The sequence below is a fragment of the Phodopus roborovskii genome, unplaced genomic scaffold (assembly GCF_943737965.1).
Source record: "Phodopus roborovskii unplaced genomic scaffold, PHOROB, whole genome shotgun sequence".
NCBI classification, from domain to species: domain Eukaryota; kingdom Metazoa; phylum Chordata; class Mammalia; order Rodentia; family Cricetidae; genus Phodopus; species Phodopus roborovskii.
Window position 1 is genome coordinate 18534945 of NW_026126482.1, and position 144179 is coordinate 18679123.

General features: G+C 42.0%; 3 protein-coding genes, 1 non-coding gene and 1 pseudogene across 4 annotated transcripts; 2 read left to right on the forward strand and 3 right to left on the reverse strand.

Annotated features, from left to right (window-relative positions):
• Nucleotides 1-6392: 6392 nt before the first annotated feature.
• Nucleotides 6393-80928, forward strand: Ranbp9 (RAN binding protein 9). Its single transcript, XM_051194358.1, has 14 exons — nucleotides 6393-7022; nucleotides 22331-22442; nucleotides 42379-42431; nucleotides 43421-43588; nucleotides 47944-47966; nucleotides 53474-53658; nucleotides 55824-55936; nucleotides 57500-57608; nucleotides 58927-59117; nucleotides 61873-62017; nucleotides 64952-65073; nucleotides 66655-66806; nucleotides 77011-77122; nucleotides 80057-80928. Exons 1-14 carry the CDS (start codon nucleotides 6521-6523, stop codon nucleotides 80185-80187), a joined length of 2118 nt encoding a protein of 705 aa, XP_051050315.1. The 5' UTR covers nucleotides 6393-6520; the 3' UTR covers nucleotides 80188-80928.
• On the reverse strand, nucleotides 25840-26969 carry LOC127229297 (actin-related protein 3-like; annotated as a pseudogene).
• LOC127229438 (U6 spliceosomal RNA) lies at nucleotides 52859-52962 on the forward strand. Its single transcript, XR_007835132.1, has one exon. It is a non-coding gene; the product is annotated as a U6 spliceosomal RNA (small nuclear RNA).
• Nucleotides 80929-81445: 517 nt separating the features above from the next.
• Nucleotides 81446-85584, reverse strand: Nol7 (nucleolar protein 7). The gene is made up of 8 exons (XM_051194373.1): nucleotides 85306-85584; nucleotides 85163-85223; nucleotides 84585-84643; nucleotides 83475-83503; nucleotides 83173-83254; nucleotides 82262-82383; nucleotides 82108-82185; nucleotides 81446-81984 (listed from the first exon to the last, which is right to left on the reverse strand). Exons 1-8 carry the CDS (start codon nucleotides 85557-85559, stop codon nucleotides 81905-81907), a joined length of 765 nt encoding a protein of 254 aa, XP_051050330.1. The 5' UTR covers nucleotides 85560-85584; the 3' UTR covers nucleotides 81446-81904.
• Nucleotides 85585-88768: 3184 nt separating this feature from the next.
• Nucleotides 88769-119493, reverse strand: Sirt5 (sirtuin 5). Its single transcript, XM_051194370.1, has 9 exons — nucleotides 119477-119493; nucleotides 106610-106742; nucleotides 105586-105719; nucleotides 102350-102575; nucleotides 98364-98451; nucleotides 97579-97632; nucleotides 95152-95275; nucleotides 92859-92974; nucleotides 88769-89276 (listed from the first exon to the last, which is right to left on the reverse strand). Exons 2-9 carry the CDS (start codon nucleotides 106722-106724, stop codon nucleotides 89201-89203), a joined length of 933 nt encoding a protein of 310 aa, XP_051050327.1. The 5' UTR covers nucleotides 106725-106742; nucleotides 119477-119493; the 3' UTR covers nucleotides 88769-89200.
• Nucleotides 119494-144179: the final 24686 nt, after the last annotated feature.

Here is a 144179-nt window from a genome sequence, read left to right on the forward strand (position 1 = left end):
TTTCATTAAATCACTTCAGATTGTGGTACTTCAATCACAAGTTAATTTTGTGCCTTCTCTGAAGGTATCCTGGCTTTTGAAAAAAATGAGTTATCTCCTTGCTGCAAACAACATACAAAAAACTTGAAGAATTAATTCATGTTACTCAAAATAATGGGTTAGGTTGGAGAATACTTTCTACTGTGACGTTAGCCTGCCACTGATGGCATTTTGGTTTTGTTTGAGACAGGTTAATAAGTAGCCCAAACTAGCTTTGAACTCACTACCCTCTTGTGTCAGTCTCCCAGTACTGGGGTGATGGACAGCCACCTCTACACCTGGCTTGCCTGACACTTTTGTCTTTATCAGATCACTTTTCATACTCTGAAAAGCCGATTGTGTAAGTAACGTTCTTCCCCACAAATTACACACTTCTTAATGGCAAGGGTGGTAAATTATCTCAAAAATGCTATTTTGGGACAGGATCTGGGCTACAGAGGGAGATCATGTCTGAGAAACACAGAGCAAAATGAAACCAAAATAATGTGTTTTAGCTCTAGGGTCTAGGATTGTAGCTCAGTGGTAGAGCAAGCGCCAAGCCTTGGGTTCAGTTTCCAGTGGCCCCTGTCCGTGTGTTCCATGCAACATGTATTTCATCCATCTGGCACTGGGTAGTTGATGAAAAGCAAGCAGGCCACTTTTGGGGCCAACCCACAGTGGGTTACAGCCCCATGATAGCTGGCACTTCGGAGAGCTATTTATCATGGCCCTAAAGCACCATCATTTTCTCCTCTGTTCCCTACACTGTCTATTTTTGGCTCCTATGTCCCCTTTCCTGTGTCGTCCTTCCTAAATATGCCTTTGGCTGCCTGCGCAAGAGAGCATCCACTTAACTATGGCATCTCCAAGGATGGCAGGTGCCTTTCCCTGGGGCTCAAGACTTTCTGGGTCAGCCGTCCTTGTTTACAATTCCATCATGAACTTGACCTTTGACCCAGCAGCACTAGGTAGGAGATGAGTTCTTGTTGTCTGCTCTCTGTGGCTGCTCCATTTTGAATGCATTCTGTTTGTCAGCAGTGAACAAGAGGGACACAGACATCGATGTGGACGAGAGGGTGTAAGTTTTGCCAAGTAAGAGAAAAGCCACAGGAGTTTGGAAGAGAAAAATAAGGGGGAAATCAGGAGGTTGAGACTGTATTCACTTGTTGAATCATTATTAGTGCAGATTATTTCATCCAAAATTGTAGTTTTTTTGTTCAAAATCTTCAAGAGCAGATAAAATGAAACAAGCAGTTTCCTCTAAAATAACCGGTTTTCCATATGGATTTTATTTCATGAACACTGAATTATATCCATTAAAAAACATGAAATAGCACATTTGCATTGTCCCATGTGACTCAGCAGACCCTTTTTGCCCCGGACCCTGGACGTCAGCAACACCGTCCTTTGGTGTGTGGCAATCACTAGCAGTACCAGTACCACCTCTGTGTTCTGTCCAAGACAACATCCCAATTCAGATGTTGTCCACTAGTGACCTGATCTTGTTGTACAGTAATGATCTAGAGAAGGTATCACCAACCATACCCTGTAGAGTCCAGCTTGTTGTATATTTTTGTAAAGAAAAAACAGGGTTTTTATTGATGTACAACCACATCCATTTGTTTATATATTGTTAGTGACCAATTTCATCCACAATGGTGGAGTTGAGTAGATACACTGTGGCCCACAGAACCTAACATATTAAGTACATAGCTCATTGCAGATGAGGCTTGTTAATCTTGGGTTTAGAATCTGTTGGTGGTAAGTTTGGATTAAGTCCAGTCTCTGAGAGTCATGGGAACTCGTCACAAATGTCACATTCTGTTGCAAATGACAGTTTCAAAGTCCCTCTGCTTGAATGTGAACTGGCTTAGTGGCTTACTTTTACCAGACATTACAGAAAAAGTGATGACATGTCACCTCTGTGGCTAGGTTATAAAACGCCATGAGTTTGTCCTGGTGTCACTGTCTTCTTGATTTGCACACTTTGGTGAAACCAGCTGTCATTTAGAAGAGGCCAACTCTGAAAGCTACTGCTAGTGATGACCTGAGGTCCTTACAGCACCCAGAGAACCGAATCCTGCCAATAACCACCTATATGGTCTTAAGAGCAGCTCCTTCCCCAGTCAAGTCTTAAGATGACTCACAGCCAAGCTGGAACACTTTGAATGCCTGAGATAGGATCTGTCTTAGTTAGGGTTTCTATTGCTGGGAAAAAAAACACCATGACTAAAAAGCAAGTTGGGGAGAAAAGGGATTATTTGACTTATACTTCTATATTGCTGTTCATTGTTGAAGGAAGTCAGGATAGGAAGTCAAACAATGTCCGTTCCTGGAGGAAGGAGCTGATGTAGAAGCCAGCCAGCCTGCTTTCTTATAGAACTCAGGACCACCAGCCCAGGGACCTCACCATCCACCATGGGCTGGGCCCTCCCCCACCGATCACTAATTGAGGAAAAACACCTTACAGCTGGATCTCATGCAGGCATTTCCTCAACTGAGGCTGCTTCCTCTCTGATGACTCTAGCTTATGTCAAATTGACCCACTAAACCAGCCAGCAGAGTCTGAAGCAGAGGACACAGGGGAGGTGTGGTGGCTTGAATGAGAATGGCTCCCACAGGCTCCTATGTTTGAATGCATTCCCCAGTTAGTGGAACTGTTTGACAGGATTAGAAGGTGTGGCCTTATTGAAGGAGGTGTGTCACTGGGGTTAGGTTTTGATGTTTCAAAAGTTCATACTAAGCCCAGTCTCTCTCTCTCTCTCTCTCTCTCTCTCTCTCTCTCTCTCTCTCTCCCTCTCCCTCTCTCTCTCTCTCTGAGACTGCAACTTTCATAACAAGTTGTAAGCTCTCAGCTTCTTCTTTAGCACAAGGCCTGACTGCATGCTGTCACGTTTCCTGCCATGGTGATCATGGACCGACTTTCTAAAATTGTGAGCAAGTCCCCAATTAAATGCTTTCTTTTATATGAGTTGCCTTGGTCATGGTCTTTCTTCACAGCAATAGAATAGTAACTAAGACAGAAGAAACTTGCTCCACAGGTATTGTTCAATGATAAATTTTAAACCACTAAATTTGAGGATCCAGCAACTGATAACTAATACAAACCCTAAACTCATATTCTAGATTTTGCCAATTTTCAGTACACAGAAGGATATTATCATGAATGTATATGAAGCTGGCCAGTGTCTTAACCTCTTTTGTGGTATTGAAGACCCTCTATAACAAGGGTCCTTTTCCCACCAGAACAGTATGTTCTCTACTACTCCATATCAGCCCATAGTCAGAAAAGGAGATGTCTGATACTCAATGAATATTGTCTGGAGGGTAGACTCTGAGGACTACAACCATTGCAGGACTATCCTGAGCTGCAGGTATCAATGAGTTAACATCCCTATAACACTTGGCTTAAGATGTCAGCCTGTCTATTGGTAGTCACTGGCATGGGTATGAGATGTGTTCTTGCCACCTTTGAAATGTGGGTGAGTGATACGGAGATCACAAGTCAGAGAGCCGAGAGTGGCATGTCCAGTCAGGGCCTGGGCCTACCTTTATTGATCTTTGTCTCTCTGGTTGTCCAGATTTCTGGTCAATTTTTGGAACATCTGATTTCTCCATTAGGTTCTCTGTGTGCTTAGGATAGTCAGATTTGTCTCTTGTTATTTGTTACTGAGAAACTCATCAGACATGACTGAACAGAAAATATTGTAGTAATATATGATAAAGATGGAAAACTCTAGGCCCAAGAAGAGCAATCAAGTTCATGGTTAATGGATTTTTACCAGTTGTCTATGTACAATTACAATGTTTTGTTATAATTTATTTTTAATTATACATTTTAATTGTCTATCATTGAAACATTTTTATGATGTTCTTTCATGTCTTTTAGTAATGATTTGGATAGTGCTATAATTATTGGATAGCATCTTTTCATTTAGTACATCATAGTAATTTTTCCATGTGGGTAAGCCACGTTTTAAAAAGGCCATAAAACCTTTGCTTCAGCCTGTGCTCATGCAAGCAGCCTCTAGGGAGTGTGTCTGAAACTGGGCCTGTTTGAAAGGTGGTGAGTGGTGCCTTCATCTAATTGCTTGTCTCTCTTTTGGCAATTCCTCTGCCAGAAAGGGAGGCGTTTAGAAAGAGAAATTGCACAGATATGCAGTATGTGTTCCTGTAACCATAATCCCACTAAGTGGCATATGGATAATTTCTTCTAGTCTGTTCATGTTGGGCTGTCTTTCCTTTGCGCTATACATTCATCTACCATTAACATTTCCACACTTGGCTTTGTTACTTGGCTTCTACTTTTTATTATCCACTTGTTTATTTAGAGTGTATGTGTGTTTGCTCCCAAGCATATAGAGAGATCAGACTTTAGCTTCAGGTTTTTCCTCAGGAACAGGACCTCTTGTTCGGGCTGTGGGCTAGATTTGCTGCTCACTGAGTCCCAAGGTCTCTTTTGTCTCTGCCTCTCCACTGTGATTACAAGTGTGAGCCACCACACCCCACTTTTGATGTAGGTGTTGGGGACTTGAACTCAGGTCTTTGTGTTGTATAGCAAGCACTTTACCAACTGAGGTATCTATCTCCTTAACCTGGTTAGCCCAAAAGTATGGTTACCCTTGTGCCCACAAATACACACCAAACTGATGTCGCCAATGTTCTCCAACTCTCTTGATGTGAGGAAGTGCCATTTTAGTGTCCTCTCAGATTTCATTATTTTTGAGGTTGCCTGGAGGACAACCAGTCCCTTCAAGGAAAAGCTTCCAACACTGTTTTAGAGAAGTCTATTCCATTAACAGTGCCTAGGATATATAAAAAGTTCAAACTGGAAAAAAAAAAAAAAGTAGTGCATTCCATGAGTAAAATCTTGATGACTCTTTCAAGAAAGTTTGACGAGCTTGGCGCCCATATGTTCCATCTTGGCTACCAACATGTAGAAGAGCGTGACTTTCATTGAACTCATTGCTATTTTTATATAAATGAAAGTTTTAGTGTGCTTTAAATTCAATGGCATCATGTAAAAGCGCTGTGACTTGAAGAATTCAGACCATAGGTTAGAGTTCTGTGATATTTTCTATTAAAGAACAATGGAGTGCCTAGTGTGGGTAATTTAAGATGGAAATTAGATGGAATGACTACTAGTTTTGGCCAGGCGCTATGGGAGTCTTCAATTAAATCAGCATTGATCCATGCTCTCCAGAAACAAAATAACTAGTTCTCCATTCAGCCAAACACTCCTTGCTTATATGGCCCAATAATTACCACCCCATCATCTCGGGAAGCAACCACAGCATCAGAATGTGTATCATGTAGCTTACATGTGTGAATCCTGGTTTTTGCCGGCTAAGGAAAGAGCAAGCTAAACAAAGGGAAGTGGCGAAAACAGAATAGTAATGCTATGCGGGCTCCGGACAGCAACACTTGGCAAATTGTGCCAAATGAGTTGACCAAGCAAGCACTCTTCTGAGAATTGCAAAGTAGGAAGTCCCTTAAAAATAAGACTCTGCTGACCTCAGTAAATATTTCCATGTTAAAAAATGGGCATAATTCTCTGCCACCTAACAAAGAGGCCTGTGATGAGAACGGTCTTATAAAATGTTTTGACGTCTCCAGAAGCCCTTCCCAAATGCACACGCAGTTCGCGTCCCTGCCCTTTGACGATCTGCCAGCCTTGATTGGTAGTCCTAACGTGGCTCCCCCCCACACACACACCCATTAAGTTCACTCGGACTCCTCATAAACTCACTAATTAATTAATTAGTGGGACAGTCCCTCTTTTAAGCGGGAGACTTCGCCTTCAGAAATGGTTTCCAGGGGCCCTTTATTGACCAGCTAGCGTCAAGGCTTTAGGAACCCGGGGCTCGGCTCCCGGCGGCCCAGCGGGGCTCGATTGCTCTGGCCTGGGCGCGACGCGGGCTCCCCGCGGCTGAGGAGGGCCGACCCGACGAGGCGTGCGGGCTGCCGGCCGGCGGGCGCAGCTAGGGTCCCCGCAGCCGCCCGAGCCCGCGCCCGCGCCCGCGAGCCCTAGGCCGCCGAGGAGCCCGTCCGCGCGCGCACCCGGCCCGCCCCTCGCGCTGCGGCCCGCCCCTTCGCCTGGCGCCGCCCGCGCGCAGCGTCTCGCGCCGCCCGCCCGCCGGGAAACAGCCGCGAGAGCAGCGGCCGCCGCGGCCGCCCGCACCTCTCGCAGCCTCCCCGCTCCATCGAGCCGCCCTGGGCCGCGCGCCCGCCCGCCCGCGCCCCTCGCCGTCTCACCGCGTCGCCCAGGGCCGCGCGCCCGCCAGCTCCGGGCTAACGTTCCCTCGCGCTCGTCTGCCTGCCCGCCCGCCCGCGGCCGGTCGCCTCAACCGCCGCGCTCCGCCGGGCCGCGCGGCCCGCCGCCTGCTTCCGGGGCGGGCGGACTCTGGGCGCCTGGTGCCGGCGGCCGCAGCGACAGCGCCCCCGGGAAGCGCAGGAGGAAGCAGGGACGAGTGGAGGTGCCGCAGGCTGAGTCGCGGCCGGGATGTCCGGGCAGCCGCCGCCACCACCGCCGCAACAGCAGCCGCCGCCGCCGCCCGCCGCCGGGGCCCCGGGCTCCGGAGTCGCCCTGCCCGCGGCCGCCGGCGCCGGCTCCTCTCCGGCCGGCTCGCCCGGCGGAGGCTTGGGGGCCGCGGCGGCCGCCCTGCTGCTCCACCCGCCGCCGCCGCCGCCCCCGGCCACCGCCGCGCCGCCGCCCCCCGCCTCGGCGGCCGCCCCCGCCAGCGCGCCACCCGGCCTGGCCGCGGGCCCCGGCTCGGCCGCAGGCGTCCCGGCCCCGGGCCTGGCGGCGGGCAGCAGCGCCGCGGCCCCCTTCCCTCACGGCGACTCGGCCCTCAACGAGCAGGAGAAGGAGCTGCAGCGGCGGCTGAAGCGCCTCTACCCGGCCGTGGACGAGCAGGAGACGCCGTTGCCCCGGTCCTGGAGCCCGAAGGACAAGTTCAGCTACATCGGCCTCTCGCAGAACAACCTGCGGGTGCACTACAAAGGTACGGGGCGCGGGGTCCCGCGGAGAGATCCGGCGGTGCGGGGCGAGGCTCTGGGCGAGGGAAGGTGAGAGTGGGTCCCCGGGTGGCCAGGGGCTGGGCTTCCTAGGCCGGGATCTGGACGCTTTGAGGGAATCCGGGATGACCGGGCACATCGCACCTTCCGATTTCCCCGAGATAAATCCAAGGGCCGGAGTTGGATTACATTGTTCTCCAGGTGGAGGGTCAGGCGGTCTCCTCTTACGCAGCGGGGGTGAGGCACGATTCCGAGGTACAGTTTCTAATTAAGGGAGCGCAGAGATACACGGGGGGGGGGGGAGGCGTGATCAGTGGAGGATTTGTCCCAAATTAGGCCAGAGATTGTCTAGGGGGACAAAAGGACGAGGGGCCCAAGTTGGCCGTCATCGCACCTTATTGAAAGCAGCCGGGAGGGCGAGCGGGGAACCTCAGGATTCCCTGTTTTCTTCGGGGAACAGAAACCGCCCCTCCGGATGGGAAATGCTCTGTGTTTCCGGGTTGATGTTACGTGAAGTTTTGTTGAAAAACAAGGGTTTAAAACATGTTGTTTAGCATTTGGAAAAAAATTGCCTTATATTTTGCACCTGCAGTTAGCAAACTAACCAGCCACCTTAGGTTTCTGCTCCCTCCCATCCCCACTTTTCCTAGGGTAAAACAAAGCTTTAAGCAGATCTCTTGTATAGAAAATTATTATAAATGGCAGTAAGGAGGTTTTGAATAGTAGCTCACATTAATGGCATGCGTCAAGTTTACTTGTGCAGAGGGGGTAAAAAAGAAAATGCAGCGATGGTGTCATTTTGGAAGCACAGTCTGTTTCAGGCCTTACATCTAAAGCAGGAGCTTTTACAGTCTAAGCAGGTTCTTTTTGATTGGCTCTGAAGGAAGGGTCTTCAGATCCTAGTGACAAGCATGGATGAGGATATAAACAACCTTGTGATAAGACTCTGAAAGAATTCAGAACTGGGGTTTGATAAGAATCTTGATAAATCAGCTATTATTTAATTGGAAACGGGTATGACAACAGAAATCTGCTAAATGACTTGGCTGTAAAGAGGCTACACAAAGATAGGCCTTGTCGAACATTCTTTTTTACTCTTGCCATAGATCCAAAGAGGTGCTTACTATTTCAGACGTTATGTCCCTTGTTCTAAGTGGCTGGAAATTTCAAAATACTGAAGGGGTTTTGGTTTTGTTTTTTTCCCCCCTCTATATTTAGGACATTTTGTTGATTCTTTTTAGATTATTACTTAGTTTTGTTTTTGAATTTATGTGAACAGTGGGTGCTATGCTATGAAGTGTTTACTTCTATTTTCGCTGCCAGAATGCTTTTGTTAGATCTGAAAAACTTTATCATTTTAAGATTGTGGTTTATGGTAATTAAAAAGCTTATAAAAGCAGAGACTGTATGAGTGAACAAAGAATGGTAGCCTTCTGAGCCCTGGTAGTCAGTCACTGATAATGTTAGGTATGTTAAGAGAGAGGGCCTCCGTTTCTTGTGAGTGATGTGGGAGTTGGGCTGCATAGTCCATAAGGAAATTTCCATGGTAGCTGAAGACTCACCATTATGGCCTGTTTAACATTGTAACGTGCCTTGATTAGTTGTATTTACTTCATTAATATGTAAAATTAATCATCTGGGCCAGAGACAAGTGTATGCTTATGTGGTTGGGGCTTGACTATTATGATACTGTTGTTGCAATTATTTTTTCCTGTTGGCCTTTTTATTACTTTCTGTTGTGTAACACTGAGATTCACTTTCTGGAAGCATCACTGTTTTATAAACATAAACTCTTAATACTGGAAGAACAGATTTGTTGTTGTCATCCTTTTTGCCCTGTTTTTATCTCTTTGTTTCTCACTTTCCCCATGTTACAAAGGCAGTGTCTCTTTTCCAAACAGTCATCTGGTCTAGTTATTTTAAAGTCTGTATGGTTTTCTGTTGTAACTATTTTTCCTGTGTGTCTTTTGAGAGGAAACCAAATTACTGAGCAACTTTGACTCAGTAGCAAAAAGGAAATGTAGGTAGTGAATAATAAAACTTACAAGTCACAAACAAGAATTAGATGTTTTATGTATCATTTTGCTGTCCTGATTTTTTTAACCCAAGAAATTACTGTTTGATTGACATTTTTCTCTATTATAGAATTTTAAATGATTAATCATACTTGATTTCCCAGAATGATGAGCTTGATTTCCTTTCCTCTGAACAAATTCTGTGTTTAAATGTTTTCTAAATTTGAATTGCCAATTGTGGAAACAGTCTCTTTAGTGATCTAAAGGTCCCATGTTAGCAATGACAGATACCTAGATAAAATGAATGGAATTGCAGAATAGTGTATGTTAAGTTTTTCCTTTTTATAGTGTGTGGGGGGAGGGGAGGGCTCATGCAAGGGCTCAGAGGACAACTTGTAGGAGTAGGTCCTATTTATCATGTGGGTCCTAGATTTAGCCTTATATTTTTGAGGGTTTTTATTTAACAGTCACACATCTGTTACCGAAACATGCAGGGATGCCCCTCTTATTTCAGAAATTGTTGATACTGACTAATTTTTGAAGTGATAGGTTTAGATTTAATTATAGTAACTTTATTTTATTTTTAATGAATATGACATTGGTTTCGGTTAGCCTAAATGTTTCCGTTACAGATTATAGACACATGCACATGCTGGGCACACGTACATGTGCACTATCACTATTAGGATGCTTTACAGAAACACATGTACATTTGGAAAGTGGGGGCACCTGAAGGTTAGGATTTTCTCAGGCACAAGTCAGACAGGATTAAAAATTAATTTTGTGGGGCTGAAGAGATGGCTCAGCTGTTAAGAGCATGTGTTGAGCTTGCAGAGGACCTGCTCAAGTTCTAGCACCTACATGGTGGCTCATGACCATCCATAACTACAGTTCCAAGGAATCTGATGCCCTCTTTTTAAGTTTTTGGGCATCGGGAATACATATACACACATGCATGTAGGCAAAACACTTTTACACATAAAATAATTTTAAAAATTTGAAGAAAAAGACTATTTTTCCTGACTCCAAATTTTGTGATCTTTGTCTTAATACTGCATATTTCCATTTGTGTGAGAATAACTTCACATTTCTAAAAAACAGTTGTGCTCAAAGGTACTTGTCATTAAGGAGAAAGGCAGTTGAAATGAGACAGTGCTTCAGAAAACTTGACTCCTTGATACTCCTGACTTAAAATGCTTAGCACACATGCCAGAGAACTTGGGAATCTGAGGGAATGATGGGAAAGTGAAATGCACCTTTTAATTGAAGCATCTTTAGAATCTCTAAGTAGATAGTGTTTTTATGTGTGTGTGTGGGAGGGATGTGGGTAGAGGGATAGGATGCCTGATTGTGCCCTGGTGTCCAGAAGAGGACATTGCATCTCCTGGGACTGGAGTTACTAGCAGTTGTGAGCCACCTAGTGTGGGTGCTAGGAATCAAACTCAGGTCCTGGGAGAATATTAAGCTCTTTTGAATTAATTCACCAGGTCCCTGAAGTTACTAGTTTTTAACCCTTACTAAATATAATTGCTTACAATTTTTGTATTTTTTTCTTTGTATTCTTTTATTTGTGTGTGTGCATGCAGGCTTATGTGCAGTTGTGTGTTGTGGTCATGTATATGTGAAGGTCAGAGAACACCTTCCAAAGTTGGTTCTTTGCATCTTGTGGGACCTGTGGAAATTAAATTTAGGTTTTTAGCAGTATCCTATTCACGGAGCTATCTCACTGACCTTGTATTCCTTAAGTCTGAACAAATATTTTAACAAATGTTTGCTTACAAGGACAAAGGTCTGTTAAGGATTATAGGGTGCTGAGAAGTTGGCTTAGTGGGTAAAGTGCTTGCTATACAAGCATGAGGACCTGACTTCAGATCACCACTGCTCCTGAGAAAGCAAAGCAGGGTGTGTCAGTATGTGTGCCTGATACTCCTGAGGGAGGAGGGGGATGGATATGGACAGGTGTATCTTGGGGACTTGTTAATCAGAAAACAGTTCCGGGTTCAGCGAGAGATCATAAAATAAGACTAAAAAGTGATTAAGGGAGACAATCTTTCTCTGCGATTTAAGAGATGTTTAAAATCAAAGAATTTATATTGGGCATGGTGGTAAAATACCTGTAACCACAGAATGTGTGAGAGGTAGAGGGGGAAGTTCTAGGCCAGCCTGGCCTTCAAAGTAAGATCTTGTATTAGAACAAAAAATCAAAGTGAACTGAGTTTTCTCTGGGATCTCTTTGCTAATATTTTGCAAATTTGTCTTTATTGGATTTAATTATTACACTCGGAAAAACCTAGATAGTAATGTGGTGATATTTTGTTGATGCTATAACAGATAAAGCTTGCCTGAAGATCAGAGTGTAGTTAGCAGTAGAGGTCAGACACTTGGGAGACAGAGGCTGACAGATAGATCTCTGTTAGTTCAAGGCCACCCTGGTGCTACACAATTCACACACAGGTGTTCCTAGCACTTGGGATCCCATGCCTTTAATCCCAATACTAGTGAGGTGGAGACGATATGGCTGGGCAGAGAGAGGAATATAAGGCCATTTGAGACAGGAGCTCAGTGCAGTCTGAGTAGCTGTCAGTTTGAAGCAGTCTGAGGACAGGATTGCCTCCTTGATCTGAGCATTGGTAGAGGTAAGAACTCTAGAGGCTGGCAGCTCTGCTTCTCTGATCCTTCATCATTCACTCTCTGATAGCTGACTCTGAGCTTTTTAAAATTATTAAAGAGAATCCATGCTGGATAGCAACAGTGATAATCAAGCAGTTGCCATGGGGCAGAAAATTCTGGTAAGTTTGTATATGTTTACTCCACTCATTCATCCTTTCACTTAAGCTTTTCTGCATGTTTACTGGGTGCTGGTTTCTGGGCTTAAAGATGATTACAATACTGTCTCTGACCTCACACAGCTCAAAGAACATAAGGTGGAGTAGTAGGGAAACTGTTAGAGGATGCCGTGGAAGATAGGAGCATCTAACTAACCTGGAAAGGATTGCAGCGGTTCCCAGACTTCCAGTGCTGAGACCTTCAGTGCAGGTCCTCAAGTTGTGGTGACCACCAAACATAAAATTATTTCATTGCGACTTCATAACTGTAATTTTGCCTTGTGGCTTTTCACTGCTGAGATCACTTACAGACCCTTGATTCTGCTCATCTGTAGGACTTTCCCCTATGCCCCACCCCATCAGTATCTCCTGGTTTCCACTTCTGGAACCTGACAGACAGCCTTTAATCCCAGTATTCAGAAGGCTGAGAGGCAGATGTATCTCTGAGTTCAAAGCCAGCCTGGTCACAAGTCAAGTTACAGGGCCAAGGCTACATAGTTAAGATCCTGTCTCACAAACAAAAGGTTCCCCTTTTCACCTATCCCCAAAGATACTGTAATACAGTGCTAACTAACATCTTCCAAATCTGTTTGACTAAAGGTTTACTTTAAGACCTCAACAGAGCCAGAAACCTAACCCTCCTTGATTTCTCTCATTATTCTTACCTCATATTACCTTTAAAGTCTCATATATATGTAGCTCTTGTCTTCCACTGGTCCAGTTAGTCTTTAAAGCAACAGTTTTCTAAAGGAATTGGCTTTTTTCTTTTTTGGTCTTACACACTTGGATCTCATTCATTCAATTGTGAGGTCTGGTAAAAATAAAGATGTGATCCAGATGCTTCCTATTTAAAATCTTCTAATGATTCTCCAGCTCCTACAGAATAAGATCTAATCCCTTGCTCTCATCTTTTAAGCTTGACCAACGAGCTTAACTTCCCAAAGAAGCTGACCATGACTGACTCTCTAAACCAGTGGTTCTCAACTTTGGGGGGTGGGGGTGGGTCAGACAACCTTTCACAGGGATCTTTTTTTATCAGAGATCCTGCATATCATATATTTGCATTATGATTCCTTTTTGGTTTTTCCAGACAGGGTTTCTCTATTGCTTTGGGGTCTGTCTTGGAACTAGCTCTGTAGACCAGGCTGTCCTCGAACTCACAGAGATCTGACTGCCTCTGCTTCCCAAGTGCTGGGATTGAAGGTGTGTGCCACCATGCCAGGTCCCAGAAGTGGAAACCAGGAGATACTGATGGGGAATGGGGGAGCCCTAAAGAGGAGCAGAATCAAGGGTCTGTAAGTGATGTCAGCAGTGGAAAGCCACAAGGCTCTAGCTATTCTGCAGTTGAGACACAGCTACAGTTGCAGATTTTGGGTCTCCCTATGACCTGCTTATCTTTCCTTCCCCATTTGAAGTCCCGAGGCCTTATGGTGTCTGCCTAGCTAATTCTCAGTTTATTGGATAGTTTTTCATGGCCTGTTACTGTGTGAACTGGTAGACTTCAGTTGGGGTGCTGGCATGTTGATCAGTTACTTTTCTCATCACTGTGACAAAATGGCTGGCAGAAATAGCATGGGGGAGGATTGACTTAACTCCGTTCACTCTTTTGAGAGGGTATGCGGTGCTCCATATTGGAGAAGATGTGGTGGGGTGCATATGGCAGCAGGACTGGGAGGCTGTTTGTTTACATCACTGTGGATCAGGAAATAGACTGCAGTTAGGCTAAAGTAGAGCCAGCCACTCGATTCCAGCTCAGTGATGCCACCTCCTAAAGGTTCCACAACCTTCCCAGATAGTCTTAACAGCCGAGGACAATTTCAAACACATGAGGGTCAGTTCCCACTTGAAACCATAGCAGTTGTGTTGAGTTAGTTTGGATTGGGGATAGTTATAAAATGCAAACTGTGGTGGCAACAGCATAGTCTGAGTCCTACTGTCTTCATTAGGGACACCGTGAGGCGCTTATTCCTTGAAGTCACCAGAAGCTTGGGAAGAGGGATGGATGGTAGTTGAAACTGAAAGTGTCGGATCATGTGGAATGGGAAAGAGCCATGGCAGAGGCAGAACTGTACTGCATCATTAAAAGCCAGGTGGGGGCCCAAGAAGAAACGGGTTCAAGGAACCTGAGTGGGGAGGAGGGTAGTGTCACAGGAGGGTGAGGAAGGTGGAAGAGGCCCCTAGTGCATGCATAATGTAGTGTGCTGTGGAATAGGGCATTTATTACAATAAGACCATTGTAGCCTTAGGGAGAGCAGTTCAGATTTCATGAGGGGAACAAAACCCAGAGATTGAAAGAGTAAGTGGAGGGATCCGAACAGGGAGAGCATGACACATAGAGCAGGCTTGAGAACGGTAGAAAGGTTAGGCAGTACCAATAGAAGGTTAAGGGGAAAAGATCTTTCTGTTTTTAATGTCAGGATAGATGAAAATCTTACCTAATCAGGACTTCTTAAAAATCTGAAAGTGTTATTAGCAACAGTTGTATCATTTGTAAGTCAGTCTTAGTTTGTGGGTAAAAACTGAAGTGAAATTAATATGAGTCTATGATCTCAATTCATGGTGTGGTGTCCCAATAATTTTTAAAAAATTAAAACATAAAATTGCTATCAGCAAGGTCTTTTTTTTTATTACTTTGAAAATTAAAAAAGCTTCTATTCATTACCAGCCTTAATACAATATTGAAGATGGTTTATAACATAGAGGCACAGAACTTTGTTAGAAAAACTGTATACTTTCGGGGACATTGTGCTCTTAAGTTTTAGGTGAAATTAAAGAGAAAAATGGTTGAAGGTATTTAGCTTTTGGGCCAAGGGGGCAAAGGCTGGGAGGGGAGTGCAGAACACAGGTGGTTGGTTGGTCCTGGAGAGGAGAGAACCTTCTGTTCCTTCAGTAGTAGCACATTCATAAACTGGTGTGGACACAGGTCACTTTGGAATAGCAGAACAGAGAGCTGACTGTTACCACATCTAATGGTCACAAAATAGACTCCTGCACTTACACCTTAATGTGAGTCAAGAAGATGTGGGTGAGCCTAGTGGAATAATTGGAACAGGTTGACTGGATCCAGGTTTCTGAACATACTGTTAGTAGCCCTGGGAAAGGCCAGGTGATATCATGAGTTCGAGGCAGTGATCGTTTGTCACATCGTTAGACTTTTCAGCAGAGGCTGACTGCTAAGGTGGTATTGGGGAAGGTAGGCTGTGGCTTTCCTGGTTGCTGTGGTGGAAGGGTAGGCTTATGAAGGAAAGGCATTTGAGGCCTTTTAAGAGATCCCCATGTAAACTTGTCCTAGAAGCAGAGAAAGAAAGAGAAAAACTCCAAGGAAAGAGTGAGAGAATTAGATGAAGTTTAGAAGTGAAATCTTCAGGAGTGTGTTGTGTAGGAAGAAAATAGGTATGTCTGCTTCAGGTCCACAAATGCATAGCTGAGAAAACCCTGTTTTCCACACAACTGTGTTAAAAGTGACAGGACTCTGGGAGCTTGGGGCTGGGGTGCTCATCTGAGAGTGGGGCTTTGATACAGTGTGGCAGTACACTGCAGCTGTCACAGTCCCAGGGGTCTACAAGCCTACTTCAGTTCCCAAAGGCCTTTGTACCAGTGTTACATGTGAGGGACTCTGCAGCCTTAGGTCCTGAGCCTTGGACTTTCTTCTTCAAGTTGTAAGTGCTTGGCACCTATTTAACTGAAATGAAAAGCCTGTTTAAAAAAAAAAAAAAAAAGCTGAAAAGTATGCCAGTTGTTGGTGAGGAGACCTAATAACAGAAACTCAAATTATTGTTAATGGGGGGGGATACAAAATGATACAGTCACTTTGGAAATGGTTTGACAGTTTCTGACAAAGCCAAATATATTTTCACCATACTTCCCAGCAGTTGCATCCCCAAATATTTATCTAACTCATTTGAACCTGTACAGAAACTTACCTGTGAACTAATCCCCTCCAAATTGACTCCTGTCCTACCTTTCAGTGTTTGCAACAAATTTATCCAGGGTCTTTAAAAACTGGTAGCAACCAAGATACCTTAAAGTAATTGGTGACAGGCTCAAGACACGTGAGAAGTTTGATGTCATGGGATAGTACCAATCACTAATGAAATGAGCCATCAGGCCATGTAGACACATGTTTGAATTTGATCTACATATTCCTAAGGGAAAGCAACCTGCTTAAAGGGCAAAACTGTAGAGACAGTAAAAAAGTGATGTGTCCAAGGATTGGGTTCAAATAAATAAAGCATGGAGGTTATTTTTAGGACAGTGAAAGTATCCTGTATACTATAGTTGTGGACACATGGTCTTAGGCAAACCATAGAACTATACCAAGAACTACAATGAACTTAAGTTAAAAAACCATTTGTAAGACAGGCAAAAGTCCCAGTGTAGAATGCAGAATATGATTCATTTTTTTTAAGTAGAGTCTCAATTCATGCTGGCAAGTAGTTATTAACTTTGCAAGCCTTCAGAACCCCGAGTAGCTGGGTGATAGGCCAGCACCACTGGGGTCAACTTGACAGGATAATCTAGGTCCTTTCTACCTTCTCTTCTGATCTTTCTGATAGGACAGAAGAGACCTGGGGGTCTCCACCCCTGGGAGTCAAACAACTTTTTCACATAGGTCTTGAATCAGATACCCTGCATATCAGATACTTACATTACAATTCATAGCAGTAGCAAAATTGTAGTAATGAAATAACAGTGAAAGTAATTGTATGCTTGGGGATCACCACAACATAGCGGAAATGTGTTAAAGGCTTGCAGCAGTAGGAAGGTGGAGAAGCACAGTGATAGGGTCTCATATAGTAGCCCCAGCAGGCCGTGAACTCACTATGTGTAGCTGAAAACAGCTTTGAACTCCTGATTCTCTGTCTTTACCTCCCAAGTGCTGGGATTGCAGCTGCTTATCACCACACCCAGCTTGATAAAATAGTCTTAACTGGATAACACATGTTTGAAATAACCTCAGGGAGAGGAGAGGGGAAAGTGTTGACCTTAGTAACTTTGGAAACTAATGTGGTCTAAGTAAAGGCAAAGCAAACTATATACTGAACTCCAGTTGATAAAAGTCACGTCCTGTGTGATTGTGGCTCATTTTCTCATGTTAATTCTCATACTGTTAACTTCTCATACTGACGTACATGTGTGTTGGAAGTGAGGTGCCTGAGTCTGCACTCAGAGGGAACCTTCTTAGCACCTCTAACCTGTGACCATGCATTGTTGCACTGATGGTTTGGTGCACTGTAGGGATATACATACTTCTGTTAAGAATCCTAGCCCCTTCTACTCAGGGTCTTTGCATATTGCTAAGCTCTTAAATTTAGTAGGGTGTAGTGACACATGCTTTTACTCTTAGCACTTGGGAGGCAGAGGCAGGCAGGTCTCTGAGCTTGAATCTATATAGTGAGATCCAGGACTGATAGCCAGAGCTACATGGGGAGACCCTGTCTCCAAAAAATAAAATTAAAAAAATTGGGGAATCAACACGAAGGCTCAGTAGGTAAAAGCACTTGTTATGAAGCCTAAAGACCTGAGTGTGATTCCTGGAGCCTATGTAAAAGTGGAAGGGAAGATTGGACTAGAATTGACTCTACAGAGTTGTGGTTTGATTCTCCATAGGTGCCTGTGACATGTGTGTGCCCACATACATGACATACCCATTCCCTCAACATTTTTAAAATGATTGAAATAAATCTTTTAAAGTGAGATTCACGAATCCACATTAGGGATGTTTGTGGCTCCCATCTCAATCTCATCCCCCAGTAGGGATTGAATTTCGGGCCTTCGTGCATGCATTAGGCAAGCACTCTGCTACTGTATCCCCAGCCTCCTTTTACATTTTATTTTGAGATAGGATCTTACCATATAGTCCAGGTTGGTGTGGAATTCATTTTTCTAGCCCAAGCAGACACTGGATTTCCATCCTGCTTCAGTGTGGCATGACAAACCTGTACTAGTGGGCTTGGTTCCCTCCACCTTCTTAATACTACAGATTTTAAAATAATAATCTTACATCTGATGAGCATAGTTAGAGGTAGGCCCTATGTATCTGATATTACCAGCCTTGCCTAAGAGGGGTAGTACCTTTTTTTTTTTTTTCAAAATTATATTTATTTATTTGTTTGTTTATATCTTTATTTTCTGTGCTGGGAATTGATCCTAGGGTGTTGAGCATGCTAGACATGTGCTCTACAAGCTGAGACACACCTCAACATCTCCTATATTTTATTTGTTTTTAGTGAAACGGGATTGGCCCAGGGCAGTGGTTTTCAACTCCTTTCACAGGGGTTGTACATCAGATATTCTGCATATCAGATATTTACATTGTGATTCATAACAGCAGCAAAATACAGTTATAAAAGAAGCAATAGATAATTTTATGATTGGGGGTCAGCACAACATGAGGAACTATAATAAAGATTCACAGTTTAGGAAAATTGAGAACCACTGACCTGGAGCATTATGCATGTTAGGCAAATGCTCTCTACTGAGCTGCACCCTAGACCCCTGTAACTTTTAAATTTAATAATGAAACAAATGCTTTTAACTTTTACAATTACAGAACTTTATTTTAGAAAAGCATAATAAACAGGCTATTTAAAGATTAAAGATTGTTAAGAACTTATGGATAGTCTGAATAATGAAAACATGTATGGGATTTTAATGTGCATAGATTTAACATGAGCCTGCCAATTTGGGACAAATCATATCATCTTTGTAAAACTTTCATTTAAAAAAAAAATGATGCTAGAAAATGCCTGTTACAAATGTTGAATGAGAAAATTGCATACAAAAGTACCTGCCACTGAGAAGTTGTGTGCCTTCCAGTATTAGTTCTCTTTTTCTTCTGCCTTGATGTAGGAAGAATAGATAAGGATAAATGTGGAGTAATTCCCAGAATTCTCGGTGTCCCTAAGTCTTTCATGTGGGGGTCAGAACTCTTGCTAGATCAGACTTCTTGAATTTAAATTGGAGCACATATCCTGGCTTGGAATTCTCAATCAGCATGTCTAATATGGACATGGTTTATCTCACTTTGTTTCCTTAGTTGTGAAATGAGGCTACATAGTATTTCCTTTGTTGAACTGTTTTGAATGTTAAATGAGGTACTAAATACAATTCACTCAAAACAGTGCTTTTCCTATAGTACTAGATATGTTAAATATTATTTCTTAAGTCTATGTTGTGATTACTCCTAGAAGTTGTGGCTACTACCAGAAATCTTATTCATTGTTAGGATGAAATTTTTGATAAATTAAAATAAGCTTTGGTCACTGCCAAAATTTACTGTTTATTTTAAGAACCCAGTAAGATACTTGATTTAGAATTCCAGTCAGGGTTTCCTTTTCTCCTGTCCTACTCCCACTCACCCCTCCTTTTATCACCACCATGCCCCTCAAGTGCATGCATGTGTGTGTTTGTGTGTGTGTTAACTCAGCGAGTTGTATTAGAGTTGCTTACAGAATTTGGCTGATGGGTTATTTATAGGAAAAGAACAACTTATCAATGGCTACACCATTCCCTCACCTAATAACCATGAACTGCTTGTGGATCCTTCACAAGAGACAGTGTTGACAGACCAAGCTTAGAGTTGAACATTCAACAGTCAGTAATTCTCCACATTTGGACCAGTAACTACCACCCTCTGTAGAAAGATGCTGCTTTGACCAAAGCTGACAGCAGCTCTATGGGCGTAGACATAAATGTTTAGAAGCCAATTTATAGTCACATCATGATCCTTCTACCAAAGCAATAGCAGTAGCTTTCCCTCTAGAGCCTGTGCCCTCAGCTATGGGCTTTTGGCCAGGTTTATAGAACTAGATGTGAGCCGACCCTGAATCCAAGCAGAATGGTTGGTTGGTCATGCCTCTACTATTTATTGCACCAGTAGGGATAATTTTCCTAGCAGGTTAGTAGTATAGCACACACTCTCCACAGCTGAGTAAGACTGTTGATGGCTTCTCCCCCCAGCAGCCTGCATAGCACCTTTTGGCACTATGAACTCTAGTTATCAGGAAATTTCTAGTTCCGCTCCACCTTGGTTTCTTTGTGTACTATAACTAAAGCTTGTCTTTGACGATGGGGTCTTAACCATCTCGTTCTGGTGGGCAACCAAAGCCATGGCAAGTAACCTGTATTGTTTAGAGGCCATATAAGCTGCCCTGGCCAACAGCTGGCAGGGAAAGGACCCAACTATGACTGTGTAACAAGTACGGTTTTTCCGCCTGCCGCTGCTGGTCTTGTCCCGCCGCCGCACCAGCCCCAAATAATGCACAGAGACTCTGTATTTGATACAATGCTGTTGGCCCGGTTACTTGTTTCTTATCGGCTAGCTCTGCCTTAATTATTAACCCATTTCTACTGATCTATGTATTTCTCTCCCGACTCTCCATCTTGGCTCCTCCTTACTACTTCCTCTTCCTCCTTGTCTCCTAGTCCCTCCTATCTTCCTTTCCTATTGGCCAACAGTGCTTTATTATTAACCAGTATGAGAAACATATACATAATGGCATCTCCCATCATCACTGTCTAGTTTTTAAAGGTGCATTTAGTTTACATAGGTTTTGTATGATTGGGTACCCTGTTTGACTATATTTTACTGAAAAACTATTTCACTGTTAACACAATTTAGTAAATGTCTGTTTACTAAGTAGTTATTGTGAGTATTGGGGTTGGGGAGATAGCCCAGTTGGTAAAGTGCACACTAACACAATCAGGACCCACATTGTCAAAAATGAGCTGTGTGGGTGGTGACATGCATTTGTAATCCCAGCTCCAGGGATGCAGAGATTGGCACCTAGCCACCTGGCATATCCTACTCTTTAATTCTAGGCTAGTGAGTCTTTCTCAGCAAGGTTGATGGCATCTTCGGGACAATACCTGGTGTTATCTGGTCTCCACATGGATACACATACTCTCATACATGCACACCATAAGCACATGTACATGTGACTGTTTTGCATGTTTGTGCAGTTATTTTTTTTTCTTGCTGCTCAGCTCTGCATAAATCTGTTGCCTACATATGTTAAAACTGTTGGGCTGTAGAGGGGGAGGCTGCATTTTGCTTCTGTTTCCTAGCTAACTTCCTAGCTCTCTATGGTCTTAGGACTGAGTCTTTGCCTTTATCAGAAATTTTCCTGGTGGACTGGTGAAATAAGTGCAAATCTGATAATTAGTTCAGTCCTTAGATCCACAGTGGAAGGAGAGAACTGACCCCAGAGTGTTATGGAACATACATACTTGCTTTCTTATGCATACACATCATACAAGCCATTACTCAACACATGGTCCATAATATTAACCATAGCATTGTGTTATTTCACTTCATTTTTGTATGTTTTCCTTTTTTGAGACAGGGTTTCTTTGTGTAGCCCTGGTTGTCCTGGAACTAGCGGTGCAGTTCAGGCTGGCCTCAAACTCAGAGATCCACCTGCCTCTGCCTCCCAAGTGCTGGGAATAAAGGCATGCGCCACCACCGCCTGGCTATTATTTCATTTCTTTAAAAAGGAAACAAATTACAGAGTTGTACTCATCAATAGACTGTACTGACTGAAGAAGTGTGAGTTGGGCTTTTTTTTCAGAAATGAGGATAAGAATATATGAAATAACAGAGTTATAAATTCTTTAAGAGATCTACCTGTTAATATAGTTTATTTAAAATTATGCCATCATATAAGTATCTCCAATTAAAAAGTGGTCAATTTTGCAGAAGAATATATAGGATTATTACAAATTAATTGAAGATTTAGATCTGGTAAAGTTAAGATCCTTTTCTCCTGTGCTTCCAATCCAGAGTAATTTAAAAATATACCCTACCTTAAGATACTGTAATTTGGGGGCTGGAGAGATGACTCAGTAGTTCTTACAGATGAATTGGATTCGATTCCCAGAACCCACATTGCAACTTCACAACAGTCTCTAACTCTAGTTCCAGGGAATCCAACACCACCTTCTAGCTTCTGGGCAGCAGGCACACAGGTGGGACACATAATAGTTTCGGGCAAACACACATAAAGGAAGAAAAAATCTTTAAAATAAATCTAAAATGTTAAGCTGGTTGGTGGTGGTGGTACATGCCTTTAGCCCCAGCACTTGGGAGGTTGAGGGAGGTGGATCTCTGTGAGTTTGAGACCAACCTGGTCTACAAGAGCTAGTTCCAGGACAGGCTCCAAAGCTACACAGGGAAACCCTGTTTTTTTTTTTTAAAAAAAAAAGGCCACTGCCAGACAGTGTGTTCAGAACTCTGAACTCTTAATTCAACTAGTCGTAGTGTGAAGGGATCTTTGGAAGGGGTGGGGAGCTTCAGCTGTTTTGCATATTGGTTTCATTGTGATGACAAATGTTTCATTACCTCTTCAAGTTACTTGAAATTAAGTTTCATTCAGGTGCCTTATTTTCTTGACTTGTTTTAAGATTTTCACGTGGAAACCTCATTTGCCCCTTCCCTTCTTGTTTCACGTGCAGGTCATGGTAAAACCCCCAAAGATGCAGCATCTGTTCGAGCCACGCATCCAATACCAGCAGCCTGTGGGATTTATTATTTTGAAGTAAAAATTGTCAGCAAAGGGAGAGATGGGTAAGTGTAAATTTTGTGGTGGGCATGACAATTTGATTGAAAAGTTGTGATCTTAAACCTTGCTTTTGGAAAAACAGACTAACTGTACAGCAGATTGGTTCTGGTTCTAGTTCAGTCCTAATTGAACTGAAGCTCGAGTTCATGATTTTAACAGTCTTTCTGGCAGCTTCATTATGAAAAACTGTGAGTTGAGGTTTAAGCAATGGGGTGACTCATTTTCCTGAGTTCTGCCAAGAGGCTAGATCTAACACTTGGTTAACCAAAGCCAGTAAGTGACTTGCAGGTATTGTAAAGGGAATGGGTTTAGAGTTTTAGTAACACTCGAAAAATGGATGCTGTGTGCTCTTGATTAGAAAGCTTCCCAGAGCTTAGTATGTGGTATGGAAGCTTGAGAGTAAAAAGTCTCTGGTTGATTGTGGAACCAGCTTTTGTTTATTTCTCTTAAGTCTTAGAGTTGATGTGTGTGATATATGTGTACATCAGAACCACTGTTGTGGGACTCTTACAATCCTTAACTAAAAGATTCTTATTTAGAATTTTTAGTAATAGAGCTTTGGTAAAGGTGTAGGCATTTTGACAAAGGTCCACGGGGGAATTTTGGTGTATATTTCTGTTTAAGGACTGATTCTTTAAAGTCATATTGTTTTCTGATACTTCATTGGGACATTAAAGAGTCCTTTAAGCAATGATAGGGTCATTCATCCAGCTGTCAAGATAGGCTCTTCAGGTAATCTGACCTATATTTGAGTATCTCTTGTTGATCTACCTGTGTTTAATTAACAGAATTGTCCAATCCATTACTTTTCACTTTACTGAATATACTCAGTGACAGCAGTACTGAAATAGAAGGGGAAAGCTTGGGCTACAGTGACAACTTTTTAACTGTCTATTTTACCACTGTGATCAAACAAAACATAAAACCAGAGATTCCTAAGAGAAAGCTTCTGAGACACATTGGCCTAACTCGGCTCCATAAGGCTAGCATTGCTCATGATTCTTGGGGTAGCTTTCGTTCTGTGTATTCCATCTGTGAATGATCTCCACCTTTTCTTTGCTAGAAGTACTCTGAGCCTTAAATCTAATGCTGTGTCTCATTTCCCTTTGATCTCCAGTGAAATACATCTACCGAGATGTTTTCACAGCCATTGAGTTTAGCCTGTTTGAAGTGCTTTTCTCAAAATTAGCTGGGTTAGTGTTTTCACTGTTGGTATAAACCTGAGGGTTTCCAATCTTTATCTTTTTCTTGTTGTCTCCCTCATCTCCCTTAGTTGGATGGGTATTGGTAGTTTAATCACTGGAGTTCCTTCCTTCTCCAAGTGGTTGGTAATTGCCTTCCAGGTGCTCCGTGTTTGTAAGTGTTCATGGTGTCTTAGACCTGACTTGACTGTCTCTTCCTTAAGAACATTTGGAACATATGCTTTAAGGCTAAAATAAAACTTTTTTACCAGATGGAGTCATTTATGCTGTGACTGGATCCTATGTAGTTTTTCATTTTTACCTGTTTGTAGCCAGGATTCCTCACCCTTATTTTCCTTTAATGTTTAAGATTGTATGTGTTTGCATTTAGTAAATTTGGTCCTTTAGAGTTCTGTGAAGTTTTACAGACGTGTTTAGTCATAACCACTATAACTAGTGTGTAGAATAGTTCCCTGACTCTCTGTCTCTTGGTCGATGACCCTTTTCCATCTACAGCCTGGCAACCACTGATGGAGTTTCTGCTTATCCTTTGCCATTTCTAGAATGGCATATAGATGAAATCATAACATGTATCCTTGTAAGTCTGCCGGCATCTACTCTGTATAACACGTAATGAATTCAAGATCTATCCTTGCTGTTTCATATTTTGGAGAACAGCCCTTTTTGTTGCTTAGGGTATGGAAAATCAAACCAGTATGCTAATCCACTTCCCAGTTGAAGGGTAGGTTTTCACAATTATAGATATAACCATTATCAACATACATATGTATAAGGTTTTCTGTAAATGCAAGCTTTCATTTCACGTGGGTAAATAACCAGGAACAAGATTGCCAAATTGTAGTTAAAACATATTTTTAACTTTATAAGGAATTGTGAGACAGTTTTTGCAAGTAACCAGAGTAATTTGCATTACTCCTGATCTGCCTCAGTGGCACATTTTGTTGTGTTGTCAGGGTTTGAATTTTTTCCACGTCTTTAAAAATTATTTTGGTAAAGTATACAAACCACTGTGACATTTTCATACATAAACACATGCCATAATTACTTTGTCCTTATTCTCACTGTTTTTATGGTTTTTCACTGCTGCAATGATGTCTGGTTTTTCCAAATGGATGATTGTTAATTCTTTTTTTTCTTTCCCCTTTTGGGTAATTCAATTTTAATTTATTGTCATCGGTTTCCTTCATGTTCCAGATATTTTAAATTGTAAAGAAGACAATATGTCAAGGACTGGCACTAAAAAAAAAAATTCAGACTGCAAATGAGTTATACAAATGAAAATATCTAATTATGAAATTGAAAGCACTCAACATATTAAAAGTTTACAATTATTTGTACAGAACATATAAAAAAAGCTTGCTATCCATCCGCTGTGCTTTTTAAAGAGCTACTGTAGAATCTGAAGGAAATAGATATATTAGTTAACTTGTAAAGAGATCAAAGAGCCTAAAACAAGTAATAAAGAGAAATTTTTGCCTTTATTAGTATGGTATTAGGCCTTAAATGTGCCAATTTTGGTAATCACATTATTGTTTTAATAAGAAATGACTCTACAGAATTGCAATACTGGTCCAACAGTCTTGTCTTTTCTTTTAAAGCAAGAAACAGAATGTGAGTAATCAGAAAGCAGGTCAGACATCGGCTAACCCAGGAGACTAGCTTCCTAGATCCAAAGTGTTTGCAGAGAGAACCATTTGGTGGGTTAGGGAGGGGTGGAGCTGCTCGAGATAACTGGATCCCAGAGTGTTGGGGCAAGTCCCATGAGGCTGCTAGTTGAATTCATTTTTTCCTTGATCACATTTTCCCTCCAATACTACAGTTTTTTTTTTTTTTAACTTTTTTTCCTCAAAGTATGAAAAATTCAAACCATCTCCTGTACTGCCCATTCAGCAGTGCTCAGTCAGGCATCACAGAGCTCTACACACCCAGAGAGCCTAGCACATTGGGTAAGTCAATAATATACAAAAATCAGGGCACAGAAAGAACTAAAATTCATTTCTTTTTTGATACATGTAAGATTGAAATATCCATCCTAAAGAAAAACAGTCCTCTTGGCTCTCTTATACATCTGCATATTGACACATTCATTAAATATTTCTGTATGATTGACCATGTTTGGTTAAAGCCTCAGAACCATCCATTCAGACAAAAACTGTTCATCAGAAAGATTATCTCCCTAACCCCAATAAAGAAGTCAACTTTAGGACATAACTCCAAATAGTGGAATGTGATGACAAATGCTAGGTCCAGTTTCTTCATAATCCTTTTTGGTGTAGCATACTTGGTAGAACTCGGGCATGGGAGCCAGCATTGACTCTCCAAACCAGACTGCATACCATTGCATGTGATGTGTAATGACTTTTACATCAATAGGTTTGGGCTTCAATCTACCACCGCTCAGCTTCTTGCTTAACTTCAGCCTGGCACCTATGGATCTTTTCAAATCTCTTTGCAAATGACACCCAAAGTCCTTGAACATGGTGTTGCCCCACCAGAGAGGACAATGTTCTTATAGAGAGGATGCCTGACATCAGTGGGGCAGTTCTGAATGACTTCATCTATATCTTCTGAAATAGGCTGAGTAAAATCTGGATTAAGCAAACTCTGGATAGAAAAAGATCTCTGGTCCCAGGAATCTCTCATAGCCAACGTCAATGGAGAACACTTTCTTTGAGATTGCGTTGACTCCGGTGTACTGTTTGATCCACTTTGACCCATCAGTGTCATACTTGTTAAACTCTTTTACTAAATCTCAGCAGACATAACTATAGTATTCCTTCACTGCTTTTGCAGTTTCCAGGGACTGTTGGGGGGACGGTGTTGGGGGGGACACTCATACTTCTTGGTCTCGAAGCAGTTGCTGAATAAAGTATGTTATATCTGTTCCTATAATTGGAATGTGTTTCGTGCAGCTGCTGGTGACACACCCTTCAGCCACAGGAATGACATGAGGGACTCCATCTCTGCTGTCTATTATTGTACCTGTCAGCATCCTCTCTCCTGCTTGTCTTGAAGTCCAGGGTGCAGCTAAGGCAAGAACAGCTTGCATAGCAATGTACAAGCCTGGAACATTGAAGGACTCAAACATTATTTCAGCAATATATTTCTGGAGTATTTAGTGGAGGTTCAGTCAAAAGAAAGTAATGGTCCTCAGGCTCTGCCCTTAAATATTTAAAAATCACTTGCTCCATATAAACCTTTCCATCAGTCCCAATCTTCAGCTATACCATGGCGGATTGGCCTCTTCGTTGCTTCCATGGGTTTTTCCATTGCTTCATCACCAACGAAGAAGTCTAGGTCATCTACACCTTTCATTATCCTCCCCTGGGCGTGATCACTTACTTTTGCAGACTCTTTGATTGCAATACATGAGAGGATGATAAACTGTGGTTCTGTATTTCCAGCATATCCCAGTTTTGTATGTCCTGTGCCATAGTCCACCACACAGGCTGGCAGTCAGTCATCCTGCCATCTTTCTCCTCACCCTCCACAAGAGGCTGGGATGGAGATGGGATTTAGCTGACCATGCACTGTCCTGGGCCGCCCTTGGTCTTGAGGGAAGAGAAGGGAGCTGTGGAGAGCCCAGGAAGTAGTGAATGATCAGCAGGCTAGTACTTCCACAAGCCTGGAAGGCTGGCCGGGCGCCTCTGATTCTTAATTCTTACCTGTTGTTCATTTATAAGGCCCTTTCTTCATGCGTGGACTTAGGTTTTTCAGTTCTTTCTATTTGCCCTTACCCTTTTCCCCTGAGTTAGCTTCCTGTCCCCTTTTTGTATTTGCCAGTTCAACTAATCAGTTTTTAAGTTCTAGCTTCTGGGTATCTTTTTGTGTGGGTCACTGTCTCTTTCCCAAAATAGTATGTGTCTATTTTACATTTTGTGGCATATAAACAGAATCATTCTACTTAAGTAATCTTTTAAGTGTGGCATCTTCAACTTAGCATAATGCATTTGAGATGCAGTCCTGCTGCAACATATATTGGAGAACAGACCCCTTGTTGCTGATGGCATGGATGAACAAACTAGTTCACTTACTCACTCCCCAGTGTTCTTAGAGAGATGTATGCCTATCTGCTCATTTCACTTTAAATAGAATTTTCTTTAGACCATGTTTAGGAATTACTTGAATCCAAGATCTTACTTTTCTAGAAAAATTGTCACTGACGGGAGTTTAGTGTGATGGGCTCTCTGGACAGAGTGAAAGAACAAGCGGGTATAGTGTAAAGTACTGTGTATGTGCGAATGCTTTGTTGACCCTGCCCTGTGCATGCTTTGTAGGTCTGCTGAGGGAGAGGCGGCGCATGACATCATTTTTTTTTTCTGCCTAGAGAATAATAGGGCTTGAAGGAAATTTGTTTTACTGCATGAAATAATGTAATTTTCTGAGTTAATTTTTTTATTTAAACCAAGCATAATTTTATGTATATTCAGGAAAATAAGTATAATTTATAAGGACAGATTACACCAGTAACCTGTCAGTTTTTTATTAATTAAAGATGAAATTTGAACAGATTTCATAATAAAGTATTAAATTGTGTTATGTACATGATCTTTTTTTTTTAAGGAGACATGTTAAAGGGTATATTTTCACTTTGTGTTTTTAATAATAATCAATGACTGTTAAGAAATTTTTAAAAATCATTTTTTTTCCTGAATGTACTTTCAGCTCGGGAATTTCATTCAAGTTTTAAATTATGCATGCTAGTAGACACAGAGGTAGCAGAGAAACAGTTAATTCAAACTGTGAGAGAACTTTTAGTTATAATTTATTATGCATATGATATTTTTAACTCTTCAAACAAAATATTGATACCACAGTTTGACAGAGATTCTGGGAGAATTGGCAAGTACTTCAGTCTGTATTCTATTCCTCAATTTTCCTATTGGTAATAATATACTCTCAAAGTGTTCCTTTCACACTTATTAACTTTATAAGGTATTTTTTATGAAGAGAAGGAAAGAAAGTTTCTTATCTAGCTTTGAGAGGATCATAAAATCAGAAGGGCTGGGGCTGGAGCGATGGCTCAGCAGTTAAGAGCATGGACTGCCCTTGTAGAGGACCCCACTTTAATCCTAGTACCCATGTCAGGCACATTACAACTGCCTTGTAACTCCAGTTCCATGGGTTTCAGCACCCTCTTCTGGCCTCCTCAGGCATTGACTCAAGTGCACAAACCCACACTTAGACACACACATTTACACTGATTTAAAACACAAAACTAGAAAGGCACCTCCTAGTTTCGGTTGTTATCAACAAATGAGTGCTCACAGAGGAAGGTGTGAACAAAGAGAAAGTAATGTAAGTAAACAGCATTGTTATCAACTTAACAGATGCTTGTTGGAGACATTATATAATTGGAAGTCTGGTAATCCAAAGCAGCATTATTTTATTCACAGTTGTCTTTGTTATACTTACTAATGGGCTTCCTGACATGCAGTAGAAACATATCTATGTTAGTATTTAGAAAATACAGTGGGGTAGGGCAGAGAGCAGTCATTATGCAAAAAAAAAAAAAAAAAAAAACTCAATTAAGACAGTCTTTATTGAATGGAGATTGAGATCATATATGGGGGAACTTGCTCAGGGAAACACATGTATCAAGGAAGTAGTATATGTTAGCCCTTTAATATTAGTAAGAATTTGAGAGGCTTTGTAGGAGAAAAGCATCTACAAGGTGGTAGATGACTAAGGTAGTCTTAAGTAGAGTATAAATTTGTATGGTCTTTGGCAGAAGCATTATGGTTCGGTACTAAGTGCTACTGGGACATCAGGGGATTGCAATGGAAACAGACAGAAGAAAAAAATGGACTGAAGTATGAGAGAGCCCTGATGGCAATTCTAAACTGTAGGTAATACGGAATCTTTAGAGGATATCCATACTCAGCAGTACCAACAGGAACTAGGGAAAGAATACCACGTGTAATGGCAGTGTGCAGGGTAGCTAGAAAGAGTTTGGCCAAGGAGTAGATTGCAGTAGGGATGAAAAGGGAAGAAGAGGTTTATGTGTTGATTACCTACTAATAGGGCTTGACAAGATAAAAACAGGGATGTAGACATTGCTGAAATAGGGTCCCTGCTGCCCAGAAATTTATAGGAAAAGGGATAATAAATAATCAGTGTAATAAATAATAAAATGTAGTATAAGATAGTAATAATACAGGTGAACAAACTGATGAAGTACAGACCACCTTTTAGAAGACAGTGGTGATCAGGGCAGACTTTGTAACATCTAAGTTTGCAGAAGAGGAAACAGGCAAATGTCTGGTTCTGGTTCCCCTGTCCTTCATCCACCTTTACATCCCACCGTAGACAAGCTTCTTGGGCATCCTTTTGTAGATGGTGTGTGATTTTAAAGGTAAATTCCTGTTTTATAAGCTGGGTTTCCTTTGTTGAGAAGCAGAGTGGACATTTAAATCTTGCCTCTGCTGTACACTGTTCTGTGATTTTGTACTTTCAGTAAATGATTTCAGTCTCAGTCCTAAAAGGAAACAGTACTGCTGACCTCATGGGACTAACTTAAATAATACATTTGGTACATTTATTAGAGTCCTGGTTCGTGGCAACTTATGACTCATTGATGCTGTTGGTGACAGCTGCCTGGTGCCCAGCATGCACTGCATCTGTACTGCTGTGCTGCTGTTGCAGAGGAGCTCCAGCATAGTAATTGTTCCCTAGAGAAGACCATGGAAGGGTATCTAACACTGATAGGTCTTGATGTTACCTCTCAGGTACTGCGTTTAAAAGCAAGGCAGTGATATGGGTAGACTTGTGTTTTTAGTAGTCTTCTTTGAAGTTATAGAAAGTATGAAAATAATTGTAACACAATACTGAGGCTTTAATCTGTATAGCAGGGCATTCGTGAAGTTGCTAACAAGTTATGTGTGTATCAGTGACTGTAGAACATTCTTAGAAATTTGTCCAAATGTGATTTTGGTAGTAGGACCATCACAAACTGTCCTTGCATGACATTGTAGGTGAAACACGTGTGTGCTGTGTGTTGCTGACCAGTGTATACTGTGGTACATCTTGGTTGTCAGTTAGACTATATCTGGAATGAACTACAATCCAGAAACCGTGAGAGCTTCTCTGTTTGGTGTGAACTAGGTGAGTTCACTTTTAGTCTGGGCTCTTGAGATTGAAGACACCTTTGATCCAGATTTTGAGGTGGGAAGACATATCTTTAATCAGGGCCATACCTTCGGCTGGAAGTCTATATATAAAAGGACATAGAAGATGGAAGCTTTTGCTCTTTGCCTGCTTGCCCTCACCTTGCTAGCACATCCATTCCTTTGCTGGCATTGGAGTGTTAGTACGCCTTGCAAAATCTGAGTAAGAAGTGAGTAGTGAGTAAAGGTAGCTGAGGAGAAAGTAAGGATGATTACTCCCAGGTCTCTCTGGCTTAGAAAACTAAATAGTGGTATGATTAAACAAAGTAAAAAAAATTAGGAATGTGGACTATGTCCTGGAATTGATTAGACTTAAGCTTCATCTCATCCTGTGCTTTTCCTTCACAGATTTTGTTAATGTTTATATTCCTGATTACTGTGTTTTAAGATTATTTCCTTGTTGGTATTGGTGCTAGAGGACTGTGTGTGGTGGTGGCATGTTTATCTCAAATATGTTGAGTATTTGTTTGCTTATGCTGGACTCAGGTGAGAGTAACCTTCCAAAATCAGGAAAAATGATTTTCCCTTGATCTTCATGTTTTTAATGTATGATTTGGTGGTTGGTTGAAATGATTTAAAATGATTTAGGAGTAGTGCCTCAGGCTGTGTGGAAAAATGAGTCGGTAAAGAATTGAACTGTGCATGTGTGAGATGGCTCAGTGGTTAAAAGTGCATGCTGCCATGCCTGACGACCTGAGTGAGTTCAATCTTTAGACTATACTTGGTAGAAGGAGAGCCAACTCCCACAAATTGTACTCTAACATCCACTTGAGCATGCTGGCATGTTCTGTCTGTCTGTCTAAAGTGCCAGGTGGGGTGGCACAATCCTTTACTCCTATTACTAGGTAGGCAGAGGTGGGTGAATCTTCATGAGTTTGAGACCAGCCTAGCCTATGTAGTAAGTTCCAGGCCTACCTAGGGCTACATAGTAAGACTCCATCTCAAGAAACAAACAAAACCGAAAATGTACTGGAGAAATCCCCTAGCAGTTAAAAGCAGGAAGCTGAAGGCTATATCTTAAACCACAAGCATGAAGCAGGGCGAGCAAACCTGAAATGGTGTAGTCTTTAAGCTCTCAAAGCCTTCTTCCAGTGGCATTCTTCCTCCTAAGCCTCCCCCAAATATTGCCAAGCTCAAATACCCAGGACTATAGAGGATATCTCCTTCAAACCACCATGCTATCAAATCTGTGTCTGTACTTTGCTTTTCACAAGTAGATGTCAGAATTTCAGCAACAGTTTCTGGAAAGACACACCTGTCTCCGTCAAATTTCCTGTGTAGTTTGCTGTATTTTTGTGGGCCTGTTTCTCAGGACTCTTGTTTTGAGCCATTCTTCTTAAACTTTGAACCTGGTTGCAAATTACAATCGCAGTATTAATGTTTGAAAGCCACCAAGTCGTATAAGTAGCTATTGTTTATTTAAGCAACTCTGGCAAACTCTCGCTTTAATCTGAAAAGTCTCTTGCTCTTTATCTTTCAGTAACCCAGCTTGGCTTCATACTGACTCATTCTGAAATTATTTTGAGATTCTAGCCACAATCAAGGAGATTGCAGTGACGTTGCTCCTTAGGCTGCATCCTCCAATGTGGGCCATGTGTCCTGTGGCAACCCTGGGTCTTGTGCTGTTTAGATGTTGTGTACTAGCTTTTGTATGTGTGTCTAATTATATTTATTTTTGAAATAGTTTTCCCCATGACATTTCAGCTTGGGAAGGCTCTATGACCGTTGTCACACCAATTCTTTCCTTGCTTCTACTCTATCTACTGATACCTCAAAAGAGACATTCTTTATTTTTGATGCCTAGTGCTGAATCCACGGTCTCCTTATAATCCTTAGCAAATCAGCTGTTTTGACTTCCCAGTTTGAATTTTCAACATCTGTCATATCTTAGTCAGAATTGATACTTGTTTTGCTTCCTCTTTACATGATTTCTTGTTGGAATCTAGGCATAAATTTCTGGGTGTTAGAAACCCAGGTGAGTAAGTCTTTAAGGTTTCATAGGAATTGGGTTAACAATACACACAATACATTTATATTCTTAGGAAGTCTGTTTTTTTTTTTTTTTTTTTTCTTGTTGCTTTTGCTTTTCATGTTGGATCTAAGAGATCATTGCCTAAGTCAAAGTCCCAAAGATTAGTACAATGTTTGAGATTGTATAGTTTAGCTCCTCATTTATTTTCTGCTTCATTTGAGTTAATTTTTATCTGAGCGCATATCCAACTGTTCAAGCACCATTTGTTTAGAGATTGTTCTTCCCTGTTGAGCTAACTTCTTCCTTTTGTCAGAGATCGGTTTTACTGTAGTGCTAAGTATGGTGGTCCATGCCTACAGTCCCATTACTTAGGAAGTAGATGCAGGAAGAGTTCAGGACCAGCTTCAGCCATATAAGGAGTTTGCTGCTAGCCTGTATTACATGTGATCCTGGCTTAACAAAACCAAAGACAATCAGACCAACAGAAAAAAAAGTCAGATTAGATTAGATACCAATTTCTGGATTCTGAATTGTATTGTACTGATCTCTTAAGTCTAAATATAGGAGTATTTTTTTCTTGACGGCTGTATTTTGTAGTATATTTTGAAACTGGCAAGTGTGAATTTTCCAGTTTTGTTTAATTAAGATTATGTTGGTCTCTTGGGAACGCCATGTATTTCTGTTTGTATTTTAGGATCAAAAGAGTGGATTATGTTTTTGGTAAGGACTGTTTTGAATCTCAACATCAGTTTGCCATCTTCATATTAAATATTTTAATTCTTGATCCTATTAGTATTTATTTAGATTCTCTTTAATTTCTTTCATTGGTCTATTGTAGATTTTAGTGCTTAAACCCTGTACCACTTTAGTTATATTAATCCTATGTTACCCCTCTGCTTTGTATTATTATTATTAATAATAATAATAATGTCATTATTGTTATACATTTTAAGTCCACAGAATTTTTTAATTGATCTTTAAAAAAATTGATTCTTGGGAATTTCACATCATGCACCCAATCCTATTCATTTCCCAGGTTTTCTATGTCTGTCCTTTACTTTGTACTACCTCCTCCCTGAAAACTGAAAAATAAATAATAAAGATAAAAATTAAAAATACTAATAAGAGTATTAATTAAAAACAAACAAAAACGCACTTTACTACTCCATCTTTCCTTTCTATCACCTCTTCATTCATCTTAATGGCATCGAGAGCTGCTGTGTATCCTGCAGTATATCTGTTTGTCCAAACAGTTTTACTTGCAAATGTTCGTTGTATAATGAGTTGCTGTTCAGTTTCAAGGCCTCCGGCTTCTGGTACATCGTCAATACTGGACCCTCATCGAAACTCCTCTTGGGTGTCCTGCAGTTTCCCTGAGTCATAGAGATCCTGTGGCTATGGTTCTGTAGGATCTGTCCCTTCACAAGCTTTAGCAGGTCATAGATGGGATAGATTTTGGGGAGTGCTAACTCAGAGCTCTGGCTGTGTGTCTAGGTGGTACCTGAGTTGGTCTGACTGGGCAGCTGGTACCACATCCCCAGACAAGGAGCAGAGTCAGTTCTCCCATGCTAAGGGTGAAAGCTATCCCAGGTGCCGCTCTGCACCACCCTCACACCTGAACACATGGTTCTCATGAGTCCTTGTGGTAACATGGGCAGTAGACATCAACACAGACCCCAGCTGTGGCAGGACCACAGACCATGGCCATCAGCCCAGATGTCACCATGACCTTGAGTGGCAATGCAGATCTCTCAGAGCATGGTCCACAGGACTCCAACATGGCCCCAGGTGATGACTTGGACACGGGGCAGTCACATGGCCTTTGATGCAAACAGGAGCCACCGACCACAACACAGATCCTAGCTGTGGCAGGACCACAGACCCAGATAATGACCCCCTGCCACAGCTTTGGCCCTGGTAGCAACATGATCTCAGGTGTTGGCCCATACCCTGGGCATCTGCATTGCCTTTGGTGATAGCCAGAGTTATGGACATAGACACAGACTCTGACTGTGGTAGGGCCACAGACCCAGACATTGTCCTCAGCAGCACCTTGGACCTGGACGACACAATGGCCAGGGGTGACAGTGCAGGCCACTTGTGTCAGCATGGCCCTGGCAGCAGCACATCCCTTGGATTCCAACATGATGACGGGTGGTGGCCCAGAAGCCAGGCATCCTTGTGGCAATGTGGGCCATGGATATCAACACAGATACTGGCATAGGACAATAGACTTAGACATGATCCTTGGCAGCATGCCAGGCCTGATATCACCATGACCCTGTGTGGCTGCTCAGGCCACTGAGATTGGCATTGCCCCAGCTGCAATGTGGCCCTCCGAATGCAACATAGTCCCAGGTGACCACATAGACCTCAGGCATCCACAATGCCTATGATGGTACCAGGAGCCATGGATATTAGTACAGACCATGTGGCAGTTGTAGGACCATGAACCCAGATGTGACTCTAGGTTGCAGCTCAGATCTGGTTGTCACTGTGACCAGGGGATAGGAGGATGGCAGTGCAGGTCACTCAAATCTATATGGCCCTGGCAGCATGTCCCTCGGATACCAACACTGCCTAAGGTGTCCACGGCCCAGACTCCAGGCATCTGTATGGTCTTCAGTGACAGCAGGAGCCATGGACCTCTACACAGACCCTGGCTGTGGTAGGGCCACATACCCAGACATGGCCTTTAGCATCAGCCCAGGCCTAGTTGACACCTATGGGCCACTGGTAATCCCAACGAATTTTATAATCACTTCTCTGTGTTTAAATCAGAAGACAAAATTATAAATAAAAATGCATTCACATAATTTTCTGTGTATTTCTTTAAGTTTTTTTATATATATTTTTATTTGTGTGTGTGTTTGGGGGAGATGCACAGGTGTCATAGCACATGTGTGAACGTCAGAGGACAGCATATGGGAGTTGGTTCTTTCCTTCACTTTGTGGGTTTCAGAGATTGAGCTCAAGTATTATTAGCCTTGGCGGCCAAACACCTTTTCCCGCTGAGCTACCTTGTCCATCCCTGTTATTATTTCTTGTAGTGTAGAATGCTAACAACAGATTCTCTGTTTTTGTTTGAAAATGTCTTAATTTCTCCTTTATAAAAGGATAGCTTACCTTCATATAGAATTATTGGTGTGCATGCATTTCCTTTCAGCAGCTTGAGCACACTCTCCCACTGGAAGCTGGAGTCCATAGTTTGGTTAGAGCCTGTTACCCTCATTAGGGTAAACTACACTATTGCTTCAAGCAGTAACAGTTATATGGAGGCGACAGCAGGAAGGCATGAGACATGATGAGAATAGCTAAGAATAGAGAGTGAGGAGATAAATGGGCTTTTAAAAGCTATATCTTACCAGAATATGTTACATTTGAGGATGTAACATATGAAAGATACAGTGTTAAATTTACAAGATTTGAAATTTAGTAGTGTCAAAAACTAAAAATAGTAAATGGAGGAGGGGATAGAACAGATGCCAAGATAATAGGCATATATCTTTAAACCCCATAGTTTGATTTTTTTTTTTAATTTTTTTTTTTTTTGTTCTTGTTTTGTTTTTTTGTTTTTTCCAAGACAAAGTTTCTCTGTGAAACAGTCCTGGTTACCCTGGAACTCACTCTGTAGACCAGATGGGCCTTGAACTCAGAGATTTGCCTGCCTCTGCCTTCTGAGTGCTGGTACTAAAGGCATGTGCCACCACAGCCTGGCCTGCTAGTTTCTTATATGCAATTTGGGCACAATTATAACTTAATTAAAAATACTGAAGAGTTAGTAGTTTGAAAATTCTATCTTGAAATACTAATCTGAAGAAATCTTCAAATGTACTGCCACAACAACAAATGTCTTGTTACTTTTGTTGAGTTTGAGCTTTTCTTCCTACACAACACCCTGAACATTTATGAAGTGTTCAGCTATCTGTGTGTTATGAGCCAACCCCAGCTATACCTGGTGCTTGCAAACTTCCTTCTGCCAAATCACTTCACAGTAGCCATAGCCCTGTGTCTTAGTCAGGGTTTCTATGGCAGTGAAGGGGCACCTTGACCAAAACAACTCTTACAAAGGAAACCATGTAATAGGGGTCACTTACAGTTCAGAGGTTCGGTCCATTATTGTCATGGCAGGAGAAGGCTGCCAATGGGCAGTTGTGGTTCCAGAGAAGCAGCAGAGAGTTCTCCATCTGGACAGGAAGGCAGCAGGGGAGAGAGACGCCAGGCCTAGCTTTCTTTTGCATCTGAAACCTCAAAGCCCGTGACACACTTCTTCACAAGGCCACACTTCCTAATAGTTCCACTCTCTGTGAGCCTGCAGGGACCATTTTCATTTAAACCAACACACCCTGTGACATGGCTTCTCATCTAAACAGGCTGTTTTTCAAGATAAAGTGCCTAATTTATTGTATTTTATAATTTTAACACATGGAAAGTCATGTTATTTTTTAAATGCATGACAGAAGTTTTGCATGCCATGTCCCTTTTTTATTTTTCTGTTAGCCCTTTACAAAAATTTTTTCTTTGTTTTTATTTTTCATGTGTGGGTGTTTTGCCTGCATTCCTGTTTGTGTTCCATGTGCAATGCAGTACCTGCAGATGCCAGAAGAAGGTATTGGGTCCCCTGGAACTGGAGTTACTGACCAGTTGTAAGCTGTGGATGTTGGGCATTGAACCCAGGTCTTCCTTTTGGAAGTGCATCCAGTGCTCTGAAGCACTGAGTTTTTATTGTACGGTTTCATGTGGTGTGATACTTTTTAAAGAAGGCTTATCATAGTATAAAAGTGATGGTGATTGCTTTGTCTCCCATCTCATTTCCCTGTCCATCCTTTGACTCATCTTCTTTTTTGATTTTTTTCAAGTTAAGCATAACCTCTAATAAATGTCACAAGCATATCTCTGGCTACAGTGGTCAGCTTTATCAGCTTGACACGTGTGACATGGTCAAATGGTAGGCATATGTCTGTTTCTCCTGGTGGAATTTCAGGTAATAAGGTGGGTACAGCATAGTACCTTTATGATGGATTATTACCTGAAGTGTAATATGGAATAAGCCCTTTCTATCTCAAGTTGGTTTTGGTCATAGTGTTTGTTGAGAGTAAATCAGGATTCCCCTGTTCCACAAGAAACTTGTAGGCTCCTGTGAGTGAGTAAGCACAGTCACAACCTGTATTGTCCAGTGAGCTTGGGCTGCAGCTGTTTCTTGTAACAGCGTAGGGTGCATGGGCTTTCTTGCCAGTTTATATAGCCAAGCCACAGTTGTGACTTATTGACTTGTCACCCTTGCCTCACTCACAATAGACTCTTATTGTAATATTCTTGGGAATTTTCAATAACAAACCTTTTAAGTTATTAGCAGGGAATGGCCTGCTACTTACCTAAGCTTTGCCTTGTCTTGAAATTCTTCTAATCACTTTCTTCTGGATTAAGAAATTGGATTAGAATGTACTATGTGTACATGAAGTTTTTCACAGGGGTCACTTGACCTTAGATTGTCAGAAAACACAGATATTTACATTATGAGTCATAACAGTAGCAAAATTACAGTTATGAAGTAGCAATGAAAATAATTTTATTGTTGGGTGTCACCACAACATGAAGAACTGTATTAAAGGGTCACAGCATCAGGAAGGTTGAGAACTCACATTGTTTTTGAAAAACAGTTATTTTTATGTTGTCAAGTTATCTAGATACATGTGCCGTGAGATTTGCTGCATTGTTTTTGAACTTTGCTAGAAAATTTTATTACTATTGTGTAGTTTTTGTGACTATTACACTGCTCCTGTTCTCAGCTGGCTGTTGCTAGAAATCAGTTAAAATTGATTTCCTTAATAATACAGTTAGTCTTCTAAAACACCTGGCTAATTTTAAATGCTTTGAATAAATTCTGTGGTTTTATATGTATATAATTATACCAATTATAAATGAATAGACTGCTTTTTAATGTTTTACTGGTTATTTTTTGTTTTATATGAAGTGTTCTAAGATCTCCAAAACAATATTTTAACAGTTACAAGCAGCTCATTGTTCCTGTTTGTGATGGAAATGACTTCACTGTGGTTCAGGGCTATTGTTTTGTGTGTGTGGGGGGGTGTGCATTGGAGATGGGGGGGGAAAAGAGTGATTTCTTTTTATTTCTTTACTGGATCTTTTGTAAGGAATGGTGGCTGAACACTTATAAAAAGACATTTAAAAGTCATGATACAATTGTAGTCAACTTAGACTTAATAAATTGGATTCAGCGTGCTTTTTTTTTTGTTTGTTTTTGCACTTAAGAGTTTTGTATTTACTTCTATCTTAAAAGTTCCCAGCTTCTGATGGTGTTTATAAGCTTTTGAAAATTGTGTATTGTCCTAGAAAGTCTTTATTGTCAGCTTTATAAAGCCTAGAGTCATTTAGAATGAACTAGATCAGATTGCTTGTGATTAGGGCTGTGGGGGAGTATCTTGAATGTAGGAAGCCTTTAAACTCATGGGTCACCTTTAAAAAAAAGAAGATAGTACAAGAGGGCTTAGTTGGGGAGAGGAAGATCAGTGGGTGGAGCAAGACGAGAAAGAGAAAGTCAATAATATCAAATTATTATACAAATATTGAATGTGTTCTAATGCAACTTACATAAAATTAATACATTTAACTGAAATCTTTTCATTCACTTTAAAAACAGCCATTTAGAATTATAGAGTCTTAAATACAGAGGAACGTAATGGGGGAAATATTAGATAACACAAAATAATGTTTCCAAAAGGAGTGAAACTTCAGGACACCCCCCCCCATGGGGCATGAATTCTTTTTTTGGATAAAATGTCAAATTCATGCAAAATATTTGAAATTGTTAATAAGATTATATTTTAAAAATACACCTTGGGGTTTTTTGTTGTTGCTGATGATGTGCTTTAAAAAATAATAATAATTTACCTTTTCTATGTGCTTTGTTGTGAAGGTGTCAGATCCCCAGAACTGGAGGTATAGATAGCTGTGAGCTTCCATGTGGGTGCTGGGAATTAAACTCTGGTCCTCTGGAAGAGCACCCAGTACCTCTGAGCCATCTCTCCAGTCCCCACCTTGGGGTTTCTAGAGACAGTTTTCTAAAACTGAGCAAACTGGCAAAATCTAAATAAGAGACTCAAGGTTGCTCATTTATAAGATTAGAGCAAAATAATCTCCGCAAAAGAAATATGTAGATGTTAACTACTAAGATACATTTTCTAGTTTGTTGTGTGATAAAATAATCTGACCAAATGCAGCTTAAAGAGAGAAGACTTTATTTGGCTTATACTTCATACCACAGTGTCATTGAGAGAAGTAAGGGTAGGAACCATGGAGGAAGACTGCTTGCTGGCTCAGTAAATATTGCAAGCTCATGTTTAATAGCTTTCTTATATAGCCCAGGACCTCCAGCCTAGAGATAATATGATATTGCTCACACCCGTCATGAGTTATCAGTGCAGCACTGAAGAAAATGTCTTCCAGGCTGTTGAGATAGTTTTGCTGAATTGGTTTCTCTCCCTCCCTCCTTCTCTGACCCTCTCTCTCTCCCTCCCTCCCTCCCCACCCCCACCCCCCCATCTTTGTTTTCTTAGTTACTATTCTGTTCCTGTGAAGACACCATGACCAAGGCAACTCTTAGAAAAAGCATTTGCTTACACTTTTGGAAGTTGGTCCATTATCATCATGGCAAGGAGTATGGTGGCAGACATGGTGCTGGAGAAGTAGCTAAAGCACCCTTATCTGCAAGCAGGCAGAGAGAGAGAAACTGGACGAGGCTTAGGTTTTTGAAATCTCAAAGTTCACTACCAGTGACAAACTTAACTTCTGCCAACAAGGCCTTACTTCCAAATCCTTCTACTAAGCCTTTCAAAGAGTTCCACCCCCTGGTGACTAAGCACTCAAGCCTATTGAAGCCATTCTTCATCAAACCACCACCCGTGTCCATCAGAGAGATTGGCCTTTAGTTTTGTTCTGTATTTTAATGTCTTCATCTGCTATTAGTGTCAGAATTAATACTGGTTTGATAAGAATAATTTGGTAGTGTTCTGTTCCTTCCTGTTTTATAGAAGAATTTGGGGAACTTTGGTGCTTGTTGTTCAAGTTCCTGTAGAATTCAGTAGTTAATCTCTTTGGACTTGGACTTTGATTAGTTAGAGGATTTTTGTAAGCTAAGAAATTGTGACATTTATTTATAGGGGTGGTGTGTGATGGTCAGAATAGTTTGTGTGGTGTTAGCTCTTTGTTCCTTTAGGTGGGTCTTAGCGTCTTTACCTGGTGAGACATCTCACAATGGGAATTTTTGTGTGTGTGTGTGTGTGTGTGTGTGTTTCTGTTTCACTACTTTTTTTTTTCTTCCTTGTTTTCTTTTTTCTTACTTTACATATCGATCCCAGGGGGTCTGAGTTGGTCCAATGCTGGTTTCCCAGCTATCAATCTAGGGGTCCATGAGCTCCCCCTTGTTCAGGTCAGCTGTCCCTGTGGGTTTCTGTAGCCTGGTCTTGTCCCCATTTTCTTATCACTCCTCCCTCTCTGCATCTGGATTCCATTTTGGCTCAGTGTTTAGCTGTGGGTGTCTGCTTCTGTTTCCATCAGCTACTAGATGAGAGGGCTCTATGATGGTGGATAAGTTAGTCATCAATCTCATTATTAGGGAAGGGCATTTATGGTAGCCTTTCCACTATTGCTCAAATTGTTAGTTGGGGTTAGTCTTGTAGGTCTCTGGACATTTCTCTAGAGTCAGTTTTCTCTTCAAATCCATAATGGCTCCCTGTCTCACTACTTCTTATAGATCGATTTGAAATATTCATCTCCTTTTGGTTTAATTTTGGCAGGTCATATATGTGTAGAAAGAAAATTTTCCATTTCTTTTAAATTTTTCAATTCAGTGGACTGTATATAATGTTTTTAAGCTTTGTAATTTTCTGAACTACATTGGTATATGTTAAAGTTTCCTTTTCATCTCTGATTGTAAGAATTGTTGCCTCCACCCCTTATGATTAGTTTGGCCAAGGATTAACAAATCTTTAGTCTTTTCAAGAAATAACTTGGTGCCATTAATAATGTATATTGTCATTAGTTTCTAATCCATTAATTTTGATCCTGATCTTATTTCTTTCCATCTACTGATGCTAAATTTTTCTTGTTCTTGTTTTTCTAAAGCCTTAAAGTATATCACAAAGTCATTTGAGATCTCTCAGATGTCTTCTTATTGGCACTTAGAATGTAGCATTGGTACTGTGTGAGTGTGTGCGCGTGTGTGTGCGTGTGTGTGTGTGTGTGTGCGCGCGCGTGTGGGGGGGGTCAGAGGCAATTCTTTTCCTTCTCCTGTGTAGATCCTGAAGATTGAACTCAGGTTATTAGGCTTGATCATGGCTTTCATCTCACCCACTGAGCCATCTTTCTAGTCCTTACTAATATGTTTATGATTACTGTAGTAATCTAGGTTTTATTGCTAGCTAATAGCGCTCTTTGTTGCTGTGGAATACATTGTAATAGCATTTCCACTACCTTAGAAGCTTCTGTTTGGGTTTGGTTCTGATTATGTTTTAGAGTGTTTAGTGATTTGTCCATATCTGACTATAATAACCTGCATTTCCTTTCTTTTGTTCTATAACAGCTACATGGGAATTGGTCTTTCTGCTCAAGGTGTGAACATGAATAGACTACCAGGTACACTTGCAAGTGTTACAGTATTGTTAGAGCCTCAGGACTGACATTTCTGATTAAAATTATCAGCACTTATATTATGAATGCCTAGTGGAAGTTGATTTTAATGTATTTAAATTTTATTTTCTTATGTAGAACTTACATAGCATAATATCTATGCCTGTTTTTCTGTTAATGTTTTGTCCTTTTTAACTTTACATACTTGTATCAGCCACTTGAAACATTTTAATGTGACTGGTTTTGTTGCTGCCATCACATCCCAACCTTTAACCCATGTTAGTTGTATGACCTTGTGAGAATATAGACAAATGACAAAAGTGGCTCAGGAGTGTGTGGACAATGTGGCATCTGTATGATTAGCAAAAGGAATTGATTCTGTCTCTTGATGTTAAAAGTCAGTGGTAGAGGAAATATTTTTATGTGAAATGCAAACCACAGGAAGTACATCGAGCCAGGAACATCAAGCCAGTACCGCTGCTAATTATATTCTTGGGTAATTTTAATTGGGCATTTTTGTTAAAAGTTAAGAGGGTTTAAGTGAGGTCTTAATTATAATAAGAATGTGTATTGTTGAGTTGTATAAAGAGATCATAAATTTCATGACTTTTTCATATGTATCACAGCCTTGAGAAATTTGTGAAAATGAAAATTAAAATCTATTTTACACATTGAAGTATATGTGTGTTACTCATAAAGCAAAATTCTTTTGCTATATTAGCTGAAATAATGCATGGAAAAAACATGGCCTGCTGTGACTGCCGTGTTTATGTTCATGTTCCTGCTAGGAATCCTTTCTCTTCAGTACCTCTTTTTAGTATTCTGGGTGTTGAGTTTAATGCTTTAGACAACATTTCAGTGGTGAAATCACTATATGTATAATAGTTGAGAATGTAGATGTACATTTGGAGATTATATTTTTATATTATCTGTTGTGCTCTTCTGGCTTATTTTTACAACATTAGTAAATAAATATACTGAACCTCTCTCTCCAGGTTGGGATAAACATTCATATGGTTACCATGGGGATGATGGACATTCGTTTTGTTCTTCTGGAACTGGACAACCGTATGGACCAACTTTTACAACTGGTGATGTCATTGGCTGTTGTGTTAATCTTATCAACAATACCTGCTTTTACACGAAGAATGGACATAGTTTAGGTACTGAGCTGTTGTATTGCATGCAGAATGGCCAATGTCATGATTATTATTTGACTAGTGTATGGTGGTTATATTTATTACATGATTTTGTTTAATGGCTAAGTACCTTTTTATTCTGTCTATGTGGATGTTAAGTGATGAAAATTCATCTCCTATGAAGGCTAACTTATGTGTAGAAGTAACAATAGAAGTGTTGGGCTTGAATTTTTTTTTTTTTTTTTTTACTAGTTATCCATCCAATTCTCTAGTACATTTTAAAAAAGAAAAGATCAGTTCTAAGAATGGTGTGGGCGAACAGATAAAAGGAATGAACTGCTCAGTACTTCTAGTAAAAGAAGAGGATGGTTAAAGTTAAAGGTTAGACTTGCTAATGGTGATTGCTGAAGGATGGTGTCTGAGACAGCCTGTGGCATAGGACAGAATTAAGTATATAACAGAAACAAAAGACATGTGCTCCAAGTACGTTAATGGAAGAATAATAGGAAATTAAAAGCTTTAGCTGAATGTGGGTGTGCTCATTAGCATTGTGTGTAGCTGTTATTAGTAATTTTTTCTTTTTTATAAAAGCTTTGTTTTTATTTTACTTATGTGTACACATGGACATGTTTGTGTGAGTGAATGCCGTGTATGTATGGGTGCTGGAGGAGGCCGGATGGAGGTGTGGGAGCTAATGATGCTGGAGTTGTTAGTGGTATGAGCTGCCCTGTGTGGGTGTTGGGACCCGAACTTGGGAAGCAGGAAGAGTTCTTAAATGCTGAGTCATCTCTCTAGCCTCCTTTTCTGTTTAAATTGCAAGAAATATAAAAGGTATTAAAACTAATGCTTTTAAAAACCTTACATTTTTACCATTGGGAAAATGCATATGCTCATAGCAGATTATTTGTGGTGGCCTCAAGTGAAGAGATGCAAAAACTAAATAACCTTAGAGGTCATAAACGGCTTTACTTGTGAATAGTATTTTCAAAGTTAGACTGCAAGTAGTCTGTTTATCTATAATGGAATTTCTTAAGCGACAGAAACATTTGTGCCCCAGCACAATCCATGTATAATGTCTTTCATTTCTGTCCAGCTTAATATTTTCACTTAGAATTTTTTTTTAATTCTGAAACTTTTTTTATATGACTTAAAAGTTGTTATAGGTCTACAAATAAAAGGTCTTATATTCTCATCATGTATCATTTTAATGACCCCATGCAGAGTATATGCAAAGTAGTTAATTGATACTAGTCTTATTCTGGCTGCTTAAAATGTTAAGATCTTAAACTTAAGGAAAGTCTGCTTTTAGGTTTGACAGCTCAAAAATGCAAAACAAGACATTTTTAGAAAACCACAATTAGCCTTTTAACACTAATTTTTTAAACTTTTCAGAGAAGAAATTTTATTTTGGGAGATGGGAAGATCACAGGTGATGTGATTTTTTTCCTATTAGATTTTCACAAACATTTAAATCAAACCTTTTCATTGAATAAGAAAGCCATTTTAAAAGGTAAGATGCTTAAGAAAAGGGTACCTAATGATGGAATTACATTCTAATTTTCTGTAAATTTGAAATGTTTAATGGTGTGCATACATCTAATAAATATTGAGCGTATAGGTAGTATAATAATGGTCAATCAGAATCCTTTTCAGTCAGTCTTGACTGTTTTGACTCATGGTGTTTTGCCCTGGACCTCAGGCAACTTAACTGAACATTTCTAAGTTTATAAAAACAGTACCATAACATCTCAGTGTTTAGAGCCACAGTAAGCTCATCAAAGAAAACTGAAATGATAACCTGAAAAGTTATAGATGCTGAGTACCTGTGTTTGGAGGGTCTAGGCTGGGTGCCAGGGCTGCAGAGGTGACACTGGTAAACAAGGTATTCCTGTGACTAGAGTGTCTCTAGAAATGACAGCCATAGCTGCCTCCTGCATGTTTTAAACTAAAGCTGCTCTTGCACACAGCCACACCCATGCCACACCCATTCAGTTTACACACTGTGGCTGTAGTGGCAGGGTTGAATATTGGTAACAGAGAGAAGTATTAACTAGTTGGCCACCTACAGGAAAGGTCCTCTTTGCTTTAGGTCTGGACTCCAGGGTCTAGAAGATCAAATACTGCCAGTGCCTGTCCCTGGTCCTCCCCAAGGGCATTTGCAGAGGGCACTTGTACAAGAAAGCTGGTAGATTTGTGTTTCTGTCTCAAGCAAAGTTTTCAAAATGTACATGTGCTTACTGTATAAAGAGAAACGGAGAGCTTTTTATTTGTAAAAGTAAGAGACATTTAATTATAGAGCTTAAGTAAATTGAAAATTTTCATATATTCTCTTATCAAATATAGTTTGTTAGCTGAAGATAAAATTTCAGAAAGCTTCTTGACACATCAGAAAATTGACAAGCAATGTTTAAATAGTTGTATGTACCAGCCTCCTTATAAGCGCCTTTTTGAGGCCTGAACCACACCAGTTGTGAATGCTTATTTAACAAATGTCCAGAAGTGTTGATCTCTGGAACTAATTTGGGGTTTTCATTAGCATTCTTGATAAAGAGCAAAAACTTTAGTAATTATTGACAATAATTTTTGGACAGATTTATTATAAATACATATCTTTAAGAAAAATAATCAGTCTGTATTATAAAAATGTTAAAAAAAAAGGGATAGTCACATTTTGTTAATGTTCTCTTATTTTCTGTATTGTTTAATTTTCTCATGATTTTGGAATGATTTTTTTCTATTTAGCTTCCAAGCACTATAAGTGAAACTAAATATAGTCAGAATATTTTGTATGGAATTACAAAAACAAAACACCTTCCAGCTTTGCTTTCTTTTTGAGAGATAAACACAATTTTCTTATTGGTAAATGTCATAAAAACAGAGCTTTACCAACCACAGTCACTATTTTGTACATTGAAAATATATATCACAAGTTAAATATCTTTTATGTGAAGTTCTGGGGACCAGAAACATTCAGATTTTGGACTATAGGATATTTATGTGCATGTTTGTCTGTATAAAATGAGGTAACTTTGGGATGGAACCCAGTATACACAGGAAATTCATTCAGGTGTCATATATATGTGCCTTACACACACAACTTTAAAGTAATTTTATGACTACTTTTAGTATGCTTGTATTTTGAATATGGTTAAATGTGTGTGTTGAGGTAGAATTGGATACCAACAGATAGCATCACTGGTTTTAAAGTTTGGATTTTCAGCTTAGAGTTGCCCAGCCTGTGTTACTTATATTCACTGTCTTTTAACTGGGCTATTTTAGTAAGTAGAGTCAGATAGTTTATCATTGGGTGGGTTTGCTGTTTTCACAGCACACAGTACTAGATGCTCTTATGCTTGAGATGCTTTTCACAACAGGAGAGGTGCTGGTGCTAGGCTGGTTGTTTGTTCCAGTGTGTGACTAGACAGTTGCATTGACCCTTACTCGAGAGTCAGTCTTTTTAACACAGGCAGTGAGATACTACAGAAATACTTGCCTCATTTGTAGTATTCTTTGTAGTTAAGCATGCCAGTATACGTATGCCATTACCAGGGTTCCATTTGTGTTTACACATGGCTATGTGTGTTGAAACTCCTGTTGAGGCTTCCAGGAGTACTCTCCATCCTTCAAAAAGGAATGGATTCGTTTATTTTGTTCTGTTCCTTGGGGTTTCAGCATGTAGCCCGCTGGCTTCAGTTTCCTGAATGCTAGGATAACAGGCATGCATTACTATTATGTCCTGTCAGGAAACCATGTTTTGTTTTAAAAATAAGTACTATACTTGCTTTTGTTCACTTTTTTTTTTTTTTTTTTTTTTTTTTAAACAGAAAATGTCTGTTCCTTTCACTCAGAGTGCTTTCTATTTTTGCTTTTTGGAAACCACAAGCTGAGTTTGAATTTGCTGTGTCGCTAAGGCTGACCCTGAACTGATCGTCTTGCCTCTGTCTTCTGAATGCTAGAGTTGCAGGCGTGCACTGTAATGCTGAGCTCCAACAGAAACTTTTGTAAAAGCTAAATCTAGACAAGCATTAAGTGTTAAGGTGGATAATACAGCTTGTGTGTGAAACAATCAAATCTGACACTGTTGGAACCAGTGTTCTCACTCATATACCTCTGAAGGTTTGTCTGTCTAAGATTATTTTAAAACTCTGGAGTTAATGCCAGTATTCAGGAAATACAGTATGTGTGTATTCAGTGGGACTGATGATCTCTAGTAGGACAGCATCCACCCAGGTAGACATTAGTGTTATTGAAAAAAATTAAGCTTTTCTTTCACTTTTCTTCCTTTGCTATTCTCTCCCTTTGTTTTAGTTAGATATTCAATTTTTTGTTGTTACCTGCCTTTGAAAAAAGCAATTAATACCTTTCTTTTTTCTTTTTAGGTATTGCTTTCACCGACTTACCGGTAAGACATAACTTTTTGAAAGATGTATTTTCATTTTTAACTGAAAGAAGTACAGGAATCTAAAAGTAGAAATGTAGAGAAGTCTCATTCATACTCTGTGCACGTGCTATGCATTAAATAGAGGGCCCTTCTCTAGGCACTCTGGAGCATCAGAAATTAACTCCAAATTGCATGGCATCCCATTGTCCAACATAAGATTATTCAAGATACCCTTTTTGATTGTTTGTGGATTACACCTGTGGTCTCCTTTGTAATAAGCACCCCTTTACATTGGGCTATGCCCCTAGCCCTAAAACTGCTTTTTTTTTTAATGTTTGAGCATGCCAGCAGAGGGTTGTACAGTTGTAACTGTCCCTTCACCTGAGGTATATTGGAGACCTGCTCTGTCAGCTTTTGTGCTTTTAGGGTCATTTGGCAGCCAGTAAGAATTTCTGGAGTTGGGTTTTGAGATCAGTGACTAAGGTAAGGAAATTAGAGTAAGCACATGAAAAGTAGTGAATTGGGACATTTTAAAGGAGTTTATGTACTTTGGAGAGAAATAGGACATGCTAAAGGCTAGACAGAATTGTAGAAGCTGACCATTGCTTATAGTGGAGCTTGAGTGGAAAGTTTCAACAGAGTAAGCCTGTGGATATGTAGGGTAGGAGTATTTCAGACAGCGAGGAGGAAAGTGGTCAGGTAGAGTCCAAGACAGGATTTGGGATTAACGAGATTGCTCATCAACCAAGAACACACAGTGTTCTTGCAGAGAACCAGGGTTCAATTTTCAGCATGTCAAGCAGCTGATAACTATCTGTAACTGTAGCTCCAGGGGGTCTGACACCCTTTTCTGGACTCTGTAATCTGGTACACACTCGTAATCTTTAGCCAGGTGTTGGTGTGCACACCTTTAATCCCAGCACTCAGGAGGCAGAGGCAGGCGGATCTCTGTGAGTTCGGAGCCAGCCTAGTCTACAGCCTGGTCCAGAATAGGCTCCAAGGCAATACAGAGAAACCCTGTCTCAAAAAACAAAGCAAAACTCATCATCATCTTTACAAAAGAAAGGGGACTTGACTGTAAGATAGTAGGCCTGAGGGACTGAGAGGGTGAGTGGTGGAGATAGGACTGCTTAGTGATAAGAACAGTTTCTGTTTGCTCATTGTTTTAGGACAGGTGGTCTCCCACGTTGTTCCATCTGTGCAATTGCTTAAGCAGTAGTCCTTCTGCCATAGCCTTCCTAGTAGACATCACATCTGGATTTATTAGAACATTTTGGGGGCAGGGTGAGTAATTTAGTTTGGTGTAAAAGTCAAATATGATCAAGTATACAGTTGAGGTTACAAGCTGGAATTAAAGACAATTATTTGCAGTAAACTTGGGGACCATTTGGCATTTAGGTGTCAAAAGTCTTAAAACTGGTTGTGAACATGTAAGTATATGTTGACCCAGAAGAGAATCAGATGGATTTCTAGGTCATGGTAAGTTTTTGAGAAAATAAGAAATTACCAAAGAGAAATTGAGAAGTAGTCGGTGAGGTAAGGAACACAGTGAATTGACATTGAAAGTCTGACAAAAATAGGAACCAAGGAGGCTATTTTCCTGTTGCTAAGACGGTGAAACATCACCACCAAAGGTGACTTGTAGAAGAATTTGTTTTGACTTACGTTCCTAAGAGTCCTGGCAACAGACATGATGACAGGAGCAGGAGGCAGAGAAATCACATCCTCAACCACAGGCATGAAGCATGAGAACTTGGAAGAGAGATTATGAGCTCTGAAAGCTTGCCCCACTAGCATACTTCCTCCTAAACTTCTCTAAACAACATCACCAGCTGGGAACCAAACATTCAGATGCCCAAGCCCAGAAGGGACAGTGTCATTCAGACAGTCACAGGAATCATTAACTGCATCAATGCTATGATGTATCTATCCTGTTGTGTAGGAACCCAGTAGAGTAGAGGTTCCTGGTGACGCTGACAAGGAAGTTTTAGCAGAGTAGAAAGTCTGGTAGGAATGAATTTAAGAAAGGAATAGGAAGAGACTACGCGTGACTTTGGAGACCCTTGATTATAATAGGGAGTAGAGAATAGGGCAGTAACTGCTGGTGAAAAGGGTGAGTAGGAAAAAAAAACATTAAGTGAAATAAACAAAGTAACTATTGTTTTGCTGTTAAATGAGTCACTAGGAAACAAACAAAAGTTGATAATCGGGCAGTGGTGGCACATGTCTTTAGTCCCAGCACTTGGGGAAAAGTTGATATAATACAATAGGGACCATATTCTTCAGTAAGCAAGTGTGTAAGTTGAGGGAATTTGCGAACATTTATGCTGTGACAAGCAGGGCGGGGAAAGTACACAGGTGCAAATTATTTTGTGAGGGAGGGGTCACATAGGTGGTGGAGTGGCACACACATGCGCGTGATGAGGCCTAAGGGAGAGAAGGTCAGGGTCTTCCTCTGTGTCTCTCACTGAGCCTAAACCTCACTTTCCCAGCCAGTGAGCTTCTGCCTGCGGTCCACCCATCTCTGCCCCCAGCACTGTCTACAGGCACACGCAGCCATGACCAGCTATTACGTGGGTGCTGGGGACTTGAACTCTATAGTTTCTCTTGATTTCACAAGTTCTCTTACCCCCTGAGCTATCTCCCAGAAGTTGATTGAAGGTAAATTCTAGTAGGTAAGATGTTGGCATCCTTAACTATTGCAGAGTCTGTCATAAAAAGACTCCCAATATTCACTTGGAACTTGTTAGAGGGTTTTGTTGCTGAGCATTGCTTGCTGAGGCTCTAAGCATGTGAAACCCCATCATTGGGTGGGCTGGGCTGTAGTGGTTCTCTTTGGCTCATTGTTGGGCAGTGCAGTAGTGATCATTTTACAAAGGCATACCTGGTTTTAGGCATACATGTTTTTTATAGTGAAACAACGGCAACTTTATTAGTGAGCAAGGTAGTTATGGTTTTCTTTATTGTGTCTCTAGAGGTCTGCATGGTGTTCTTCACTTATCTACGGGGGGAAAGCTAGTCTTTACCTTAAAGGGATTACAGAAAATATTTAAATATTCCTTATCTATAGTTTCTTTTGAGTTAGTTGGATCACTGAATCCTGAGGGTGTACATTGGCAAAAAGTCTTATTTTTCCTTGACTCTGTTGTTCCAGTCATTGATCATAGTGTGTTCAGATAGCTCTGACAACTTTACATCTTTTGTTTGCTTGAGACAGTGTCTCACTCTGTAGTCCCAGCTGGACTGGGGCCTATGATGATCCTTTCCCAGCCTCCGGAGTGTTACTCTTAAACCTTACATTTAAAAATTTTTTTTCTTCTTCAATTCACATCTGTTAGAGAAATATCTTTAGTTTTAAACAAACTAATTCAGTTTGGAATCAAGTACATACTCCTTTTGTTCTCATTAAAAATTTATTTTTAATTTTATATGTATTCATGTTTTACCAACATGTCTATCTCCATATCACATGCATGCTTAGTGTAGGGCATATACGATCTTTTGGATCTGGAGTTACAGGCAGTTGTGGGCTGCCATGTTGCTTGCGGGAACCAGACCTAGGTCCTCTACAAGGGCAGGAAGTGCTTTTACCTGCTAAGCCATCACTCTAGTCCTGTTCTCATTTAAAACGATACTTCCAGGGCTACAAGCTGACTTGAAATCTGTTCTCTTGGGCAGGGGAAGAAATGTTTAAAATATAACAAAACTTCAGGTAAACATGAATTTCAATATGTTCAGTAATAGAAATAGTTTTTCTATTCTGAAAAAGACATAAAATTGTTGTCTCGCTGGGCATGGATGACAGTTTTTGAAGAAGGAATTTTGTGCCCATCTATTTTCTAAATGCTTATGTGACTGCATGGTAAATCAGTTTCCTTAAGCTTGTAGTTTTTGTCCTGAAATTACAGAATTGCCTTGCCCTCCACTGATGTCTTCATTGTCTGTGGTCCCCTTAACATGTTTTTGTTTGAAAACTATCTAACAATTCTGTAATGGTCTTAGTGAAAAATTTGCCATGTTAGAAGTAAAGAGACAGTATTTCTTTCTTTTAAGTGATGCCATTAACAAGCTATGCTATTGGATTGGTTCTCAGGTTTTGTTTGAGTCTTAAGTTTTCTAGTAAAATGAAAAGTCTGTATTGAGTGTCTGGCCTGCTTAAGGTTTAAATTTTTAAATTTCTTCTGGTTATTAAAAGTTAAAAACTAGGTATGACGGATCACACCTGTAATCTTAGCACCTCGAAGGCTGAGGCAGGAAAAGTGTCATGAATTCAAAGCAGCCGAGACTCTTGTCTTAATAAAGTATAACATACATAACCACATCTCTCTACCGAAAGAATCAATACTTTGTCTTACTATATGTCTTAATAATATAATAAGACTTCATATTTATTTTGACATACTATTTTGTTTCTGGTTTGTGTTACTTGTTGAACAGTTATCTTTAAATATACAATCTGCTGTAATTCCTTATTACACTCCTGTTATCGTCTTTTAATTTTTACCTTGTTTGGTTGTGAAAATACTTGTGATACCCAAATAAGGCACAAATCCAAGTACTAAAGGCATGGGAGGGTTTGGAGTCACAGGAATAAAGATGGAACTTGATCTGGTATTAGCCTGTGTTCTATCTTTGTTGGTAGTAGAGCGACCCTGGGCAAGTCATTTAACTTGTACATCTGTGAAATGGCAACAAGCATCTCACAGGTGATTCTAATGAGTGGGCATGGCATTTAATGAACACTCAATATGTGGTCTCTTTTTTAGTGGATTAATGACAGCAAAAGAAGCTACTTCTTTCATTGGGTTTTTTTTTTTTTTTTTTCCAGTTTAAAATCTTAGGGTATATTTTAGTACATTTCAGTTTGAATATTCATATTTATCTCCTCTTCCTTTGAAATTGTACATTTGAAGTTTTATTTTGAATTAAGAATCTCCTAAAATTGGAATGATAAAGAGATTAGCATGGCCCCTGTGGAAGGATGACATGCAAATTCCACAAAACATTCCATGTTTTTTTAAAAAGGAAAGAAAAAAATCCCCATGATAATACTATGTCTTCCTTAGAGCAAGTTTCTACCACTGTCTTTATAAAGGCAGGGCTTCCAAGTGTGCTGTTAATGATTGTAGTCAATTGTAAATGGCATTTTCTGTGAACTAGCTGTAATGTACATTTTGTAGACATGTAGCTTATAGAAAGGCTGGGATAAGCCTGAATTATGTGAATTTTAAAGCTTTGTAACTAATATGACATTAAGATTATAGATTAGGTTTTTCATGTATTAGAAATACAGTGCCACTTGGACTATGCAACATGGTCTCAGACTCATTCATGTGCATGTCTTAGTTGTTTGATGATTAGAATTGAGAAAAGTTTATTCAACAGATAATGTTCTGTTTTTAGTTGCCTTCCACTAATATTTTAATTGAGATTCAAAAGTATTCATGAAATAAATTTATGGTTCTATTCTTGCATTGCAAAGATAATGTGCAGTCAATAGATATTTAAAGAAATGTGTTGTCTTACAGCCAAATTTGTATCCTACTGTGGGGCTTCAGACACCAGGAGAAGTGGTTGATGCCAATTTTGGGCAACATCCTTTTGTATTTGATATAGAAGACTACATGAGAGAATGGAGAACCAAAATACAGGCCCAGATAGACCGGTTTCCCATTGGGGATCGAGAAGGAGAATGGCAGACCATGATACAAAAGTAAGTGCAAGGAATTTTGAATGTACAAATTTAAACATTGTTTATAAGGCAAATTATTGTTGGCCAATAGAAAAGCAAGATAGGCGGAACTAGGAGACAAGGAGGATTCTGGGAGATGTAGTAGAGAGATTCAAGACGTACAGACTTGAGAGTAAAGAGGTCCAGACCCTCTCTCTGGTAAGATAAGACCACATGGAAGCACTTAGATTGATATAACTGGGTTAATATTTAAGACAGAGCTAGCCAATAAGAAATGCTAGTAACTGTCCAACAGCATTATATCTAATACAGTGTTTCTGTGTGTCATTTGGGACTGACGTGGCGGGACCAGGTGGTGGGAAAACTGCTCATAACAAACTATTCTTTTGTTGTTGTTGTTGTTCAAAGATGTATGTTTTGAAGTCTAGTTTAAATCCTGATCATTTGTATGTACTAATTGTATTTTAATCTCTCAAAAAGTAGTTTGTCTGTTGAAATAAAATAGTGTTAAGCACCTACAGAATTGTGTTTCTGACTTAACTGGATGGAGGAAATAGTGACATTTGATTATAAAGGTAGTTAATTCCTTTGTTAATATTAGTAATATGACTGAGTGAATTCTGTAGATTATACAGTCAGATTTTTAGAAATGTTGATAAAAGATAAGTCTAGAGGTAAGTCTAGATTTTATGTTTAGAGTTCTGTGATTTAGGGACAAGACCTTGAGCGCCTTTTTCATCAGTGGTTCAGATACACATGGAGAAAAAAGAATGGCTGTTTCGTGCGTATTCTCTATGTGGAGATGTATGGGAGTATAGGCAGACTGCATACACTGTTTCCCAGTATGAGTTGTGTGAGTTGCACTCTCAGTGAGAGTGTTAGTAGGGTGGCTCTAGTTATTGGAGTGAGCCCCTTCTTTGCTTTGTATTTAGCTTTTAAATTCAGGGAGACTCACTGTAGTTCTCTACCTAAAAGGCTTCAAAAACTAAATTTATGTTTAATAACTGGGGCATCAAAGATGGCTTGTGCCATCAAGCCTTTTCACCTGAGTTCTGTTACTGGGACCCACATACTAGAAGAGAGAACCAGTTGTCCTCTGACCTCCATGTGTGCCATTGTATGGGTGTACATGCACACTCATTAAATAATGTAATTTTAAAAACAAAAAAAAAGCCTTAGTAACGATTTTTAATGCTATTTCTTATAAGTTACCATTAGACACACTTAGGATAAGAAAGGGAATGAAGACCAAGGAGCAAATGACTGTGGAGTTAGCCCAAGTGCAGCATAAATACATTGAATTCATTAATAATAATGGAGGATGGCCAGCAGCAGAGAAGAAAGTAAGTGTTAAATCTGTTACTAGGAAGAGTTTTTTAGTAAAATTTCATAAGAACCGGCAGGAAAATTCAATTCCTATGACAGTCAACTGTACATCTGTCCAAATGTCAAGAGAGTTTAAAATTCAAAGAAAAACTTTTTGGGTTTGTTTAGAGAAGATAGTGGTTGGAGGTAACAGATTTTTGTTGGATTACCAGTTTGGCTAACTATTCTAACCACTTAGGGCTTTTTAAAACGTAAGATTGTTGTCTTAGAAATGTATCACTGTCTGTAAATAATGCATACTTTTCTGTTAAAAACCAAATTGGCTGCAAGACTGATTCCTCATTATTCAGTTGTTCTATAGTGGGTTTTAATTCTGGGCACTTCTCTCTCTGGGCTAACATCAGTGTCTCTCCTCACGCTTTGAGATCCCATCTCACCGGACTGATGAACACAGAAAGTAGTTGGAACTCTAGAACACCAACTGTTGATCAGTTATCTCAAAATTGGGTGATTTATACATAGCTAACATGCTTTGAGATATCTATAATTAAGGTGAGGTAGAAATCATGATTAGTAGGATTGAATAATAGGAAAATGAATGAGGAACCAGGGGGTAATAGGGATCTAAGAATTTTTTTTTTTTTTTTAAAGATGATTTGATGCCTTTGACCTTATTTCAGTTTTTTTTGGGGGGAGGGGGCTATTCATGACTTATTTTAAAGTTGAAAGTTGTAGAGCCTGGCTTCAGGGAAATAGATTGATTTTTGTAATAGCAGGTTAGACTTTGTTAACAAAGCTTGTCGTCATCTGATGCATGATTCTGTTGACTAAAAGATGTGTTTTCCTCTTTTTCTTTTCAGAATGGTTTCATCATATTTAGTCCACCATGGGTACTGTGCCACAGCAGAGGCTTTTGCCAGATCTACAGACCAGACTGTTCTAGAAGAATTAGCATCCATTAAGAATAGACAAAGTAAGAACACCTTGGTACATGATGAATACTTGTTTTTAAATTATGTTTGGTTTGCTTTAACTTATAGAAAATTTTTCTTCTTAAAAATTTCCTGAATATATTGTTCAGAAGTGACTGCCTCCAGATTTATTTTCATTGACTTTGTGGGTCGATTTTGTAAGTGTTTTTATTTTGTGCCAGGAATGGGGAGCTCTTTTGTCTGAGACAGTGTCTCGTGTAGTGCAGGCTAACCTTGAGCCTGCCTCATCCTTGCGCCACATTCATTGACAGTTTCGAAAACATTTAAAAATTTACACTAGGGCTGGAGAGATGGCTCAGCAGGTAAGAGCACTGACTGCTTTTCTAGGGAACCAGGGTTTACTTCCAAAGGTTCAATTCCCAGCACCCACATGGCAGCTCACAACTATCTGTAACTCCAGTCCCAGTGGACCTGACATTATTGGAAAAAATACCAATGCACTAGAGTTTCAAATACAGAGATAATTTTGTAGAACTTTGGAAAGAAATAAATGCCTTTCTCATGTTTCCATTAAAAAACTGCTTTCCTGTGGGTTGGAATTGAGGTCAATGATAGAGCCTGATGCTCTGGGTATTGTGTCAGCCCCTGGTGGGTAGAAGGTGGGGTGGGACAACCTTCTTAAGCTGTAAGAAATAGGAAACTTTTGATACTAAGTTTTCTTATGTTGTTTTGGAACCAGTCTTGATGAGGTAGTGGAGAAAGTATATGAAATAATGTTTTTTTTTGTTTGTTTGTTTGTTTTTTGTTTTGTTTTGTTTTTTTCTGTTTTGGTTCCAGTTGTGATGAGTTAGTGGAGATAGTATGTATTTTTTTTTTCTTTGAAAGAAATTTAAATTGCTACCTAAATTTAAAGTAGTGTTGGCCGTAAGTATTCATTGCTTAGAGCCTTGTGCTGGTCCATACTGGTGCTGTTTAACTAGGGTGCAGCAGACTAGACTGGCAGTGGATGTAAGTTAGCCATCGGAGGAGGTCCCAGCCGATGGGCAGTAGAAAGATGAAGCAGAGCAAACAGGTAACACTGATGGGTGAGAGGACCTCTTAAGGTCCATGGCCAGAGTGGCACCAGTTGCAGCGCACTGTAGTACATTATGCTGGTCTGTCTCACCTCCTCAGTACGCTCTGTCCCACAGAAGAGGTCACCTTTCTCGAGCTTTCTACTTCCTCAGTGTCTAATTTATTAGTAAAGCTCTGACCTTTTCAAAGGCTGGTGTTCTAGTCCTGAGTCATAAGGTTCAATAAGACATTTTTAGTGTCATTTCTTTTAGATCTTACTGTTTGAAAATCTAATACTGCTCAGTGGATGTTTTCCTACACTTACATACTCACTCATGCTATTTTAGTCTCTGAAGAGACTTGTTTTTCTAATTTTTAATGTCTGAAAATTTTTTCTTGGATTCTGTAATCTAAATTTCAAAGTTTGCTTAGGAAAAGAAAGCTTAACAATAATTATTTTAGAGGTTTTCACTGTTAATTTTTTTTCTGGAGCAATTTAAGGTTGTCTGTCTCTTTTGTAGAGTTGATATCTTACTTTCTTTTCTGAATAGGAATTCAGAAGTTGGTGTTAGCAGGACGAATGGGAGAAGCCATTGAAACAACACAACAGTTATACCCAAGTTTACTTGAAAGAAATCCCAATCTCCTTTTCACATTAAAGTGAGTTTTAGTAAAATGTTATTTTATGGTAAAACATCTTAAGTAGTTAAAACTATTTTCATGATTTGTGGTTTTGATTTTGTTTTGCTTTGTTTCTGATATTTACATATACCTTTATAATATAGCACATTTAAATAATTTTTTTTTTAAACTGGAACTGAGGATGTGCAGCTGAGTGGCAAAGCAGCAGGTACTTAGCATGTGTGAACAAATGCAGAGAGCATTTGGTGTTATGATTCTAAGTACAAAGAAATTTTGCTTACTGTTATCTTAGGAGGCAGTAATCTCAGTTTTCTCCTACAAGGTAGCTGAGTAACTCTGTGGATATATTGAAAAGTTCCGGTAAATATACATAAAATTTACTGTTTTACCCATTCTTACGTGTTTAAGTATACTTACACTTTTGTGCATCTTGCCCATTGAACAGTAGCTTCTCCCTTGCTTGCTTGCCCAGAGCCCTCATATACAGTATTGATGGTTTTGTGACCTGCTTAGTCACTTAGCATAATGTCCTTGAGTTTTGTCTGTATTGTAGTATGTAGCCAAATTTTCGTTAATTTTGAAGACTGGAGGTCATCCCATTGTGTGGATGCACACTGCGTGTTGTTTATTCTGCTGACTGCTGTCAAGCCAGCTGTGCACATAAGTATATGAGTATCTACTTAAGTCCTGGCTTTCAACTCTTTGATTGTTAACCTAAAAGTAGAATTGCTGGGTAAAAGCTGTGCTTATTGTTTTGAGGGTTCTCCTCGTTGCACCCTTTGATTTACTTCCACGTCGCATTATCATCTGTTCCCCGCTGGGTTATAGACATCATGATTTGGCATTAACATTTTTTTTTAAATGAATTTTGTTGTTTAAGAAAGTTGCATGTGTGGGGTATGGGGCACATACTTTTAATCCAGCACTTACAAGACAGAATAAGGTGGATCTCTGAGACTTCAAGGCCAGTCTGGTCTGCACATAACAAGTTCCAGACCAGCCAGGACTACAAAGTGAGACCCTGTATCAGAAAGAGAGAGAGAGAGAAAGAGAACTGGATGTTACTGTGCTCAGGATTTCAACCTTCCAAGCAATAGGAAGTGTTTGTAAGGCAAAGAGGTTGGTAATACAGCCTAGGGTAAGGAAAGACCAGAAGAAGGCTGTGCTTTGTACCTCTCCAGGTACACGTGTCTCTTTTTACATAACTCACTTGATATAATACCAAGAAAATACTGATCTTAAGTTTTAAAATGAGGTCTGTTTTAATTTTGTAGCTATATACATATTTGATGATTATGCCTAAATAAACTATCTTTTTTTTTTTTTTTTCTTTCAGAGTACGTCAGTTTATAGAAATGGTGAATGGTACAGATAGTGAAGTGAGGTGCTTGGGAGGTCGAAGTCCAAAATCTCAAGACAGTTACCCCGTCAGCCCTCGGCCTTTTAGCAGTCCAAGCATGAGTCCCAGCCATGGAATGAGTATCCACAGTTTAGCACCAGGCAAAAGCAGTTCTGCACATTTTTCTGGTGAGACACAATCTTTCAAACTTTTATTCCTCTTTATGCAATTTTGAGTCCTAAAAGTTTTTAAAAATCTAGATTTTATTGTCCCTTTTTTTCATTTTTATCTATATAATCTCATGTTTTATGTAAAAAAAAAATAGGCATATAGGATATTAATACCAAAAAGTATAAGTACCTGAGACTATTAATAGATCTTAACAAATATCATTGTTCAAAATGCGTTGTCACTAAACCCATTGACAATAATGAGAAAATAATCATATTTAATAAAGCATTGATTTAAAATGGTCTGACTATTTTGTGCCACCAATTACCAAGCCTTGCTGCTTGCTGGCTTCTTATCTCTCCTGACTCATTCCTAAAACCCCCCCCCCCCGGTCTCTTTTTCAGCTTGCTTACTACTCACTCTCCGGCTCTGCTGGCTTTCTTGCCATTACTTCTACAGATCTTTTTCTAATCCTCCTCATTCTTTTCTGTTTCCCAACAGGAACTCTCAGTTCTGTGTATTTAACTTTATTTTTGTTGTTAATTCTTCACTATAGTTATTCCTTATAGTAGATGAAACTAGTACTATTTTCCCAGGTACTGATTTAGAAATGTTAAGATGCACCAACAAGTTTCACAAAGACTGGCTCTTTAAATGCAGTTTTAATCCTTAATCTAAGCTAAGTACAATAATAATTTAATGTAATAAACTAAATATACACACAGCCTGCATATCCTGAACCACAAGAGTGGTTTGTGTAGCTACATATACCTTTATTCAAGTATACATTTCTACAATGAAGTACTAAACTTCACTACCCCAAATGCTATTCTGTCCTTCTTGGGGCTGAAAGCATTCATAAGCCCCAAAAGGTTTTAAATCAAAAGACTTCTCAGAGCATAAGTACTAACATAAAACTTAGTTTCTTTACAAAGACAAAAAAATAAAACATTGTTCCTTTGAAAAGAATATTAAAACAAAGGATATATTAAGATATATAAACATTTCTTATTAAAACTTGGTTCCTTAAAAGAAACAAACTAGTCATTATTGTTAATAACCTCTCAGGCCAATGATGTCTAAAACCTTAAGCTACATAGAGCATGAGTATCAATCAACTTTGATAAGTAAAAAGAACATTTAGACTTCACACATGATGTACCTACTGTATATAACTTGTAATGCAGAAATCTAGCTAAAGCAATAAACCCTGTGTATATGGAACTGCATGGTTTGTGGTACTTTAATTTGGTCAGATAAGGCAGGCTGTTGATGGCTCAGGTTAGAAATCTAAAACTGAAGACCTCTTTCATTGCCTGCTTAACAGAGCATTACTGTAGAAAGCAGTTAAAATATATGATTTCCACAGAAAATATCATAATTTCAGAAATTAAGTTTGTTATCAAGATACATAGTTGGCTTGGCGAAAAGCTTTTCTAAACAGTTTGATTTCTTCATTCATAGTAAGTCTATCTTCAACTCTAGTAAACTCCCTTGGGTCATTTTGAATTAAGAAGATAGTATCTTAAACTTGCACTTGACCCCTTGTCTTCCAGTTGATACTGTGATGTAAGTCATTTCAGTGATGAATTCTTGTAGGCTCTTTAATAAAATCCACTGCTTCAGTGTGATGGATTCTGCTCATTCACCAAAGCCATACACATACCCTGTAATTCTTTAGAAAATTCTTTATGTACCCTGTCTACATTCTGCTCTCCCCCCCCCCCCTTTTTTTATTTTTCCTCCTCATCTGCCATCCTACCAGCTCATCAGCCTGCTAAGCCTATATTTAATTTTATGGAGCAGATCTGATGATGGGATAGTTCTATTTCCCTTCAAGTCAACACCTCTGTTCTTTCCTACGGTCTGTACAGCTTTACTTCAGGCTTTTTGACTCACTGTCCCATATGAGGACAAGACTTTTATGTCTGCATCTTTAGCTACCACACCTTGAATATTATTAGACAGTTGATATGTTCATTCATATGTAAAAGTAGATGATTATAACATGCCACATGATGACATTTCTGTCAATGACAAGCTATGCAAAGTAGCCTCATGTGATCTTGATAGAGCAGAAAGGCATTACAGAATCACATGATATTATTATGTTGCTGTGCCAAAGTATACAAGTATATGTCATTGTATTCTGATTTCTTTATGGGTGTTTTGCTTGCATATACGTTTGCTTGTGCACCACACATGTGCATTGGCAGGAGAGGCCAAAAAGAAGGAGTTGGATCCCCTGAAACTGGAGTTATAGATGGCTGTGAAGTACCATGTGGGTGCTAGTATTGGAACCCAGGTCTTCTGCAAGAACATCTAGAACAGCTGAGCCATCTCTCTAGCCCCATATTATGATTTTTTTTAATATCATGTAGTATATTAACATACTGTCCAGATTTGTAGCCTAGGAGGCATTGGCTATCCCACATTGCCTAGATAGGCTGGACCATCTAGGCTTTTGTATGGATACTCCATGTTAGCACTACAATGAAATCATTAACCTAGTTATAATTTGTCCTTGTTAGAAACATTGTAGGACCCTCATGAGTGATTGTGGGATTAAATGAGATTTGTTATTAAATTTGTTAGAAATAATAGTTTACAGTGAAGTCTTAATACACTACCAAGCTTTAAAAAAAAAAAAAAAAAAAACTATTTAAATTTCCCATTGGCTTGCCTACATTGTAGAAGTGTAAAATGTAAAAGTATTATTTGCAACCTAATCACATTGTTGTTTGTTTCTATGTGGTATCTTTTTCTTCTCAGGTTTTGAAAGTTGTAGTAATGGTGTAATATCAAATAAAGCACATCAATCATATTGCCATAGTAAACACCAGTTATCCAGTTTGAATGTACCAGAACTAAACAGTATCAATGTGTCAAGGTCACAGCAAGTTAATAACTTCACCAGGTAATAAAGTGATTTCTGTAACTTTTGTATTAATAGAAATGGCTAGGGCATAAATGTCATTTTCACTGATAATGTTTGAAGAACTTTTGTGATCCACCCTGCAGTTATGAGCTCCCAGAGCATAATGGGATAGAGACTATTTCCTGTAGGTGCAGAGCTCTTCCTTATGTGCAGAGCTCTTCTTAGCTCTTCCTTTTCCTACTATGTTCTTCCCTCTAGGAAGGTTATAAGAGCAGATGTTGGGCTGTGTGCATTGTCTCCTGCCAAGGACAGTGTGGTAGAGATGCTCACATAAGAATCTTTGGCATTAGCTTGACAATAATATTGAGGACCTGTTTGGTATCAAATATGCTGCTTGCTGTGTTATCTGTCTTGTAAGATTAGAAAGAAGAGATATCTTAATGAACATAATATATATTCTCTGGGTCTTGACACACTCAGACTTAACATTCATGCATTCTTAAAATCCATGCAATGTAATCACTTGAATGCAAGTATTGAAGAGCAAATTTATGTGCATTCATCCTGCCTAGTGACGTAGCATTTGAACCGGGTTCATACTAATTTGATCTTGTAACGAGTATCAAAACCATTGAGTTTTCAAGCAGTGTTCTAAATTTCTTATTGAAGGAAAACCAACTGGAACTGTATAGCAAATATGATTCTGCAGAAAGGGGTCTTTTTAAAAATATATTTGAAAATTTAGAGAATGAAATGTCTGAGTTATCTTTCATGTGAAATATTGTATAGATGACAAAAATCTTAAAAGGTAATGGTATATGATACAGGGTCTGGGGACTGGGGTGGGCACAAAAGCCCGAGAACAACAGGAAAAAGAAATGCTGAGGAGGCACTTACTGTGAAGTTGACCTGTTAGAAAAAAATCTGAGTGGAAAATGTAAATAAATGTTAGTTAGAGCCTTATAAATAGAATTTTTATGTTGTCAGCGTTCTGCCTTTGTTTGGCAGTAAGATTGCTGTTTGGTATGTGGTGTTTTCTCTTCGATGCTACCTTCTTGAAAGGAAGTTGCACAGTAAACCTGTTCTTGCTTAGCTGCAGGGTTGACAATGCAATATCCTCTTAAGCAGTAGAGAAGGAAAAGACGGCAAACTTAGCAACTGCTTTTTAAACTGCTAACCAGTAAGAAGTGTTTGCACTTGGGTAATGACTACTTTGCACCAATATTGTGAAGTCACTAAAGATGACATTAACTGTTTAAACCATTTTACAGATGTATAGCTGAATATCAGAAAGTAAATGCTGTTTTTTAAGGTCACCAATTAGGTAGTAAGTTGCAGAGCTAAAAGTTCTTACCAGGAATTCTGACTTAGGAACTTGTGCTTTTCTCTCGTCCCACTGTCTGAGATGCCCCACCCACTCACTCCTGTTCTGACTTTAAGACCCAAGGCCAGGTGGTACCTCTGTAGGTAACATAGATAGACCTTTTTCTTGCTTTGTACCTTCTCACCACATGCTCCTTAAGACTAATATTCTTCATAGCTCTGCCTGCTGGAGACACCCTCTGACATACATGAACTAGCTGTTAGCTGTGCACTTAAAGAGTGGTGTAATATCCTTGGTGTCCTCAAGTCTTTTTTAAATGTATGTGAGTGGATGGGTGAATAAATGAATGCCTCCAATAATAAATCAGATTATCCGAAATCCTTAAAAGCTTATATAATTAAACACTGTGATAGTTAAGATTTTCAAGTTTAAAATTTATTTTCCTATTTGATGAGATTCTCTGATGAGCAGACTTTTCATATTCTATATGAATATGTTCTTTAGTTCTGAATCCTTTGCCTCATCTCCCAGGTCTTTCTTTACCTTATAGAATTGTTGCACAGGAATCAGGGGTGGGTGTTGGTGTGTAATGTGTATATACACACCTCTACTCACATACCCTCAGCTGTTAACTAGTGGGTTATTTGTACTAGGGTTTGGAATTTTTGTTGTTTTGTTGTTGCTTCTCCTACAAATGAATATGTTTTACTTTTACAATGAGAAATGCCCATTTCCCACATTTCCTCAATTTTTACCAGTTACCCACTTCAGGGTTAAGTGTTGCTTAACTCTTCATAGGAGATATCATAAGACTAAAGTATTTATTGCCTCTTTGCCTGGGTGGATCTGAAAGGGTATGTATGTAGCACAAGGTGTTGATACAATACAGGATGAGCAAACATGAAAACTTGTCCAGAAACCATCTGGCTCCTGTTGAAAAATAAAGCCTTATTGAGCTAGCCATCGTGGTGAATAGCTGGGATTTCAGCTACGTAGAAGTTGGAGGCAGGGGGGTTGCAAGTTCAAGGCCTGGGCAGCACAGATCCCATTAAGATAAAAATGAAAGTGGAGATGATGGCGTAGTCCTGTAGAGCCACTGGCCAACAAAATGGTCTGGGGAGTAGTAGTGCTGTTCAGAGCTAGGGAGCAGGAAGCTCCCTAGTTTGATTGTGTTTTTAGTAGTTAAATAGCAAGGACAGAGACCAAAAGCACAGTTTCAGGAATGATGTAGACATGAAAAAGTTAGCGACTTATACAGAGTCTAAAAGCAAACAAATAACAAGGGCAGGGAAGCAGTGTACTGGGTTCTCTGGGCCTGTTTCTCCATTAAATGTACAAGTGACTGGAGGCAGTGGAGAGAGAGGGTTGTCTCAGGAAGACTCGGGGACAAGAAAGGACAGACCCGAGTTTGCAAACCAAGTATTATGCCAAAGCATAATTTTTCCATGTTAATATAAAGTCATAAGAGTCACTACACTCGTGCACATGTTTGTTAAAGATCAGTTATGTGTGTGCTTGATACATAGGAGATTTAACCTCATTTGAAGATTGCTGTCGTTTTATGAAAATTAGTTTTTATAGGCTACAGAGTTGTGTAGTAACTTATCCTAAACTAATGTCTAAAATTAGGTTGTTCTTTTCATTTTCAGTAATGATGTAGACATGGAAACAGATCACTACTCCAATGGAGTTGGAGAAACTTCATCCAATGGTTTCCTAAATGGTAGCTCTAAACATGACCACGAAATGGAAGATTGTGACACCGAAATGGGTCTGCAGTGATATTTCTTACATTTTAAATAAAAAAAAAAAAATGGTGGCTACAAGGTTATGTTTTTACTTGGACTGATTCACAGCTAAGCATTAACCAGATTTCAAAGATGAAACATCTCACTTAACACTCTTTGTGAGCATGGGTGTCTGGAGAGAGCAGGCACCTTTGGGCTCCTGAGAGGGAGGAGCCAGCCTTGCTGGCTCAGGTCTGGTGATATCCTATATACTTTACTGTCTCAGGGGTGAAGGCTGGAGATAGAAAACATTTTTTTATACTCATTTCCAGGGTAGTCATTAAAAGACCAATGGGTAGAAATGGTGTCGTAAATTTCAGCTAAATTGAATCTCTTAAATCCATTAAATGCAGGCATATGGCATGCATAGTGCTATTCCTACGTGTGACTTCACCCACTTTAAACCAACGCCTTAGCCATGCATTTGAACGCCTCACTTTATCTTGTTAATGTCTGTAGAGTTAGATGGTCAGCAGACATCCCTTTAAACAATAAAAATGATTAAAGCTTATAAACCATTTGTGGAATTTGCTTCAGTAGTAGATTTCATTATATTTTTGATAAGAATTGCTGAAGTTGTTTAAGGGACAGCCTGATCTGTCTTTGCTGCCAATAAGACCCTCTGTATGTAGAAATGGAAACACCGGATAGAAGCAAGAGTTCTAGAGCCAGATTTACCTGGATTTGAAAGCTGCAACTGCCACTTACTAGCTGCTTGACCTTGGACAGAATGCTTAATTGCTGTGTATCTCAGTTTTTTCATCTGTAAAATGGATAAAATATATCTAAGTCATTGTAAAGAGCAGATGAATTCATCTATGAAAAGTTAATTATGTCAAGTTTTTTGTAAATGCTAGCCCTTCATTATCATATGAGTGCTGTTACTAGTAATGATTTATGGGTACAGTGTTATCAATTACTAAGTATTAATCAACAATATATAATATAAAATACTTCTAAATAACATTTTCCTTAATAAAGTGTAATTAGTTTTGTTTTTCATTAGTAAGATAAAGTATCATCAATGTTTCTATTGGGGTTTTAACTTCCAAAAACATTTTATTTTTATCTGTTATCAGTTAAAGCCTGAGAAGGAATTACTGTGTTTCACATTCCCTCCCTCCCTCCCTCCCTCCCTCCCTCCCTTCCTCCCTTCCTCCCTTCCTCCGTTTCTTATAGTTTTGGGGAGTTCTACTTAATGTTCCATGCAAACATTGAAAGGTTCTCTCCTTTTGGCTGCACTGAATGTTGAATCCCAGACTCTTGAGACAGATAAAATTTAGCTTTGAATTACAAAGTTCCATATAAAATTTGTTTTGAATCTCTGTTTAGCATCCAGGCATGGTGGTAATACCTGTAACCCCAGCCCTTGGGAAGCCAAGGCCAGCCTGACAAAAACTTGTCTCAAGAATATACATATATCTGTGTATAGATGAACTACTAAAAAAAAATAGTTTAAAAAGACTATACAAAATGTTATGTAAAAAAACATTATATTCTCACTTTTTTTCCCCATTGTTTTCTATTCAATAAGTAGTGAAATGGTTGTTTATTTTGCTTAATAGAAGTTGACTCCAGTCAGTTAAGACGCCAGTTGTGTGGAGGAAGTCAGGCTGCCATAGAAAGAATGATCCATTTTGGCCGAGAGCTACAAGCCATGAGTGAACAGCTAAGGAGAGAATGTGGCAAGAACACAGCAAATAAAAAAATGCTGAAGGTAAGAATGTTGCTTCCTTTCAGTGATAACATACAGGGTAGGGTGGGCTTATTTATGTTTACCAATTTAGAGGTTTCAGTCTGTTCCCACTTGCCTGCTTTTTTCCTGGGTGTGTGGTGAAACAGAACCTCAGCCCAGGGAACTCATGAGAGCAAGGCTGACAGGGAAAGGATGGGGCGAGGGGAAACTACCCTTCGTAGGCAGGCTTCCAGTGACCTATTCCTTACAAGTAGGCTCCACCTCCTCCAGTTTCCATTTTGTCAGATTAATCCATTGATGAAGTCAGAACCCTCATGTGTAGGTGGATTTTTCTTTCCCGCCCACAAGTTGCCAAATAGTTGACATCAACATTTAATATTAATTTGAAATGCTCCGCCAATAGCTCAGGCTTGTTACTAGCTAACTCTTTTTTGGGGGTTTAGTGGGGGGGGGGGGATTCGAGACAGGGTTTCTCTGTATTGCATTGAAGCCTGTCCTGGAACTTGTATACCAGGTTGGTCTCAAACTCAAAGGCACGTGCCACCACCAGCCAACATTACTAGATAACTCTTACAACTTAAATTAACCCATTTATATTAATCTACATTTTGCCACGTGGAGTTACCTCTTTTTTGTCTTTGCCTCCTATTTCTTCTCTGTGTGTTGCTGGCAACCCCTCTCTCCATCCTTCTTCTTCCCAGTGTCCTTAGTCTGGTTCTTCCACCTAACCTCATTCTGTCCAGCCATTGGCTAGTCAGCTTCTTTATTAACCCAATCCCCAAAGTGACACATATTCACACAATGTGAAGGAATATTCCACTTTCCCCCTTTTTTCTCTAGTTAAAAAGGAAGTTTTTAATTTCAACATAATAAAATTATAAACAATGGAAACAGTTATTAATAAGAACTACAATTACAATATCCAGTCCATTTTTATTTGAAAATTTTAGAAAAAAAATATTCTTTGTGAATCTAAAGTTTTATACCTAATTTACCTTTTATCATAACTAAGGAAAGCTTTATCTATGACTCTATAGTCTTCAACTCCCTCAAAGACCACAGAAGGGTGAAATGTTACCTAACAGTAAGACATCTGGCTCCTTGGACAGTCACCCTAGGTTCTTCTGTAATGTTAGGGCATCCAACTTTGACTTACAGGCCTGGTATATCTGACAGACATTTCTGAAGCAGAGAATTTTGAAGGACTGACCTACCTTAACAAAGTTTGGCAGTAGCTTATTTTGTGTCTTGCTAGTCCAGTTTGGACAGTATACTGTCAACAGTTGAGGCAAGGGCAGTTTCTTTCCACAGATGACTAGATTTTGCCACAAGGAAAGCAAACTCCATATGAAGTTTCTTTGATGCCCCTTATCTTCTCTGAAATTGGTGCTATCTTACATTATTAAAACATTTTAAGTGCTATAGGTCTTTGAAGACCATCTATCTAAATATGTCTGTTTATCCTTGAAAACATACCTAATATGACAAGTTTGATTATCATTATTATAGATGAGTAATTGCTAACCTGTATTTTTAATTATACATTACATTTTAAATGAGTTGCATAAGCACAGTACCCCAAAGAAGAGTAGAAACCTACGTATAGTATAGCAAAAATAACTTTAAATTTGTATTAATAAACCAAAATCCACACCAGTGTAAAATATTTAAGGCTAGTAGTTTTTTTTTTTTTTTTTTTTTTTTGTTTAGTTTAAAAGTAGATTCAGTAATCTACCTTTTTATCCTATCATTTCTATATCTCCCCCCTTTTCTTTTCAGAATGAGATCCTTGAATCTAATCTCCTTTGTTCATTTTTTTTTTCCTGATCATTACCAGTAACAATTTGTAACCAACCCCCCTAAACAATGACAAGCATCCATAATCCATTGAATAACCCAAACCCATCCATACCCTGTCTCTTAGGACTGTGGGCATGATTGTATAGACTACTTCCTTTTGTCTTTGGGCACTGGTGTATTTGGGAGAACCTTGAGAAAATCAGGATTATTGTTAGGACTTCGATGCAGTAGTTTGTGAGGCTGGACCAGCTCAGCCAGCAGCTTTGAAGCTTTTGGATGCAGAATTTTGAGGAGACTATAACATAGGCATTTTAAGATGCTAGATCATGTGGGCCATCCATTTTCATTGGTGTCTGGTCCCCTTGTTCTGAAAATACATAAACTTTTAAAGGTCTGTATTAATACAAGTATAGACTGTATGTTGTACACAGTTAGCCAAAGATGATTTTTTTTATGTTTAAATAAGTAGAATATCTGTTGTTTTCTAGTTTTCCCTTTGTTTGTTTGTTTGATTTTTTTTTTTCTTTATATCTATAGTCAGGATTTTCAGGGGGGGATCTTCCTTGATCAAACCTGATCATCTTTAAACTGGAATGAATCTACAGCCTCTCGTTTCCTGTGAAAATAAAAACAAAGCCTCTCCTCCAAAGCAACATACCTTTTGACCTCCATTTTGAAGTCAAGATATTTTTGAAATATTTAGGTTGGTTTAATCCAGCAGCTTTCCTATTACAGTGTCTCTTAGCAGCCAAAAAATGCAAAGACAATATAGCCTGTGTTTTTTTTTTTTTTTAAAGCACACTCTAACCAGTTTTAATCACATGAGATGAATCTTAGACCATAAGTTGCTGACATGGTTCAGCTTAGCACATGGCATTGGCAGCTGCCTACCCCACCCCGGGTTCCCTGAGAGCTTAGCTTCAAGGTGGAGGTGTTGGTGGGAGCCACAGTTACTGCCCTAGCTCTGAGAAGTTATTGGGTCCACACTCACACTGCCACAAAGTAGTGCTAGCATCTAGCACTGAGCCAAGGAAGCCTCTTAAAGGAGCTGTGCCTCTGTATGTCATTAGTATCAGTCTACCCAGTGTTTGGCACCATTTTTGTGTGTGTGTGTGTGTGTGTGTGTGTGTGCTTAAAATCTTTTTAAAGCTTTTTTAAGTAAGGTCTTATGTGGGAATACTGGCCCCAAGTTGGAATTCTGCTCATGACTTCACTTGTACATAGGAACCAAGTGTCAGTCTCCTCTCTCTCCCCCTTGGTCCTCTTTCTCCCCCTCTCTCCTCTTTGTCTCTGTCTCTAAGTATATCCTCTCTCTGCCTCTCCTCTCTTTCTCCACTCCCCTCCCCCTCCGGTTTCTCTGTTTTACAGTCCTGACTATCCTGAAACCCAGACTAGGCTGGCCCTGAACTCACAGAGATCTATCTGCCTCTGTCTCCCAGGTGCTGAGATGAAAGGGTTGCACCTTTAAAAAAGCATGCCCAGCTTTTCAAAATTTTTGTTTTTGTTAGGAAACAAGTCTTACAAACATGAGCTTTGGGGGAATATTTCACATTCAAGTGTCATCATATGTTCTCCCTTGAGACTTACTATGTGTCAGAGTTGTCAAGATACAGTTTTGTTAAACATTGAGCAACATCCTATGAATTCTTGGGAATTTGTACCTGGAATTCCCCCTCAGAGCCTTGCTCATTTGTGAATCAACATTCTCAATGGCATTAGGCAGCTCTGAGGTAGAAGATCGATCTAGATCTTAGTGCCAACTATTCTACAGAGCAGTGTCATTTCCCCTGCCACATACTATGCAATGGTATGTGCTGCTAAAAACGTCAACTTGAGGGGTATGTTTTAGTAAACATTGTTCTAGAGTTGCAAGCAAATTAAATGGATTTCCTGGGGATCAGTGAAGGAGATTGCCTTTCATGTCCAGAATGGACATCTTCTGGATGTGTCCATGGTGGATAAGAGGGATAAAATTTCAATAATAAGTTAACAACTATGGTTTTATGTTTCGGTTGAAGATGGAGTGCTTTGTTAAGCTAGATTGCGTTTAATTGTATTGATTTTTGAGTATTTTAAAGTTAAATTGTTAAAGATAAAATGAACATCACAGATAATTCATCTCAGTAAACTTTCATATTGTTAGAACAGCCATTCTGAAGTTGTGGGGCTTCACATAGGATTTAACATTCTCACAATCAAATATGTTTTTATGTACTTACTCACCACCAGAAACAAAAATCTATGAAAGTATAACTAGAAAGCCAATTGGTTTTATATCCTCTTTCATAACTCCTGTCTATTGCCATCATTCCACCCATGATCCTACTGATTCTGGTCCCTTGATAGGGCAGAATATCAAGAACAGGAGCCCATGCCAGGGAAAAAGAAGAAATTGGGGATCATCTATAGTCTTCAAAGACATGGAGACGTGGTCCCATTGACTTACTAACTGTAGCTGGGTCCCATTTCCCAAAGTTTCCAGAGCTTCCAAAAATAGCACTACCTACAGAAACAAAGCATTAAACTTACAAGCCTGTAGGAGACATTTTATATTCCAACACAGTGTAATAGCCTAGAATGCAAAGGAATATGTAATTGATGTCCCTTCTAACTAAACGTTGGATATAACAGGAAAGCCCAAATGACTGAACTGAGAATTTAGTGGTCAGCAACTTTTAATAGTACCTGATACCATAACCTTGGCCAGCACTATGGCTTTATGCCAAGGGTATGGCTAATGTCTACTTTCATGGTAACCTCAGTTAAAGGCATTGCACCTTACATTTCACTAGCTAAGACAGGAAGAAAAGTGTAGTCCCCATGCCACATCACCTGCTGTGTAATGTAGCAATTGTGTTGCTAGTGGTGACCCTCAGCAATTAAATTACTGTTTTGTACTAGATATAAGAGTTGGTAGAAATAGATATTCATGTATCAGAAAAATGGCTGCCCCCGTTTGCCTTAGAAGATTTTCTAATGACCAAATATATCTTTACAATTCCATTTGTAAGTATGTCTCTCATGTGTACATTTGTAATACATAGTACCAATATGCATTGCTGTTTAGCTCTAAAGAACTTCTTGGTCAGGAGTGTTAAAGTTAACATTTAAGCTCTTCGTTAAGTTTTTAGGTATCTAAATAGTAGTACTTCGTTGCTAGATGCTGATGGCTGCTTTAGGACAATGGTTCTTACTATTTCTGATGCTTCAATCCTTTAAAAGTTGTTGATGGAGGCTGTGAATTCAGTTCAGTGGTCAAGTGCATACCTGTGCTGCAATGGGCTCTGGGTTTTACCTGAGTATTGTGCCCCTACCCCGTTGCTCCCCAACAAAAGTTAGGGTTCTGTTTATATGGGTTACGTATATTGCTATCTATGGTATTAGAAGCTAAAACTAAATATCTAAAAGTCCACTGATGTTTTATTTTTTTTAAAAAATAACCCTCACTTAAATGAGAAATAACATTTTTATTTTTTCTGGACTCGTTTAATAGATGAGCTGGATTCTCAAATCTCCTTCTGCATTGAATCCATTAAGCACAATTAGGCATTTATGTGTCTGTAAAAAGGGCTATGAAAGTGAAGAGAGCAAGGAAAACCTTAGTGATCTTATGAACAGTTTCGAACTTGACATTCCTTAAAAGGGGCCTAGATATCATGTGTCCCTCGAGCACATTATTGAAAATGTCTCATTTAGGAGATAGTTGGGAATACAAAATGTGCTCAAGAATTCTTAAGCTTTTTTATACTCAAGTCATCTGACTGTGAAAACTTTGTGCTAACTGAGCAGATGAAGGAATGTCTGACTTTAGTAGTTTTGAATATTTAAGATTATACTGCATCTTACTGTGTCTTTAGTTCTCATTTAAACATGAAACTCGGAAAACATCATTGAGTGACTATATCGAAAAGGTGTTTCTTGATTATACTGAATGAATATATGAAAACGGTTTATAATAGTTGGCCTTGATTTTGGATTTCTGACTTCTAAACAGCTATGTCTTTTAAAGACTTTAATGCTCTGAGCTGCTTCTTCCCTCTTGTTTCCCAAACTGAGAAATGAGTGACTTAACTAATTTACAAGAGGTCATTTGTAGTTGAGCTTTTGAAATTATTCCTCATTATTCTTTATTTGAGATTACTTATGCTTATGGGTGGTTTGTTTTCCTTTATTTATGATTTAATAAAGCTTTCTTGAAGATCAGAATGCAAAGCTAGCCACAGCCATAAAGGCCAGGCGGTGGTGGTACACACCTTCAATCCCAGCAGCAGCCACACTAGTTAGCCATAGAAGCTGGGCGGTGGTCTAGAGAGGAACATAAGGTGGGCGGAGACAGGGGTGCGGTGTATTCAGTCTGCAGATGTGCTGAGGACAGGGTCACCCAGCCTTGGTAGGGGTAAGAACTCTCTAGTAGTTAGCTGCTTTGCTTTTCTAATCTTCAGCTTGAACCCCAATGTCTGTCTCTGGATTTTTATTAGTTGTGTTACATTTGAGGATTTTCAGAACCTTTTAGATCACACATGTAATTATGTATCACTTTATGAAGAGGATATGTCTTAAGAAATACATTTAACAATTTTGTTCTTGTGCAAATATCATTATATACTTAACACAGACCTAGATAGTATAGTGTACTGTGTAGTTAGCTATACAATGTGTGTGTGTGTTGTGACTGGCAGTGCTTTAAATACTTTGTTTATACTTCCTCAGACACAGAGTAATACTGACAAGAGTGATGTCAGTAGGCAGTAGAAATTGCCCAGCTACTTTATAACCTTAAGGAATCACCTTGCATGCACAGACTGTCAGTGGCCTAGACATCTTTATGCAGAACACAGAGAGAATGCTTTGAAATTAAAGCTAAAATTTTGCTTTTTTTTTTTTAATCTTGGGGACAGTATTCTTTTTCCCTTCTTAGGGAATGCCTGCAGCTTTGTGCAGCCCAAAATGACTCCCTGGACCTTGTCCTTCCAGGTCTCCAGTCTTCCATACCTCTTTTTCTGGTCACCTTTGTTCTTTGTTTCTTGTAACCTGTTTCTTCCAGTATCTCCCAAGGAAGTTGCCTGAATTGGTTGGTTTGGCAGCAGGTTTTTTTTGTTGTTGTTGTTGGTTTTTTGTTGTTGTTGTTGTTTTTGTTTTTGAATGTTAGCAGTGTGACCCAGATGAGCAATCATGGCCTCAAGGTGCTTTCAGTTCAGTAGCTGAAAGAGAAATAGAGCCCTGAGTCATACTGTCTAGAAACTGCTCTGGCTCTTAAGTCAAAATTGCATTTCCCTCAAAAATTATTTCCATTGAGGCAATCTTTTCTTTCAAGAAGCAAGTCTATAGTGACACTGTATTTCCAGCTGTGTATCTTACTTCCCACATGTACGTATTTCACCTACTTAGTAATTACCGTGTTACCTCTTTGTCTTCTTAAAACAGGGTTCCACAATGTGGTCCCCACTGGTATCTTACTTAACCTTCAAACCTCCTCCCCCAGCCTCCCCAGTGTAAGCTGCCTTTCATGACTTGAGTCCTTTTGTTTGTTTGTTTAGTTTCATTTCTCCCAGTTTCCATACCTTATTTATAGATAGTTTGAAGTGGCTATGTGATTGCTGTCCTTTGCTTTGCTGTTTTGTTTTTAATGTCACAGTGTTTTTGTGACTTCTTTATAATATGCATTTGGTTTCTTTAACAATTTTTCCACTGAGATAGTTTTTAGAAATTGCTGAGAAAGGTTCTTGAGGGCTACCATGGCTCATGCTGCTAGATTGCATTCAGTAAACTTTGTACCAGTGAGCCAACAGTGGTAATGGATTACAGGAGTGGTACTAGGTAGGGCCTTCATCTTGTCTTAATGGTAACACTTGATACAGTTTTAGAATTGGTTATTAGCACAGCTTTGCATTCCTATTGCTTTCCTAACTTCCTTTGTGTTCCTTAATATTGAACTTTCTAGGTTTTTATGTTTGGGAGTTTGATGCTGGTTTTCTTGCTCAGAGCCTTACTCTGCTTCTATGATTCTCAGTCTGTGGGTTGCAACCCCTTTGGGGGTGGGGGTGTCTTACATTAGATATCCTGCATTATGATTCATAATAGTAGTAAAATTACATTTACAAAACATGAGGAACTGTATTAAGGGTCACAGCATTAGGAAGGTTGAGAGGCACTAAACTTTATTTTGTGTTGTTGCTTTGTGGGTCTTCTCAAGTCAAGTCTAATTCCCTTAAGGAAAACATGTTTTCATCATGTGGTTTTTGGAATATTTTAGGATCCTTAGCCATGGGTTTTTCTTTCTCTTAGCCTCAGTTTACATCTTTCCATTAAGTCAGTAGAAATATGCTAAAAGCTGTGTGTTCCCTGCCTAGCAGCTGTGCTCACCAAAATAAGAGGAAAATTTTAACACTTACTGATGTGTAGATTCCAAGGGAACCTCCATCTTATGGTACTGTGATCTTCACCTCTCACTGTGCCTCAGTTTACATCTGTAAGATGGGCATACCAACCTCAGGTGAAAGCACTTGAGGTAACCCACGAGTGCCTGAAATGTTGTCTTGTAGAGTATTGGCCAACAATAATTTATTATAGCTGTTATTTCTGTGAGTTTTTGTTTTTAAATACTAAAGGGTTGAGATTTTGAGGTTTCAAAATCTGCCTCTTTGGTGGTGTCAGGGTGTAGATCCATAAATGGTTTTATACTTGGTTCTATGTACTAGTCACTCATTAGACATATTCTTAGTATATCTTATAAAATGGTGGGAATAACACCTCATTAGATGGCTGTGGTTTGTAGGGTAAATTAGTGTTGATGAGAGTATAGTCTTTAGAAATGGTATGACTAATAGTAAGTGAGCTCTGTGGAATATGGACTGTTTTTGAACAGTAAACTGGAGTGTGGGATAGGTACTATAAGATGCAAGTACTGTTGTCAAGCAGGTACATAAATGGTTTAAGTAACTTGTGTTTCTATAATTGCCATTATGATTAGTGAAGTCTAACCTGAATGATATATTCAGTAATATAAGCCAGTGGATGAGTACTTAGTGGTATATGAATTCCATGTTGTAACTTCAGACTATTTCATGGGTTTTGTGGGACATGAGCCAGAGTACAACTGACCAGGAAGTTACCCCCCACATACACACGCACCACTTGCTTTAGTAAACAGTCAGTAATGCTGGATAAGGGAACTAGTATGCTTGAGCAACTAAATCTAGACATTTTTCAGAAAACTGTAACACGCACCATTTTCAGAGTACTGCCATTCCCAGTTCTTAAGTTTACAGCCTCTGTGCACCCTTCGTATGTTTGTGTTGGCAGTGGAGATTCGTGTTTGTTCGTGTGTGTGTGTGTTACAAAGACAGAAGCACTAGAATTGTCTTAATTCTGATTCTGTTGCTGTGAAGAGACACCACGACCAAGGAAATTACAAAGGAATTTAATTGGGGGCTTGCTCAGTTTTAGAGGGTAAATCCATGATTGTCATGGCAAAAAACAGATAGGTACAGGTACAGTGCTAGAGCAGTAGCTGAGAGCTTTACATCCTGATCCACAGGCAGCAGCAGAGAAACTGGGCCTTGGTGTATACAGCCTTTGAAACCTCAGGGTCTGCTTGGTGACAACCACCTCCAATAAGGCCACACCTAATCCTTTGCTAACACTTTCCTAACTGGGTACCAGTCATTCAAACACAGGACCTTATGGAAACCATTCTCATTTAAACCACCTCAGAACTTCTCTAACTGCATTAGTTCTCACACAATGCTATGTAATGACATCTCTTTGTAATCACCCAAAATCACATCAAACGGTGAAACTGGCATTTAAAGACAGACGGTTGTATGCTAGGGGCCACAGAGCTAGGAAGATGTACAGCCTGGACTTTGAAGCCAGTGTCTAAAACTATCACATCTTCTGTGGTAAGACAGAGTGAAAAGGAAGCTATGTGCCAGTTGTTTTAAAGTTGTAAGGAAAGTTGTTTCGGTGTAGTTGGAAATAATATACTGAATTTCTACAAGATCTCTCTTGGCTTTATTTTTTCCATTACTAAACTTGAGACGCTATTCAATGATACATGCCCGGTTCCCACACTTGTTTAGAATTAAGACGGGCCTTATTCATTGTCAATTTTACATCAGTGGTCACGTGTGATAAAGCACCTGGATGTTTGTTCTCTCCTCTTTATCAGTATGAGCCCATTGCTTTGGACTCTTCCATTTTGCTTTTGTTGCAGAAGGTAGTGGGAAAGTGGCAGAAATGAGAATGACTGTTCACAAGAAAACTGAAAATCAGTTAACTTGTTTTGTATAGTATGCTTTCTGAAACATGAAACGTTTAAAGGTTATAGTCACCTGTGTTAAAGCTGTATTTACCTTAACCTTTCAGTCTGGAACCACTGTGAACACAGCAGCTAACCTGTCTGAACTGTCATTGTTTTCAATAGGACGCATTCAGTTTACTAGCTTATTCAGATCCTTGGAATAGTCCAGTTGGAAACCAACTTGACCCAATTCAGAGAGAACCTGTGTGCTCAGCTCTTAACAGTGCAATATTAGGTAAGTAACTAAGCAAGACAACTAACTAGGCTTCAGCTACATTCTCTGTATATTAGGATATTGTCCTAACATTTGTTTCAATAAAACAGTTAGGGACATAATAATCTTTAAAATATAGAAAATTTCCTCCATACCAGATTACATGGATTCTTGATGGAATATAAAGGGTAAGATATTGAAGTATATCGTGAAATATTTGAAAATAGTTTTTGTCTGCACATATATAAGCACTTAATTGAGTCTTCTCATTTAGAATGAGGTACTTGGGTGATCTTTGTGTGAAAAACCTTACCCTGTAGCCCATAGCCCTCACTTGAGGACTGGGAATAACGGTATACTTTTAAATTCTCTCATCTACTGGGCCCAAGCTCTTCCTATATCATCATAGGGGCGAGTTGTAGGAAATATGTGACCTTGACTGGCCCAGGTGAGAAAGGTGACCTTATATTGACAGTATAGGAAGGTACAGAACCTTCCTATGTCAGTAGCTGTGTTTAATGGGCTTACCAGAACTTGGTTTGACTGTTGTGGGAGGAATTGGGGCATGTTTACAAAGAGATCTGACAGTTGCTCCACAGGAAAGTGGGGCTATAGAGTGCTCAGGGGTCCCAGCTGCTACCACCCTGATACAGTGTTCTGTTCCTTTTGACTCAAGGTATTTAAAAAAGGAATGAGAGTAACCTGAGCTCCCCACATCATAGCTTCTGCCTTAAGACATAAGCAGTACCAACCCCTGTACTCAAACATTTGCATTCAGATTAGTCAATCACTTGGGTGGAGAGAGGCTTTTGTCTGTGTTTGAAAAGTGGGGAACTGATGTTCCTATCCTTTCCTATCCGCCACTGCAGTTGTGGTAATACTGAACAAATACTTATATTCAAATTCTGTAGTTGCAATCCTATGTTAATATTACCCAGTTGATCTGCCCATAAAACTTAATTTCTGGGCTGTTTTCTTTGAAGGTAATTTAGATAAGGGTTATTTTACAACTCATGTAAGACTTATAAAATGGGACTTCAATCCAATTTAGAAGTTTGTGCTGTTACTTGGCCTGGTGAAGTTTAGATTTTTAGTAATGTGATTCAAACTATTTTTGGAAAGGTGACAACACTGTCACATGAGTAAAGAGTAATTTGGACATTGGTACTTGGCTAACATTCATTGCAAGAATGTAAAGGAAGCCGTGAGTGCTCGTGTTTATACTAAATCTGATGACACTGGTCAGTACTGCCATTTGGGAATAAGAATAGTGGCCTTTCTTAAATGGGGATTTGTGTGTAGAATACTATTAATCTGGTTTGTGTGTTGCATTTTCAGTGGCCATATAAGATCAGCTCTGTTGGTAAAAATAGCAGTTGAGTAACAGCGCTGAGCTGATGGGACTGGCAGCTTACTGTGATTGTCTTTTTTGAAACTACTGTATTACAGGTAGTCACACAGACATTCCATTGCCAGTTTTCTTGTGGCAGTTTTTAATTTCTGGAGTTCTTGAAAAGCTTAGGAGCATTATCCAAGATACAAGTGTAAGGCTGGGTGTGGCAGGCAGGCCTCCTGGCTTGTTTCAAGCCTGTTTTACAGAACTTTCAAGTCAGAGACAGGACTACAGTGAGACTGTGTGTGTGTGTGTGTATAAATAATGCTTATTTAATGCTTACATTGAAAATTATTAAGTTTAAACAATCCTGTGGATGACTGCACCTTTCATGCTACTCATGGGCAGAGCTATATGTATATATATATATAGTGTATTAATTGTATGTTTTATATATCTTAAAAGCTTAAAGATGCTTAAAGCTAGAGTGTAATAAGCCTGTTGCTCACTTGAACCTTCCTTAGGCTTTAAAGAATAACTGTTCCTTTGTATTTTATCATCAATAAATTAGTATTTCAAAGTAATCTTAACCCTCAGACCACTTTTTATTAAATTGTTATTTTCTCACCAATCTGCTCCATGCTTTTATTCCTGTGTTATCCATTGTCTTTGGACCTTAAGTCCTTGGCTTGCTTTCCTGTGGTTGTGTTTCATTCCTTCAGAATTTTTTTCCTGTTGTATTGCAAACTCTGAGCAGAGGCTGTAAGTAATCAGCTAAAGAGCTGGGCAGCTACTATCATGGGGGCCCTGGGAACTTTGCCAATTAAATTAGTGTCACCGTCTCCAGAGAATTATTACTAGCTTTGGAGTGGGTCCTGTCACCCTTAGTTAGTTCTCTTCATCTTTGGTAATTATTACATGTTTGATCTCAGCACTCAGGAAGCCGATGCTGGCAGATTTCTGAGTTTCAGATCAGGATGATCTAGTGAGTTCCTGTCTCAAGAACGAAACAAAAAAACACACCTGTCTGAAAGGTTGTGATATGTGACACCCATGAAATATTCACTAATGATCAGAAGTTAACCTCTTCAACTCTAGGGTGGCTTTGCTCAGTGTTCTGACAGCTGTCCACATGCTTCTGAGTAACATTTACCAGCATGCCTCAGAGGCATCTCAGCAGCCCTCACTGGACTTATCCACAGGGTGTCATCACTGGAAACTAAATGAAAAGTTGATACTGCCCTTTCTTGTTAATGTCAGCCGAGCTTGTCTAAGTAGATGGGTAGTAAATTCTCCTTATTTCAACCCCCCAGTGTCTACTAGGTTACATCTTTCCCATCATGGTTAACAGAGAAGGAAAAATTCTAGTTGTGGCCAGTGTGTGTGGTGCACACCTTTGATTACAGCACTCAAGCAGAAGCAGGCAGATCTCCAAACTCCAGGCCATACTAAGTGTATTTAAAAAAAAAAAAAAAAAAAAAAAAAAAAGCTTAGAAATATCTGCTTTGCTAGTCAGATCCTGTGTTTGATGTAGCAAATGTTGTATTTTCCCTGATTGAAAGATGGTTTTAAAAAATGGTTTGTTAATTGCTATTTCCATTTTTCTAATCCTTTTTCCTTAGAAACCCACAATCTGCCAAAGCAACCTCCACTTGCCCTAGCAATGGGACAGGCCACACAATGTCTAGGACTGATGGCTCGATCAGGAATTGGATCCTGTGCATTTGCCACAGTGGAAGACTACCTACATTAGCTATGCACTTCAAGAGCTCACACTTACATTGTGGCAAATAGTCAACATGGAAGTAGACCGGCTCTGCTGATTTGAAATTTAGATTTTTTTAATTATGTACTGGGGACAGGTTTTTGTCGCTTTACATTGCTTCCTAGTTTACAGCATGATGCAAATGATTTTCTAACTTAGTGTTAGGAGAAAATATTTTCCATCTTTTAACCTCTTAGTTATCTAAGAGTTAAATATTACTGAATTTCAGACGTTCAAATTGATCATCAGAAATCCTTTAAAACAATTACCTAAAAGAAACCAAAAATCCTGCCTTCTTTGTTGGGGGGAGAAGGGGGGAGGAAATGGAACAAGTTGTGTTTGTGTTAGCATGTGGGTGATGTAAACTACAAATTGGGAGCTGTTCCGACCCCCGCTCCTGTGTAAGCATTCAATCAGTGTAACTTGCAAAATGCATAAACATCCGACAGTTTGAATTTAATAGTGTTGATGGAAGAAATCATTTTTAATGTGTACTGTAAAACTTGAAATACTCAGGAGCTGAGTGAGTATGTTTGTTGCTACTTACAATCCCGACCTGTTAGTCCCAGTAGTTTTGTTTTAACATGGTCTTTTTCAACTTTGTTTCCTGTTTAACTACAGATGACTTCTGTTGTAGACTCACAAGTTTAACTGTTGTATTATAACAGTATTACATGTCAACAGTGTGGTTATGACCTTTATTTATATAAAAACCAAATATTTAGTCAATTTACCGTGTCTTAATTTAATCTTTGTACACCTTCCATTTTTAAGTGCTTAAATGAGTACTATATTGCAATAAAAATGTAGTGATATAATTAACCAGCCATTAAAAATTTACTTCTACAGATATTAGTGTCAGTTTAATTTATGTATTAGGTCCTCATGTACTTTTTAGAGCATTTAATAAGTAATGATTCTTCCTATCAGGCCAAGTTAAAAGTCTAAAACTGCCTTCAAGTGATTACATTAGTCAAAACTATAATGTGTGTGAAAAGGAAAATAGGAATTTAACTATTATATCTATCAAGGAAACCCCCAAACTAGTTTAATAAAGTTTGAAAAAGTGGTCCAGGGCTGGCAAGTTGGCTCAGCAGGTAAAAGGCCTTTGCTACCAAGTCTGACTTGAATTCAACCTCTGGAACCACATGGTAGGGAGGAATCAATGTATTGTCCACTGACACATCGTCATGCATGTGTGCACGAACACAGCTTTTTCTTTTAAGAAAATCCAAACAAAAACAAACCCATTTATATCAGATTTAATCTACTGCTGGACAAAGGTGCTGGCTAAAGTTTAAGTCTTCCCCAACAGTTACTTATTTGCCTACTTTTGGGGCATCCCCCTTTGCCCATGTTTTTTAGCAATGACTTCTTATTCCCTAACAGGAGAAACCACAACAATAATGCCAGAATAGCTTTTTAGCCTTCCTGAGGACTTCATGGATGGTCTCTTTTTTATCCCTCTTCTTGTACCTACACAAGAGTGATCCTTTTAAACCACTTTTCCCTCTAGTACGCTCAAAAGTATTCCAGAAAGAAATATAGCCAGTTACTTTCCCAGACAAAAACGTTTATGTTTTTTATAATAGTCCTTTACAGTGATTTACGGATAGCTAGGTTTTGAGACATTGATCCTCTTTACACCAAACACCCTTAAATTCTATACACACAGTACAGGTCCTTCCTTTAGCTTTACTTCAATTCACTTGTAGGTTTTCTTTTTCATCCTTTTAGCCATCCACCGTTTTTTAAACCTCTTGGCATTTTGTTGTTTCTGAGCACCTACAAGAGAACAGAAAGCTTCATATATACCAATATCCAATAGGCTTTACTTAAAACCCCAAGAAACATAAAATTATTTTCTTTTTAAAATGACTAGGAGTCAAGAGACGACTTCCATCTTACCCCAGGTACTATTGAGAAACTGGGCTGCAGCCTTTTTCACTGGTAGCCTCTTGTTGTTCAGTGACAGGAACTTGTTTACTAAAGGGAAGAAAAGAATTACTTATCATTTATTTGTCATTGAGAGAGAGAGAGGAGAGAAACAGGAGATAATTACCAGTAGTCCTCTTGGATTCTGAACCATATAAACAATTGTGGATGAAGTGTTTGGCTGCTTCTTGCCTTGAATCTCTCAGTTCTTGATCTTGTAGCCTTACAGCCAAGTAGCTTTTAGTCTGACTGGTGATCAATACAAAAAAGATCAGAATGAATTAGAGGGTACATGTTCGTTCTCCTATGTAATTGTATGTACACGTGTATATGTGGTACTGAGGAGCTGCATCCTTTGGGGCTGGGGGTGAGGGTTATTGAACCCAGAGCCTCACAACTGCCAGGCAGGGACTATTTCTGTGACTCCCAGTCCCTACATGACTTCACTTTGAAATAATCATTTTGTTGATGGGAGATGTCATTCTGTAAATATATTTCTCTTATTGGTTAATGAATAAAGCACTGGTGGCCAATAGGGAAGCCAATGGGCGGGACTAGGAGGAGAGAGGAAGTAGTAGGGAGGAGATCCAAGATGGAAGATAGAGAGAGCAGAACTCCAGCCCCTCTCTCCCTGTCCTGCCAGCAAAAGAGCATTCCCAGCCTCCTCCTCAGACCTAGTTCCACAGGTCACTTCCGCCCCTGGCTCCACCCACAATGGGCATGGTCGGTGCCACAGAAGCAGACAAAGTGAGTATCTCACTACAATTTTTTAGTCTAAAGAAAAGATCTACATTTTGTTCTTGCTCATCAACTGTCAAATGATTGTATGTGGTACAAAATACAGCTAAATCACATAATATAAAAAGAAAAATACATTAACACATTTTAAGGCAGCAAATAAATGTTACCATCAAAACTGTTATTTTTCTATAAATAACCCAATATGATACACTACTATTTTCTACTTTCCCCTCATACACCAAAATTTTAAAAAAGAAACTTCACATTCCAGTAGGAAAACAGAACAAAACTCATTACCTGGCAGAGTGCACTTTTTGTATTTTAACTTTGTTGGAGTTTCTTCCTTTTGCAATGTGTTCGCTTTTCTTTTTCAAATGAACTGAAAAATTAAGATCCACTTTGTGAATAGTATATAAACACTTTAATGGTCAGCACTTCAGTGACTACATACCATGTAAGTACAGGTTTTATTTGGGAGAAATAATGGGGAATGGGCTTAAGCCAACGTTGGCCAGGCCTAAGGGCCACAAACAACCATGAATACATGCAAATGATCTCACCCTTACATGAAAAGTTACTTAAAGGAGAACAATTCATACCTTTTGCGTTTTCTGGTGATTTCTTTATGCTATGGGGTGGGGGAGTTTAAAAAAAAAAAAAAAAGCTCAGAACAGCAGGCAGTAAAGAATGCTCAAAAAAAGTAACATACAATCCCCTTCCAGCTTTCATGACCACTACCCCTAATTTTCACTAGTCACGACACACAGCACTGCCAACTTAGTAAACTACACAAGCATGGAGTATCTTCTCAGAATTTAAATCTGAGCACTGTCAATAGGCATCCGAAAGAGTGCACTCAGTATTCTGAAAAGCTCAGGAACAACCCAGAAACTGTTTATATAACTTAGGACTCCAAATAGCAAATAAAAAGTAGGACTTCTCTCAATAATGAGAAATAACAGTTCAACAGTTTGGATACTGCAGACAAAAGAGAAGCGCCAGACAACTATCAAATGCCTAAACTGCCTCAGAAACGATGAGGCAACTGTACAGATCAAAAGGAGAGAGAGAGAGAGAGAGATCAAAAGGAGAGAGAGAGAGAGAGAGAGATGTGAGAAGGGTTGGCACTTGAACTTGGCTGTGACAGGGACTTCAAACACCTGCTTACATGCCTTGTGGAATTCAAGATCTGAACAATATGGAAAAATAACAAAGATTTCAGGGTTTACACTAAGGCTGAATGTGGTACTGCACACCTTTAATCCCAGCACGGAGAGGCAGAGGCAGACAGATCTGAGTTTGAGGACAGCCTGGTCAACAGATGGTGTTACAGGACAGTCAGGGCTACATAGAGAAACCTTATCTAGAAAACCGAAAGAATGCACCAAGGAGTAAAGAGGTAGAGGAGTAAATTCAGTTGGAAATATAAACGTAACTCGAGCTTTGGGTTTTAAACACAGACCACAGCACAAAGCTGCTAGATGAAATGGGGACAAAGAAGGATGGCCACAGGTAAAAACCAGCTTTAAAAAAAGTTTCCATTTTTAGGTGTTAAGTCACTTTACCATCTATCCTGCTGGCCAAAGTTTACTTGGTAGACTGGGATCAGGAACTCCAAAACCACTCTAGCTTTTAAGGTTGGGCAAATTTCTTCAGTTAATGCAGACATATCAAAAATGGCTCTACTAAGTAGAAGCCCTGTGACTTACTCAGCTTCTGAAGCTGTAGTGAGTTGCTCTAAAACAGCATCTGGAAGCAGCTTTCTTTTCTTTTGGAATAAAGACATTTGAAGACAAAGTTAACAGTGATGTACACATATTCCCGGAGTTGCTTCTAAAACCTTACTCATTCCAAACAGCCCTGCATTCCGGCCAACTCTGCCCTGCTACTTCTTAACCATCAGGAAAACTGGGCTTACAAGGCCCACAACATTCTCTGTAATTGTGCCCGCAGTAGCTCAAAGTTCAAGCGTCCCTGTTATGAAGAGAAAGGTCTCAGGCATGGCAGCCACTTTGAGGTCAGATCTCTGGGGTGTGACATTTTTGTGCCATTTTTACTTTAAAAAATCACTTAAAAGTTTCAGAGCCCTAGCTTTAGACTAAAGGGAACCCCACTACCTCTGCAAGCCTTAAAGGCCAACACGTCGAGGCCAGGTGAGTGCCAGCGCCTCCACGCCCACTTTGAGCTAGGGCAGACACCCGCAGCCCTTGCTGGCCCGCTCCAACGTCCAAGCCCCCAAAGAGCCTGGAGCTAGGGAACTCAGCCGCCGCCGTTTTCCCGCCCCAACCTTCTGCTCGATGAAGAGCTCCTCGCGCCGCTTCCTCTTCTCCTTCAGCAGCGTTTTATCCCTGGAAGAAAACGGGGTCGGATCAGCGCGGGGCGAGCCCAGCGAGCCTCGAGGTCTCGGGTTCCCCGCCGCGGGCGCCGCACCTGCGAGCACTCTCGCGCACGCGCAGCTCCTCCTCCCTCGCTTCCGCCTGAGCGCAGGCGAAAGTCAGCTCCTCCGGGGCTTCGTCGTCCGCGTCCTCGTCCTCGTCCAGCGGCTCGGCCGCCGCGCCGCTGCTGGGCTGCCCGAGGAGCAGGCCGTGCTCCGCCTCCTCCTCCTCCGAGGCCGGCTGGTCCTCGTCCACCATCGCCTCCGCCGGCGCGGGGACGCGCGACGAACGCGGCCGCAGCTGCACCATGGCAAACGGGAAGGGGGCTGCCTGACCCTTGACCCGGAAGCAGCCGCTAGCTATGCCTCTCTCCACGCCCCCTGTTGGTTCGGAGGCCACAGGACTGGTCTAGGCGCGTGCGCGGGAGGAGGGCGGGACTCCCCGCGGGGGTGTGACCCGGAAGACAGTCTGGGTAGGAAGGGACAGAATCGCGTTTGCTCAGTGTCGCTCTCTGTCTTGGTTTGTGGGTTTGTTTGTTTGTTTGTTTTTGTTGTCGTTTTGGTTTGTTTCTCCACAGGTTGGTCTGATCAATGGAACAGCGTCAATAAATACTTAATTACCGTCACTGCTGTAGGGTTCCTCCCGCTGTGTATTCTGGGCGTAAGCGGCTCTGTGGTCTCTGTCTCTTAACCCATTATATAATACGAAATGATCTTCATTCCCTGTTCAAGCCGTGCATTTGGATAAGCTGTCATCTTTGCTGAGTTCCCCGACGAAGAACTGTTGACACTTTCTACCTCCCACCAAGGCTAAGTTCAAGGACCGCAACATCCACTCCATGGCAGCGCTGGCGTGTCTAGTTACACTATTCTCTGAACCTTGCACGCGTTTCTGTCATTGTCCCACACTCTGGAATTAGTTCACGTACCAGTTGCTTCAACCACTCTGAAATCATTGATTTCTAATGTCTATTATACAGTATATGTTCAAGAAATGGTTAGTTACATCATATGTTCTTTGTATTTATAAAGCTTACTTACTTAGAAGCGATTTCCAATTTTAAAAGCAAGTCCATACTTGCTTTTAGGGGGGGGGGAAATGACTAAGTAGTGTTGGAGAAGAGGTAGGCAGAGAGGGGAGGGGAGGCCGTGAGCTGGATGGGGCCAGGGCGGGGGTCTCTGAAACCTCTGGGGGGCCTTGAGTAAATGAAAACCATGCTCCGAGTCAGGCGCAATAACACACGACTGAAATCCCAACACTCAGGAAACAGGCAAATCTTAAATTCCAGGCCAGTCTGGGCTAAAGTGAACCATATCTCAAGAAAATAAAAAATGTTTGGGACAGTATGCTGACCCCTACCATGGGAAACGTTAAGCTGAGGCCCAATGACAACCCTATTAAGAGCACACAATGGTACTGTATGTACAAAACCCACATTAAAAGTATCACAGAAGGATGAGCAATGGTGATACATGCACTTAATCCCAGCACTTGGGAGGCAGAGGCAGGCAGATCTCTGAGTTCGAGGCCAGCCTGGTCTATAGAGCGAGTGCTAGGATAGGCTCCAAAGCTACACAGAATAACCCTTCCTTAATATCACAGAGGGCTGGAGAGATGGCTCAGAAGATAAGAGAACCTGCTGCTCTTCCTGAGTTTGGTTCCCAGAACTCATGTCAAGCAGATCATAACCATCTGTAACTCTAGCTCCAGGGGCTCCAACACCTCTAGTTGCTGCAGTACACATACCCATTGCAGACAAACACACTTAACAGCTAGTTTTTTATAAAGGTTTCACTGAAATTATTACGGGCCCTTAGCTGTACAGCCTTTGGTCCCATCTAATGTATGATTCTGGAGGTGCCTGTCTAGTTCTCCAGACAGACTTCCAGTAGGTGGGAGAAAGTATCTTTTTGTTTTGTTTTTTGTTTTGTTTTGTTTTGTTTTGGATTTTCAAGACAGGGTTTCTCTGCATTGCCTTGGGTGTTGTCCTGGAACTCGCTCTGTATACCAGGCTGGCCTCAAACTCACAGAAATCTGTCTGCCTCTGCCTCCCGAGTGCTGGGAGATTAAAGGCATGCGCCACCAATGCCCGGCTTTTTTGGACACAAAGGACTTTTAGGATATGTTACAAATAAATGTCACATACTGTACACGAACTATACCTTGTTGCCCGTGGTAGATCATTTCAATTGTCAGTCTGGTTGGTTTAATAAACACTGAGGAGAGCCATGAAGTCCTGAGAGAATGTGCATTGTTGACATGGGCTTAGCTCTGTCAATGTAAAGCTCCCTCCTCCTGGGTGACTCTGACCTGAGATTGCTCCCATGCAGAGACAGCTGAACCTCTCCTCCTTGTGCTGCAGGTAATACACTTGCTGAGTCTCCAGGCTGCATAGAAGGCGCCCTCCATCAGAGTGACACAACCAACCCAACCCCAGCTTTTCTGACTGTGTCTCTGTCTTTTGTTCCTTTCCAGCCATGCTGCAGCACTCACCGAGCACATTAATGAGACATGCCTTCCGGTGAGCCTGTAGGGAATTCCCAGAGAGGATTAACTGAGGAAGAAATACCCTGAATGTGAGGAGTGGAGTGCTGGGAGTCCTTTTCTCTACTTCCTAGGCAGCCACAGACCAAGTCATTCCCTCTACCATGCTTTCCCTGATAGGCTACATTCCTTTGAACTGTGAGTCAAGCTAGACCTTTCAACCTTTACATTCATTTGTATTAGGTATTTTGGTCATAGGCGTGAGAAAGGTAACTAATGACAGAAGCTTGGGGTACTAAAATGAATGGAGTTAGCTGGGCGTTGATGGCGCACACCTTCAATCCCAGCACCTGGGAGCAGAGGCAAGTGGATCTCTGTGAGTTCGAGGCCAGCCTGGTACACAGCGCTAGTTCCAGGGCAGGCTCTAAAGCAATACAGAGAAGCCCTGTCTCGAAAAACAAACAAACAAACAAACAAACGAATGAATGGAGTCTTGAGAGGGGCTGAGGTAAGGCAGCCCAGATACGGTACATAGTTACCCGGGGAACTGACTGGGTCCAAGGGAGAGCATTGTGCATGTTCTTTACCCTCTTCACTAGGCCACTCCTCTCTAGGCCTTGAATCCCTGCGGTGATTCAGGTCCAGTGCTGCAGAAGCAGTTGGGGCTCAGAGACAATGCAGCATTCTTGTTATTAAACTGCAGAGTAAAAAGCCATTTTCAAGGTCCCATGGAGATCATAATCCGGTGGAGACCACATGATCCCTCATTTATGACACTAAGTGATGACGTAGACCAGCAGAGATGGTCATCCATCACTTCCTTCCCTCAGAGGCAGCTCATCTACTTTATCCTGGATTTGCATTTTTCTTTTGCTCATCCTGACATTTCTACTTGGTTATTCCTTGTCTTCCCTTGCATGAGTTCTTGCTGGAAGTTAGTCCATACTATTTAAGGTAAGGCATACAAGCCAGACAAATACTGAAAAGAAAGGAAAAAAAGTTCCCGACAAAGGCAGCTCTTGGAGGAACGTTGCTATACAATAAGTTACCAACCTTAAAGAACGGTTTTATTTCCACAAAAAATTTGTGCAAAGAAAAAAAAAGAAATACTAGGGTTTAACTTTTAGCATGTTAATGGATGCTAGATGCAAACAATCAGCATAATTACCTTCGTCTCAAGCAATTTAATTACAAATTGTTCTTCCTAGTAACTGACCAAGAACAGCAAATCCAAAATACTCCTTTTTCTGTTGAAATCAAATAATATGGACGAACTTGACAGTCTGTCAACCTCTCCAGAGAAAACACATTTACTGTTGGTGTTTTGAAGCCCAATTACTTCATAGATTGACTGTCCTCTGGGGGCTCAAAGGACATGTTTAGATTTCCCAAAGTTCAGCTCACCATCCACAAAACCTCCTCTCCTGTTAGTGCCCTGGTTATGTGCTACACAGTCCAAGGGACTATTAAGACACCCTTTCAGTTTCATGAGGAGCGAGGGCTTCGGGAAGAGTTGTCCCACAGGGTCCTGGAAAATGAAACCTAAATAGAAGAAGCAATAGAGCAGAATTAGGAAGTACAAGTTAACAAAATGAACACACAACTACAGCTGATAACACGCATCTAATGGTGTTGTACCTTTTTCTTTTCTTTTTTTAAATTTTTCGAGACAGGGTTTCTCTGTGTATCTTTGGCTGTCCTGGAACTCACTCTGTAGATAAGACTGGCTTTGAACTCACAGAGATCCACCTACCTCTGCCTCCCGAAGTGGTGTTTTAAATTTTTATTGCCTTTTTTTTGTGTGTGTGGTGGGGGAGGGAGGACAGACAGGGTCTCACTATGTAACCCTGGCTGGCCTGGAACTTGTAGATCAGGCTAGCATTGAACTCACAGAGATCAGCCAGTTTCTACCTCTCAAGTGCCAGGATTAAAGGTGTGTGCCACCAAACCTAACCTTCATGGACTTCTTTAAAGCCAAGTTCTGACAATACTAAATGAACCCATCACAGACAACTGTCTAAAGTCTGTGTGCTGTAAGACTTTTATTGTGACAGGTGATGGAGGTATGATTGCAGTGTGTTTTACCATAGTAATGCCAAATTCATGAGTGAAATTATATACACGTATCCATACTTACAAATATGAAGATGCAAATGGGTGGAAAGATATTCCATGTTCATGGGTTTGAGGAAAATAATATTGTTAAAATACCTATACTATAATATAATCCTTATTGCAATTCCAATGTCATTTTTCATGATAGATATAGATAAAACAATCCTAAATCTCATAGATACATACACAAACCATAAATTTATGAGAATAATGAACAAAGCCAAAGCCTCTACAGTAGATGACTTCCTCACAATGTAGTACAAAGTGAGTGAAATTAAAATAGCATGATACAGGAATAAAGATAGACATATCAGCCAGCATTACAGAGTAAAGTTCAGAAATCAATCCCTAGATCTACAGTCAACTGGCATCATAAATCTACCAGTGACACAACGGGGAAAGAAAGGTCTTTTTAATAAATGGTGTTGGTAAATTACATATCCACATGATGAGAAATGAAATTGGACCCTCGTCTCAGACAATATACAAAAAGCAATTCAAAACTACTGTAAGAAAATACTAGTCAAGACAACAGCTTTTAGATTTGATTCTTAAAACACAGGCCACAAAAGCAAAAGTAGACAAATGTGACTATATAAAATTAAAATGAGCTTGGTGAATAGCCCAGCGATTGGACACTGTGCTGTGCTATCCTAGGCTATATCCCTGTCATTGGAAGAAGACTAAATAACCACTTGGGAATAATATGTGCTATATTTTAGATGGACTTGGTGAATATGCCTATAATTCCTGGACTTATGAGGCTAAGGCAGGAGAGTCATGAGTTTGAGGCCAGACTGGGCTATGCATTAAACTAAACTAAAACTTACTTAGCATGCTTCACAGGCTCTGAGTTCAAACCCCAACATAAAATAAAGTAGAAAATAAATAGGTGGTGTGGTAATATATTATTTATAAATTATTAAAGCTTGCCTGAAGATACAGAAAGCAAAGTCAGCCATACTAGTTAGCTATGGAAGCCAGGCAGTGGTGGTGCACACCTTCAATTCCACCACTTGGGAAGTAGAGGCAGATGGATCTCTGTTAGTTCAAGGCCACACTGAGCTACATGAAATTGATCCAGTCCTAAAGAGAAACAGCTCACACAAAGATGATCTCAGCATTTGGGATCACATGCCTTTAATCCAGCACTAGGGAGGTGTAAAAAGCAAAGAGTCTCATGTGGAGATTGATTTTCCAGCCATGCTGAGAGACAGCAGTCTGAAGCTTGGTGGAGAGCTTGTGGAGACAGGATCAGCCCTTTCAGCAGGATGTAGAGGTAAGAGGTAAGAGGTAAGAAGTAGTGGCTTGGCTGCTTTGCTTTTCTGATCTTCAGCTTGAAACTTGAACCCCAATATCAGTCTTTGGGTCTTTTATTATTCATGATACAAGGAGTGACTAGAGCAATGGCTCCACAGCTAAGAGAGTGTATTGCTCTTGCAGAGGATTAGGGTTTGGTTCCCATAACCCACATCTTGCAGCTCATCACAGCCAAAAAGCTCTGGCTTCCATAGGCATCTGCACCTGTGTATACATACTCTCACACAGACACATAGACATATACCTATGCATAACTAAAATAAAAGAGTTCCTGTCAAGAATCCATGATCATTAGTTAAAGTAGAAACAGCTACCTCCAGCTATAAATGCTGGTTTTTGCTTTGTTTTATTCTTAAGAGCTGGGAAGATTAAAGGAATACCAGGAAAATTATGAGGATGAGGAAAGGTGAGCTCCTGTAAGCAGATCCCATCTCAAATGGAAGGCCTGTGTGTTAACAAACACAGCAAAGAAATAAAGCTAATGAGCATTCAATTGTGTTTTAAATAAAGATATATAATATATATACATATATATATACTAGTATGTAGTTATATATAATATTTATATGTATAATATAATTATATATTTACTATAATATGTATACATAACATCATATATAGTTATATATATGAAATATATAATTCAAGGCATGCATGTGTCCTTTTTCTTTAGACTTCCCTTAAGTAAACTTTTAGGTTAAGAGATCAATAGGAGCCAGGCAGTGGTGGCTCACACCTTTAAACCCAGCACTTAGGAGGCAGAGGCAGGCGGATCTCAGAGACCAGGCAGCCTGGTCTACAAAGAGAGTTCCAGGACAGACTCCAAAGCTACACAAAGAAACCCTGTCTCAAAAAGCACAGCCCCCTACCAGAAGGCAACAAGATGGCTGAGAACATGACCGGTCCAAGTCCTGAAAGGCTCCAAACAGAGCTGTGATGAGCAGACAGCCCATCTCTGTTTCAGCCGTGTACAAATCTTGGCATTGCAAGGACCCTTGAGGATCAGTCAGTCAAAACATTAAGGTAAATCAGAAAATGCCTTATATTTTCTGTAATAGCGATCAGGCAGGAAAGCCATCTGGATGGAGAAATGGTGCCTCTCACCTACAGGTAAAGACCGTGACCACGCCTACTTGAAAACTACAAAGGATAAAGTGTAGAGAAGGGTATAAAGTGCCAGTGTGAGAAGCAAAAGTTCTATGGAAACTCCCATGCAGTGAGACACAGCTGCCCAGTCTGCCGTTAAAGGTTTTTTGTTCTTTCCTAAAAGTCAACTGCAAATCAACCTCCCTTCTTTGCCCTCATTCTTCTTGCTCTCCTCCTTCATAGAAAGCAGAACTGTACACTCTATTGGGATTACAGCTCCAAGTCCACCTTCTGTAGTGAGATATCTACCCCACCCGCACCTGTTGCACTGACCAGGCCCATTCGGCATGGGAACAGGTGTGGGCGTGACCTGGAGGGACTTGGTCTGGGGTCCCAGACCCCAGCTCTCTTGCTTCCCGATCAGAGACAGAGAGCATCCGGAGGCATCCTTGGGATGGGAACCTGCGGGTGGTCATCTGTTTCTGGTGTAAGTGATTTCTCCCCAAATAAACATCCATCAGCCTATTATCTCCCAGATTCTTATCTATCCATGTTATAATCCTCCACTTCCCATCACCCAGCTTTGGCAGTTCCTCCCTGTACCTGAATCTGTTGGTGGCTGGGGTGGTTTCCATGTTAAACTCAGCCACTGGGACTCCCCTGGAAGCCACCTGAGGGGCAAACATGGCAGCTGGGTAGACCACAGAGGACGTCCCCACCTACAAAGCAAGTGGACAATGAATGCACTAGGTGAGATGAGACATAATGGAAGCTTACTCAGGCAGGGACATGGATGGAGGTGTGAGGAAAACTAAGCTGGGTGACAGAAGATACAGTATGGAGATAAGTAAAGGGCATGACCTGGCTTTGGTGTTTGGCCAATCACTGGAAGTGGGGACGAACCATGTGACACAAAAGGACAGTTAGTTAAACGAGTAGATAGAGAAGCAAAGAAATGACCCAAAGGACATGTTAAGGGATCCCTTTTGCTCTGGTCTTGGAAGTTGTGCAAATGATCCATGTTCTTTTGTTAATGTGGGAAATAATCAATGTTAACATTTTGACGTGCACACACACCCTTCACAGGAATGGAAAGGCCACAACACATTCTGTAAACCAGGGTTTCTCTCAGATGACCACCATGACCACAGAGGCTGCACTCAACATGGGACGTACACAGTAAAGACAGAATGGAAATAGACCCACCACAGGGGGCCTCTGCTTTTAAAGAGACCGAACTGGGCATGCTCGTTCTAGTTAATCCCACCTTTAGGGAATGTGTTCTAAGAATATTGCTTGAGGAACATGCTAAGATTCCCACCTACATGTATTCATGCAACGTTACTTCAAATACCAAAATTTGAAACATCCTAAGTTGGACCTAGAGTCTACAGACCTGTAATCCTAGCATGTGGGAGGTAGAGGCAGGAGGATGAAGAATTCTAATCTGGCTTTGGCTATGCAGTGATATGATGCCCTCCTGGGATACATTAGACACTATTCAAAAAAGAACCTGAAACAACCCAAACGTCAATTAGAGGATTTTCTCACTATATCATTGTGTACTAGAAAACCATACAGTAAACTAAAAGATGTGACAGCTTTGGATATGTTGACATGGAATATGCCAACTGAGTTATTAGACGAATAAAACAGCCTTGAGGCAGAATGTATATTATGTGTATTTGATGTATATACATCTACATAAGGGAGGGTTTAAGCCAGAAGTGGCCAACTTTTCAGAAAGAGCCATACAATAAAATGGTAGACTCTATATACCATCCAGGCTCTGCTCAACTCTTGGTCTAGAAAACATCAAAATGCTACCAATGATTATCTCCAGGTGGTATAATGTGGCGATTTCTAATTTCCTTCTTATGCTTTGATTCTTTCATATTTTATCAATGACATACATTTAATAATGAGCATGCATTATATTTAAAATCTAGGCCAAGGCTGGCAAGATGACTGAAAAAGCCCAGTGACCTGTTTGTCCCTTAGAAGCCATGTGAAGGCAGAAGGAGAGAACTGCCCTACAATGTGTCCTCTTGCTTCCACACATGCATGTGGCACGCTCACACACAAACATCATGCATACACATATGGAAGATAAAGAAAATCCAATGCTCTCCCAATGGCGTTATAATCGTATATTACATCTCTAAGTGTATACTGCTCTAAAAAGCCATGTTCCTTTTGTTAGTTTGTGGGCAAAGAGGGACGTTTAAAGGTGATCACAACATGGCTGTGCAGTTTTGTATTTTAAGATCAGTTCTTGGGGCTGGAGAGATGGCTCGGTGGTTAAGAACACTTGCTGCTCTGCCAGGTGACCCACATTTAATTCCCAGCACCCATGCCAGGTGGCTCACAACTATTTGTACTCCAGGAGATCCAAAGGCCCTGGCCTCTGAGGACACTGAGCTCACATGCTGATACACAGACCTAAACATGATTAAAAGTAATAAGACCGATCTTTTTAAAAGATTATTTCTTAAGCTGGAGAGATGGCTCAGAGGTTAAGAGCACTGGCTTCTCTTCCAGAGGACCTGAGTTCAATTCCCAGTAATCACATGGTGGCTCACAACCATCTGTAATGAGATCTGGCACATTCTGACCTGAAGGAATGAATGCAGATAGAACACTATATACAATAAATAAATATTTTTTAAAAAATTAGTTATTTATTGTTTCTGGGATTTTTGTTTTGTTTTTGTTTTTCCTGTAGGACACTATGAGACTTCCACACACATCTTCCAGGGGAGGAAGAAGTGAGGGGGTGAAGGAGAAAAGGAGGAAGAGAAGTGATAGGACAAGGAAGAAGGGAGGGAGATGGGAACCAAACACACTCCATCCCAGTCTTCCCAGGGCCTGGAGACTAGGGACAGGTGTGACCTACCACTAGACACAGGTCACAGAGGGCGAGCTCTCTGTCCACCTCCTCCAGAACAGCAGGATCCAGGTTTTCTCCGAACCACACCACATGAGGTCGCAGCAAGCCCCCGCATCCTGCCTCCTCACACCTGGAAGAACATCAGCCTTCAGGCATCTCTAACTGCATGGGCCAAGACTGCCCGGGATCCCAGGAGATGGGAGCTTGCCCTGGGCTGCCCGGGATCCCAGGAGATGGGAGCTTGCCCTGGGCTGCCCGGGATCCCAGGAGATGGGAGCTTGCCCTGGGCTGCCCGGGATCCCAGGAGATGGGAGCTTGCCGTGGATGTGGGGCACTCAGGTGACTTGGCCCTATTAAGTTCTTATCTTCATTCACCGAGCTGTATAGACACTGCTTCAGCTAAGCTTGACCTTCTCGCTCTTTTCCACCTCACTCTGCCTCTTGGTGGAACCGGGGCTCTTCGTGCGGCAGAGCAGAGGTTCTATCAACAGACAGCTCTCCCCAGCTTCCTGTGACTTTTTCCTTCAAGACAGTTTGGTTGGATTGTCACAGCTGACCTTGAACTCCCTTGTGGGCCTTGTGATTCTCCTACCTCAGGCTTCCTGGCCTGGTCTACAGACTGAGTTCCAGGACAGCCAGGGTAAGCCTGAGAAACCCCGTAGGGACGGAGTATTTCTTCTTTCACTCCCTACCACCTATAGGTAATACAGTCTAGGTTTATGTCTACTATATATCAGCTTCGCCTTCCTAACGTCCTGCTCAGGAAACTTCTAGAATCCCTTAATCTTTTCATATTGAAACTTCAGAATTTAGTAATGAAAAGCCACATTTTTTTTAAAAAAAAGAAATGAAGAAAAGAGAGAGAGAGAGAGAAATGAAAAGGGTCTCTGGTTAAAATAAACCAAAGAAGGATCGATATAGTATAATGACTTTTTAGAAAGCACCAATTCAGGGCTCGAAAGATAGCTCAGTGGTGAAGAACACACTGCTCTTGCAGAAGACCCAAGCTAGTCTGGTGGCTCACACCCATCTGTGCCTTGCGCTCAAGGGAATCCAAAGGCCTCTGACCTCCGAGGGCACAGCACCCAAGGGTGCATACTCATATAGAGAGATATATGTGAAAATCAATGTGTTTAAACTTAAACCTGTTTTGTTTTGTCTTTAGAGACAGGATGTCAATAAGTAGCTTTAGCTGTCCTGGAACTCAATTTGTAGACCAGGCTGTCCTGAAACTCAGACACCCACCTGCCTTTGCCTCTCCAGTGCTGACATTAAAGCCATGGGCTCACACTCACTGATTTGTATATGTGCACACGTGCACCTGGGTACTGATGCTCTTGCCTGTACATTGTGTATGTGGAGAACAGAGGTCGACTTGGGGATCTGCCCCTATCATTCTCCATATCCTTTGCTGAGAGAGGTCATTGAACCTGGGGGTTGCTGTTTTGTCTAGACCGTACAGCCCCGGAATCTGTCTGCCAGCATGGGTTTCCAGGCACTCATGGCAATACCTGGTTCTTCTGTGGGTCTTGAGAATCCACATTTAGGTTCTCAAGCTTGCCTAGCAAACACTTTACACACTGAACATCTTCCAGTCCCCAAAAAACACCCTTTGGGCACACTGTTTCGATCTCTGGTTTTGAAAAACTGACATTTTAAAACTATAATGTACTTTATAACATACAAGACCATGTTTTAATCATTTTAGATTTATTTATTTTATGTGATGGGTGTTTTGACTCCATTTAAGTATGTACATCATGAGCATGCAGTGCCCTAAGAGGCCAGAAGAGGGCATCAGATTCCCTGGAACTGGGATTACAGCCACCTTGTGGATACGGGGATTTGAACCCAGGTCCTCTGGAGGGGCAGCCAGTGCTCTTAATTGCTGAGCCATCTCTCCAGTCCCATTTCCCCTCCCCTATAATTTCATCCTTGCAAGAACTTTGCCACCTCCTCAGTCTTGGACTGGGAGTCATGTGGAGGAAGAGGAGGTGGATTATTTACTAATTATACTATAAATATACTATAATTACAAAATTACAATTATACTGTGCTTCCTGTGTACAGATCATCAGTCACATAACTGCTTCATAAACAGATCAAGGAATCTATCAGGACTCAAAGAGACATCAAAGATGGGCAATGTATTTGTAACTACTCAGGCCTCAGGCTGAGGCAGGAAGATCACTTGAGCCTAAGAGTTTGAGGCCAGCCTGGGCAACACAGTGAAACAGGCTCTTTACAAAGGACCTGGAAGATGTTTCATTTTTTTGTCCTTTCACCCCTGGACCCAGAAGTCAGGGATAATTGTTGCATCTGTACATTTAAAAGGCATCTCTCTCTCTCACACACACACACACCAAGTTGAGATTTTGATTTCTAACTTTTCTGAAATCTTGAACACCAGCTATACAACCGTTTTTTACTTACCGGGGAAGTTTGTCGACTGGGATTCTGGCATCCTGAGTTTCTGGTTCTGGAGCCCTGGAGCAAATAGTGTGAAAGAGATGAATGTCAGTGGTAAAAATCAGAGAACAAAGGAAGAATGTGACATATCCTTTGTGTATTGCCTGGCAGTATACGGCACAAATTATGCTCATGCATGCTAACTTAGGATCATAAAAGCATGGCCCCTAAATACTGACCATTGGCTTTGCTTCAAGAGGGAATTTGTGTAGGGGAGAGTCTCCATGGGGTGATTGATGCTTCTCCAATGAAATTATGTTAGTATTTTATTTTTGTAAGTTTATACTGCTCTGAAAGGGTCCAGAAGAATTTTTTCTCAGTAGTTTGAGATGATGCCTAAATTGTTTCTAATTGTAACAATAATACACATTCATCATAAAAATGTTGGGACATTTCCAATGATATGGATGAGAAATAAAAATTACCCATATTTTCATTCTTCACAGTCACAGTCAATCCTTTCCTGTATTTTCTTGTGGCCTTTTAGTTAATATAGAGATACATGAAGATGGGGTGTGAATTTGTATGAATAAAATTTGGGGATCACACAGCAAATACTCTGGCATCTTATAGTTTTTACTTAGCGTGGTAACTTATAAGTCAAATATTTCTTTCATCAGATAGCTGTACAGTGTCTAGTCTTGTGCATTAGAAATATCCATGAGAGTCTTCAATGAACAGTCAATGTCCTCACATTCATGCTCAATTCACGGAGAAATGACATTGATTCTGCAGGACAATATAATTACCCCTTTCCTGCTAAAGCTGGACAAATTGGACTCTTGTAATTCTCAGCCACAGTGCCACACGAGGTACACCGAGTTTTAAATAAGGTTCCTGAAAGAAAAGACATGTGTCAAGCAAGTTCAGAACTTAGTATCGTGGAGAGCAAAGTCTCCATGTTTGGGAGGTTAGAAAAGAATTCATCTTCCTATGTTCATTTTTCATGAGTGGGTCTACCCTAGGAATCATGGGAAATATAAAAACATGCTACCTTAGTCACTGCTCTGTTGCTGTGAAGAGAAACCATGACCAAGGCAACGGTTTAAAAGAAAGAATTAAATTGTGGGTTAGTCTATTATCATTGTGCCCGGGCCTGGCGGAAGCATGGCTGCCCTCACGGCACTGGGACAGTAGTTGATCCACAAGCAGCGAGGGCAATGCTGGGCCTAGTGTGGGCTTCTGAACCCTCAAAACCCTTTCTCCATACTTTCTCCACAAAGGCCACGCCTCCTCATTCTTCTCAAATAGGGCCCCTCCCTGCTGACTAAGCATTCAAATATATGCGCCTAAGGGAGTCATTTTTATTCAAATCAACTCACACGAACTACTGTTTAACCAACCCAAACCAAACTCCTTCAAAGATGTCATGAGTTGGAGGGGAAATAACTACATGGCTAACACCCCCTAGATGACCCTGGGGTGATGTTCAGAGATAACTGAAGAGATGAAGAGGGAGGCAACCGCTCAACCAGAAGCTAAGAGTCTGAGTTACTAAGTGGGTGCATAATTACAAAAGGCCAATGGGCTGGAGAGACAGTGCCGCTGCTAAAGGTTTAGGCTCACACCTTAAAAGACAATTATTTAGAGCGCATAAAATCTTTGGTTTAATAGAATTTGAATCTTTCCTACCAAAGAAACTCACTAAATAGGCAATTAACTAATAGTTTAAAATAACAGATAGTAATAGCAACCATTTACAATGCGATGATGGTGGCTGCAGTTCAGAGTTGCTGTATGCTCGGGCCCTCTGAGCTATATACCCACAGGGCAGAGAGGATTGTAGCCTGCCTACTCTGCCTTCTTTGGCGTGCTTCCCCCTCCCCCCAGCCCCGCCCCTGCCCCTCTACCCAGAGCTGCTGGAACCATCAATCACATGACAAATCTAAGCCTGGCCACATGCTTCAGACTAGCACATTCACAGTATGTCACTCTGGCAGTGGTGTGTGACCCAAGAGAAGAACTCAAGACGTTAGGGTTAGCAGTGACAGTTAACCCTGACTGTCAGCTTGACAGACTTTATAATCGCCTAGCATGTGCACCTCTGGGCATGTCTATAAAGATGTTTCCAAAGAAATTCAGCTGAGAGAGGAAGCCCAGGCTGGAGCCCTTGCTGGTGCTTGCAGTGGACAAAAGTTTGATTGCCAGCACTGACATCTTGGCTCACAAGCATCCATAACTAAAGTTCCAGGAGGATCCAACGCTCTCTTCTGGGCACCAGGGGCACCAGGCACACACATGGTACATGCCCATACACATAAAATAAAATAAACAGCTCCTTAGGTCTTAGCTCAATATGACCAAATTAAGAAGAAATAACAATAGAGCCAAGAAAGGGCCCACAGCCATGTGACGCTAATTCACTGCCCACCGACCGCACCCATTGGGTGCCCAAGGATAAGAAGGCTGTCTTCCATTCTGAACACAGTGGAGGGTGCTACTGTCCAAAACAGGTGTCTTTAATGCTCCCGTGACTCCCAAGCTCTGTGTCAAGCTGCTTTACTGTGTGAGCTGTGGCATTTCAAAGTCAGGTGGTCGGGAATGGATCTCATGAAGCCTTAAAGGAATCAAATACTCCTACCACCACTTAGACCTCTCCCAAAGCCCATGGAAAGAGCTGGCTTCAGAAAGACAGGAGCAAAACCACCTGGGAAAAATAAAATCATAAAAAATAAATAAAATATTAAAAAAAGAAAAGCCTTTTTAAAAGAGAGAAGAGGATCCACATTAAATACAAGTGGCAGCATCCCATAGGCTGGGGTCATGATCTGGATAAAAAAGGAAGGCAAAGAGCCAGGCATTGGTGGTGCACGCCTTTAGTCCCAGCACTCGGGAGGCAGAGGCAGGCAGATCTCTGTGAGTTTGAAGCCAGCCTGGTCTACAGAGCTAGTTCTATGACAGGCCTCAAAACAATACAGAGAAACCCTGTCTTGAAAAACAAAAATAAAAACAAACAAACAAAACAACAAAAAATAAATAAAAGGAGGGCATAGGTGGACAGCATACATCTTTACTCCCAGGCGTATCTGATTTCTGAGTTCAGGGCTAGTCTGCTCTGCTTAGTGAGTTCTAGGACAGCCCCCGGGCTACACAGAGAAACCTACATCCAAAAAAAAAAAAATCGAGCAAGAGAAGGGAAAGGCTAACGGTTCAGCCCTCTGCCCTCCCTGCTCCTGACTACAGCTGCAATATGTCCAGACGCTCACAGTGAGCCAGAATAAATCCTTGTTCGCTGTGTCACCTCAAACCATGGGCCCAAATAAACCACCTTTCTCTGAAGCAGTTACTGCCAAGCATTGAATCACAGTGATAAAAGTAACTGTTTTAGGGATGTGTTGTTGTTGTAGTTTGGACAGAGCATTCTATGTGGCTCAGGTTGGTCCCAATCCTGGGCTCTGAACTCCAACCACACTCCTGCCTCAGTCTCCCACTTATCTGAGACTATGGATAGGTATCAATACTGAGCTTATGTATCTTAAAGTCATAATTGAATTTAGTGATATGAAGGAGTGTCTTTTATTTCCACCTCAGAAGAGAGTTCTCATCATTTGTAACGGGGTGTGAGTGGGGTGGGGGGAGGTAAGGAGTGGGGGGGTTAGGGTGGGAGGAGGGGGAGAGCCCACCTAATATGCACATGGGACCTTTTGTAATTCTTCAAGGAACACTGTAAAACAGGCGTCATTGCCTTCGCCTTGTGCATGGCAAGGAAAATGGCTCACATGTTGGCACTGCAGAGAAATAAGCAGAGACGTGTGGCAAATGGCACACAGCCAGTGGAAGTCAAGTGTTAACTAGAGAACGGGTTTCTGTGTCAGGTGACCCCAAACTGGCTGAAAGCGGCTCTCCACTCCACCTGTACAGCATAGACAACACGGGAGGGCTGCTTCTCAACTTGTGCATGAAGAAACATGTTCCTTGGGTTTGTACTTTTGTAGACACTGATACTAATGGCCTAGGGTAGAACTCCACACAGGAAAGACACCATAGGGAGCAGAGACAAACTCCATGCATGTTACAATCAGGGTGGGCTGGTTACAGAAAAGGGCCTGGGCTAGCACCTCCCTCAGGCTCTAGGGTGGAGCAGGATGGCATCAGTGACAAATTCCCTACTGAGGACCGAGGATAAACAAATAAACACCCCCAGGTCGGAGTCACACCGACTATGGCTATGTTCAACCCTGCTGTAGCCCAGTGGTCCTAGCACCCAGACCTTCCTCCTTCCCTGCCTGGGTAGCCTCTTTCCACAGATGTCCTAGGAGCAGGGGCTTGAGGCTGTGTAGACAGCGCTTCTCAAGTATACAGAAACACCCATAACACCCGATACTGGGCAGCGGGGGCTTTGGGAGAAATACGTGTTTTAGGTCAGTGTGTCCGGCTAGGACCTGTCTAACTGAACCCCAGGGGTATTAACACTATTGGTTCTCAGTCCAAACCCCAAGTAGCAGGTTGCAGGAAGCAACTGAGTGGTGCCAGTGGGCAAGGTGTCCCTTGTTGCCAGTGGTTCAGGTGCTATCGGGCACCAATGTGTCCCCGAGGGAAATGCCACAGCATCCTGGGGGAGGGGCAGGTGTAAAGCAGTGTATGACTGGAGACCAGCAGGGGTGGTGGTGGCACATGCCCTTAATCCCAGCACTCCGGAGACAGAGGCAGATGAATCTCTGTGAGTTCAAGGCCATCCTGGTCTACATAGAGAGCAACCCTGTCTTGAAAACACAAAAAATCTGACCTCCCTCACCGTGAATTTCTAGCAGGTTCTTGGTGCCAGCCTTTCGGTGCAGCTCATCAATGTTCTGGGTGATGACTACAACCCGTCGGCCCTGGTCTCGCAGCCGAGCTTCACACTGGGCAATGGCCAGGTGTCCAGGGTTGGGTTCCTTGCTCCGCATGACCTCCCTCCGGTAGTGGTAGAACTCCCACACCTGTGACGGGTTGCGGGCGAAGGCCTGAGGAGTCGCTAGGTCCTGAGGGGAGAGGCAGAGGTCAGTGAGGACCTGGGAGGTGGAGATGGGCAGCTGTGGCTCTGGCTGGACTGTGTGGCACCAGCTTAGATTCCATCCAGGAACCAACTAAGGACTTTAGACGGTCACTCTCAACTGCGCTGCATGAGACTGAAGCGATGTGACTTGCCTCCCTCATGGCACAAATTAGATCAAGAAGTTGGTGGCGCATGCCTTTAGTCCCAGCACTCGGGAGGCAGAGGCAGGAGGATCTCTGTAAGTTCGAGGCCAGCTGGGTCTACAGAGCAAGTTTCAGGACAGCCTTCAAAGCAATACAGAGGTGTCTTGAAAAACCAAAAAAAAAAAAAAAAAAAAAAAAAAAGAAGAAGAAGAAGGAAGGGAGGGAGGGAGGAAGAAAAGGCAAAGCAAACAAAGAAAAGCTGCTCCTTGCTTGGGAGGGGGAATAGCATCCCCCCCCCTCCAACTCCAGGAGACTGAACCACTACAAAATGACCAGCAGGGGGGAGGGCTCCCAGGAGACCATAAAAAATCCAAACTAGAGCCTCTGGCAGACTCCACCTCCAGGGCTCTCCCATGCCCTTGGTAGAGGCTGTTTGTCTGTCCCTTTTGTTGTTTGTCTCTTTGTGGCAGATCCTTCTGGTTCTGCTTCAATTTGTGATTATTTCATTCTGTCAACTGTCCCCAGGATGATAACCCACTGTCCCTCTGGACCCTCAGGGTCTCTACTTATACTTTGGGGCAGGGCAGGGCATGCCCCTGCAGATCTGGCTCACACAGTGTCAATGGCTTCTCTGTCTCCCAGTTACTTTGCATCCCTGTCTGGGCGAGTCTCTCCAGGACATACAACCCTTGTCAGTCCCATGCAATGAACTCCCTGGTACCCTAGATGACCACTCCTCATCAAGATACTCATAACACATATGCATGCATACATACAGCTATACACACAAACTATACAGAAAGGCATACACACCTAACCACACACATGTATGAGCCACATAAATGCATGCATACTTATACATAAAAACAATATGTATCAACAGAACATGAAAGATCTGAGCTTAAGGCACCAGCCCTCTTTTAAGACACTTTGCTCCTGTGACAGAGGCACAGCACAGCTGTCCGGGCTGGAAGCTGGCAGGAAGTGCACAAGGAAATCCTTAACACTTCTGGAAATGTCCTGTGTCCTCCCTTGTGTTAGCTCAGGGCCGCACTGAACTACACACAACAAACAAGTTCATTTCAGGCTCTGTCAGTTTTAAAAGAAGCATATGCAGGGTGCCCCACATTCACAAACATGTCCCCACTCCAGGCAGAGACAGCCCCACCCCAGCCAAAGATACCCTCACCCCAGCTAGAGACACCCCCACCCAGGCAGAGACACTCCCACCCCAGCCAGAGACACCCCACCCCAGCCAGAGACACCCCCACCCCAGCCAGAGACACCCCACCCCAGGCAGAGACAATAGCCTTCACTTTGAAACCCTGAACTCCCTCTGGACACATAGGACACCCTGGCCAGTAGCACACACTCCACCACCCTATGAACTGTAACCATATCCACAGGCCCTTGGAGCAGAGTTGGAATCAGATGTGCCCTCTGCCTACTGACAAACTCTGGGCTTCCTCTGACACTAGAGCAGCCCCTCCCAGTTCTTCCTGCCACCTGCTACTGTCCCCAGGGGTGCCTCTGGTGGTCCTTCTCTCTTACTGGACTCTTGGCGCCCTCTACCCCTTTCTCCCCCCCCCCCCAGGCCTGAGGAGTGCCGGAGCAACCCACAGTTCCTCCTGCTTCAACACTTAGGGGGAAGGGAGGGAGGGGGGAAGGGACAGTCCTTGCTCTGCACTCAGTGAAAAAGCCCTGAGGATTCTGCAAAGCATGCTCTATGGTAGTTAATTTTGTCTTCATTAAAGCAAAATGTATGTACCAGCGTTTGGGAGCTGGGAGCTTCACAATGGATAAGACACATGGAGATCTCTACTCTCTAAAACTCGGGGTTTCCAGGGTGGGAGAAATGGCTTAGCAGTTAAGAGCACCCAAATGAAACACTTCCCTGGCAGGGAAGGAGAGGCCCCAAAGCCTCGGGTGGTTAAAGGAGATAAACAAAAGGTTACATGTTCCAGAGACAAAACCTTGAAAGATTCTAGAGACCCCTATCAACAGAAGAAAAAGGAGTAAACAGCCACTGTGACCTGAGAGGCTGACCCCTGACCTTGAGAGGCTGACCCCTGACCTCCCAAAGAGATAGATGTTTAGAATACAGAGCTGCCTGCTAGCCACATGGAGGAGCTCTGGGGTCCTGGGCACCATGGTCACAGTTTGTGGGAGTCATCACACGTGGTGAGGTAGGCTTTCCAGTGATGCCATTAACCCCTTTATTTAACTCTAGTAAAAAAACAAAACAAAACAACTCACTACTTCACCCAACTGGACAGTGGTGCAGTCATGACTTTGGTTTGCCGTGCACTCCTTTTCTGGGATGAAGTGTGTGTGTGTGTGTGTGTGTGTGTGTGTGTGTGTGTGTGTGTGTGTGTTTCATCCACATGAGTGTGCAGATGTGCACACCTGTGCATGAGAAGCCAGAGGACACTGGGTGTTTTCCTGTTGCTGTCTGCCTTGTTCCCTTGAAACATAGCCTTTCACTGAACTAAAAGCTTGCTATTTAGGTGAGGCTGTCTGGACATCAGGCTTGCAGGACCCTCCTGTCTCCACTTCCCAGCGCTGGGGTCTTAAGCATACACAGTTATGTGCAGCTCTTTATGTGGGTGCTGGGAGTCAAACTCCGGTCCTCGTGCTTGATGCTTGCACAGCACGTGCTCTCATCTCCCTGGCCCCAAATGTGCTATTATAGTCGTCATAGAAACTGTGCTGACACCAAAACCAACAGGATAAAATGGTTACCGCCAACTTCAAACACTGCCCCTGGGCTTCATATATTTGTATGGAAGGTGAATTAACTTCCATAATAATTCCATTCAGAAAAGCCATTGGCATTCTGGAAGTGTTACTAACCTGAGCTTGCCATTTTCTCCAATAACCTCCAGCTCCTCTGAAAGTGGGAACCCCACTCTCCGCACTAACACCAGCCCCTGAGATGATGGCTATGTGCTTTGCGCTTGCAAAACACTTCCGGAAATCTGCCATATCTAAACAGAAAATAAAACCTGTGTCAATCCAGAGTACCAACAGGACATTTATATTCCACATCAATTGTTTATGTCGTGGAACTTGACACTGAATAAAATCACACCATGTGATACTTTAATAGGGGCTGAAGAGCGGGGACACGGTGCTTCACAACCATCTAGAACTCCAGTTCCAGAGGATCTGGCGCCCTCTTCTGACATCTGTGGGCAACACACACACACACACACACACACACACACACACACACACACACAGGCAAGCACTCTTACATATAAAGTAAAACTTCAAAACATGAAAGATTTAAGATATTCCAATAAAAAGCATTCCTCGGGGCTGGTCAGAGGGCTCAGAGAATAAGGGCACTTGCCACCAAGCCTGATGACCTGAGTTCAGTCCCTATGCGGTGGTAGAACAGACTTGTACAAGCTGTCCTCTGACCTACACACACCTTAGCACACATGTGCCCCTGTCCCTTAAATAAATAAAGTTTAAGAAACATTTCCTGTACCATGAAAACATCGTCTTGTACACTGAGTGGGTGGATACATGGTATCTCAGGGAAATGACGGCTTTGGGCGCACACCTAGCATGGCATCTCAGCACCCCTCCATCCCACGGTATGATCTAAACTGCTTGCTCTCCGTATACTTGGCTCCATGGGTTGCTTGGTGTCCATGATACTCTTGTCTTAGAGCACGGTTGTGCAGATGTGAAAGGGTTAATGGATCCATATTTCTTGTGTAAAGCCAGGACAAAGCCTGTGACCAAGCTGAACTGAAGCCCATTAGATACCAGACATCTAAAATTCTCCTCACAGCCACTCGTCCTGTGAAAATCACGTTAAACCCCAGCACCGTGTCCAGCGTGGGCATTTATAAGGATGACTTACTTGAACTTGGACGAGCCATGGTGAGGCAAATCTTGCTTTGTGGGGAGCCTGGAAGCTTCAGTCTACAACACAGCTGGGAAATGAATCGGCTTGGAACAATCTGGAGTGGTCGCATCAGGTTTTCTTTGAGGTACTACTTGTCCAAAGTTAGAAAAGTTGAAGAAGTTAGAAAAGTTATAAAGTAACACAGAAACGTTCATAAAACATTCAAATACATAGTGTATCTTTGTCTTGTTAGAGATGGTATTGCAAGTTTACAAGTACAAACATTTTGGTGATTCAAAATAACTAGTCCTAAGTAGAAAAATCTCATAAATATACTCAGCCAGCAGAACATGGTTAATCCAGCCTGCTTCAAATGTGCTCGCAATACCACTTAATGTGAAATCCCTTAGAATTTATTTATTTATTTCTTTATTGCAACAGAATCCGGTTACATATTGCAGAGTGGCCTTGAATAATGGTCCTCCTATTGCAGCCTCCCAAAGCCGGAGATTCCAAGCCTGTATGCCACCATGCTAAATAATTTTTAAGCCTCTGGGGGTAGGTAAAACCCAGGGCTTTGATTGTAGCAGGTACATGGAGCTACACCCCAGATCCTTATCTTGTGCCTTACTGAACACTGAACTAAAAATGAAGCATTGTGATGGTGCTGCTGAAAACTCTATGAGGTCACAGTGAGTAAGGAACTATATTGGCAAGAATGCCCTAACAAGGGAGAGGCAGGAGGGGCAGGAGTTCAAAGTCATCCTCGGAGATGTAGGGAGGATGAGCCACAAGAGAGCCTAGCAAAAAAAAAAAAAAAAAAAAAAAAAAAAAATCAAAACAAGCCCGGTGGTGGTGGGTGGCTTTAATCCCAGAACTCGGGAAACAGTGAGTTCGAAGCCAGCCAAGTCTACAGAGAGAATTCTAGGACAGCCAGGTCAGTAGCACAGAGAAACTCTGTCTCAAACAACCAAAAAAGGAACAAAACAAAAAGCTCCCAAGACAAAATGAAACAAAAGAAAAGAAAAATGATAAAACAAAAAGGACACCCTTACTTGAAGCCACAGATTGCTGCTCAGGTGTCCAATACCTGTCCTGAGATCCTCAGGAATGCAAAACCTCCAGTTCCAGCCCAGGCCATAGTCAGACCCTGGCCGAGCCCACAAGCCACTAGGTAATCTTGATGGCCACTCATGTTTGGGATCATGGTTGTGGAGACTTGGGAAAGTGTTAAATGTGAAGAGTGTGTGCATGTGCGTATGTGTGTGTAATGAAGATCAAAGAGCAACTTAAGGTATAGATCCTCAGAATTGAGACAGGAATCTCACTGGGATCTAGAACTTGCTAAGTAAGCTAAGAGACCTAGGGATTTACCTGTTTCTGTCTCTCCAGTGCACACACCACCACACCTAGATTTTTTTTTAACATGAGGCCTGGGATCAGACACTTTACTAAGCTACCTCCCCAGCCCCAAACATGAGAATTCTTAATAAACCAAAACAAAAAGGTTGTATTTATAACAGTACAAAACACTTTTTTAAAACCTGGCTACCTTTTTTCAAGTGTATTTTTTTTTAGTTTTAATAATGGAGAGTGTTTTTTTTGTTTGTTTGTTTTGTTTTTTGTTTTTGTTTTTGTGTGTGTGTGTGTGTGGTTTTTTTTTTTGTTTTGTTTTGTTTTTTTTTTTTTTTTTCACATGAAAGCAAAAGCTAAGTCAGAAACGTTGGATTCCTAGGAGCTGGAGTTACATACATACTGCAAGAGCATGTCTCGGCTGCTAAGCCATCCCTCCAGCTCCCTGCCTGAGCTTTTGATCAAGGAGTTTTGATGACAAAATGATTTTTGAAAACTGAACTAAACAGCAGCTATGTATACTGCCACCACAAATAAAATGTAGGTGGCAATGAAACTTGTAAGTTGTGAGGCATATTTAGTAAAAATTTATACTTGAGAAATTTTGTAAGAGGGGCTGGGCACGGAGGCATTATCCCTGCAATTGCAACACTCAAGATTCCAGCAGCAGCAGCAGCAGGATTGTTGCTAATCCCCAATCCAAAGCTAGCCTGGTCTATATAGTGAGGTCTAGGTCAGCTAAGACCACATAGTAGATCCAGTGTCAAAGAAAGAATAGCTGGATTGAGCCAAGATGACTTATCACAGACAGTAGAGAATTAGGTTAACAGAAGAGTCTAGAAAAGGACTCAATCCCCATCCATAGAAACAAGTTCAATAAGCAAGGAAAAACATTCACAGTGTGCAATATGGCTATGGGGGGAGGGAGCAGAGCTAGGGAGAGGTTAAGTCAGTAAGAGTCACACCATGCAAGCATAAGAACCTAAGTTCAAATCTTTAGTACTCATATAAAAACCCAGGTGTGACAGACAGCACATGCCTGTGACCTCAGCACTAAGGGGAGGGGACACACTGAGAAAGACTAGAATGTCTGGCCAGTCAGCCAGCCTAGCCAAAAGGCAAGCTCGAGATTCAGTGAGAAATCCCGCCCCCACAAATAAAGTGAGATGGTCCTGGTCACCAAGCCTGATGGCCTGAGTTTGATCCCCAGAACCCACATGGTGGAACAAAAGAACGACTCTGACACTAGCTGTCCCCTGACCTTCACAGTGTGCTACGGCATGAACACTTACCGCACCCCACACACACAAATAAATGTTTTAAAAAAAAAAAAAAAACCTTTTAAGCAAGACAAAAACAGTGGGTTCTGGCCTCCATGCACACTTGCACATACACAACTATGCAATACACATTCACTCACATACCCAAACATACTTTTCTCAAGAATTCATGATTGTATCCCTATGACATTCCAAAATAAGCAAAGACTGCATTTATGGTTGTGATGGAAGGGGAGGAAATACAAGGAGACACGGGGGGGGGGGGGGGGGGGGGAAAGTTGGAGTTGTATAAGAAGGAAAAAGTTCTGGGAAAGAATGTCCCAGCCACCAGCCATGACTACACTGTGATCTTAAAATGGTTAGGACTGTGTGATGGTTATCTTCATTGTCAACTTGACCCCATTTAGATCACCATGGAAACAGCTCTGAGGTCACCTATGAAGGTGCTCCGGGAAGATTTAATTGAGGAGGGAGGACCCACACTGAAGGCGGGTGGCTTCACCCCACAGGTTGGGGTCATAGATTGCATCAAAAGAGAAAGCCAGTCGGGTACCAGCATTCCCTCTCTGCTCCTGACCAGCTGCCATGCCTTCCCTGCCGTGATGGCATGTCCCCTCAACTGTGAGCCAGAGCAAACTCTTCTATCTGTAAGCTGCTTTGTCGGGTGTTTTGTCACAGTGATGAGAAGGATAGGAACTAATATGGATGGTGACATTTACATTTTGTGTATTTTGACCACTGTGTTAAAAGTCAGAATAAGAGAGTTTGGTATCAACTGATAGGATCACCAGAACAACACTGTTGGAGGGGAAACGCCAATTAGCAAGAACTTCATAAGAGATGGGGATGACAAGAGTTCGCTACTAGGATGTTTATTTTAAAATTAAGAATTCCCGTTCAGCGGTGATGGTACACACCTTTAATCCCAGCACTCGGGAGGCAGAGGCAGGAGGATCTCTGTGAGTTGGAGGCCAGCCTGGTCTATACAGTGAGTTTCAGGACAGCCAAGACTGTTTCACAGAGAAACCTTGTCTCAAAAAACAAAAAGAATTTCTAAGAAATTAGTGAATGAATGGGGTGAGTGTGGGAAACAGTTTATACAGAAATACAAAGAGAAGCCAGGTTTTCAATATCTACATGAATATCTTGCTCCATGGTACCTTCCAGAATGTTCACTGTGAAATCTTTTTATTTTATTTTTATTCACTCATTTTTAGACACATAAATGTTTTGCTTGCATTTCTGTGCATTGCATGCCTGGTGCCCTAGGAGTTCAGATGAGGAAACCACACCCCTTGGAATTGGAGTTGTGAGTAACTGTGACCCACCATATGGGTGCTGGGAATGGAACCTGGGCCTCTAAAAGAGTAACAAGTGCTCTTAACTTCCAAGCTGTCTCTCCAGCCCTGATTTTTGGAGGTAAAGGAGCAGCTTCATGGAAAAACCCAAGGTTGCAGGCTTCCTAACGATTGCAAGTATCTCAAAGGACTGATGGGAGGGTTCAGGCTCTCGTGAGGGCACAGAGGGAGGTCACATAAGTGTTTCGCTGCTATGAGGAAGCAGGCCACTTTGGATACTATAGGGGACATTATTGATGAATAAGATTGTTAGAAAGCTTTTGGATTCATGGTTTTGACAACATACTTGCTTGTATCTCAGTCGAGACAGGATAACCAAGTGGTCTAGGTTTTCTCCTGATCCATTGTGGTCACATGTGGTCTTGCCTGATGTTGGCATTCTGTGGCATGGTTTATATTTAACAGAACACCAAGGCCTTGACTCCAAACAGAAGAAAACTAAATGGCCATCAACTTATACACAAGTGAACAAATTATGCTTCTTCACACAACAAAGACTGTTCAGCAAGAAAAAGAACATACTGCTCATACATTCAACCCCATGAATGGCTTCTTAAAGTCTTGGTCAGCAGCAGCTTTGCTGTGAAAAACATGGCTACTACTACCTAGGCCAAGCAATCCAGGATAGCATGACCGGTAACATGACACGGTGACCTCATCTGCCTCCCACAGATGATGCGGTGGGAAGGACAAAGTTGTTGTTTGTGTGTGGTTTTTCTACCAAGATACATTATGTAATTACTAGAAATACCACACAAACTGCTATAATTAAAAAAAAAAAAAAAAAAAAAAAAAAAAAAAAGCAGCACTCAAGAGAAAGATGCCATGAGACAAAGTTCAAGCAGACAGGTTATTTTATTAGGGAAAAGCATCATAAAAATGGGAAAGGGGAGGAGGAGACTGGCCTCCAGAGACAGGAGCAGCAGGAGAGAGGAGAGAGGAAAGACAGGGGAAGAGAGAGAGACAGAAGGATGGAGGTGGGCAGGGCCCTTCTAAAAGGGAACATAGTCAATGTGCACAGGTGGTGCTCTTAGTGGCTGCAGCTGAGGGCGTATCTTGTCAGAACCCTACCGGCAGGCCAGTACAGATGCCTGGATACTAACACACACCTAGTTGAAGGGCACTGTGCAGCATAATCAGCAGCACTTGCCACATTGTTAGCAAAGTTATGAAGGGTGAAGCTTGGGAAACTGTCTCAAGTGGATCCTATACCTAAAACTGGACCTTGGTGAGACATCTAGCAAAAGCTGACTATCTGTTCATTAGTTAGAATATAGTTACACTAGTTGGTAGGATACATGCAAATGACCTAATATAGATAACTATTCCACCTGGGTAAGATGTACATTTTGGGGAAAGTGGGTAAATAATAAAAAGTCTACTATGTTTGCATTACATTTGTTTTGTTTTTCAAGACAGGGTTTCTCTGTGTAGCCCTGGCTGTCCTGGAACTCTCTATGTAGATCAGGCTGGCCTTGAACTCACAGAGTTCTATCTGTCTCTGCCTCCTGAGTGCTGGGATTAAAGATGTGCACCACCATGACCCAGCTCTATTTGCATTATTTCTGGAAGCCTTAGATTATTTCAAAAATAGAGTTGCTTTGCATGAAATAAAACAAACAAAAACACATAGCTAGGGCTGGAGAGATGGTTCAGCAGTAAAATCATTTGCTGCTCTTACCAGGGACCCAGGTTCCATTCCCAGTACTCACACTGTAGCTCACAAGCATTTTGTAACTCTAACTCTAGGAGCTCCTCTTCTGCCCCCACAGGCACCAGGCCCACATATGGCACACAAACATGTAAACAAGTGCCCATATACATAAATAAAAACAATGAAACACACGCACACACACGCACACACGCACACACACACACACACAATACTAAGAAGGCCAACACCAAAGTTACATTCTGAGCCCATTAACAAGATATTCTGAAAAAGGAAAACCATAAGTATAGAAATCCCATCATCGGTTTCAGATCTGGGATGAGCAGACAGGGACCATTAGAACAATGGAAAGTTCTGTATCCTTATTTTGGTTATGCTTTTTGACAACTTGTAAACTGAAAAAAAAAAAAGTGATTTTGACAGTGTGTGCATTGTACTTCAGTCAGAATGAATATCTGAGTTGGGCAAATGTGGAAGATTGAGACTATACCCCAAACTGGCTTAGGACTCACTATGCAATTCTCCTGTCTCAACTTTGTAATAGCTAGGATAACAGACAGAGTCTCCAAGTTCAGGCTTCGTTGTTGCTTGCCTCCTATCACACCCAAAAACCAATTAGACATGGATTGAAGACCTGAAACTGATGCTACAAGAGAAGAGATGAAGTCCTGACATTGCTTGGGCAATGATTTCTTAGCAAGACCCTAAACACAGACAATAAAAGCAGAAACAGACAAACAGGCTGATAAAGGAATCAGTCATTTACAGAGTGGGATAAAATATTTCAAACCATACATCTGATATATGCTAATGTCTAATGGAGGGGACTGGAGAGATGGCTCATCAGTTAACTCTTCCAGGGGACCAGAGTTTGATTCCTAGCATCCATATGGTGACTCACAACCGTCCATAACTCCAGTTCTAGAGAATTCAACACCTTCTTCTGGCCTCCTCAGACACTGCACACATAGTATATAGACATATATGCAGGTAAGACACCCCATACACATAAAGTTAAAAAATAAATCTCAAAAAAATATAAGTAATTTAAATAAAATAAAACATATGGAGGGCTGGTGAGGCGACTCAGATGGTAAAGACACTTGCCACCAAGCTTGAAGATCTGAGTTCAATCCCTGGTGATGGAAAGAATCGAGTCCTGCAAGTTGTCCTCTGACCTCCACATGAGTGTAGTGTGTGTTCTGTACACACACACACACACACACACACACACATACACACACTTAAATATGTAAAATAAACTTATGTATTTTTAAACTCAGGTGCAAGAATGCAACCTAGTTTTAGAAATGAGCAGAGCTCCTGAGTGGGTATTTCTCAAAAGAAGATATTGGGGCAATGAAAATGAAACCACAATCAACTATCACCTCAAATCTGCTGGCCAGGCTACCATCAAAAAGACAAAAGCTAATGTTACCAAGGATGTGGACAGAATGTCAGTTAGCATAGCCATTTGGAAAAACAATATGGAGAGTCCTCCAAAGTTCAAACCAGAGCTGCCATTTACTCTAGCAAGCCCCCTCCTAGCTGTTATAAGGAGACTGAAGGTCAACGTATGAAGATGCATCTGCACTTGGATGTTAAGTTTGGTGTTTTCCACATGGAAACAACCTAGGTGTTGATCAGTAGACAAATAAAGAAAATGCAGCCTATGCACACATAATGCAATATTAAAAGAAAGGATTCTATCATTTGGGACGAATTTCACTACTAATGTAAGTGAAATAAGCTAAGTACAGTGGGGCAGGCGTACTTAAGTGTGGAGTATATAAAAGTGAGACTCACAGAAGCAAAGAACTGATGGAGGGTACCAGAAGCTAGATGTGGGGCACAGTATGGGGACAGGGAGAGATGTCTGTCAAGGGCACAAACTCAGCGAGAGAGAATAAGTTTTACTAGTCTATTGCACAGCACAGTAACCATAGTTGATAACAATGTAATGCATGCTTCAAAATTCTGAAACAAGTAAACTAGAAAGTTTCTTACCACTAAAAAGGAGTGAGATGATAGACATGTTGATTAGCTTGGCTTACTCTTACTATATAACACATGCCTATATCAAAATGAAGAGCTGAAAACTCCAGATCAACTCTGCCCCCCAGCCTTGGCTCCCAGAGACCATGTTGTATGCAAAAGGCCTAGGGCCAAAGCTGAACGCAAAGGAACTCCAGACCCCCCTAGCCTCCTAGATGCTTGGATCCTGGGAACTGTTTGACCACAAAAGAAACTCCCTCTGGAGGAGCTTGCTAGACTGGGTCCCTCCTGTGGAAGGATAGAGCAATCAATAAACCTTGTGCATTTCCATTGGTGGGTCTGTCTCCCTGGTCTCTTTGGGGACTTTTGTGACCTGGGCACAACAATTTGGGGCTTGTCCCAGAATCCCCAGAGACCCTCGGGACCTCAGACCCCTGGAGGTTTTCATCACCCAGCTGGGTGAATTAGATTATTCTCTGTTCTCTGTTATTTTTCCTTTTTTTCTTGCCAGAGTCTCTGACTCAAAACTCTGCAGATCACAAGTACCTAGGCAGAAGCGCTATTAGGTAGACCTGGAGGAACCAGAAGATGTCCCTCTTCCTCATCAGGACAGGGCCCCATCTGGGGCCATCCCGTCGGGATCCCTGGATCCTAACTGTTCTTCTGAAAGTTCTGAGGACAATGAGCCCCTGGTGGGCCTTTGTCCAATCTGTACGTTTTTTGGCCTGATCAAACCAGACCAAAACTGACCCTCTGAATTCTGCAGAACTCTGGTACTCTGATACTCTGTCTTGGGCCCTTCTGTCTGACTGTTGTGTTTGTCTCTTTTCTGTTTGTTTTACTGTCAATGGCCTCATCATCAGGACTGAAAATGGGTACAACTCCATCCTCACCCCTTGACTTGACTTTGGCCCATTGCGGCAACGTTAGAGCGACTGCCCATTACAACAGTGTTAATGTCAAAAAGGACAAATGGGTTACTTCTGTTCCTCCGAGTGGCCTACCTTTAATGTCGGATGGCCATCTGGAGGGTCTTTTCATTTAGATCTCATTTCCAGGGGCGAAGAGATTGCTTTCAGACCCTGAACAAGATATACTACTGATCAAATCCCCTACATTGCCACTTGGCAAGGACTCATGGATGGAGTTGATGGGACCTTCCTCTGGGTTAAGCTACTTCTTGTCCCATCTACTCCCTCTGCCGCCCCCCACCCCAGCGTCACCATTACAGGGTTCCCCATGAAGAAGGAAGTGGCTAATCCCATTCTCCAAGGAGGAACAAGAAAAGCTAATCTCTTTCCTTTCCCCTACTCTCTTCCCCCTCTTCGATCTGAACCCCCACAGGCACCCCTCCAGGCAGACAGTCATCCACCCACACAGCCAGGCTCTACAATGCCAGACCCCCCTGAAATGCTTTACCAAGGGCCGGCACAAGTAACTAAAAGTCAGAAGAGAACAAGCACCAGAACCAGATTGCCCAGTGGGTCCCCTGTTGAGGTGGGGAACCAGCCCTTTCACGACTGGCCATTTGCCACTAGTGACCTTTACAACTGGCATTCACCTAACGCCTCCTTTCCACAAAACCCTGGGGACCTTATTAACCTCTTAGAAACTGTCCCTTTTACTCATCAGCCCACTTGGGACGATGGCCAACAACTCCTCAAAGTCTTATTTACTACTGAAGAAGATCAGGATCCTGGAAGTGTCTCAGAAATTGGTTCCGGGGCCAACCAGGGAGCCTTCCACTGACTCTGCTGTCGCCAGCACCAACTTTCCTTCCAGTTGTCCAGATTGGGACTACCCAAAGAACAGTACACTCAGGAAGACCGGTAACCCATTCGTTTCTGATAATACCAGAATGTCCATATCCCCTCTTGGGCCGAGACCTGCTTACTAAAATGAGAGCTCAGATCCACTTTTCTGATAAAGGGGCCATTCTACTCTATCAAGACAGGAGGCCAGCTTAAGTCCTGGTCACGAGTAACTCGGCCGAGGAACACAAAATCTACCAAGAGCCGATAAAACCTGAACCTAATATAAAGGACTGGCTTCAGAAATTCCCCCTTGCATGGGCAGAGATGGGGGGCATGGGGCTGGTACATCACCGGCCTCCAATTTACGTTGAAATCAAGGTGGGGGCAGACACAGTTAAGGTTCACCAATACCCCACACTCCACAAAGCAAAGAAAGGGATTACACTCTACATACGGCAGCTACTAAGAGCTCAGGGTCCTGAGGCCCATACAGTCAGCCTGGAACACCCACCTACTACCGGTAAAAAAAAAAAAAAAAAAAAAAAAAAAAAAAAAGCCTCACACCAATGATTACCGGCCAGTACAGGACCTGAGAGAAGTTACCAAAAGAGTAACGGGCATTCATTCACCCTACAGTGCCTAACTTCTACACCCTACTCAGCACGCTGCCCCCAGACTGACAACGGTACAGTTCTGGATTTAAAGGATGCCTTCTTCAGCCTTCTGCTGGCCCCTAAAAGTCAGGCATATTTCACCTTTGAATGGCATGACCCCGAAATTGGGATCAGTAGCCAGTTAACCTGGACCCGGCTCCACCAAGGATTTAAAAACTCGCCCACCATCTTTGATGAGGCATTACACGAAGATCTGGGTGAGTACAGAACCCAAAACGCAGATATCATTCTGTTACAATATGTAGATGACTTGCTGATTGAGGCAGCTGACCTAGAAAAATGCCTAAAAGGCACAAAGAATCTGTTACAAACTCTAGGAGTCCTGGGGTACAGAGTATCAGCAAAGAAAGCCCAACTTTGCCAAAGACAGGTAATGTATCTGGGATATGTGCTTTAAAAAGGCCAATGATGGCTTTCAGATGTCTGAAAAGCAACTGTGTTAAAAATCCCAATCCCCACTTCTACCAAACAAGTGAGGGAATTCTTGGGCACCGCTAGGTTCTGCCACCTCTGGGTCCCAGGGTTTGTAGAGATAGCCAAACCCTTATATGAGGCAACCAAGGAAAAACCAGGCTTTGCCTGGACAGACAATCAGCAGCAGGCATTTCACACTCTAAAACAGAAGTTGCTTGAGGCGCCAGCTCTGGGCTTACCAGATATAAACAGGCCCTTCTACCTGCTTGTGGATGAACATAATGGGGTAGCGAAGGGTACACTGACTCAGACTGGGGCCCTGGAAGAGACCGGTGGCATATTTATCAAAGAAACTCCCCTGTAGTCTCCAGGAAATTCAATTCTGAAAAATATTGGTACAACAGGCCACCTGCAAGCCATAGAAACCACAAAATGTTCCTTTCCAGCACCGACCTATGAGAATAATGGGTACGCAGGTATTAAATGCCAAAACTGTAAGCAAAGGTAACCCACCATTAACTCGGAGGGGTACTTGATTCCCCACAATGCTACTTGGTGGGCATGCTCCACAGGCCTTACTCCCTGCACACACACAAAGATAATTACAGAGACTAAGGGCTTCTGCATGCTAATCCAGTTGCTCCCCAGACTCATCTGTCATACAGAGGAACTGCTATTAGACCTCACAGAAAACCACAGAGCTAACTACAATCACCCTCAGCCTCTTAGTAGGGGTAGCAGGTATCGTAAGTAGGGACAGGAACCACAGCTCTCATAGAGCAGGGACAACATTATTTTACTTTAAAAAGAAGTCTAGACAATGATTTTTAAAAGAATAGACGATTCCATTACTCACCTAGAAGACTCCCTTTCCTCCCTGGCTGAGGTAGGTAGCCCTACAAAATCTTAGGGGTTTAGATTTACTATTCCTCCAGTAAACTGGATTGTGTGCAGCCCTAAGGGGGAATGCTGTTTTTAGAGAGACCATTCAGGCGGCATAAAAGAACATGGCTAAAATCAGAGAAGGGCTAGAAAAACGGAGAAGAGAACACGAAGCTCAACAAGGATGGCTTGAATCTTGGTTTAATAACTCACCCTGGTTCAACAATGTTCATATCCATGCTAACAGGACCCCTAGTTGTCCTCCTTCTCCTGCTTACATTTGGTCCCTGTATTCTAAATAGACTAGTACAGTTTACAAAGGATAGACTGGGAACCATACAGCTGATGGTTCAATGATCACATTACAGGCCCTTAGCAACAGAAGACAATTAAAAACTAAGCCTTAGACATTCATGATTGGATTAGTGCCAAAACCAGAGGAGAAAATGAAGAGCTGAAAACTCCAGATCAACTCTCCCCACCATCCCACCCCAAGTCTTCGCTCCTAGAGACCATGTTGTATACAACAGGCTTAGGGCCAAAGCTGAACACAAAGGAACTCCAGACACCCCTAGCCTCCTAGATGCTTGGATCCTGGGGACTGTTTGACCACAAAAGAAACTCCCTCTGGAGGAGCTTGCTAGACTGGGTCCCTCCTGTGGAAGTATAGAGCAACCAATAAATCTTATGTATTTGCATGGGTGGGTCTGTCTCCCTGGTCTCTTTGGGGACCTTTGTGACTTGGGCACAACAAAAACACCCCAATCGCACCCCAGATATATACACAATTATCTCGTCAACTCAAATGCAGGAGTTTTAAGTGCCGGCAGAAGCGTTCACAGGGTTTCAGTGAAGACTCGTTGGACACCAAAAGCTCCACAAATGAGATCAATACACCAGTCCCAGGCTTTGACTCTGACTGGCTCTACTCACGCCCGTTCCTGTCAAGGCTACCTGCCATTAAAACCTAAAAAAGGGTACAGCCTAGGACCCGGCTGATAACCTCTCCGAACACCTGCTTCCAGCCCCCCAGCCTCTGGTTTTCCTTCAACCTCTCTGCAGGCGCCCGCTCCTGACCTTCCATCTTTCCAGAGCTGAAAAATCGCGCCCACCTCCCTGCCCCAGTTCCCACACCACTCGCAAAACCTTGGGGCACCATCCTCCTGGCTTGGTCTTAATCTTTCCCCATTTCTCTGCTGCCACGATCGTCAAATCCTGCCGGCTCGCCCTCTCTACCCTCAGACTGTGTCGCGATCCGCCCCTTCCTGCACTCCCCGCCACCACTACAGCCTGCCCTGTCACCTTAGCCAAAGTGCCCTTCCTCCAGGTCACCGCCTTCCGGGGCCCTGCTTCTTCCTGGGATTTCTCTCCCACCCATCGCCCATTCTGCCACCCACCCTGTCGCAGCCTTCTCTACAGGCGCTAGGCCACGCATGCGCGGGGTGGAGCGCGCGGAGCCAGGACAAAGCCGGGACCCCTCTAGCCCAGCGCGAGACGCACCTACAGAAGGCGTTGGGGACGGAGGGAGCTGGAGGAGAGGCCGCGGGGCGGAGCGCTCGGCGTCCTGGTGTCCCATCCCGGCTGCAGCGGCCCCTGCCGGAGACCCGGAACGATCCTTGCTTTGTGGTTTCAGTGGCATCATCAGTGGAAGACACTGGGACTTGCTTTTATCTTTATGACCTTCCAAGATTCACTCCACTTCTCAGAGAAGTCATGAACTACAGCCTACTCTGCTGCCTCCTTGAGCACACTGGGGGACGACAGTTTCAGGACAGAGTTTAGGAAAATCAAAGTCGTTTCCCTGGAACTCCCGTGGCAAACCCTGGAGAGACGGTTCCAGGCTAGCCCAAACCTCTGTAACCTAATGGAGAGGTTGTGGTTCACTACTGGTGGCGCCGAGATCCACCGGTTTTAGGGACTTCTCTGCCTTTCTAAGATACTGGTAATGGACCCAGGGGACCAGAAGGGGAAATAACCTGAGAACATTCATATTTATCTTTCTTTCCCAGCTTAAATCTTGAATGCCCCCATTGGATGGACATTCTGCCCACTTTGAAGGCGGCCTGGACAAAGTATTGTTTTCCACTGCTTTGCTTTGTGAGGTTGTTTGTTTGTTTAGTGTTGGAGATATTGAACTTCACGTTAGGCAACTTTCTGTACTGAGCTACATCTCCAGCCCTTTTGTTGCTTTTCATGCTGTGGTAGCCGCCACTATATGATAATTCTTCACTATCAATACTTGGAGGACTGGGGGGAGAGACAGCTCCTCATCGCAACTTTCCGTGGTTCACAGACCCAATAGGCAGCCCTCCATCATCCATGGTTCCACCATGTGGCACTGTATGTCATCCAAGTCCAAGGGACTTCTCCCATAGCCCACCCCGGATGCACTGTCCACTCCAACCTGTCTTCTAGGCTTAGAAAGGCCAGCTTTTCCCAACCGCCACCATTCAAGAGATGTTCCCTCAGTATTCTGGAGTTAGTGGTCAAGAAAGCATCACAGGGCTCCCAGTAAAATGTGTTGGCTGTGGTAAGGCTTTCCAGGCTCGAACTTTACTTCAAACTCGGTCATCCACACTGTGATAGGTGCTCGTGGTAGAGGATACTCCTAAAAGAGGCACAGCTGATGATCTGGGAGGGCCACAGAGAAGTGTCATAAGCGGAAAGAAGGATTATAGAGCCCAAATAAGTAACCCCTTCTAAAGGAAGACACACTAAGCAGCTGAACAAGAATCTATAGTGCCGGGCTGGAGAGATGGCCCAGCTGTGAAAGGTTAGGCTCACAACCAAAAATGCAAGATTCTATAGTGCCTCCGAAGTTTGAGGGAAGATCGGTCCAGGCACTGTAAGGTTATGGTTTCTGACCCGCCCCTTGACAACAACTGTGCCTGAAGTGAAAGGGCTAATATAAAATTAAACGCTGCCATGCTTGGATTCTGGGCAACTCACCCAGGGCCTCTGGAGTATATGTTTAAAAAGAGCTGGATTTGTAACTCATTACCCATCACTCCACAGTGCTCAGGGGACAAGCCAACCTCTGAGCAGAAGACTGGCTCGAGGCTTGAGGATACCTTGGAAAGACAAAAACAAAGCCTAGGAAGCTATACCGATGCAGTTGTGGATGTTTGACGGACAAAAATGAAATTATTTAAGTGATAAAGTGACCTTGCTCGTTTTCCGCAGGTGATGATGTTTGGAGGCAGGCTGGTTCTCAACCTGTGTGTCCTCATCCCTCTGGCAGTTGAGCAGCCCTTTACAGGGATCATATATCCTGCACATCAGATATCTACATTACGATTTATAACACTAGAAAAGTTAGTTATGAGGAAGCAATGGAAATAGTTGTATGGTGGGTGAGGAGGTCACCACTACGTGAGGAGCTATATTAAAGGGTCACAGCGTTAGGAAGGCTGAGAACCACTGCTCTGGAGGAAGAGCAGTCTGACCAGGGCAAGCAGCAGAAACACTGAAGGGCTGACTTAAGTAGAAAAATGACTGCGTTAATCCTAGATAACAGCTCCCCAAATGGACACAACTACTGGTCAGAGCTCTCTAGAGGAACTGAGAGAGTGAACATATATTAAAGCGGGATTTATTAGATGTTCAACTTGTCACAAGCTAGGGTCACCTTGGAAGAGGGGATCTAACTTGAAAAAATGTCTCCCAAGATTGGCCTATAGGCAAGTCTGTGAGTGCCGTGGGATAACCCTTCTGTACACCATGAATACATGTTGCTCTCATTGGTTGATAATAAAAGCTGCGTTGACCTATAGCAAGGCAGAATACAGCTAGGCAGGAAAGCCAAACTGAATAGAGGAAGAAGGGTGGAGTCAGGGGAGAGGCAAGCAGCAGCCGGTGAAGCAACATGCTAGAGCACAGGTAAAGCCATAAGCCTCGTGGTAAAATGTAAAGTAATAGGAATGGGTTAATTTAAATCTAAGCGCTAGTTAGTAATAAGCCCGAATTACAGGCCAAATACTTTATAATTCATATAAATTTCTGGGTGATTATTTGGGACCTTGTGGGTCTGGGCATGAATGCTCTGCCTCTGTTTACATGGGAGGCTTATTCCTTGATTAAAGATTGACATGGAAGGGCCCAGCCCACTGCGGGTGACACCACCCATGGGCATGTGGTCACGGGATATATAAGAAAACAAGCTGGCTGAGCCCTAAAGAGCAAGCCAGCAAGAAGCATTCCTCCATGGCATCTGCTTGAATTCCTGTCCCGGCTTCCCTCCATGATGGGCTGTGATGTGGAGTGAGTTTGCCACAGCACCAGAAAGCAAACTGACCCAATAGAGGCCGGGGAGTCCAACAATGGCTGCCTGCACACAGAAAGCCTGAGAACCGAGACGCTGCTCAGCCCATGAGGCCAGAGGCCTTCAGCGGTGCTGGGGCTAAAGGCCGTGAGGATTCCTGGAGAGCCACCAGTCTTCAGGCATCACTGGAAGTCTGAAGAAGCTGGATTCTGATTTCAGTGAAGGGATGTAGACACAGCACCAAGATGGAAGGACAAACGTGCAAGCAGGACAGATGTAGGGACAGTAAGGAAAAAAAGCAAAAACTTCTCTCAGACCACCTTCTACCTGGGCTGCCAACAGAAGGTGCCATCCACATTTAGGGTGGGCCTTCTCAGTTTAAATACCCTGATCGAGAGAGAGAGAGAGAGAGAGAGAGAGAGAGAGAGAGAGAGAGAGAGAGAGAGAGAGAGAATGTGGAGATCCTGTCTTAGGGTTTTTTGTTGCTGTGAAGAGACCCCGTGGCCGTGGCAACTCTTATAAAGAAAACATTTAATTGGGGCTCACTTACAGTTTCAGAGGTTCTGTCCATTATCATCATGGCGGGGAGCATGGCGGCATGCATGGCGGCATGCAGGCAGACATGGAGAAGGAGCTGAGAGCGCTACATTTTGCAGGCAACAGGAAGTCAACTGAGACACTGGGCGGTATCCTGAGCATAGGAAACCTCAAAGCCCGCCCCCACAGTGACACACTTCCCCCAACAAGGCTATACCCACGCCAACAAAGCCATACTTCTAATAGTGCCACTCACTCCCTATGAGATTATGGGGACCAATTACATTCAGAGTACCACAGATCCCAACTTTTTAAAAATTATTTTTGTAAACAGCGATTTGGCCATGTCAAATTGCTTTGATATACTCAGAGGGAATTAAGCAGAAGGCAAGTTCACAAATATCCACTTACTTAGATGTATTTGTCCTTTGGCAAAAACCTTGACTCAAATGAAGGTTTTCCCTCAATGCTTTAAATTTCACAGAACACCAAAACAGCACCTAAGTGGTTTATTTCTGTGAGGGCAACTGGCCATCACGCTTCACTTAGCTATCCATACATTGTCATAGGAAGAATTTTATAACACTTGATACATCCTAAGTGCTTTCAAGTCATTAATAAGCTGTCTCTCTGTGAATCTTCAGGTCACTATTGACATCGCCCACTTTGAGTGCAGCTATCCAGACTCAGGGTTAAGTGGCTGGCCCAAGGTTAGAGAGAGAGACAATGATGAGCCTGAAATTGCAGACTTTGCCTGAAAGAAGAAGAGCCAACACTGTATTATTCATTGGAAAAAGGCTGGACTCAGCCAGGCCACTTTAAAAGTCAAAGGCAAGAGGAGGATTAATTGCACGCTGAGATAATCCCTTTTAAAGCTTGGCCTCTTCCAGTACTGGACAAAGTTAATTACCTGCTTGTCCCAATCCAGCAGGGACCCTCAACTACAGACACCAAAACTGTCACTGGACACTTTGCTCCTGGTGTTTATATAGTATTCACACTTACATTCTAGCGATGACTTGGTTTTGTTGTGTAATTTGAGGCAGGGTCCCATGTGGCCCAGGCTGGTCTCAAACTCACTAAGTAACAGAGGCTGACCTTGAGATCTTCTGACCTTGAGAGCTTGCCCCTCCTTCCACCTCGAAATAGGCATGTGCCTCCACCCCTGGCTATTCAAAGCAAAACCGCTTTCTTAGAGATTAATGGGAAAAGTGGTCTAGGCCCAGAGTTAGCTAAATTTGATATTTAAAATTTTTTGTATTAATGTAGGAATCATTTTTTAAAATTTGATTTTTATCATTTTTATGTGTCTCTATGTGGGTATGTGCAGATGGATGCAGATGCCCAGGGAGACCAGAGGTGTCAGATCCCTTGGAGCTGGAGTCCCTGGCATTCACTGGGTGGTAGGACTTGAACTTGTGTCCTCTGAAAGAGCAGTTTGTGCTCTAAACCTCTGAGCCATCTCTGTAGCCTAAAATCATTGTAAATGCGAAAGATAGCCAACATTCTATTTTTTCTTAATACAGGCAGTTTAAAATATGGCTAAAAGTTACAGCTTTTTGTAGAATTCTCGAAATACAAGGAGAAGCCAGGCATGAAGACCCGTGGCTGTAATTTCAGCTCTTTGAATTCTAGGACAAGAGGATCATGATTTTGAAGGTAGTCAGGACTACATAGTTTGATGCCAGCCAGGGCTACCTAGTGAGACTCTGACTCAAAAAAATTAAAATGTAATGAAAGATTGTGGGTTGGTGGTGGTACACACCTTTAATCTAAGCACTCAGGAAGCAGAGGCAGGTGGATCTTTGAGTTCCAGGACAACCTGGTCTACAGAGTTTCGGGACAGCCAGGGCTACCCAGAGAAACCTTGTCTAGAAAAACCATAAATAAATAAATAAATAAATAAATAAATAAAGTAATGACAGGTTAAAACCACTATAATAGGTCCTGTGGGTCAAAATGACGAGAGTTATTGTAATGAGATAGACCCTTTCTCAACTCGTAGAGAGTTTAACACGGGGAGCCAGAGTGCAGGGAAATCGTCAGTCACTAAGCAGGTGGCTTGCAGGTTTGTCTCATGAAAGAAGAATGAGAAAACATGAACATGTACATGAAATGAACAGAACTCATGTAGGCATATAAAGGGAAAGGAAGTAGACCCTGGCAGTGGCAGCACACGCCTTTAATCCCAGCACTAGGGAGGCAGAGGCTGGTGGGGTGTCTGTTGCTACTTAGAGAAACCGTGTCTCGGAAAGGGAGAAAGAACTCTGGCAACGAGGGATGGCTTCAAGGGAGGACTATCACCCTGTTGCCCAAGCCTGGTGGGCTTTTATGGATGTTAAGGTGGAAACTGGGTAGAAACTAAGGAAATCTCTGAGAGTGGTCATTTTTAGTGCATCATAGGCAGGAGGAGTAAGAAGTCCATACATACACTATGCGTGCTCCCTCAGTCCAACCAGAAATTTACTCCTCCATTCAGGAGCGCACTTAGATGTACTGCATGTGAGACCGTGACCCAGCACGGGCTCGGCCTTACTGGCCAAGGACAGCTAGCTCCTGACTCAGTAACTGCTACTCTGGGCTACAGAGTGGGGATGGTGTTGCTCAGTAGTTCTCCTTACAATCCCCGGAGAAGGTAAAGGAAGCTCTTCCCTCACGGTCCAGATTCAGCAGGTGATTGCTTCTTTTAACCAGCTGCATCATCCAGGTTTGCATTCTATCCTCTCCGCACCCACTAATAATACCAGTTTTTTGCTGTTGCTGTTTATTTCCAAACAGCACAATATTGTAGGAAAGGCAGGAATGACCCCCTGGGAGCTTGCTTACAGATTTAGAGGGTTAGTCCATGTTCATCATGGTGGGAAGCAGACAGGCATGGTGCTGGAGCAGTAGCTGGGAGCTTTACATCCTGGTCCACAGGAAGCAGGAGAGAGGGAGGGGGAGAGGAGAGGGGAGGGGAAGAGGAGAATGGGGAGGGAGGGGAAAGGAGGGAGGGAGGGAAAGGACAGAGGGAGAGAAAGCGAGAGAGAGAGAGAGAGAGAGAGAGAGAGAGAGAGAGAGAGAGAGGACTGGGCCTGGCTTGAGCTTTTGAAACCTCAGAGTCCACCCCAGTAATGCACCCCCTCCAACAAAGCCACACCTCTTATCTTTCCCAAAAAGCCCCACTAACTGGGAGCAAACATTCAACCGTAGGGGTCTATGGCGGCCGTTCTCATTTAAGCCACTACACTCTATTTCAAAAAGAATTGTTTTTAGTGTGTATATGTGTAGTGTGTGTGTGTGTGTGTGTGTTTGTGTGTGTGTGTGATACAGAAAGGGATAAATTGGGGTAGGAGATTTTTTTAAAAGGAAAAGAAACACCCCTCAAAAATAGTAAAGGTCGGGACTTTAACCTCCTTCGCCCTCTTTCTAGTTTCTCCTTCCAGCTGCCAGCTGTTGAGCAGTAGCTCTCCCCTAGACTCTCTGCTATGTGCGCTGTGTGCATCACGTCACTTAACGACCCAACAACTCCATTGCGAAGACACCATCATTACCTCTAATTTGTAATTGAGAAGTTGAGGCTTTGGCCAGCCACAGAGCTAGCCAGTTGCGTGCTAGCATCTATCCTTTTTTTCCAATTACCCTTTGTGGTGGTTAGAATGGGAACGGCCCCCATAGCCTCCTATGTTTGAATGCTTAGTCCCCAGTCAGAGAAACTGTTTGAGGAGGATTAGGAAGGGTGGCTTTGCTGGAGGAGGTATGTCAGCGGCGATGGGACTGAACTCTCCTCATCTCTGCCTGAGGATCAGGATGTAAAGTTGTCAACTACTACCCCAGCGCCATGCCTGTCTGCTTCCTACCATGATGATCTTGGACTCACTCACTAAAACTGTGAGCAAGCCTCCGATTAAATGCTTTATTTTGTAAGAGTTGCCTTGGTGGTGATATCGCTTCACAGCCATTGAACAGTAACTAAGACACCGCTGAGCATGGCCTTTTCTACGTCATAACTGTGCAGAAACAGAACTGAACTGCTGTCTGAGGTACCATATTGTGCTTTGTAAACTCATTCTCCTGCATGGACATTTGAGCAACTTCTGGGTTCTTGTTTAACCCCCTTTGTCTATGACTGGGATAGGGGAGCATCATACAATGAACACCTCTAAGAAACATATTTGTGGATTTAGACTTTTCTTTGAAAGGACATTGGAATTGCTACAGCTTTGTTCAGGAGGTTTTACATATAGAGTTGTCACCATTAAGCAAGGTGGGCACCTTTGGGGAAAATTCTACTAACCCAGAGACAGCCCTGTCCACCATTTTAACCTTAAACAAGCCCACAAGATCTTGAGCTAAACACACTTAAAAATATGTTTATTGTCTTTCCTTAAGTTGTTACCTTTACAAGCTGAAGTTCCCAGGGGTAAAAAGCCACACCTACATGAAAGATTCCACGTGGCTGAGTGAGTGATGGCAACATCTGTGATGTGGAGAGTCGGAATGTTGCAGGTTTGGAGCTGGACTATCTTGGACTAGCTCTGCCCTTTAAATAGTCCTTAATTGCATATGTCTCTGTGTAACCTAACATCCCAGGGACTATCTGGTAAATTGGTAAATGCTTTTGTGATTTATGAACATACTTCTAGCTTTTGCCCATCAGTTAGTGCTAAAGCCTATAACAGAGACCCCCCCAATTCCCCTTTTCTATTACTCATCTGCCAACATTCCCACCAATGCATTTTTCATTTTTCTTATTTAACTCTGTGTGTGTGTGTGTGTGTGTGTGTGTGTGTGTGTGTGTGTGTGTGATTGTGCACATATGGAGATCACAAGACAACTTGCTGGGTTCAATTCTCTCTACTGTGTGTGTTCCAGGGATGAAATTCGTGTTGTCAGCTTGGCATTAAATGTCTTTTTTCCCCATGTCATTATTTCGGCTGCATCCACCTGTGTGTTTGTTGTTGTTTTGAGACAAGGTTTCTCTGTATAACAGTCCTAGCTGTCTAAGAACTTGCTCTTTAGGCCAGGCTGACCTCAAACTCAGAGATCTGTCTGCCTCTGCCTCCCAAGTGCTGGGATTAAAGGAGTGTGCCACCAGTGCCTGGCATACCTCTGTATTTTTAAAGTCCCTTGAGGTACTAGTTTCTACTGTTATTATAAAGTTGTGATGAAAGTATTGCCTTATTGGAACATGGAATCTGAGGTAAACTAAGTCACTGTTCCTGAGCCATGACCACTCTAATGAATTCCAGGATAAACTCTCTTATTCCCTTTGAGGCAAGAGCTGTGTATATTTGTGTTGGCTTTAAACAGCAAGATCAGGAATATACTGCTGCATGGAACATGTTCAGGTGTAGTGGTATATTGTTTATAATCTAATAAAGCTTGCCTGGAAATCAGAATGCAAAGCTAGTCACAGCCATAGACACTGGGCAGTGGTGGCACACAGCTTTAATTCCAGGACTCAGGAGACAGAGGCACATGGGTCTCTGTGAGTTCAAGGCCACCCTGCGCTACATGAGAGTAAATCAGTCTAAAAGAGAAACAGAGCTCACACCTTTAATCCCAACACTAGAGAGAATACAAGGAGCTCAGTGCAGCCTCAGGAAGCATTCTGAGACTTGGTGGAGAGCAGTGCAGTCTGGAGATGCAATCTGAGGCTGGGTGGATGGTCCCTTCAGCCTGAGCATTGGGAGAGGTGAGAGCTCTCTAGGGACTTGGCTGCTTTGCTTTCCTGATCTTCAGCTTTAACCCCAATATCTGCCTCTGGGTTTTTATTATTAGTGCTACCCTCAGGAATGAGGCAACCCCTGTGTGCACATGGACAGGCTCAGTGAGAAAATCCCTGCACTTCCTGTAATGAGGAAGGCGTTGCTTTGGAGATGACCCCTGAAGCTCTCTTCACCTTCTACAGGGAACAGAGCTTCCTCCGCTCTTTTCTATCTTCTTCTTGTGCTTTTTTTTTTTCTTTCACCCACCTAGATGCAGATGAATCAATGTGTGCAGTTAGAGTCACATTAATAACCAATTATCTCTTTCCCTGTGTCCTCAGCAACAATGGAAATGATTATCTTAGAGCAATTAGTTGATTAAAAAAAAAAAACAGAACCCAACAACTGATAGATTGAACTTAATTTTCCTGTGTGTGTAGATATCCAGTAGAATATTTTATTCATTCACTTGTTGTCAGGATGTCAGTCTTCTGTGTGGATTATTGTTGTTCTTTTATCCAGTCAGCTACTGGCATATTAATGTTCATCTAACCAACTTGAATCAATAACTGGATATCAAATTTATTGTTAATTGTCATATTCTCATTACTTTCAAATTGCTATGCCCTTCCATGTTTGATTTACTTCTCTCTCTCTCTCTCTCTCTCTCTCTCTCTCTCTCTCTCTGTGTGTGTGTGTGTGTGTGTGTGTGTGTGTGTGTGTGTGTGTAAATGTATGCAGGTCAAAAGTGGGAGTTAAATTTCCTGGGACTGGAGTCACAGATCATTGTGAGTTGCCAGTGTGGGTGCTGGGAACTAAACCACGATCCTGTGGGAGAGCAGCAAGGGCTCTAAATTGCTGAGCCATCTTTCTGGCTGCTGGTTCTATTCTTTTCCTAACATCTGAAAGTGTTTACTTAAACTCAACATTTCTCATTGTGCTGTCTCTGATCTGAGGGTCAGATATTCATTTTCCTGTCTCCAGATAAACTGTTTTCAACATTTCCAAGAAGTTTCTCAGTGAAATCCAAGGTTCAAAGTAACACATGCAGAGAAAAAACGACATATGGCCATCTCAAGTCCAGATTTATTTGAACAATTGGTTGCTGTGAGCCACAGGTCTTTACCCACCCAGAACCAGTGGGTATGAGCCAACCTCTGCATGTTCCTGGCTCCCTGAGCTCTTGGCAAGCCTGCCCAGCATCTAACAGCTCTCATTATGGAAAGTAAAAAAGAAAAAAAATCCTTCATTGCAGCTCGTTTGAAGCTCTTAAATGGCCAAGAAAATTCATTTTCTTTTGTGTCATCCTCAGTGGAGACAGAACAGCAAGGCACTGTCCCCTGGGAATGATCCTTTTTCTTTGTTTAACATTTGCTCACATGGCAGACTCTCAACAAATAATTCCTGATTAATGTTGATATTTGAATCTCTGACTAGAACTGCCTCACTCCAACACAAAATAGCTGACAATCTTCTCTTGTTTTTGTTTGTTTGTTTGTTTGTTTGTTTTTTTACTATTGTATCATCTTCTTTTTTCTTACTTCCAAGGAATCCTGTTCCTCTTGAAGTCTAGTCTCCATCTCCTAGCTGGGGAAAAAAAAACCCAACAACAACAACAACAAAACAAAACAGTTCTCCTATGAGCCCTGCCCCAGAGCTCTCCCATGGGTGGCTAAGTGTCCACAGAGTTTGAATGTGAACTGTCTCCCACAGGCTCACAGGTTTGAACATTAGGCTCCCAGTTGGTAGCTGTTTGGGGAGGCTGAGGAGCCTTTAGGTGGTGGGACCTCACTGGAAGAAGTAGGTCATGGCGGCCTTGGGGGGGAGGGGGAGGGGGACAGGGGAGGAGATAGGTCTTAGAACGTACAGCCCAGCCCTATGTCCTGTCCTCCAATTCCTGGGCTGTGGAGACAAGAGTGAGCCTGCTCCTGCATGTAGCCTCCTGCAGCTTTGCCTTCCCTGCCATGATGGACATACTCCCAGGCGCAAGCCAGTATTCTCTAGAGTTGGCTCTTGCAGGCATCTGGATTCCAGCAATAAGAAAAGAACTTACTATCCCCCGCCCCCATGTGTTCTAAACCCAAATGAAGACAGAGGGCTGGAGAAAACAAGGTTGGGGGGGGGGGGTGAGGCAGATGTGACAAACAGACACAATACTTAACTGGAGCTCACGAGACGAACCAGTTTTAACAGTACTGTCTTGTTGACAACACTTCCCAAAGATAAGAGACAGACCTGATGGCCACTGAAGTTGATATAGAAATTACAGGTACAAATGCAGTGATTCCTGGTTATAAAGAAGGAAGAAGCTGCTGACTCCCCACCTCCTCCATATCCGACCGCCCAGGCCATGATGGACCACAGCTGAGTCTTAGCAGGCTTCCCCAGTGTTTGTGATTCTGCAAAACCTCTCTTCTTGCATTCTCCCTAGCAGCAAGCCAAGAACTTCTCAGACAGATTTCTTCCCACAAAAGCAATGCTTTTAGACAACCAAAGCTTGATTTATCTTGCTTTCTTAACAAATGTCCAAATATATTTTTATTCTTCCTATGGCACTTTCAAGCCCAGTGCCCATCTTTGAGTCAACAGTGAGTGCCTTGGTTCCTTTACGTCTTATTAAAATAAATAAACAAACAGTGGGGGGGGGCAGAGACTCTGCTAGTTTTCTTTCTCTGGGAATATCAAAGTCTCTAGGCTGGGCGGATAACAGTGTGTGTTCATTCTGTCTCCACCTAACGTGTGTGGCACAGAGATCTACACAGAAGGGCGGAAACAGGGACCAGTCACTGCACAAAAGAAGCTGGTGTATGTGCCCCTGGGCAACTGGGACTAGGGCTTGGGCTAAGTGTCCTCAAATAACCTCTCCTGAATCCACATCCATCTCATAAGCAGAAAGCTTTCAGGACCTTCCCCACCCCCAGCTTCCTTCCTCTCCTGCTCATTTCGAAGTTGTTTGATTAAGAGCTGTGCCATCCCGTCTCCACCTCAGGCTGTTTGCTCACCTCCCTGCAGCGAAAAGAAAGGCTCTGTTCATGGGAAGGCAGCTGTGTGCGGCTCCCTCAGGAAGGGTGGCCCTCCTGGCCTGAAGGAGAGAGGCAACCCAACCTCAGCCCCCACCCCAGCTTCTCAGAGTTTCTTTGTGAGGCTAGTTCTGACTGTGGCATTTACCAGGGAACTAGGTTCCAGGGCCATAGGCAGGCTGGCCTGTCAGCTGTTCAGCTGCCTGTAAATGCTATCTTATCTTGGCCAGCATTTCCTTAGAATGTCTATTTGGTATAGAACAAAACTAAGATCAGGCTAAGCTTTAAGAAGCAAATGCAGAAGCTGGGCAGTGGTGGCGAACACCTTTAATCCCAGCACTCAGGAGGCAGAGGCAAAGGAAGGCAGATCTCAGAGTTAGAGGCCAGCCTGGTCTACAGAGTGAGTTCCAGGACAGCCAGAGAAACCCTGTCTCAGATAAAAATAAAAATAATTAAAAAAAAAAAATAAAGAGGAAATGCAGGTCCCTCACCTTGGACCCCAAGTGTCAGGCAGGAGATGAGATCAAGAGCTGCTGACCCTGTTCTTTGTTATGAGGGCCCCCGCCTGTGCTGAGCTGATGCTTGGGCTGTCCCCACCAGAGCTCAGCAGCACTCCAGCTTGTGACAAACACAAAAATCCCCAGACATTGCCAAAGGCCTCCTGGAGATAGCGAAAGATAGACTGTCCCATCTAAACGTGAGTTCCAGAAAGATCCTGTAAGGCAATATTGAGTGTGTTATCATCCGCTTTATCTGATGCTCAGATTTCACTAGGAACCTTGGTTAATTGTTGCTAGCAGGAGGACTGGTAGTATGAGCCATGTGATCAGTTGGTAAACCTTTCTCATTTTAACATCAGGTCAAAATCCACTTAGTGAAATGCTGTGCCAGCTCTTAAGCACAGCTGGTCCCAGACAGTGTGATCTGACTCAAGGACAGACATAGCAGAGTAGAATTGAGGGTCAGGAAAGAAATCTGCATCTCTAGAGTCAAATGCCATTTAACAAAAATGCCACAGTCATTCAAATGATCATCGATAGTGGAGGAGTAGACTTTCCAACAAATGGTTCCAGATATGGTAAGTGGGCAGCCAAAGGCAAAGGAGTGACATCAGATGTCTCACAACAAACAGAACAAAACTCACTCAGGATTACCCAAATACAAAGGAAAGATGCCTATGCAAAATAGAGAGCTACATCTTTAAAACAGAACCTTTTACATTTGTTCATTTACTTATCTCTGTGTGGGTACATGCGTGACACAGCACACGTGTGGGGGGGTCAGAGGGTAACCCACAGGAGCTGGTTCTCTTCTCCCGTGATGTGCACCTTCCCATCAAGAAGATCTGTGCATTCATGTAAAAAGCCCTTCGTTTTTCTTCCCAGCACTGGGGAGACAGAGACAGAAGATCAGCCAAGCCTACTTGGTGAGCTCCAAGACAGTGAGAGATCGTGTCTCAAAAACCACATGGATGTGTGCAAGGCCCTGGAACTGATTGCCAGCATCTCCAATGTATTTGTTCCAGGTTGACATTAAGACTACATTTCTGAGCCTGGTGTGGTGGCTCACACTTTTAATACCAGCACTCCAGGTAGAGGCAGGTAGATCTGAGTTCAAGGCCAGCCTGGCCTACAGAAAAAGTTCTAGAAATGCCAGGGCTCCACAGAGAAACCCTGTCTCACTTCCCAACCCACAAAAGGACTAAGTTTCTACAGAGACACCCTTGTTCTCATTGAGTTTATTCTCTGCACATTAGCCATGCCTAAGCAGAATAAAATCATTCTTCAGACTGTAGCAAATCTTTAAAGAATACTTTTCTGAAAACCTTTGTTCCCTAATTTTCTGAAATGAAAAAATTTAGTTCATCATTAATCGAATGCACAGTAGCAGACATTTTCTATATGTTTTGCACAATAGTTTTAAGTCCTAGCAAGGAGTAAAATTAAAGACTAAAGGAAGCACATAGTTCTTCCAGAATTCTAAAAGGATGTAATTTCAACACTTTCTCCTTTGGTAAAGATAAGAATAGAGATGCTTCTCTGATAAACCTCTGAGAGAGTCTAAGTGCAGTCTGAAAATGTCAGGCACAATAGTAGGAAACCGCTTCTGGGAGCATTATCTGATTTCTTTGGGAGTGCTAAGGTTATTGGTCAGGAGGAAGCCGAGTAAGTTATGCTGAAGGCAAAGCACAGTGTTTATACCAAGTTCTCTACATAGTCTCGTGGCTAAAGAAAACCTTCCCCAATTGCCCAGCTTCACTTTTGTAGTATTGTATTGGTTTGATTTGATTTCTGTGTATGGGTGTTTTACTAACATGAATATCTATGCACCATGTACATGTCTTCTGTGTGAGGAGATCAGAATCCTCTGGGACTGGAGTTACAGATGTTTGGAGCAGCTGTGTGGGTGCTGAAAAGCAAATGTAGGTCCTCTGTAAGAGTAGCCAGTGCTCTTAACCTCAAGCCATCTCTCCAGTCCCTACTACATCAATAGATGTTCACACACTGTGCTTTGCTTTGTCTAAAGTGTGTTTAACATTGGTAAGGTGACAGTTTTCTCTGGGTGTTCAACAAACAGCAAACATATGACTGAATCAATGGTAAGTACTCCTCTTCACCCTCCACAGACTTCGGACAGTGTTCACAGGATGAGCCTACAACTATTTGTGTAGCTTGGCTGTTGCTGCAATAAGACAAATAATGAAAAGAGAAAGTAAATTTTACTTTTATATTTTGGGATCAGGCCCAAGACCTCTTGCAGAGAAGGAAAATTTACAGTTATAAAGCTAAGACTTGTAAATTAATGTGCAATGTTCAGTCAGCCATTCTAGAAATATTCTACTGTCCATTAAAAATAAAAATAAAAAACACACATGTATTTCAGATGTATATATAACTGTATGCTTTCACCCTTGATCCCAGACTGGGTAATGATCCCAGAGCTTTGTGCATATAGGCAAGAACTCCATGTTTTATCTCTAGTCCTTTTAGATAATTTTATTTTGATACAAAGTCTTGCTCTGTATTCTAGGCTGACATCCAACTTCTGATCCTCCTGCCTCGGCTTCCTAGGTAACTAAGATAACAGGCTTCCACCACCGTGATCATTTGTATATTTTTTTGGTTGAAACTAAGACTGAGCAAATAAGTGGGTTAATTTGTCATGGGACTTCGTACAAATTGTTTAACCCATTCATGCCTCAGTTTCCTGGTTTTAGAACAAGAGCTATAACATCATTTTTCATGAAAGCCTGTTGTCATAAAAGCTTGCTGTGAGGCCACCTGCATACGGAGCTTTGCAGAATGTCTGGAAGGCATTCCCCTGTCTTGGAGTTACTATTGCTATGATGAAACACCATGACCGAAAACAAGTTCGAGGAGGAAAGGGTTTATTCAGCTTACTCTTCCACATTGTAGTCCATCACTGTAGTCCAGATATTGATGCATGGATTAAGATACACAGGGTGAGGTTATGAGTTATTATATTTTATTTGGGGAGAAGTTACTTACACGAGAAACCAATGACCCGAAAGTTCCCGCTCCAAGGACCCATACCCAAGTTGCTCTACATGACCTGATTGGAACCAAGAGAGAGCAAGCTGGGGTATGGTCAGTGCAACAGGTGTGGGCAGGGTGGATGTCTCACTACACTGTGGGAAGCCAGGAGAGGAACTCTAGCAGGACTGACACCCGGAGGCAGGAGCTGATGCAGAGGCCACGGAGGGTGCTGCTCACTGGCTTACTCATCATGGCTTGCTCAGCCTGCTTTCTTATAGAACCCAGGACCACCAGTCCAGGCATAGCTCCACCCACAACGGGCTGGGCCCTCCCTCATCAATCACTAACTAAGAAAATGCCCCAGAGGCTTGCCTACAACCCAGTCTTAGGAGGCATTTCTCAAGGGGGGTCTGTTGACTCCTCTAGCTTGTGTTAAGTTGACATAAAAGTAGCCAAAACACCTATTACATTTTTTCTATTATATATAATTCTTTGACATTCATGCCTACAATCTATAATTGTTTGCAATTGTCAAACTCCAAAACCTTAAATCTGGCCATACAGCTTGAAATGAACCGACAAGAGGCTGATGTGCAGCTCTGTCCTCTTTGGTATAAACATTCCTCTGTTTGCCACAGGAATACTAATGAATTTCCACTTCCAACAGCCACAGCTTTCGAATTCTAAAACACTGGAGATCATGGGCCTGTCAGTAAGATGCCAGCTCAACTCAGGGCAGTAACAACCAGCTTTGGTCTCATAGACCAAAGGCTTTGAACTTCACCCTGCCATCTACTTTGTGGCAGTTTGGGTGAATGACATGTATAAACTCCACCCCTAGATTAGTAAACTTCTGCATCACTGTGACCAAGATTCTTCATAGGATCCAGAGAAGGTTTCAGGACAGTTAAAGCAGAGATTTCTTTGACTCTTTTGAGTTTCTGTTCTTTGGCCCATCATAGCAGAGCAGGCTTGATGGAGGAACTCCATTTGCTGTAGTGTATTGGACACTCTTCAGCTCTTGGCAGATCAGAAAGCTGAGGACAGCCAGGACTAGGGCTCCTAGTTAACTTACTTCCATTGTCTGTGTCCCTCTGCCTCTCCAAACAGCTCCACCAAACTGAAAGCCACGCACTCAAAATAGGAGCCTGCGGGGAATCTTCAGAGTTGCATCATAGCAACTCCCAGCCCTTCCCCACTAGATGTCTTCTTCTCCCTTGGTCCTAGCAAGTGAGCACAATTTCTAGGAAGCCCTGATCTTGGGCACCTGTGCTCAGCCCAACAGACCAAACCAGTTTAGATAGAGTTTAATCTTAGTAAACGGGTTTGGTTGGCTGCAAGAGACTCTGTGGCCAATTAACTGATTAGGCTGTAAACAGCTAGGTAAGGTGTTTGATTGGTGGGTGATTGACTCAGCTGTAGCCAATGAAGTTATTTTCTGTGTTGTTTTTCTGTAAATGCTGTCCAGTTGCGTTGTTGTCGGCTGGAGTTCTCAGAACCTTGCTCTAGTTTGGTTTGGGGGGGGGGGCTGCCCAGTTTTGTGAATTGTTTTCTGGGGTTCAGATAATCGCTACTGGATTTAATTGGTCTAAGGACTTTTCCTTTTAACATCACCGATCACTGCTTTGAGAGAAGGCCGCACACCTGGCCTATTCAATGCCATCCTCCCACTGCAAGCGTAGATAATAACTATCTCTCAGGTGGATGATGTGTGGGCCAGATGAGAAAGTTCTGTGGAACTCTGAGAATGGAGACAGCGATGCAGATAAGGATCTGGCCAACCACTTGCTTTTCTCTACTCTTGCATCAAGGTAACTTCCAGGCAGGAGCCCAGGAGGTAACTTGCACAGAATGACTAAGGGCTGAAGGTGGTGTCAGGCTTAATTCACATGCAAATTACAATAGGAAAAGAAGTGAAGGTAGGTGATGTCCTGTTTTATCCTGTCACTGCAGCCTGCAAAGACCACAGAAGACCAGAGGATGTGGGAGAGGCGCATTCACTGGCTCGGACTAACGGAATTAAGGAGGTAGCTGCAAGCCAGGGATCTCAGCCCTGACTGTACAGCAGTCCCTAAGTCCCAGGAGAGAGCTCCCAGGCGTCGGGGTTTCAAAACTCTCCTCAGGTGAGTCTGTGTTCAGCTCTGCCTGATATAGGTCAGTGAGCTGCTGCCTGCTCCCTGGGAACTTTAAACAATAGTGATGACCAGGTCCCAAACCCCAGAGAATCCCAGCCAGCTGACCTGGTATGGGAGATGAGACAAACGTCCTGTTTTCATTTGGGGATTAAGAGGAGTGATTGCAGAAAGAATACTAAAGCTAAGCAAATAAAAATAATTCTTAATAATGGAGATGAAGAAGATTAAACAGGGAGGAAGGAGAAAGCTAGTTTGCATGGAACAGTTATCTCAAAAGAGGTGACATTTGAAGGGCCTTCTGAATGGCTAAAGTTAGAACCAAAAACAGTTCTAGGGTTGATACACACCTTTTAAAGGACTGCGTGAAGGATCTTACCTTCTCAATCAAGCACCAGCTGCAGGGGGCAGTCATCAAATACATTCCATTGTCTAATCAAGACCCATGAGGACCAGTTGCCTGGCTGTCCTCAATTCTGAAGCCTGGGTGAGGTGAGGGAGTGAGGATGTGATGGCCCAGAGAAACACTGAAATCCCTGCTGTTTGTTCAAACCTTCCCGTGGGCACTGACCAGACAGCTAGCAGCCAAAAACTGGCCTCTCCCCAAGGTCCCCGGACCTTGACATTTTCAAAGCATCATTCATAACCCCCACAAGTCTTTTCTGTGACAAGAATGAACCCGACTTCTTTTACCTGCCACTCAATCTGAGAAATTATACTTTCATGATTATTATTGTCTCTTCTGATAAATCTGCTGGCTCCTGAGCCTGGTTATCATTTAGATATGAAATAGTAGAGGTAGGAGAACAAGGTGTTATTAAAATAGCAAAGCTAGATAATAGAAAATTCTAGGCCTTATAACCCTAATGTGCATTTGTCTTCCTCCCTCCTTCCCTTCTTCCTTCGTGTTCTTAAAAAAAACAACAACAACAACAACAAAAAAACTGTGTGTGTGTATCGCGGTTAAATAAGGATCAGGGTAAACAAATAGGCCGAATAGATGTTTATTTAGGGAGGAATAACTTACAACCTAGACAGATGAACACCAGGAAATTCTGCCCGATCCTCTCCTGTCCAGTCACACCAGCAAGAGAGCGTTTCCTGGCTCTCCCTCAGACTTCCTTCCACCCCCAATGGGCATGGTCAGTGCCACAGAAGGACTATCTCACTCTGTGTGTGTGTGTGTGTGTGTGTGTGTGTGTGTGTGTAGGTAAACCGGTGATTGTGAACCACCTCTCATGGGTGCTGAGTACTGAACTTGAGTCTTCTGAGAGAGCAGCAAGCACTCTTAACTCTTCAACCATTTTTTTCAGCAAGCCCCCAGTGGGCATTTGGCAGTAGGCCATTTATTTCTTTATCCATTGGGACCCTGGTTTTTGCTACTAACACTTAGTAAGAACCTTAAAGGAAAATGTGTTAGATGCCCAAGGCTGCGTTAAAATCAGAGACTGACCACTTGCGATCCTTCACCCCACCTTGCCCCATAGGTTAGTGGATGTTTGTGGGGTGTTTGATCACAGTGTGATCCCTTAGTTTGCATGTGCTCTAATTAAATAAAATCAACCTTGGGTCAGGGGGCAGAGCCAGCAGGAGCCAGCAACTAGTTGACAGAAAGTAACCATAGAGTCAGAGGGAGTCCGGATGATGGGTAGAGAGATGTACAGGAAGCAGTAGGGAGGGACTTTGAATGTGGTAGTCTTTTTTGGTTTGGTGGAGCATAAGAGAAGGTCAACTAATTGCCCCCCCAATCTCTCTGAGCTATCGGGTTTTCACCCCAGCCTCTGACTCCCAAGTCTTATTAATACATAGAATGATAGAGACTTAATTAAAAACTACATTTGGTGGCACTGGCAGGAGGCAGATCCAGTGGGACATGAAAGTCCCACCTGACCTCTGTCTGAGAAGTGGGCCAGTAACTGGAGCCGAAATTACTGACTGAAACAGCAATAGATTCAGGTGCAGCCACCGTGCTGACGGAAAAACAGCAGTGTATCTGAGACTCTCTGGCCCTTAAATGTGGGCTATATTCTGCTTTAGCATTTTGCAAAGTACTGTCTGAGAGCTGTTCTTGTCAAACACTGTGAAGGCTCTAATGTGAAACATAAGCGTGCCTTGGTAGATGAAGCCCCTGTCTATAGTTTAAGTATAACCATTTCCTTCCCACAGACACACATAGAAGCATCCAGACCAACACGCAGAGACACATATGAACAGACAGACAGACAGACACATGGAGACTCCTCTGTCATTCTGCTCCCTCTTCAGTCTACCCAGGTGGCATTGCAGAGCAGCTGTCATGTGAGGTCTGTGACATTGGGTCTCCTAAGGTCTCTGGTGAATCCTGGGAGGGTCACCAAAGCTTTTGAGGCCTTTTAGCTTGGCCACAAACATTCCTTCTGTTGTGAGGTCTTTTTGTTTTGAAATTCGGAGGTGGCTTTTTGTTTTACATTTATTTATTTGTCTTGTGTGCAACTGGGTTTATGTACGTGCCATGACATGCATGCCCAAGTCAGGACAACCTATGAGAGTCATTTCTCTCTTACTGTGTAGGTTGGAGAGATGGAAATCAAGCCACTGGGCTGGCAACAAAGCACCTTTAACCTCTTTACCAGGTTGAGCCATCTCCAGAGCCAACCTTTTGTTTTTAAACTTTCTTCCACTCTGTGTTTTCCTGTTTATCAGCAGAAAGCCCCTCCCCTCTCTCCCACAGCAACAGCTGGTGTGGGAGCCACCCTGCCCTCTTGCCTCCTTCCAGGGCAGGAAGACCTGGCACTATCACCTGCCAGGTGTCACCCCATCGGAGGTGTTGGTGCAGATGTTGTCACCTCTGCCTGCATGACAGCCAGATGCTGTAGGCCCCAGGAAGCTGGAAGCACAGCCAGCCTGGGGACAAATATGTTCTCTGTCACTGAGTTCTTGCAATGAATCCTTATAAGAAAGAAAAGCTAGAGACTCCAAGGATTAAACACCACGGAGAGGAGGAAGACAGTACTGGATTCTACTTGTCTCATTCTTCTGGGGAGAAGCTCTTTCAAAATTTTTGTCTTTAGTGATATTCCACTGACAAAATGTATGCATTCAAGGAATACAATGTGATAATTTGGTGCATATATACATTGTAAAATGATTGCCATAATTAAGGTAATTAAAATGTCTATCACAGTGCATAGGTTGTGATTGTATGTGTGTGTGTGAGAGAGAGAGAGGCAGAGAGAGAGATTTAAGTGAATTTCAAGTATACAACACATTTTTATTGTTTGTTTTTTGTTTCTTTGTTTTTTGGAATGTTTTTGTTTGTTTTTTGTTTTGGTTTGGTTTTTGGTTTTTCAAGACACGGTTTCTCTGTGGCTTTGGAGGCTGCCCTGGAACTAGCTCTTATAGACCAGGCTGGTCTTGAGCTCACAGAGATTTGCCTGTCTCTGTCTCCTGAGTCCTGGGATTAAAGGTGTCCGGTTGTTGTTGTTGTTTTTAAAGGCGGGATCTCTGTATGTACCTCTGGCTGTCCTGGAACTCTTTATATAGATCAGGCTACCCTCAAACTCACAGGGATCCACCTGCCTCTGTCTTCTGGTGGTTAGGATCAAGGGTGTGTACCACCGTGTACTAGCACAATACAGAGTTGTTAACCGCAGTTACCAGACTGTGTGCTGGAGCCTGGAGCTTGTCCCTTTCCCTTTTTGAGGACAGGGTCCTATGTATCTCAGGCTTTCCTGAAACTTGCTGTGTAGCCAGGGATGGTTGGATTTCTGATCCTCTACCTCTCTGTTTATACTGTGCTGGGTGGCGAAGGCAGAACTTCATGCATGTAAGCAAGCAAGATGCTCAGTAAGCTCCAGCCCCGGCCCTTACTATTGTTATCATTGAAATTTAGACACTGGGATCAACATCTGCCCCTCTTCTTCCCTGCCTCTGGCAACTCATTCTATGGTTTGTTTCTGTGAATTTATTTAAGGTTCTGCCGATAAATGAGATCATGTGTGTGCATGGAGTTTCTCATTGGGATTGCTGGCTCCCCAAATAATCACACAGAGACTTATTATTAACTATAAATCTTTGGTCGATAGTTTAGGCTTGTTGTTAACTAGCTCTTACAACTTAACTTGTATCTGGTGGTACCTTTCTTTAGCACGGCATGTTCATCTTCCTGAATGTGGCACCTAACTGCTACTTGCATAGCTATTGACCATTTAGCCCTTTTTAAACCAAGGAGAGCAACAATACAGTGTACAAAAAGATTGTTCCACAGCATACATGTCCTTCTGCTCATCCATATTGTTATACTTGGCAAGGTTTCCTTCTTTTTATGGCTGAATAACATTGCGCTGGAAATGTGAGCACACACACACCATTGTTTTTATTCATTCATCTGTCCACAGACATTTAAGCTATCTCTAGATCTTGGCTACTGTTTAATATTGCAGTGAACCTGGGAGTGAAACCATGTCTTGGAGACCCTGATTTCATCCCTTTGGACTTAGATTCCTGTAATTTATGATGGCTTGATATTCTTTATACAATGCAAAGCTGATAAACGTTTGTAGAAACTGTTCTCATACTTTGGAGTTGGACTCTTTTCCTGGGCTGATGACACAGGCAATTCAGATCCCAGCCATTTCTCATCCCCATGGCTACCTGACACTGTATTACCGCTTTGAGCTATGCTTTTACAATTTAGGATGTCTACAAGGATCAATGGATTAAGTGCATTTCCACCCAGGACACTGTAGACTTGCATTGAGTTTTTAGGGCCCTATACACGGGGTAAATCAAAGTGAACCACACACCCCAAAGTGGCATTGCTAAGTGGTCCGATGGGAGAGGCAGTGAATGAACTCTCCTTTGTCTTTGCAGGCTTGGCCAGAAGCCCTGAAGGCACTTGCCCCAAGAAGAGGAACACTGTGAATTCTCTGGGAAAAGAAATACAGGATATATTGCCAGTCCCTTTAGTATGCCATATATGCAAAGCAGTTGCATTTAAAGCAGGAGCTTAAGCATGGACACACTACTGAAGAAACAGTCAATGCTCAGTGGTAGCTTTAGTCACACCATTGCCAGGGAGGGGCCAGGGCCAGGACCCTCCTGGTTATTGCTCCATGCTTCCGGCTTCCTGTCCTTTTGCCTACAATGATGTGATCTCAAAGATGTCTGTGGCTACAATCCCAGGGTTACTCACTGCCTGCTGGCTTCCTGCAGCTCCCACTGAAGGAGACTTCTGTAGGGGACTGAAGCAGCAAAGAGCAGCACCAGAAATGGCTGTCCCTTGTCCTAAGAAGCTACCCCACTGCAGTTCCAGCAATCACTGGTCCCCAGTAGTACTCTTGTCTTCTGCCCTGCTGTAGTCTGGTCTGGAATGTTCCCCAGAGGCCCATGTATAGAAGAGTTGGTCTTCAGCTTGGTGTTCCTGGGAGGCATTGGGGCCTTCAGAAGGCCAGGCCCAGCACAAGGTTTTAGTTTACAGCCATACGGTGAGCAATTAGGCTCACTTATTTCCTGGTGTGGCGCCCTGGTTCGCCACAAGCCCAGAAGCAAAGGCCTATGACCACAGCCTGAAGTCATTGGGACCATGGGCTAGACAGCCTTTCCTTCTTATGTGATTGTGCCAGTTATTTCGTCACAGAGCTGAAGAGGCTACCACATCCCTTCAGACGTAGAGGTAGTAGCCATTCCCAGCATCTGCTGTCCCTGCCCACGCTTCTGTATGTAACTGTGTCATTATCTTTTCTGTAGTTAAAGACTTTGAAATATTCCATCTGTTTCCCGTCAGGCTCTGGCCACTATTGTCACTCAGTTCTTTTCATTTAGGTTACAGTAACCTGGGATGTCTGTCTACAGATTTAATTGCTAAAACCTTTGGTTTCCGGCTTAGGTCTACATTGTGAACAAAGAGCCTATGACAAGGTCCGTGTGTGTGTGTGTGTGTGTGTGTGTGTGTGTGTGTGTGTATGTGGCTGGCCAGAAGGCTCGAGAGAAACTTCTATTTCTGCTCCCCATCACTGAGGTCACAAGGGTGCACCTCCATACTTGGCTTTTTTATACATGTTCTGAGGACTGAGCTCAGACCCTCAGCTCGCCCAGAAGGTACTTCTCTAACTGAGCCAGCTCCCTACCCCGCCCTGCTTTGCTCCTTTCGCATGGTCTATTTTGAACAGCCTCTTACTACTTCCCCTGTAGTGGAGGCAGGTTCTCCTGCCTCAACCTGAGTAGCAGGGATTACAGACCTGTGCCCCTGGGCCCAGTTGCTAACTGTTGATTCTGCACTTTCCAGTTTTTCTCTCTGCATTCTCACCTGTTCATTACTTTCTTTCCTGGAGTATCTCATGATTGTAATAAAATGTGAAGAAGAAGAAACATTTAGGTAGCAGTAATGTAGTGTCACTATGTGACCTCAGGCAACTGCTTAACCTCTTCAAGCCTCAATTTTCCTCATCCCTAAAATGGACATGATAGTTATGTCATCTGATAGGGTTTACATGAAGGCTAAATTTAACATGTGAGGCAGGGGCATAGTCATGATAGAGAACGCTCAGTTAAGGCAACTATTATTTTTTATCAGATATAGGATTATACTTGGTATTAAATGACAGGGTTTGCATTTCAACTTTAGCACAGAGTAGTTGGTTGACCTTAGGGCTATTGCATAAGCTCTTTCAAGTTTTAAGTTTCTACGTTCATAGGGTGGGGTTAACACTACTTGGTCCGCTTATCAGTTGTCAGACCAAAAAAATGTGATAACATGTGGGATGTTTGTAGGTGCTAAAACGCTGAACAAATATAAGGTAGCCTGCCCACACACCAGCCACAAATAACTTCTTGCCACACATAAGTGGGTGTTTTCCCAGGTTCCTCCTTGGCCAATCCAAAGAGAAGACTAAACCAGGGTGGCGGTTTTGGGTTATGAGGGAATGGAGGGGATGGCAGGTAGGGCAATTGCTGTAGCAGTTCTCTGAAGGTCCCTTGTTCCTTAGAACCCTGAATCTGGCACTCCCTGGCTTTGTGACAAGGATCAGGAATGGCAGGCCCAGAGCAGACCTTGAATGTTTGGTGGTAAGGAGGAAGCTAGCACAGC

Excerpts from the sequence above, each read along its gene's own strand:
- Ranbp9 (XM_051194358.1), top strand. The coding sequence starts at position 6,521 with ATGTCCGGGCAGCCGCCGCCACCACCGCCGCAACAGCAGCCGCCGCCG. Across the intron at positions 59,118-61,872 it reads CAGTTCTGCACATTTTTCTG|GTTTTGAAAGTTGTAGTAAT; the intron begins GTGAGACACAAT and ends TTTTCTTCTCAG. Across the intron at positions 65,074-66,654 it reads AGATTGTGACACCGAAATGG|AAGTTGACTCCAGTCAGTTA; the intron begins GTCTGCAGTGAT and ends TTTGCTTAATAG.
- Nol7 (XM_051194373.1), bottom strand. The coding sequence starts at position 85,559 with ATGGTGCAGCTGCGGCCGCGTTCGTCGCGCGTCCCCGCGCCGGCGGAG. Across the intron at positions 85,224-85,305 it reads GTGCGCGAGAGTGCTCGCAG|GGATAAAACGCTGCTGAAGG; the intron begins GTGCGGCGCCCG and ends GTTTTCTTCCAG. Across the intron at positions 83,504-84,584 it reads ACTACAGCTTCAGAAGCTGA|CATAAAGAAATCACCAGAAA; the intron begins GTAAGTCACAGG and ends CCCACCCCATAG.
- Sirt5 (XM_051194370.1), bottom strand. The coding sequence starts at position 106,724 with ATGCGACCACTCCAGATTGTTCCAAGCCGATTCATTTCCCAGCTGTGT. Across the intron at positions 98,452-102,349 it reads GAACCTGCTAGAAATTCACG|GAACCTTATTTAAAACTCGG; the intron begins GTGAGGGAGGTC and ends CTTTTCTTTCAG. Across the intron at positions 92,975-95,151 it reads TCTGTGACCTGTGTCTAGTG|GTGGGGACGTCCTCTGTGGT; the intron begins GTAGGTCACACC and ends CTTGCTTTGTAG.